The 144,179-nt window shown below is 39.6% G+C and overlaps 1 protein-coding gene and 1 pseudogene across 2 annotated transcripts; both read right to left on the bottom strand.

The window, feature by feature from the left end:
- Positions 1 to 38,722: 38,722 nt before the first annotated feature.
- Positions 38,723 to 46,288, bottom strand: LOC306642659 (tripartite motif-containing protein 54-like; annotated as a pseudogene). Its single transcript has 4 exons — positions 45,902 to 46,288; positions 42,538 to 42,557; positions 41,168 to 41,337; positions 38,723 to 38,914 (listed from the first exon to the last, which is right to left on the bottom strand). The product of its transcript is annotated as a tripartite motif-containing protein 54-like (transcript).
- Positions 46,289 to 65,785: 19,497 nt separating this feature from the next.
- PTPDC1 (protein tyrosine phosphatase domain containing 1) lies at positions 65,786 to 137,462 on the bottom strand. Its single transcript, XM_079109075.1, is given in 17 exon segments — positions 65,786 to 68,038; positions 70,754 to 70,864; positions 73,161 to 73,346; positions 76,294 to 76,296; positions 76,298 to 76,319; positions 76,321 to 76,361; positions 76,363 to 76,386; positions 76,390 to 76,413; positions 76,416 to 76,452; positions 76,454 to 76,715; positions 76,718 to 77,557; positions 79,266 to 79,403; positions 80,380 to 80,498; positions 80,700 to 80,780; positions 84,989 to 85,160; positions 106,882 to 106,969; positions 137,329 to 137,462. Coding segments are annotated over 16 exon segments (2,262 nt in total). The 5' UTR covers positions 106,964 to 106,969; positions 137,329 to 137,462; the 3' UTR covers positions 65,786 to 67,918.
- Between the last annotated feature and the right edge of the window lie 6,717 nt (positions 137,463 to 144,179).

The following is a 144,179-nucleotide window of genomic DNA, read 5'->3' as shown; positions in this document are numbered from 1 at the left end:
CCAAGAAACGCAGACAACCCTAACAATAACAGCAGACTAGCAATCCTAACTATAGGAGAAATTCATAATTCTTGTTAAGTTTTAAATCCAGATTTGAAATTTGGTCTGCTAGTGACTCCTCAAGCACAAGCTAGCTTTAGAGAAGAGATTCATTACATTGCTCAGCACACTCACAAGACTGCTATAATCACTCCAAGAAGGAACCTATTGTTAGAGACTAAACTGCTCTGGGGATCTGATAACATGGAACGATAATAATTCAGGGTCCTTGGAGACACCCCACCACACTAACTGTGTTAGAGAAGGCCATAGGTGACATGGATTAGGGGAGTGTCTGTCACAAACCTGCTGAAACATTTAAGCAGTGGGGAGCATAGGCTGTGACAGGAGGGGACTGGAGCAGTTGGAAGTCCCACCCTCTGTGACCAAGAATGATACCAATCCTGTGTGGTTTCACATGGGGGCCAAGTCTGAGAGCACCAACACCAAGACTGTCAAATTGCTCAATTCCCAGTCTGCCCCCTGACCACCAGTGGATGATCAATGGTTTGACTGTCTTCCCCTGCTCTCAGGGACAGACTGGGGAGTCCTGTGGCTTCAACATTTCCCAAAACTCCACGTGCACACAGACTGAGGGTTTCTGGACAAAGTATGCACTTGCCTAGGTGGCACACAAACTGCAGAAGCTTGTTTAGCAAGAAGGGCTTGCAGCAACTCCAACTTTTGCCATGCCACTAAAAGGTCTACAGGGGCCAGATGCAGTGGTGCATCCCTGTAATTCCAGGTACTTGGGAGGCTGAGGGAGGAAGATCAAAAGACGCATAGAAGTGATTTTTTAAAATCAGCAAAGCAGCAGGATGCAAAATAAACATATAAAAATCAGTAGTTTTCTGTACAATATACTCTGATAAAGAAATCAGGAAAATTTCATTCACGATAGCCTCGAAAAAAAAAAAAAAAAGAGGAATAAACCAAATCAAGGACACAAAAGACCTGTACAATGAAAATTATAAAATAATAAAGAAAGAAGTTGAAGAAGACACTAAAAGATGAGATTTCCCATGTTCATTGATTGGGTGAATCAATACCATTAAAATGATCATAGTACCAAAAATAATCTACAGTTTCAATGCACTCCCCATCCAAATATCAATGGCTTTCTTCCCAAGGCTAGAAAAAAAAATCCTAAAATTCATATAGATGCCCAGTACCACAAATAGCCCAAGCAATCTTGAGCAAAAAGAACACTACTGGAGGTACCACAATACCTGATTTCAAAATATACTACAGAGTCAAAGGAGGGAAAAAATAGAATGGTACTGGCATCAAACAGGGACACAGACAGATGGAATACAGAACCTGGAAATAAACACACATATCTACAGCCATCTCACTCTCAATGAGCATGCAAAAAGCCACAAATAGTGCTGGGAAAACTGGATATCCACATGTGGAAGATTCAAACTAGATCCCTGCCTTTTATCCTACATTAACTCAAAATGTAATACCTGATGCTTTAAAAACCAAAACGTAATACCTGATTGCTTTAAAACTACTAGAGGAAAACTGGGGTAACACCTCAAGATACTGGCACGGGCAATGATTTCTAGAATAGGATTCCAATATCTCAGGAAATAGAATGGACAAACAGGATTACATCAAATTAAAAATCTGCACATCAAAGGAAACAATCAACAAAGTGAAGAAACAGCCTACAAAATGAGAAAAATCTTTGCTAGCTATTCGATAGAGGATTAATAGCTACAGTATATAAAGAACTCAAAAAATTAAAAATAATCCAAATAAGTAGGCCAAACATCTCAATAGACACTTCTCAAAAAAGGTAGTACAGGGCTGGGGATATAGCTCAGTTGACAGAGTGCTTGCCTCGCATGCACAAGGCCCTGGGTTCAATACCCAGTACCACATTAAAAAAAAAAAAAGAGGAGTGCAAGTGGCAAATAAATACATGGAAAAAAATGCTCAACATGTTTAGTCAATAGGGAAATGTAAATCAAAACTATATTGAGATTCAACCTCACCCCCCAGTCGAATGGCTATTCTTAGAAGAAAGAAAGGAGCGAGGAAAAAGAAAAGGAAGAACTAATGTTAGTGAGGATGTAGGGGGAAAAGAACCCCTATACAATCTTGGTGAATGTTGAGTACAGCCACTATTAAAAAACAGAATGGAGATTCCTCAAAAAAAAACAAACAAGATTCCTCAAAACAAACAAAAACACTAAAAATAGAACAACCATATGGGCCCTCAGGGGTGGTGGCACATGTCCGTGTCTGTAATTCCTGTTACTCAGGAGGCTGAAAAGAACTGCAAGTTGGAGGCCAGAGTAGGTACTTCATGAGAGCCTTTCTCAAAATTAAAAACAAAAACAAAAACAAAAAAAAACCTTTTTGTAAAGTGCTGGAGTTGTAGCCCGGAGGTAGATCATTTGCCTAGCATGCAAATGGCCCTGGGTTTAATCCCCAGTACTGGGGCAGGGAGAACAGAGAGAAAACAAAACAAGTGAGTTACCATATGATCCAGCTATAACACTGCTGAGTATACCTGAAGGAAATGAAATCAGCATACAAAAGATACATGCATACCCATGTTTACTGTGGCACTATTCACAAGAGTCAAGTTACAGAATCAGTTTAGGTGTTTGCTCAAACAGATGAATGGATAAAGAAAACATGGTACATACACACATGGATTGTTATAAATTATTCAGCTATAAAGAAGGAAATCATGTTATCTGCAGGAAAATAGATGGAACTGGAGGTTATTGTATTAAGTGAAAGAAGACACACAGAAAGACAAGTGTTCCATATTCCTTCATATTTGGGTGGGGGTTAAAAGTAGTAGAGAGACTGGTAGGAAAGGGGAAGGAACTGAGGGGTAGGGAGAAAAAGAGGAGGTCTAAGGAGGGTAGTAGGGTAATATCATGGCACAGTATCTATATACATATGGAAATGTCACAAGTAAACTCATTAATTTGTATAATTGTTACGATTTTTAAAATATAAAAAGACATCCTATTTGGCCATTTAAAGAAAAAAGTTAATTGTCACAATCAGGGAAATCAATACACTGAAATATAAAGTTTTGTAACAAAAGCACTATAGCATTTATGTAGGAAATTTTAGAGAAATCATCTCTGCAAATGCATGCTTAAGATTATAAAATGTTAATGCAATCATAATTCAAATGATTTTTTAAAAAGAAGATAGTGTTACTCTGCTGAATGAGTACAGTAGTCCCCACTCATCTGGCAGGGGGCATACTTTACTGAACCCTAAACATAACTGTCATTACCTATACATGCATACCTATGATGTTTAGTTTATAAATTAGGGAATATGAAAGCAATGACATAATAATATAGAACAACTATATGGTAAAAATAGGGTTATTTGAAACTTTTAAAAAGAATTTTTAGCAACTTATCTACAATATTAAAAGCATTCTGAATGTCTATATATAGCCATTTTTCCTAGTGAGTTTTATATTCTTCGGTGCCTTATTATTCATTAGCATCTCTTTTTTCCAGTTTGAGAACCCTAGCATTTTTGTAGGATAGGTCTGGTGGTGGTACATTCTCTCAACTTTTTTCTGGAAATTTTTCTCCAATTCTAAAGGACAGCTTTGCTGGGTACAGTATTTTTTAAAGCTATCAGCTTTTTATATTTCAAAATCAGTGTAACATAAAAAAATTCTGATATTCAAAGAATAAATTCAATGTTGGGCACAGTATTCTTACTTGGAATTTTTTTTCCTTCCACACTGTGAAGATCTGTTATTCCCTCCTGGCCTCTAACGCTTCTGCTTTGTCTGTGGCAGAACATATTTGTTTCTTTCCTCGTTACTTAGGGAATCCTCACTTTATCTTCCACCCTTACAGCTTCATTATGCCTTGGGTTAGAATTGGCTGAATTAAATTTGCATGGTGGTAGCCTTTGATCTTCTCACACCTGGGTATTTATATTCTTCCCTAGGCTTGGGAATGTCTCTGTTATTCTCCCTTTGAATAAGTTTTCTGTTCCTTGAGCATTCCCAAGACTTCCTTGGATCCTAATAATCCAAATATTTGCTCCTTTAATGCCTCCTATCAGTTTTCTTCTTTCCTTTTTTATTCTCCCCTTCTGTGTATTTTCAAATAGCCTGTCTTTAAGCTTACTGGTTCTTTCATCAGTTTGAGCTATTTAAATTTCACTTAGTGTGCTTTTCAACTTAAGGATTTCTGGCTTTAAAAAAGATAACTTCATTCTGCCAAGTTTCTCTGATAAAACAATCAGTGGGCACGGTGGTGCATGCCTTTAATACCAGCAGCTTGGGAGGCTGAGACAGGAGGATCTTGAGTTCAAAGCCAGCCTCAGCAAAAAAAAGTGAGACCCTGTCTCTAAATAATATACAAAATAGGGCTGGACATGTGGCTCAGTGATTAAGAGTTAAGAGTGCCCCTGGGTTCAATCCCTGGTACAAAAACAAACAGAAACAAACCTTAATCATTGGTTTCCTTAATGTTATTCTGAATCCTCTTAGAGCTTGCATATACTGGTTATTACGTGGTTTCTGATACCTAATTTTGCCCACCAGATGAGATCATGGTTTCCTGAAAACTCTTGGTTTGTTGACATGCAAGGGCACCTGCATATTGAAGGATTCATCATTTACCTTAGTATTATCTGGCTTTTTTCCTCCCTATCCTCCCAGAAATTCTAAGGTTGTCTGAGCCTGTGGTCTGTTCTGCTATTTCAGCACTAGATGGCACCCTTGGAGTAGTTTTCCTGGGAGTCTGCATTTGATGTCACTGCTTCACATTAGATGCCCCAAGCCGTTTGGTGAATCATTCACAATGAATTAAGGAAGCAACTAAACAGGGAAATTTGTCCCCCTATCTCCCGTTCCCAAGTCTCTGCCTGGAGCTGGCGCAGACACCGTATCCAGTCACACACCTGGTGATCAGGCTGGAGGATCCTGGCTCTGGGCCATACTGTAGGACTGACCCCAGGCTTATACAACTTGGCACTTCCCTTTTTCTTATCCAAGTAGATACTCCCTCCATGCTGTTGCCTGGGGTTGTTGGGAGAGATGAAGTTGGCCATCCCATGGCCATCAATGCTGCAATGTTGGTCACACCTAGAGCCCAAAGCCTGCTGAGACCAGCACAACACAGGCCAGGGCAAGGGTTCACACTGCTATTGACTGTATTATTGTGGTATATTCATGGCATCAGACTGCTGATAACCAACCACAGGTGATGCTAGCCAGAATCCTAGTCTGAGGCCACAGGTCTCCACCTGGCACTGGTGCAGGTCCAGAGGTTCCATCCACAGTCCCTGTACTGGAAGTAGGGCCCATTTGTTTTGACAGTACACCAAGTTCCCACCATCACTTCCCTGTCCTACCCTCGACCTCACCCCACCCCCTCATGGATGGAGTTCTGCTCTGCACTGCACTACCCAAGGTGAGGGAGATTGAGGGGAAGCAGTCCACTGGCCCCCACGGATAATGTTAAAATCAGGTAAACCTGAATTACAGCTACAGATCCCTCACATCGCAGGCACACACCCTAAGCCTACACTGCAACTGGCAATGATGCAGGCCCAAACCCAAGTTGTTCCTCTGTAGCACAGGTCTGCCGGGTGCCAGAAAGTTCCATCCATGAGCACTGACCTGGAAACAGGAATCCTTATGTTCTCCCTGGTGCTGGGTTTGCAGGTTCAGAGTTCTAAGGCCATCATGTGCTTTTACTGACTTGTCTCCACCCCAGTGGATGATTTTGTCCATGTTGTGTTGCCTGACATTAGGGTAGTCAGTCCCTTGACTTCCTAACCAATGTAGGTCCAATGGCCTGTGCAGACAAGTGACGCTGCCTGACACTGAATTTCAAGTCTAAGATCTAGCTCCTGCTCAAGCAGGGGACTCTTCACGCTGCATAGGTTGGAGTTGTGGAAGGGGTGGAAGTCAACTCTTTTCATGCTTTCAATCAGGTACCACAGTCCTTCACCTGGTTTTCTTAACTCTTGTGAGGACAGTGGGTAAATACCTCTTCAAATTCAAGTTTCTCTGGGGGTGCCAAACACTGGAGAATCTTATTCTGCTCTACCCTTTCCTGAGTGCAGTGGTTTTCAAATTTGCTTGCACACCTCAATGTCTTAATTTAAAGCATTTTTGGAGTCATCTGTCAAACTGAGGATGATGTACATTTCCAAAGGGCTTAGCTCATATCAGCACCAGGAAAGGGTGGCTTAAAAGACTACACATTGTCAGTTTGGTCTTTGCTGGCTGCAGCTTCTAAGATCCAGGTGTCTGAAATGATGGTTTTGACATCAGTCTTTCCCCCCACGGCATGCTCTCTCATTCAGGGTCCTATTGTGAATGTCAGAGACACATTCATATTGTTCTCACCTGAGCCGCAAAGATGTTTTTTCTAGCTGATGGCTTGTTAACACTTCACTGTTATAACAGAATTTTCCCAAGGCGTGTGTGATCCCGTGAGGGCTCTCTTCTTCAAGTAATATAACACCCACTCTAGTGTCGGTTCATTTTGTCACACATCAGTACCAAGTGTGGAAAAGGGCAAATGCTGGCACTGGATCCACCTAACCTACCTACACCTCATGGTCACAAGATGGCTGCAGTAGCTTTGATCACATTAACATGTACAGCCCAAGTTTCTCCTCCAAAAATTCTTATAAAATCCTCTTCCCACCACCACTCCTTAAGTCATAGTCACATACCTATCCCTACACCAAGATTAAGGCTCCTTTCCTGAAATCAAGGATCCTTGCTTCAAACAAAAATTGAGATTCTTTTAGCAGGAAGACAAAGGGCACATGTTAACTCTTACTTCCCAATTTTGCTGAGAACCTAAAACTGCTCTAAAATTAATTTTTTAATGCTTTAATGTTTTTGGTTCTGTGTTGGGCCCTGTGCTAGAGGTAATATATTGTAGAGTCCAAATAAGATGGGAGGTCTCCCTTTAACTATTTGTTTGTTTTTGTTTTGTTTTGTACACCCCCACCCCCACTTCTGGCTTTATAACCACGATTCCATCAATTCTTCATCAAGCCCAGAGGCCCTGCCCAAACAAGGCTGTTAAAGAGCCTGTTTATCTTCTCTATGTAGATTATTTCCCTAATGCCCTCTACTACAATAGTTAACTTACACCCTCCTTTCCTTTCTCCTCATTCCTAGTGGAAATCTAGGCCTCTTCCCAGCCTTGCTCCAGCCTAGTCTGGGATGGTTCCAATTGACAACATGTAAAGTCACTAGGTAGCATTCCTGAGAAAAATTCTTTAAGTAGGTTTAATGGTTAAAATGTGCCTTCTGAGCTTTTCCTTATATTCATGCCTGCAAATGGAACAAAACAAGCCAGTTAACACAGTCATATTTTAACAAAGAGGTGACCCTGAGAATGGAAACCATGTGCCAGGAATGGCAAGAAAAAAAATCACCCTATTTTTTTTTTTTCCCCTGATGTTACTAAGCAGTTCATGCCATTACTCTACACCACTCTTTCTCTTAAAACTAATTTTAGATCAAACTAAAATTTTAAGTTATGGATTTCAAGCTAGTAGGACTTCAGAATCCCAAGGAATCAGAAAGCACATCCTTCTTATCAGGTCAGCTATTCAGTCAACAAACACTGCTGAGACTATCACATCCAACCCCGAAAGGATTCCTTAGTCCCTCTCCCATCCCTCCCCCTATAACCCCAACAAAAGAAAAGCAAGGTAGGAGAGACAAAATGGGAGGAGTACAGAACCTGAAAAACTAGTTAAATGGAGGAAAAAAGGCTCACTTTTAATAAGGAAAATGGTTAGATACTTGTTTAGAATACTTTTTATAAGTTAAAATTAGGGAGAAATTTTGGAATATTGATTTAAAAATCACCCCTAATCTCACTAAGTATTCTCATTTCCTCACTTTGCTCCTGTGCATTATCTTAAACCAATATACATGAAATTAAGGGGTCTGTTACTCTACTGAAATCTTTTAAAGAATGCTTTCTTTTAAATAAATGCAGCATATAAAGTACCTTAGTAACTTTATCCAACTCTCAATATAGACAGGAAATTTGAAATCCCAGGTGGTCAAGTGTAAAACGTACGATACCTCCTTCCTTTCACTGAACATTTTCTAAAAATAGAGGCAAAATGTTAGGCAGCAGAGCAGCAGATAGGAAACCACTGAACTCCCTTTCAACCTTTTCATTCTATAGTCTTCAAATATATCACTGTTCAAAATAGTTGAGGAAAAAGTAAACTACCCTTGAGATGCTAACGCACACATCCCAGAGTTTGCACCTTCCTCATATGGTAAATACTAGAACCAGACTAGGGAAATGAAGGATAATGAAAATAGTTTCTGCAAAACAGTGACTGCTTAGGCAGAGTCAAAGGAGAATTAAGTAAAGAAAGCAGGATTTAATGGCAAATACAGTTGTGTGTACAAAGTCATACAAGTGTTAACAAAACAGAAGAGCTAGATATTGCTTCAGTTGGCTTTATTTATATGTGAATGATAATACAATCATCAAATGCCTACTAATGAAAAATGAAATTTAACAGATCCTAAAATAAATTTAAATACAGAATTAGTATTTAAAAGTTGCAGTTAGCAAGTATGCAGTGGAATGATTTTAAAAGCACACGTTTTAGATTATGTAATATTTTTATTGAAAAGATATCCTAAATTATAATAACTCCGCAATCATGATAACCATTTTCAATCGAGTACTATAAGAATCTTCTAGTCCTTGCATGCATTTAACAGATTTAATCACAAGGTTACATACATAATGAGCAGCTCAATGTGACTATCAAGTCCCACACTATGAAATGCCATCTTAAGAACTGCCCCAAATTTTAAATCCAGAAGACAAGAAAACCCAGAAACTTTGCAAGACATTCACAAACATAATGAAGGTAACAAAAATACTTCGACAGTTTTGTTAAATGCTTTCTCCTCAAACATAATAAGGCAGCTACAGAGAGGGAAATGGCTGACAGTAATTTAGATGTTAGAGAAAGGGAAACTTGAGGAAAAAAATGAACAAAAACTGCTTTCTAAAACCTTCCAGTAATCACAAAGTAAAACACAAAAGCAACTAGGTATACTTCACAATTCTCATTCTCATTAGTTGACTGTCAGTCAATGTTGGCACCATGCTGCTGTTTACAGAACACTAATACAAACACTGCTGTCTTTGGTATTACTGCATTGTTCTCATTTGAGAAGAACTCTGCTTATACCAAAGCAAGGTAGCAAGGAAACAGGGTATCGTGGAATAATAAGGCCCTAAGAAAGGCAGCAGGTCGTATAGTTACCTCCTTGTGGGCAAAATCCCTGCCCTAAAACTATGCAACCTACTACCTCTTCCTAGGAACCCATTTTATTCTTGCTGGTCTTCTATTTGGCAGGTGCACATCAAAAAAACCTGTTAAATTAGGCCATATTCTTTCAAATTTGTTTTAAACTCAACCAACTGGAATCTTTCACTAATGCTTTTAAAGTTATGGGCTGTATGGTTTTTCTATAAGCCGTAATAGTATTTGCTTAAAAACAAACCTCAAGTTAAAAGCAAGAAAGTAATCACATCAAAGAATACAAGCCAGTCCTCTAACTCAACCTACCACGTACTAGAGCCTCAGCTTTTTTTTAAAAATGTTGTTTTGTTTTGTTTATGGTACTGGGGATTAATTAACACATTTAATTACCAAAATTCAAATATCAAATTTCATAAAACCTCCAGCCTCTCTTTATTAAACATTTATATAAATCCTGCTTGTCACCTATCAACTGGAAGAAATTACGACTTGAGGTCATGTTACAGAATTACAGCCAGTCAGTCCCTCCTTGGCCCCTGAATTACAGTAAACAGAAGCACTATGGTCATAATTTTTGCTGCCATTAAAAAGCTTTTAGAGAATGTCACACTCTCCATAAAGGGATCTTCTAATTATATTTACAAAGTACACCATTCTTCACAATCTAATTCATGCTCTCTGCCTGGCTAATAAGGATATGAAATGGACCCTTATGTAATTGATAATATATATAAATACATTTTTCTCCAGACCTTAATGAAGTTTCCAAGTGCACAGTAGTAGAGGGGTACTTGACAGAAAACCATAAAATTCCACAACTGTACTTACTACATACTCAGCAGGTGGATTATGCGTATTACCAATTTAACAAAGACTAGACCTAGAATGTCAGTTTTGGGGCTAAGGTTGTAGCTCAGTGGTAGAGTGCTTGCCTAGCATGTGTGGGGCAGTGGGTTCAATCCTCAGCACCACATAAAAATAAAGAAAGGTACTGTGTCCATTTACAATTAAAAAAATAATAATAATAATCAGTTTCCCCCACAGTGTTGACACATCCAATTTGGAAGAAGACCAATTCTCCAAACAAGTGTTCATCTATATGCCAGGGATGAAATAAGCATAAATATGGTCCAGGACAAAACATCTGGATTGGACCAATCCAAGAGTTTGTTTTGTCTAAAGTTCCTGCCACCAATGGCACTGCACCGTGATAAGATATTAAATGTAAATATCTTTGAAGAGGTGATTTCTCCTTCAGTAACATTTTACCTCTTTTCCCTCAATTCTCCAAAATAAAGCAGTTCAAAGAATAAACATTTAAATGGAGTTCTTAGTCTTGCTTCACTCTAATATCCAAAGAAGCATATGGTTTGGCCACTAGAAGAAGCTGAAACATGGGCCATAAAGTTATAGATGTTTAATTCAATTAGTTCTTTTCTAATATTTTTTCTCATTTTTTTTTTAAGCAACACACAAAGACTTTCCTACTTGACAGTTTTGGATGATTCCCCTTTTATGAAAAAGGAACAACTTTGGGGCTGGGCTGTGGCTCAGTGTTAGAGCACTTGCGTAGCATGTGTGAAGCACTGGGTTTGATTCTCAGCAGCGCATATAAATAAATAAAATAAAGGTCCATCAACAACTAAAAAATATTAAAAATAAAATAAAGGTCCATCAACAACTAAAAAATATTAAAAAAGAAAAAAAAAAAAGAACCACTTCAAATTTTTTCTTAGCAACTTGCCAAGGAACAAAAGTAGAACACAAAATCCCTCTTTTTTTCAGGATGGAAAATAAATTCTGTCCAAATCAATACATCAATGAAGCAGTGCTTACAGCATTCTCTAAACTACTCAAAACCCCAAACTAGCAATGAAACAATCAACCCGACTCCAATTTACCTCAAACAGTGCCCTTCTAGTTGGTATGTATCTTTATACCAGATCTCACCCTAGAAATATACACCAGAATGCAGGACAGTGAACATACATTTCAAAAGGATCTGGTCCTCTTTAAAAGATTTCCTGAAGGGTATCTTTCTCCAGAGATTTTTGCTTAATTTCAAATTTCTGAAATACACGATATGTCAAAATTGAAAGATCAGTGTCTACTGTACTCTACTTGAAGAGAGAAAATCAACAATTGGTAACTGTAAATGCAAGAGTCAAAATTAATTCATCCGAGTTTTAACATCGTCTAGATAAGACAAAACAATGCAGCAAGTCTACTCCTCAGGGAAGGCAATAGATTGTATAGTTATCTCCTGAACAGGGTAAAATCACTACCCCACAACTATACAATCTACTACCTCACTCTGATAGAGCAATCTTTTCTTCTGGAATGAAGAGTACAATTTTTTTCAAAAGAAAAATTTCAACACTATATTATCAGCATCGATCAAAATAAAACATATAATTCTGACATAAGGAAATGAGACAATAAGCAAAAAGTATCCCCGTTTCCATCCCGTCTACCTGGTAAAGACTTTTAATCACTGAAATAACTTGTACACCATATACACTCTTTTGTAGACAAATTAATTTTAAACACTGTACAATTACTGACTTTCTGTAAGGCTGACTGGATGCAGACTTTTCTATCACCTTAGGAAAGACAGTAGATTGTATAGTTATCTCCCAGTGGTGGGTGTGACCCTAAAACTATACAACCTACTACCTCATCCCACAGTGAAGAGAACATCCAGGGTGAATGCTGTAAAGGAACCACAGCTGAGCATCACGGAAAGGCTTTCTCTTCGGTAATCCTGGTTTCCTGTGTAATGGGGCAAAAAAAAGAAGTATTAGACCTCTTTCTTTCCCTTATTTGAACATGAAGTTTAGCAAATCTTTGTATGATTTATACTGTCTTTCATTTCTTTCTTTCTTTCTTTTTTAAATGCTTGGTTACCTGAATCCACTCCAAATACCTTAAGTGGAAAAGTTCACATTTGACCTCATGCGCTCAGGAACAGCCAAAACAAGCACACTAAAATGACTATATAAAATTGCCTTCTGGCTGTGTGTATGTGTAAGGTATACATGAAGCAAAAAAATTTGTATTTAGACTTGGATCCCATCCCCAAGATATTTTATCATATAGACAAATACTGTAAAATCCATAAAACTTCTGGTCTCAAGCACTTCAAATAAAGGATACTTGCCCTGTATTATGTCTTTGATTTTCATATAGTTGCTACAAACAAAATTCATTAAATCACTTATCTTTGAGGATCAAAAAATCATTACAAAGAAACACAAAAGCTTCTGATAAAATCCAATTACCTCAAAACCTAAAACCTCTACAAATCATACATAATCCATGACCAAATGCACTAATAATGTACAAAGCAATGACAAAAAATAGACTGATTTTCAATGGAATCCACTTGCTTATTCCATGAGACCAAACACTAAATGGTCTTGCTAGCAAAAAAAAAAAAAAAAAAAAAAAAATCGAAAACAATCATCAACCCATGTGTTGATAAGGGTTTGGAGTCTTCCTTTACTTTATCTGTGTGAGATGGGACCACAAAGTCCAAGGTATTTAATAACTTGTATAAAACTCAGTTAAGCAACATGATACTAGTGTTTTATAATCAAAATCTCACCCCAGTTCATCTAAACCATGTTACTTATTAGTCTTCAATTTACAGACTTCATACTGAAGCTTTGGTAGCTTCTACAAAGATTTCTGGTAGGCACCAAATTTAATATTAAACAAAGAAATTTATTTGGCAATGACTTAGTAACAAAACGCCCATTTTAAAATTTCAAACATGTAAGCAAAAAGATACAGCTCAATGAAGTAAAATTTCAAGTCCAGAAATAAAAACTCATATATACGGACTCAAGTGCACCAAGACAATTCAACTGGGAAAGTTTGTTCAACAAATAGTGCTGGGGCAACAGCATATCCAAATACAAAAGAATGACCACCCCACAGCACAACATACAGTAAGTTAAATTACCTAACTTAGTGAAAGGCAAAAACTTTTAATAGAGTTGCAAAGATTAGGCTTACAAATATAAATAGCAAGTCTATGAATACAGGCTCAACATTGTTAATCAGTCATTAGGGAAATGCAACCCAAATCACAATGAAATATCACTTCATATCTACAAGAATGGCTAATAATCAAAAAGATACCATGTGTTGGCAGAATGGGGAGAAATTAGAATCCTAGATTTCTGGTGGGTACTGAGAAAATGGTGCAACTGCTCTCTGAAGCAGTTTATTAAGCACCCCTGGGTTCCAAGTCCAGTACCAAAACAGAACTGGGCATGAAGGTGCACATCTGTAATCCCCGCTACTCAAGAGGCCAAGGATCTTAAATTCCAGACCTTGCCTAGGCAAGTCTGCCTTGAGACCCTATCTCAAAATAAATTTTAAAAAGGTTGGAGCTCTGAGGCAGAGGGAGAATGCTCGAGTTAATCCCTAGTACACCACCAGAAAAAAAAAAAGTTAAACAGTTACCATGTATAGTACAAGAAATATATAGTTGGTCCTATTTCCAGTTGGTTTTCTTGGCTTGTATCTCTTAACACCCTCCAATCCCCCAAATTATGTCTTAAAAAATGCTAATGAAGTGACTAAAACCCCCTAGATACCTTCAGGGTTGGGGCTGGTCACCAGAAAGACCAGGTTGGACTGTTTAGATCTACCTCTCAACCTTCAGAGAGGGGAGAGGAGCTGGAGAGCCAATCAATGGCCCCAAATGTAATCAATCAGACCATGGTGCTGAAACTGCTATTAAAAACCCCTAAGTGACATGATGTAGACAGAGCTGGCATATACCCTCAAAACAGGAAGATGACATAATCCCAACTCCTCAGGGACAGAAGCTCCTAGGCTCAAGAATGCTTCTGGGTCTCACTTAGGGCACCTCCTGTTAATTTCTATCCTTTGTAATAAACTGGTGATAGTTCAAAAACTGAGTTGTGAGAGAGCCATTCTAAAAAATTTTATAAAGCCTGAAGAGGGAGTTACACAAAGCCCCTTAAATTATAGTAAGTTAGTCAAAAGTTCAGGTAATGTACCCTAAAACTCAAAACTAGAACCTGAAAATGAAGAAGTCCTGTGGGACTGTGCCCTTTAAGTTCAGGCTAACTCCAGGTAGTATCAGAATCAAACTGAACTGGTTCCTGTTAGAAAACAGAGCAGTGCAGAGTTGGTCATAATCAGATGTTGAGTGAAAACAATATGACCCAGCAATTCCATTGATAAGTATATACTCAAATGAACACAAACACCTGGTAGACAAATGTTCACAGGAAACTTACTTGTAGTAAACAAAAATCAGTTCAAATCCTGCCCCTAAACTCACCACCAAAACCTTATACAAGTAATTCAGTCTTCCTTAGCCCCTCAGCTTCCTTAGTTATAATATCAATACATCAGCTAAAATAATCTGTAAGATAAATGATTTCCCAACACATCCAACAGACAGATGTTAAGCCCCAGATTCCATCATTTCTAGGTGAAAGCTGGTGCTCAGCTGTTTGGTAACTTGTCCCAAATTTGAGAAGGCAGCACTGGATCTCCAAACATGCTATACCATACCTGAGCCCATTCAATTCTAGAAAGCCATGTTATATACCTTGATAAAAACTTGCAGACAACTGTCCCTAAAAAGTCAAGCCTCTATTAAGCAAAAAATCTTTCCCCAGAACCAGCACTGTTCTCTATTCTAATACTCAACTTCCAACCAATTATCTCATTAAATGAGGTTTCAGGTAGCTTCAGCATGCATATGGTCCTGGGAAAAGCAAAAAAAAGCATATTTGCTTCCCCAAACCGCCCCCCAACCCGCGTTGCTGGGGATCAAACCCCAGGCTCTCCTGGATGTGAGATTTGTGCTCTACCACTAAGCTAAACCCCAGCCCCAAATTCTTAAAACAATCTAAAATGCATTATTTTTCAATCTTGGCAAGTTCAGCAAGCTCGCTTTACACTATTATTCTCAATCCAGCAATGCAAATAAGTACCATACAGCTAGAAAGCAATCTAGCAATGAACTAGACTATTAACAAGACTCTTAATTTTTTGGAAAGCATATATAAAAATATTCCAAGAGTTGGGTGTTTACCAGGGAGCAACAGAATCAATTGTATAACATCACTATTAATTAGAGCAGTTATCCACCTTTCCACAACCCATAGCAAGAAAAACATTTTATATTTCTAAATAACTCATGTCTGCATACATAATACTATCATCAATACTAACCCTTACTCCTGCATTTAATTAAGTTCATAAGTTTATTTTATGATATGATGGTTCCAAAACATTTCACAAAGTGCTGTTTAGAGCAAAATGTTGGAAAAATATTACAGCTGAGAAGAGGCAATGTTCAGTTAAGTGAGCTTAGACAGAAACAGAACACAATTCCTACCCTAGAATTTATGGATGAGAACACATTAGAAATGTCCACTTAAAAGTGAAGTAAAGTAAAAACCCTAACTAACACAAACACTGATCATAACTAAACAATGCCTGGATAAGATTGGGATGAGTAGTTAAGCTGAAAATCTTGTGATATTTGTCTATAGTTAAACTGTACTTCAGAACCAGAACCTGGTTTGAATCCTGGCTCTACATTTATTATGTCTTTAGACAAACCATGTAATCTATAGCCCTGTAACCTGTAGGAATGTAACCTAGGCAATATCTATTTGCTAAAACTAGCAAAAATTGATTTTCCCTGATAATTCTTTTTAATAGAAAGTGGGTACTTTTCATCCAACTTCTGTCCCTTCTATCCTTACTCACATTCCATCTCAATCTGTAGACAGAACTATCCTCCCATTAAAAGTATGGCAATTAAAAGAAAAAATTAAAAGAAACTCATTTTTAGCTGAGCAGGCCAGGAAAACAAAGGGGTAAAGGGCAATGGCTTTGAGGCCCCAGAGCTATTTAGTGGCAGTGTTCTTGGGATAGATTGAGTTCTCTGATCTTCATTTGGGCCTGTAACACCAACACCTCATGGGGTCTTTGTAAAGATTAGGAAAATATGCAAAGCAACTTACCACAATTAAATCAACAAACAGCAACTGTTCTTAATAGAGAAAACTGTCCTAAGTGGGTAATCTTACCTACCAAAGATACAGACAAAAGTATTTATTTAAAACTGTTAAGAGGCAAATTTACTTGTTTATCAAATATGGTTCCATAATGAAATTTATTAACTTCACTTTTCTAATTTTATTTTTTTTGCAACTGATTTTAAGTTGTTTTAAATTGACAAACTGCACATTTTATGGTACGTGTTTTCAAATATGCAGATATTATGGAATAGCCAAATCAAGTTAATTAACATACATTCTTCATGTACTTATTGTTTTGTAGTAAGCACATTTAAGAACACATTCCTAATTTTAAAATACATTTTAAAAATTGCTTCTAAATTCTTAAATACTCTAACTTAATTCACAAGCAGGTATACACTACCTCCTATATACTTAATACCTATTGAGTTTTTAATTTTGAGCCAAAATGTTTCTCCCGAAGTTTAATTTCCTATTCTTTACATTAAAATTTACATATTCTTACAGCTCAGGATTTTTTTTTTCTAATTGTATCTACCTATGTACCTATTTATCTATCAGTGCAAGGGCCTAAACATAGGGATGTGAACATGCTGAGCAAGAAAGTTTTATTTTTAAGTTTTTATTCGCATTCCATCGTATGGTTGTATAAATCTCATTTTAGCAAAACTGCCCTAACACATAAAATGATTCTCCAGCATCACTAGCTTCATTTGCTGATAATCAAATACAAATCAAAACTAGAACACTGGCTACTTACAAGATTTCCTTTGATTTCAAATATTCAGTTGAATATCAATGAAATGATGAACTGATGATGCTTGAATACTCTAACATTATTAAGCAAACTCTTCAATAGTATTTTGCTTCCTTTTACAAAGCAAGAGCAATTATTTCTAGCAAAGGGAAGTAATCCATGTTTAATTGACAAGATAATGGAGTTTTTTTAGATTTCTGTCTCCAGTGGAAGTTAACCCAATTCCAGTATCTCAATTTCTTATTCTATGCAACATGACACCAACTCAGATTCATGGTAAGTTTTAAATAGCTAGGTACTAGGTCAGGTTTCCCAAAAGGACCATTTCATTTATTCTTAAGACACACAGCAGATATACCCTTATTGATTAATTAAATCAATATACCTAAATTTTGAAAAACCTTAAGAAAGCAACCAATTGCCAGGTCAATTTTCAGAATTCCTTTCTAACTTTCCTGATTTTTGAGCCAACTTCCTCACTACCACAAATACATTCTTTGCTACCCTTGCATATCTAAATAAATTCTGCAAATCCTAAATTATTGCAAATATTTTAGTCAGGTAAGTGTACGTCACTTAAGTGACTTGTTTCCTCACTGATCACTGTACATATGACTACTTATCAATCCTAAAATCATCCACCTTCCTATTATTACCAAGCTGAAAAGTCTCAGTATAGTCTACATGATTTCCAAGTCAAGAAAAGGTAGGTTATAGTTCATTTAATCTAGATTCCTGACAATTTTTGTGTTTGATATAACAGTATCCTCAATAGTTCATAGTCTCTACTGTGTAAGCATGAATTCACAGAGAAAAAGTTTCCTCCTGGGCATTAGGTAAGCACACAATTGGCCAAATAAAAATTCTCATGGAGAAAGGAAGAGGTGTGGCTGGTCCCTCAAGTGATGCTAATGCAATACTGACAAGAAGAAAAGGATGACTATTTGGAAGAACAAAATGCTCTCACTCAGATCACACCCATCGTATTTGTCATTTTAAAACAAACTGTCTAAAATATCTTAAAATACTTCTACAGCTGGGTGTGGTGGTGCACACCTGCAATCCCAGCGGCTCGGTTGGTTGAGGCAAGAGGATTTGAGTCCAAAACCAGCCTCAGTAAGAGAGAGACACTAAGCAACTCAAGTGAGACCCTGTCTCTAAATAAAATACAAAAATAGGGCTGGGGATGTGGCTCAGTGGTCCAGTGCCCCTGAGTTCAATCCCTGGTACCACCCCCACAAATATTTCTAGAGAAGCCAAAGGTAACTTAACAAAGGTATGGCCATCAGATGCCTCAGAATACTCCAATCTTCTATACAGAAAGAAATCTGTATATACAGAAATCACCTGATGCAATTTACTCACATGTGAGAAGAGGCTGTTGACACACATTTTGGGCTATCTTTTTTTGTGTGTGCTGGGGATTGAACTCAGGGCCTTGTGCATGTGAGGCAAGCACTATACCAACTGAGCTATATCCCCAAATCCATTTTTGGCTACCTTAAACTAAAAATTCAGCTAGTGAAATCTAATTTTGAAACAACAACTAGACAATTCACTAAAATTGCATTAGTCTCAAAATGACTACTGAGCATCTGAAATGTAAGTAGCCCAAACTGTTACGTTCTGTAACTGTTAAAATACACTATGGATTTCAAAGACAGTACCCCAAACTTAACAGTGGCTCTCATCCTATCTAGCTATTCAATGAAGTTCACTCTTAAGTGATCACCCAATGCTTGGAACAACAAAAAAGGAAAAGAGCATGAAATGAGCAGGCATCCTTTACTCCAGTCCTGAGGTTACATGAGGCAAAGTTGATGACTTATTACTTGGGATCCAGATTCTTCGATTCTCATCTAAATATGAAGAGAATTCCTGACAATTAATAGTCGGGGATGGAAAAGATCCTCTACAATCTAAATAAAAGCATCTTAAGCTATTAAAATACTACATGGGTGGCAAATCTATTCAACTCAAAAAAACAAGTGAGGGAACATGTTTCACTGAACATAAATATGAAAGAGCTATTCTTAATATTCCTTGGAGACAAGTGCCATTAATGAGATAATTACCCTTCAGAAGAACTTTTTTTTCTGTCTTTGGACACTCACAAAAATAGTAATTTGTGGGAACATACCTGCATGTAGGGGGGGAAAAAAAAAAAATCAACACACTATTTCATGTACACTATTAATTTCCATCTTCTTAAAAAAATTCTGATAACCACCCACTAAAGTGATTTTATGACCCAACTACAGAATATACAGCATGAAGCACCGATTTAGTGCTCTTAAAGGTAATTCCCACGGTGAGGTGGACCACTACTAACTATCTTAACTATTAAAATGAAAGGTACACAATCTAGGGTGCTGTCCTCTAAACCAAGAAATGTCTGGTTAATGCTAAGGAGGAAGAACGGTCCAAAGAAATAACATTTGAGACCAACTTCTTTAGCATTTATCTCTTCACTAAGTCTGAACTTAAAGAGATTTACAAACTTTCTTTAATAACTGGGTGTTACTAAACTTTTCAGACTTGCAAAATGCTTGAATCTCAAATTAGGCAGAAATTCAATTAAGTGTTGGGGTGGGATGAAGGGAGATGCAAAGCGTGCTTCAAGACACATACCCTGTACCTGTCGCTGTCTCTGCAGTTTTAGATTATCCCAAGATGTTATTTTCCCCACACTAACTTCATTCGTACCAAAGTGACACTTTTTAAGCGGTAGCCTATAACTGAATTTTGATACGTCCATCATCTAAAACCGTCCTTCATTTCATTTTAACTGTGTATAATAAATAAAACATCCTCACAAAACTCAAAGTAATTTCCAAGTTGTTAGTTCCTTAACTATGCATACGCCAGAATACACTGTAAAGAAAACAAGACTACTGCAGAACAGAAAAATCTGGATAAAACAACTTTATTCTCTAGACCACATATAAACTTAGAATTCAACCATTTTCTTAAATCCCAAGATTTTCGGGCCAATAGAAATAAATTCAGGAGACCGCTAAATTATCTTTTTAACTTTTAGGAACTAAGTACCAAGAAAGCAAAAGTTATTGGTAAAGAAATCTCAACCTTAATCTCCTGGTTTATTTCTGGATTTTAACTCAGTTCCCAAGGATTTTCCCCCGCTTCCTAACCCTTTCATAACTGAAGTCGTTTTCCTTTTTTAAATCTCAAAAAGTTGAAAATTAAGCAAAACACACCATCACCTCAGACAGAACCTACTGTAAAAAGTTGGAAGAGCGAAGGGCACTGCTGGCCAAGGACATAAAGGTTACCACACTGCTCACGCACAGCGCGCCTGGGGAAGTTTACTAGCCAGCTTTTGGAGAGGCATTCGGTTCCAAGAGTTTGCAGCGTAGAGTCAAAAGGCCAGAGCCGTTTCCGGTGACACCGTGCAGCAATCTCCAACCTCATCCCCCGGGATAGAATTTCCTCCCGCTCGCTCGCTCCCCTCCCCCTCGCCAAGGACGGCCGCCGCAGCGGACCTCCAGCCGCAGCAGCTGCTCCAGGACGGAGGCCGCACTTGGCCGAGCGGAGCAGGGGCAAGGAGCCAGCCCCGGCTCTCCCGCCCTCCCCGCCCGCGCCTTCCCGCTCCGTCCCTCCCCCAGCACTTCCTACCTTCACTCCTTCATCCCAACCCCCAAGGCCAAGGTCTCCCCGGCCCACAAACCTGATAGCGGAAGTGACGTCATAAGGACCTGGCAGCAACCGCAGCCAGTCACGCCACGGCAGGAGGCTGCGCCGACCAACAGGCGCGGGCCAATGGGCGGAACTTCCGCCCGCCCCAAGTTTGATTGAAGCGGGGGGAGGGGCGGGGTAAGGAATGTGAAGAATGACCCCCTCCCCCGCCCCGTCCGTGAGGAGCTGGGCGGGAAGCGGAGGGGGCTGGGGCCGGGCCGCCAGAGCCACGCGGCACCCCTCCCCCGCCCGCGTCCCGAGCACCCGCGGCCTCCGCTTGCCGCCCACCTAGGACCCACCCGTCCGCGGGAGGGCGCCTAGCCGTCCCACGGGTTTCAGGCCGCGCCGGGCGGGTGCATAACTCTCCCCTCCTGCCTGCCTGCCGCCGCGAGTCTGAAGGAAAGAAAATGGCGACGGCCCCGCGCTCGCCGTCTCGCCCGCCGTACCCACCTCAGGCTCGCGGGGAAAGCCGCTCGCCGCCGCCTCAAGGATAGCCTGGCCCCCGCGCCCGCCGTTGCCTACCGCCGCGCCCGGAGAGCAGCGCGCGAGGACCCGGATGGAGATGCGGGCGGGCGCCGCCGCGGCGGCCTGCGGGAAGGCAGCGCGGGCGCCGGGAGGCCGAGGCGGGGGCGGGAGCCGCGGGCGGCGCACCAGCCCATTGGCGGGGCCTTCTGACTGATGTGGACCTCACCCTTTCGCCTCAGCCGAGCCGGGCTCGCCGGACCCCACTGGAGGGTGGCGACTAAGCCCACCCCGCTCCGGGCGGCCACCACGGAGGAGGCTGGCTTGGCCCGCCCACCCTGACCAGCTCCTCCTTTCCTATTGGAGAGCTGGGAGAGTGGCGGGGGCGGTGTCCTCGCGGGCCCGCCCTCCGCGCGTGATGGATAGGTCGCGTTACCTGGCCGCAGAGAGAGCGGGGCGGGGCTGCTGCTGTTCGGGTTTGGGGGCGTTTAACACGTGCGCTTCCCGCGCTCTGGTCGGTTCAGTGCTGTGCGACCTAGGGGAAGACTCGGGCAGATTCTCTTTCGGTGCCTCAGTTTTCCCATCTGTCAAATGAAACAAATGAAGTAATTATGTCGCCCGACATTCCGCCTTTTATCCCTTTAAGTTTTCTTTTATGATTTTTCTCATTAAGTTTTTTGTCATCAAGCGCTCCAATCCTTCATTTTCCTATTTTAAAATTGGTCAAAAAACATTCCTCCGTTCCCATTTTAAGTTTACATACAAGGACTCCAGAAATCTCTGGCCACAGTTCCCTTTAAGGTCTCTGCAGTTCTTGGTAGCTTCAAGACCTGGGCTCCAGTGGACTGTACACGGTACCTTAGGCACAACATTCGACAAAAGCAAACTCGAGCTTATTTGTAATAGAACAAGGGAAAACAAAATCTTAAACCTGAGCGATCCATTTGCGCGTATGATCTCAGGTGGTGGTACATGCTCTAGGCTCTTTAGTGCGCATGTATGTAATGTCAGAGAAGCTGAAGGCTTTTGTGAGAAAATGAACATGAAACTAGGAGGAAAGTGAGCTCACACTTGAAGGATGGGTAGGATTTAAGGAGGTCATCACCAGAAGAGGAAGATGTGTTCGGAAGGAGAGAGCAGGTTCACTGAGCTGCAGCAGAGTTCAAGGGAAGATGGGAGTTGTGCTGCAGAAGGCTTGAAACTCCGCAAGCGAAAGACTGTTCATGCTTATCCCAGTACCTCAAAATGCTAGGGTGATATTAAATGGAGTCTGATGAGGATGCTAGAGGCTGAGGTGTAAAGAAAGTAGTAACAAAGAAATCAGGATATTGTTCAACATCAGAGTTCAGGCGCTGTGATCTTAAGTTATGTAGTGGTGGGTGGGTCGGTATGTTGTAGAAGAAATTTATATTACAAGGCTCCATAGCACCATGAGCCCTTCTGATTTTTCCTTACATGTTCATTAGAAAGTTTCTTGGTAAGTTTGGAAAAGACCATCCATTACTGCTTGTTTTCCCATCCATACTTCGTTTTCTACTCTCGAAGGTCACTAAATAACCCCAAACTGGAATCCATATGAAAAAGACTAATAGCTTTCATCATGTAAATAAGAAGTGACTTTTAAAAGACAAATGACAAGTTGAAAATGTAGTTTGTAAAGCAATAAGAATGTCTAGCAAATGTTAATTAAGATGTCCAGTGGTTAAAAGAAAGCTCTGAAATCAGATGCTGAGTTTAAGTCCCAGTTCTGCTTCTTTCCAGCAATATGATTTTTAACATTAGGCAAATTGATTGTCTTTTCTGTGCCTCACACACTCCAAAAAAAACACAATACTTATTGTATAGGTTTGTTGAAAGGATTAAATGGATAAACTTCTCAAACAGTTCTTGGCACATATAAGTACTATGTGTTTGCAATATGTCAGCCTTAATATATAAATTGAGTTTTTCCCAAAGCAATGGAAATAAAGTTCTATTAAAATATAAACAAAGGAGATGACCTTTTGAGTCACACAAGAAGAAATGAAAATCACCAATAAATGTGAAAAGATGCTCATCTTCATTTTCTAAGGCTGGGCACAATGGCACATGCCTATAATCCCAGGGACTTGGGTGGTTGAGGCAGGAGGATCACAAGTCCAGCAATTTAGCAAGGCCCTAGGCGACTTATCAAAACCCATCTCAAAAAAGACTGGGGGTGCGGCTCAGTATAAGCTCCCGTAGGTTCAGTTCCTGGTACCAAAACAGAAAAGAAAGAAATCAGTTGAATATAAGTGTTTAAAAAATGAAAAAATTTCATCTTTAAGTTGATCAGTGGTATTATAGAAGAAAACATATTAGGAAGAATGTAAAATTATACAGCTCTCTGGGGGCAATTTGGCAGCAGACATCAGAACCTTTAACAAATGTGTACCTTTTAATCAAGTAGTTGGCCCCTACTAAGAATTTATGCCTAGAAAATAACAGAACAAATGTACAAATATTCCTCCACAGGCTATTCATCATTTGTTTACAATCAAATCGTTTCTTAGTTCACAATAGGTGATTGCATAAATTAGGGTCCAAACATGCCATAAAAGGAATTATAATAGTGTAGATCTATATTGATTGATAAGGGAAGACTATTAGGGTAGATTATTCAGTGAGAAATAAGAACATAAAAATATGTATGATGTGATCCCATAAACTTTAAACAACAATTAACTCTGGAATTATTAACAGTTCTTATATATCTCTGGACTCCTGGCAGTATTCATTGCTTCAATAATTGGGGGAAAAGCATAAAAGTCAAAGCTATGCCAGAGACTATTAGTTGTTCCCCAGTATCCATTGTTTCTTTTTTCTATGGTAAATAGAAACCCAGCTTTTAGGTGTCACAAGCATATATTGTTCACTGAATGTAGCCTGCAGGATTGGGTGAGGTTTCTGGGTTCTGCTCACCAAGTGAAGGACTTTCCCTCTCTCCCCCTCTTTTCCTGGAGGGGCAGTCCAGGCTCTTAAGAGTCAGGACCAACAGAAAGTAGGAAGGAAGCAGGGAGAAGCTGCTGGCTGTGCCTAGAGAGAGAATCTATCAGAGATAATGAGTCCTGGGACCAGCAAATAGCTGGGGTTCCTGGAGTAGCAAAGCCCCACATTGCTAAGTCCTTGCCATCTTATGATTCCTACTCTACTCATATGCAGCCTTAGGACAAGACTAGGTAAAACATGTTTCTTAGAGTAGGCAATCAAGTCTGTATTCTTTGCAACCAAAACAACCAAGGTACAAGCATGCAAACTTTTGGACACTTCTCTGATCTCCTCCCTGCCTCAGCTGCCTTCCCCAGCTAAGTGTTCCTGATCCCCTCTCGCCCTACACTCATCACATGACATTGAGATACTCAGTTTGCAAACTATTCATGAGTTAGACTCTGCCCTTATTCCTAGGCATGATGATTAATTTTATGAATCGACTTGACTGAGCCACAAGATGCCCAGATATCTGGTTAAAGCTATTTCTGGATATGTCTATGAGCGTGTTTCCAAAAGAGATTACCATTTGAGTGGGTTAGGTGAAGAAAACAGATGACCCTCCCCAATATGCTTGGTCCTCATTCAATCCCTTGAGGGCCTGGATAGGACAAAAAGGTGGAGGAAAATTGAATTTTTCTCTGTCTCCTGGAAGCTGCAACGTGGATCTTCTCTTGCTCTCAGCACTCCTGGTTCCCAGGTTTTTGGACTCAGGCTGGACTTGACTCTATTGGCTCTCTTGTTCCTAGACTTTCAAACTATACCACAAGCTGGGCTTCCAGCTTGCAGATGACAGAATGTGGGGCTTCATGGCCTCAAAACTCACACAAGCCAATAACATACACGTGTACACAGATGTTCCTCGGCTTATGATGGTGTTTTGGCCCAATAACCCCATCATAAGTTGAACCGTCCTAGGCTTAGAACCTTCTGTATATCCTGTTGACTCTGTTTCTCTGGAGAAGCCAGGTAATACACTGGGTCTCCTGCACCAGGTAGCCCTCGCCTTAACACAGAGCATGGCAAACATGTAAACCATGAGGGTGACAACCAGATGTGACCCCAGGCATAGCAGATGCCCCCCAGAGCATCCCTGGGGTGAAGTGGACATTTATTATATTAACTACTTCAAGCAGTGGTTTGCAAACTGGTCATGGTCTGGGGTCACATCTGGTTCACAGAAGTGCTTTGTTAACCCACTTAATGTTTTAAATCTATTTTTAATTAGCTGACAATTCTAAAGAATCAAGACATTTAACATGAAAAAACTGGATTTCTTGCTTTTCTCAAAAAAAAAAAAAAAATGGAATCTCTGGCTATACTCCAGACTGCATTCCAACATGACAATATTTTCTTTATGTGCCGTGTGGGCCCTGCTATTTGTCATAGCCACAGCTGACCCTGCTTCATTTTTATTACAAGCCTGACCCCTGATGTCATTTAAGCTCGTGTCCTCTGGACTCAAAGCACAGTCTCATCTTGGGGAGCACTGCTCCTACCCTGCTTAAGTCTTGGGGTTTTGGTCTTGGTTGTTAATCTTGGCACCTTAGTTACAGAGGTGAGCAAGTAACCCAGGCTGATCAGTTTCAGTCAGTGTCTAAATGGGGCCAATCAGAATTTCTTCCTAGGAATGTATTAAACTTACACTGGGAGGAGAAAGTCCCTTTATTCTCAGCCCCAAGCTGTATGACAGGTGAGACAAGGCTGATCCTCAGGAAAGAAACAAGACTGAGACACAGAGATAAAAAGCAGAAAGAGGGGTTCTTACAGAGATTAGTCCCTGCACCTAGGGGTTGCAGAAGCCACCCCACCCTTCTCCGTGAGTATCAGAGGACACATCTCCTTCTTTTCCCAGCAGGAGTTGGATGAAATTTCTGTTTCTTGAAACTGCGATTGTGACTAACAGTGAGGGGGTTAGAAGGAGAATGGACTTGTGAATAGCATTCAGAATCCATGTGTCCATCATTTACTAGCTGATTTCGGACAAATAACGGATCTCCTAGGGGCTTGGTTTTTGAATTTGTGCAGTGAGTACTCTAATGCTTACTTCCTCAAGTGACATGGCATTCCTGTGATGTATGTAAAACATTGAATTCGATGCTTGTGCACAATAGGCAATCACCAAGTACTCCAAGAATACTCACTGAACTTTATGGTAGATGTTTAATAAAAACGAGTGGGCTGGATTTTAAAAGAGTGACGTCCCTCCTGAAGAACTGTAGTGGTGTTCTTTAAAGGGGTTATTTCCAAATCTGCACTGCCTTCAGAGACTCTGGGGTAGCCTAAAAGAAAGCAGGCCTCAACGAGGTGGATTTGGATTTGCACGTGATTCACCATTTAAATAACAGGACGATCTTGGGCCAGTTATTTAAGTTCTCTAGCCCTGAGTTTCCTCCATAACAAGAAATTAGTGTTTCATCTCAGATATTCTGAGAATTAAATTAACTCATTAACATAAAGAGTACCTAACAGAGCGTGATAAGTTTTCAATAAGCTGTAGTTATTATTACTGTGGTGGAAAAAGAATGAAAGACACGGGTAAGAGCTAGCCCAAGGTTTCATTTCCGGGGAATCATTACTATTGTACTTTCTAGTATCTGAGGTTCTGTTGAGCTAAAATGAACAGTAAGTAATCAGATCCAATGCTGTTCTGCTCAGTTGCTCCAAGAACTCACCTCTTACATCACCTCCCTCCCAGGCATACTTAGCATCTCACTAATTGAAGGACTTCTGTGTCAGCATTTGGCAACAAACTGGTTAAGCAGGTTTCCATTAAAAAATAAGAAAAAGCTTCAGATAACCAATCAGGAGCAGATTTACCCAAATCAAGAGAGAAATCACAATGTAGAAAGCTTTTATTTTCTTTTTTCTTTTTAAGAAATGAAGTCTTAATGCTATGTGTGGTGGCATGCATGCCTGTAATCCCAGCGTTGTGGGAGGCTGAGACCGAAGGATCGACAGTTCAAGGCCAGACTCAGCAACTTAATGAGACCCTCAGCAACTGAGACCCTGTCTCAAAATAAAAATAAAAATAAGAAAGTCTGGGGATGTAGCTCACTAATAAAATGGCCCTGATTTCAATGTCCTGTGCAAAAAAAAAAAAAAAAAAAAAAAAAAAAAAATATATATATATATATATATATATATATAGCATCTTTAAGATTGCATTTGCAGCCAGAATGAGGCTGAAGTAGAACTTTACACCATTGGCACCCCAACCCTAAGCCCACTTCTCTATGTGGAGGACCACACTCCCAGGGTGGAGGACGTAGAGAAGGACTAAGATGAGTTCCCAGAAAGCTTTGCTACTTCATCTGGCTTTGACAACAAGCCCAACGCTGACTGCACAGAATCTGCTCCAGCATCTGTTCCTGTTCCACCTGCCTATCCTGCCTTGTGGAGTCCAGAAGCAGAGAGTGCCCAGGTCCTGCTCAGACTCAGACAGGGACAGATTAGTGATGTCTGTTCCTTTGGTGGGCTCTTAAAAATAGTTGCTGATGGACACATTATCCTATGTGGAGTGGACATGTCACCCTCCATGAGCCTTCCCTTCTCTCCTTCAGCCTCTTGCGCAGATAAACTGCACTGCATTTCTGTACTGCTACAGGTGCGCCTGCTTCTGCAGGTAAAGCAGTGGTGGGTCTAGAACTCACTGGAGTATTTCTTACTTCAAGGAGTGCTTCAACTCCAGCTCTTTCAAGGCAGCAATGAGACCTTAGTTACCACTTACCAGGCAGTTTTCCACAGTGTCCAGCATGGTCTGTATTCCATCAGAAAGTTGCAGGATGAGCCTCTCTGTGTCCTGGGAAGAGAACAGGAACATCTTAAAAAAGGCCCGCTGGCTTACTTTCAGGCCACAGACTCCTCTCACCCTGAAACAGGAAGAACTGAGACTGTTGGATGCTGCTGGTCACCTGCCCAGTATCCATTTTTTACCTCTTTCATTTTCTGCTTTTCTCACAGTTGGAGTGATGAGGTGTGCAATAGAAGCAGAAGTAATGCTATGGTGTGACTTCTGGAAAAGCTCCTGGAAAGTAGACAGCACTTCTGGGACAAATCTGGACCCTTTTCCAGATTTCCCTGCAGACCCCATGGATCCAATGCCCACATGGGACAGGCATCTTGTGACCCTATGCAAATAACAGTGCATTCAGTATGGCTGAGACAAAAGGGCAGAGAGTATCAGGGGCCCCAAGCCAGCCACCTTTGGTGTCCTACCTAGCGACATTTCATTAGGAAAATACAGAGTGCCTAATTTTTTAGTCACTGCTCATGGACTTCTGCTACAGCCACGGGCAGATCTTAATTGAAAGAATAACCAAATGGGAAAAATAAAATAATTTTGAAGGAGATAAAAATCTCAGATCCAGGCCAGGTGCAGTGGAACACACCTGTAACCCCGGTGGCTCAGGAGGCTGAGGCAGGAGGATGAAGAGTTCAAAACCAGCCTTAACAAAAGCGAGGTGCTAAGCAATTCAGTGAGACCCTATCTCTAAAATACAAAAAAGGGCTGGAGATGTGGCTCAATGGTTAAGTGCTCCTGAGTTCAATCCCTGGTACCAAAAAAAAAGAAAAAAAGAAAAGGAAAAAAAGTCAAGATCTGTCCACAGCTAACAATGTCCTGCCCTGTCTGGTGGATATGTGGCCTCCAGGCTATCTCTAAAGCCCAGGGATCAGGTCTTCCCTAATAGGGAGAGCCAATGTAGAGGAAAATGCATCCATGGCAAAGTCATGCAAACTCACAGGGAGTCTTGGCTCTTACTAGCTGGGCAGCCCTGCCTTGTCAAAAGAGGGATTCTGTGTTCTGGAGAAAACCAAAGGAGTTGGTGAACATGCAGGACCACACCCTGGGCCAGGCACTCAGCAAATCCTTCCCTTCACCCTTCCTAATACTTCTTGCCTCTCAGGCAACCATTGGCTCATCCGTTCCACAGTCCTCTCTCCTCAACTGTGGGAGACCCCCGGTGGATGCCTGAAATCAGATCCTACATATACTATTTTTTCCTATACATACATACCTATAATAAAGCCTAATTTTTAAATTAGGAATAATAACAACCATAAAATAGGATAATGATAACAATATACTGCAGCAAAAGTATAGGAATGTAGTTTCTTTCTTAAAATACTTTATTCATCCTTCCTCTTCTCCAATGATGTGAGATGATACTTAAAGGAAGCATTTTATAGCTTCTCTTTGACCTATCCCAATTGCGAGCATCGCTACCCTTGCCCTTTGGGTAAAAGAGTAAATTAAGGGTTACTTGAACACAGCACTGAAATACCACAGCAGTTGCTCTAATAACTGAGACAGCGACTAAGTGACTAACGGGCGGGTAGCCTGCACAGCATGGATACACCAGAAAAGTGACAGTCCACATTCAGGGTGGACTGGAATGAGCCAGCATGAGATTTCTCTGTGCTGCTCAGAATGATGCCCAATTTAAAACTTAGGAATCATTTCTGGAATTTTCCATTTGATAGTTTCAGATTGTGTTTGACAGGAAACTGACCCCAAAAAGTGAAATAATCACAGATAAATGGGGACTACTGTATATGCAACACACTGTTTTGCAAGCATACTGAGATTTCATTTGATGAGAGTTTGGATCATAGTTCAAGGTAGTACAATATAAATACATTCTAACGTTATATGGAAGATTTGGAATGATGTGGGGGTTTTGGCAAGGGAATGGCATGATCAGTTACGTCTACCCAGCACTGTGAAGTGAAGCAGGATGAGTACAGGGAAGCTCACTGAAGCCTCACTGTGGTCAGGTCAAAAAGGAGGGAGGGGTCAGAGTGACAGGGAGAAAAAGCAACGTGGGCAGTGTCTGCATTGGCGTGGACGGGACACACAATGGGGTGGGCAGGGCTGGGGAAGGGGAGCTGCAGGGACTGCCTGAGCTGTCCTGAGCAGGAACCCGGTCTTGCTCACTGTTGTACACTGAATCACCATCTTGTAGGGTCTAGCACCCGACAGGTGCCCACAACATACAACTGAATGAATGAATGAATGGGAAAAGCACACTATTATGGACTGATAATGCCCGATGCTTGCTAGAGTTCATTAAGTCCAATTCTTTTTTTTTTTTTTTGGTACTGAGGATTGAACTCACCCACCCAGCAAGTCCAATTCTTTATATCTCTTAAACTATTTTAAAAATTAGTTTTTTGAGTATAAATGTTGTACCAAATGACTATGCAATTTGATGTTAATTTCGAAACTATTTGGTATTTTGAAACTATCACTACAATCAAGATAACAAACCAATCTCACTCTCCAAAGTTTCCTCATACCTCTTTGTAATTTCCTCACTTCCTCATCTTGGCCTCCCTGCCTCAATCACTGAACTTCTTTCTCTGATTGCATATTAGTTTGCTCTTTCTGGAATTTTTTTGTAGATGGAAACCCTGCCCCCTGCATTTTTTTTTTTTTTTTTTTTTTTTGGTCTGGGTTCTTGCACTCAAATTTTAAGATTCATTTCTGGGTGCTTATGTGTATCAATTCACGTATCCATTCATGGGAACATTTCATTTGTTTCCAGTTCTTGTCCATTATTTTAAAAAATTTATATCCAAGTTTTGTGTACAAGTCTTTGTTTGCATAGCCCTTTCCTATTTCCTCATAGCCATTTCCTATTCTCATATGTTTAGAGCCCTAAGAAATGACTGAATCATATGTCTACCTTTTTTTTTTAAAACTGTAAACTATTTTCCAAAATATTTGTACTGCTACATTCCCAACAATAGTGTGTGAGCTCCATTTTCTCCACATCCTTACTAACACTTGGTATACTCTAACCTTGTTCTAGATTTATTTACATTTCCCTAATGACAATTTTTTTTCATGTACTTATTTTTCATCCATAGAGTTTCTTTGGTGAAGAGGAGGTACAAATACTTTGCCCACTCTTTGGGGTTGTCTTCTTACTGTTGAGTTTTGATAATTCTGTATGTAGTTTTAATTTTTGTCAGATATGTACTTTGCAAATATTTTTCTCTTATATTTTCTTCTGTAAGTTTTACAGTTTTAGACATTTATAGGTGTATGAGCTATTTAGACTTAATTTTTGCATGAAGTACAGGAACAGATCCAGGTCCTTCCTTCCTTCCTTCCTTCCTTCCTTCCTTCCTTCCTTCCTTCCTTCCTTCCTCCCTCCCTCCCTCCCTCCCTCCCTCCCTCCCTTCCTCCCTCCCTCCCTTCCTCCCTTCCTTCCCTCCCTCCTCCTCCCCTCCTTCTCTTTTTTAACAATGGAGGGAACATTATTCTGTTACAAAGTGGCAAAGGACTTGGCTAAATTATGTTTGTGTCCAGGTATTTTGTGGAAGGTAGAACCTGGGAGTGATGAAATTGGATATTCAGCTGAAGCTATTTCCAAGCAAAGCGTTGAAGGTGCAGGCTGAATTCTCTTGGCTGTTTACAGCAAAATATAAGACGAGAGAAATGACTTAAAGTCAAAATTATTCATCAAAAGGGAAGCGGAACTTAAAGATTCCATCCAGGTGTGATGGTACAGGAGGCTGAAGCAGGAGGACTGCACATTCAAGGCCAGTCTGGGCAGCTTCGTGAGACCCTGTCTCAAGATATAAAAATAAAAAGGACTGTGGATGTAGCTCAGTGGTAGAACTCTTCCCTAGTACATGTGAGGCCTGAGGTTTAATCCTCAGTATTGAGGGAAGGAAAGAGAAAGAAAGGAAAGAAAGGAAAGAAAGGAAAGAAAGAAAGAAAGAAAGAAAGAAAGAAAGAAAGAAAGAAAGAAAGAAAGAAAGAAAGAAAGAAGGGAGGGAGGGAGGGAGGGAGGGAGGGAGGGAGGGAAGGAAAGAAAGAAAGAAAGAAAGAAAGAAAGAAAGAAAGAAAGAAAGAAAGAAAGAAAGAAAGAAAGAAAGAAAAAAAGAAAGAAAGAAAAAGAAAATTCTCATCCCATCAGTACTGCAAAAAAATGAAAAATCATGTTCAGGCAAGAACAAGGATAGGACCAAAGGACTCTCTGATAAGATTAGTCCAACATCTACACAATCTCCAGGAGCTACTGTCTAAGAAGTAGAAGAACAACCCTCAGAACAGTTCTGGGAAGCCACCTCAACAGGGTACCACCATGAGGTGTGGGGTGACTGCAGAGTCCTCATTAGAAGGTGCCTAGTTGGCCATGATGACAGGGCTCCCTCCATGACCATGCCTGGCAGAACCAGTATGCATGATTCTAGCTCAGGACAACCATGGGCACACAACCCAGGCACAGAGCCACCTGCAGGGCTGCCACCCAGTGGGTATGGAAGTTCAAGCACTGAGGAAAAAAGATTATTATGGAGCACAAAGATTTCTGACTTTTGTAGAGGTCAGTGATATATGCCTGACGTCCCAGTACTCAGGAGGCTGAGGCACGAGGATCACGTGAGTCCAAGAATTTGCAGCCAGCCTGGGCAACACAGTGAGACCCTGTCTCAAAAAAAAAAAAAAAAAAAAAAAACTAACCAACCAACCAAACAAACAAACAAACAAAAATCATCCAAAAGGATTTGTGACAAAAAGAGAGAGAGAGAGAGAGAGAAAGGGAAAAAGAAAGAAATCACCAAAAAACTATTTGGTGTGCTGGGGATCAAACCCAGAGCCTCATACATGCTAGAAAGTTCTCTACCACTGAACTACACCCTCCCTTAATCAGTATTAAGATTTACTGTTACTTGCCTCATTGAGATTTGATCCTGCTTGGGACCTGTTTCCCTTTTCTTTCTTCCTATTTGTCCCTTTTGGAATGAGAATGTCTATCCTGTGCCTCTCCCAGAATTATATTTTGGCAGCACATAAGTTGGTTTAAATCATGGGCTCACAGCTGAGTTTGCCTCAGGATAAATCATAGGAATCATAGACAATATTTAGATGAGACCTGGACCTTAGACTTTTGAGTTGATACTGGAATGAATTAAGAATGGGGTTATTGAGATGGAATCAATGCATTTTACAAGTGAGAAGAAAATGACTTTTGGGGGACAAGGAACAGAACGCCGTGGTCTGAATGTTATGAATTTGGTTCTCAGAGAGATGAGATTAAGAGGTAAGGCCTTGGAGTATAATCAGGTCACAAGGGCAGAGTCCTTGCTATTGGATAGTGCCCTAATTAAAAAGACCCCCAGAAAGCTAGTTTGCCCCTTTTACCCTGTGAGGATACATCACACAACAAGAGTGATAATTGATCCTTAGTGAGAAGAACCTCCTAAATAAAGAACTAAGCACAATCACTAACAATCAAGCACTAGCCTCGGTTCAGAGGGCATTACAGATCTTCACTTCTACATATACAAGGGAGTGTGTCCTCATTAGACACCAAATCTGCCAGTACTGTGATCTTGGACTTGGAACCTCCAAAATTGTGAGAAATAAATATCCATTGTTGATATGCAACCCAGTTACAGTGTTTGGCTATAGCACCCCAAACTAAGGCAGTATACGCCTGGGTACAGGGGCTACTCTCTGCCCTACCCTCATCTCGCTTTAGACCTCACTTCCATTTGACTGCTCCTGAGTTGTATTCTTCACAATAATCTAGTGAGTGCAAGTAAAGTCTCTTCCTGAGTTTTGTGAGTTGTTCTAGAGAATTCTCAAAACTGAGGAGACAGTGGTGGAAATCTCCTAAGTTTATAGTTGTTGGTCAGAAGAATAACTGGTAACCTGGGGCATGTGGCTGGTGTCTGAAATGGGTTGGTCTTGTGGGACAGTCCTTAACCTGTGGGGTCTGTTCTGAATCAGATAGTGATATAACTGAATCGAATTGTTGAAAACCCAGCTGGGATTTGAGAATCAGAGAGTGAGATATTCTCAAATCACTGAGGTTTTATCAAGAATGGATGTTAGATTTTTTCCAAAAAAATTGCTTATTGAAATGTTTAACATAACCTTTTAGTTTACTATTATGGCGAATTAGGCTGATTGTTATTTGAATGTTAAACCAACCTTACATTCATCACATAAAGCTTCTTGGCCATGATATGCTAAACTTCTTGTATATTTTGGATTTGATTTGCAGTTCAATCTCTAGCACTAAAAACAAAACAAACAAACAAAACTCAACTACAAAAATAAAACAAAAAAATTTAAAGATTTTTTCATCAATGTTCATAAAAATATCGATTGTAATTTTCTTTTTTTAATTAAAATATTTTTTATTTTTACAGACATATTTTGATTCATTGTACACAAATGGAGTACAACTTTTCATTTCTTTTTCTGATTTTATTTTCAGGCTAATGCTGGTCTTACAGAAAGAATTGGGAAGTAATATCACATCTTCAATTTTCTAGATGTGTGTATGTGTATATTTTGTATTGCTTCTTCCCTAAATGTTTGGTAGAATTCACCAGTGAAGCTCTCTGGGTCTTCAGTTTTTGTTGTGGGGAAAATTTAAACTGCAAAATTAGCTTCAGTAGATAAACAGTTATTCTGGTAACTTATTTCTTCTTGGGAGAATTTTGATAGTTTGTGCCCTTCACAGAATTTAATCAAAATTATGAAATTTTGGCATAAGTTGTTTACAATAGTCTCTTATCATCTGGTATGTCCTTTTGATTGATTGACCTTTTTATTAAAATGTGATGGCTTTATTTACCCCTGGTAATCTATAAATTGTATGCTAAATAGCAAAGAGCCATTTTCGCTTTTTTAGGATTTTTTAGTCTTTTCCATTTTTATTAATATTTAAACTATTTTGTGATTACATTTATAGTGCATTTGTAATAAACAGCATATAGTTAGGTCTTGATTTCTATTCCTTCAGAAAAATACCATTTTAATTGGAGTGTTTATGTCATTTGATTTAATGTGATTATCAGTCTGGTTAGGTGTGAGTTCTGTCACCTTGCTATTTGCTTGTGTTTGTCCAATCTGGGGTTTGGTTTCATTTTTCCTTTTTTAAACTTCTTTACGATTAACCAAGTCTTTTCTATGATTCAACTCTATCTCCTTTGCTGGTGTTATAGTTTGGATACGAGGTGTTCAACAAAAGCTCCTGTGTTCATGTAGGAGTATTCAGAGGTGAAATGATTGGATTGTGAGAACCGTAACCTAGTCAGTCCATCCCAGTTTAATGGACTCACTTTAGGGTCACTGCTGGCAGGTGGGGGTACTGGGAAGGTGGATCACTGGAGGAGAGCCCTGGAGGGTTCGTCTTCCCCACGACTCCTTCCCCTGACTCTCTCCACCTCTGGGAGCAGAGCTTCTCCACCTCAGCCCTCTGCTGAGACACGCTGCCTCACGTTGGGCCAAGAGCAATGCCTTTGCCGACCATAGACTGAACCCTTGAAACCGAATCAAAATAAACTTTTCCTCTTCCAAGCTGCCCTTGTCAGGTATTTTGACTGGAGGAATGAAAGACTAACACAGTCAGAATACTAGATATGACTATTTTAGTGGTTGCTTTAATGCTTATAGTATACATCATTAACCTCCACAGTCTACCTAGTGAAATTATACCACTTTAAATACAGTATAAAAACCTTACAGTAGTATACTTACATTTTGCCTCTCCTAGTCTTTATCCTATTATTGTCAAACATTTTATATATTTCATAACCCCCCCAATATATTATTATTTTGAGCAATCAATTAAAGATTTAAATAATATGAAAAGAAACATATAACTTCCATTTCTGGTGCTTTTCATTCCTTTATGTAGATCCAGATTTCCTTCTGCTGAAAGAACTTCCTTTAACATTTCTTGTAGTGCAGTTTTGTGTGTGATGAATTCTTTCAGTTGTTTTTATGCCTGAAAATATCTTTGTTTCACTTTTAAAAGATATTTTCACTAGATATAGAATTTTAGAGTGTTATCTTTATTTAATTCATATTTTTAAGATTTTTTTGCTGCATTGTCTTGATTGGCTTGTTTCCAAGGAGAACTCTAATACCGTTTTTATATTTGTCCTCTGTACATAACAAGCCTTTCCTACCCCACCTGCTGTGGTGGCACAGGTCTGTAATCCCAGCCGCTCAGGAGGCTGAGACAGGAAGATTCCAAATTTGAGGTCAGCCTAGGCAATTTAGTGAGACACTACGTCAATTTTTTTTAAATGCTAAAATATAAAGAACTAGGTATGAAGTTCAGTGGCAAAGCACCTCTGGGTCCAATCCCCAGTACCAAGACTTTCTTTTTATCATTAATTTTCAAAAATTGAATATGATGTTCCCTAGTAGTTTTTCAGTATGCTCTCTGGGCTTGAGTTTTGCCATTCCTATAGATGTGACTTCATAGTCTTTATTAAGTTCAGAAAACTTTGGGCCGTTATTTCTTTGAATAATTATCTTTCCCTCCCTCAACTTATCCTTTCCTCCAGGGACTCTACCTACTCCATGTATTTGGGATAGTTGGAGTCTTCCCACAACTCCCTAAGGCTCTAGAATTTAAAAGCAACCTGTTCTTCTTTGTTTCATCTTGTTACATCTTCGACTGTTACAGCTTCAAGTTCACATGTCACTTCTTTCATCACATCCAGCCTGCTGATAATCCCCACTCACTGTATTTTTTGTGACACTGTAGTTTTCATCTCTAGAAATTCAACCTGAATATTTTTATATCTTCCATATCTCTAACTTCTTGGAATATGGAATATAGTTATAATATACATTTAGTATCTTTGCGAATTCTAACATCTGTCTCAGTTCTGATTTGATTTTGGTTGTATGGTTATTGTCCTCATTATTATGTTTTCCTGTTTCTTTGCCTGCCTGATTATCTTTCATTGGATGCCAGACATGATGAATTTGACTTTGTTGGGTACTGGTTATTTTGGTTTTCCTATAAATCACAACTTTTGCTCTGGGATGCAGCTGAGTTACTTGGGAAGAGTTTGATCTTTTCAGATATTGCCCTCATTATTTGCTAGGTGGGCCCAGAGCAGTGGTCATTATTCCCCACTGTGGAGGCAAGACCCTCCTAGCACTCCTCTCAATGTTTCATGTCTTATGAGTTTTTCAGTCTTGTTAGTGGGAACAGGCGCTGGTCCCATCCCATTTGAGCACCAGGCCCTCTTCCCTCATTCCTTCATATGGTTCCTCCCTGAGCTTGGTTAGCTTCCCCACAAACTCGTGCTGATCAGTGTGCTGCTGGAGCTCCAGGGAGATCCACAGGCTTTCTCCGGGTCTCCAGGTTCTCTCCACGCAGCCCTCTCCTTTCTGGACTCTGTCCTATGTGCTCTAACTGCCATGGTCTCCACAAACTCTTAGCTCCATCTTTGGAACTCAGGGAGTCAATTACACTTTGTCTGAGTTCCCTCTTACAGTTCCCTGTCCTGGAAACTCAAGGTGGCAAGGAGGGGGCAATCGTACCTTCCCCTTACATGTTTCTCCTCTTGGGAATCACTGTTTTTCACAGACTGAGGTCCAGGGTTTTCAAAACTGTGTTTATCATTGTTGTTTCAAAAGGGAGGGTTTTTCCAATCCCTGACACCCCATCTTGGCCAGAAAAGGAAGTAATAAACCCAGTTTCAACAAATATTATTTAGTATCAAAATCTATAAAATCAACTGTGGCAGACACAGTTCTGTCCAGATTTCCCTTCAAGAAAGGGCCTTCACCCTGCTGTGGTGGGTGCCATCAGCTTCAGGCTCTTAGTTCCTGTGGGGTTGCCCTAAGCTACACTGGTCACATCCAGTGACCAGCCATTCCAGCCCCACCTGGGCTGGGCTATTCTGATGGACTATGCTGGCTCAGATCTTCAGCAGGATGGGCTGCTGCTGTGTCTGGCCTTCATGGTAGCTCAAGTTCCCCTTTGCTTCATCTTACCTCTCCGTCTTTCTTTTTGCAGGTGTTGATTTAGATATCTTGCGCCCCAACTCTGTCTGTTTTCTGGAGTTGCTTCCAGAAAACCCAACCTGTGCTACCAATTCATAGGTAATCAGTGTGGTCCAAATGTCAGTACTGAGGGGCTTCTGCCATGACCCATTCTATTGATGTCACTTGCTACAAGAACTGAAAGCTCACCACTAGAATGTATCTCTAAATGACCATCTTGTTTTCAGTGTGTGTGTGTGTGTGTGTGTGTGTGTGTGTGTGTGTGCGCGCATGCGCACATGTGATTTGGAAAATTTTGTTCTCTTGGAAAATGTATCCAGAGATGAGCCATTAATATTTTATTGGAGGGAGGGAAAGCCATGAAATGAGGGAAGTGGGCAGTAGGTGATGGGCACGCCTACATTTCATCATGTAAGTGGGTGAATGATGAGGCCTTTAACTTCCTATATTTGGAAATCCTTAAAGGATTCAGAATTCACCCATTTCTTAAGTGCACATTTCAAAACAACACATCTCAGGACAAACTTGAGAGCTTGTATCTAGAGAATCTGTAATATCTTCATTGCATTTAAGCACCGCCTCTGTCAGCTAGTGCCCTGAAGGGAAAACTCTTTGAACTGGCACCAAACATTGTCCTGCAGTTTACATGGAGAGGACATGAACCACAGGAGCCGTCACTCCACTGCCCGTGCTGGGTGCAGCACCGGCTGAATGTTCCTGCGAGCTAGCTTTCCTCTCTGTGCCGGCATCAGCAATCTTGGCCACCTAGTGAGACTTGTGATTCCTGAAGAGCTTGCAGATTCCACATGTTGGCTTCTCGTCACTTCGGCACAACTAATTGCAGAAAGAAAAATCACTGAAATTTATTTCCCTTCCCATTTCAAGCCTGCCCCCTCAAGACCTGCCATAACCTGGGCTGATGACATTCTAGATGTATTCTTAAACAGGCAGGAAGCCAGTGTCACAGGACACCCTGTGGGAGGACAGAGGTGATGCCAGTACTGCTCTGACAATAATTTAGGAAGCACATGCCACGCTTGTCATTTCTCAGAATTCTTACAACAACCCTTTGATGTAGATAGTGTCATGACAGCTTTGTGGACAAGGAAGCTCGGAAGGCTCCAAGATGTTAAATAACTTTCCAGGGAGGGACAACGCTGGGATTAGAAGGGAGGTGTTTCTGATTCCAAGGCCAAAACTTGTCCCACATTGCCATGCCACCAACCTCGTGGGGTTATTGTGAGGGTTACACGCAAATGATGTCTATTGTTAAGGTTTAGATGTTGTGTCCCCCAAAAGCTCACCTGTGAGACAATGCGAGAGGGTACAGAGGAGAAATGATTGGGTTGTAAGAGTCATAACTCAATCAGTGATTTCATCCCGATAGAGATTAACTGATTGACAACTGAAGAGGTAAGGTGTGGCTGGAGGAGGTGGGAATTGGGCGTGGCTTTGGGTATATATTTTGTATCTGGGGTGTGGAGACTCTCTCTCTCTCTGCTACTGATCATGATGTGAGCTGCTTCCCTTTGCCACTATCTCCTGCCATGATGTTCAACCTCACTTCTAGCTCCAAATATCTAAAATATCTATAAAATGCCGAGGGTAGTGCCTGACCCTTAACAGACCTTGAACACGTTGTAGCTATTGATAATATTGTAAGGACCTTGATAAATGAATTTGAACCCCGCTACCGAACTCAAAATGAATGGGGCACGTTTTCAGATGGAAGGGATTGAGAAGGAAACATCCCTCCACCTGCTCCTTCCTGAGCATTTGCTCTCTCCCCTCTCTCCCTCCCACTTTCTCCTCTTGGAAAGGGAGGTGGCTGCTGAGGATGAGACAGAACCACTGAGGGTTGGTGACAAACGAAACCAATTTTTAAAGGCAGAGTCCAAAACAGAATACCCAGTTGCATCCTAGTCTCCTGTGCCTTCGTACTGGCCGGCCTGGCCTGCCCTAAGCAGTGCCTCCACAGGAGAGGCAAGAGCCAGAAGGAGGAGCGCAGAGGCTGAGGGCGCTCTGTGTGGCCCAGTGCCTGCCCGAGGGTGGAGAATTACAGAGACCCCGACCCATGGAGGACACACTTCTGATTTGGAACCAAAAGAAACACTTTCGGAGCCACATCCATGCTTTGGGATTTGGCCTCCGAGCAGCAAGCTAGAGTAGAATTATAAATTCTCACACATGGTTTTGACTTCCTCCAAAGAAATCATTGATTTAACTGATACTTGATAATTAATGAAGCAGCCCATCCGAGGACCCTAAACTTGGTGGTTGATGTTATATAATCAATGAATCATGGTAATGCTGCCATTTCTACCCCTGCAGAGTTGTTGAGAGACTCGAATGGGCTAAACACTGTGAATATTCTTTGTCAACAGTGAAGAATTAAAGCTTGAGAAGCATCACATCTGACACAGGGATCTGTCCTGAAATCGGGGCCAAAGGGGAACATTACTTATGTCAAAATCCTGTCTGAAGCTCCATTAGTGAGAGAATAGTGCAGAATACTGTGTAGAGCACACGTGGTGTTGTATAAGGCACACTGTGGGCACGTGCATATAAGTGCAAATGTGCACAGCATGCCAAGTCCACCACGGGTTCCTATGGCACGTGTGTGAAATTTCTTGTGGAACACTCCAGCAGCAGATCACATCTGGCTCTCCAAACCATCCAACCCTCTTAGGCAATGCACAAACCAGCCGAAAGGAATGGCATGTTCTCATTCACCTCATTTTCTTTCAATGACCGAGTATAGCTGAATCCGTACAAATCTGAATGTGATATGAAGCCACTTTACTGTTAGTATCACTGTCACTGTTGGGAGTCCCGTCTCCCTGTGGTTCCTTAAATCTTCCTGCAGGCTGCAAGGCTGCATATAGCACACACGCACAGGGCGTGCACACGCGATCATCCGCAGGATCCATTTTTAAGAAAGAAGGATGACGTCAACATTGGTGTGTGAATTTATTTATAAAACAATCCTCTACTATGCTCCTGAGTAAATATCTGGTTGCAACGATTTAAAGTTGCTGAGTAATTTGACAGATTGGGCAGCTAGGCAAAAATAAAAGAGTAAAATGCATAATTGAAATGCAGATTCCTGATTTCTCTATGCTTTCCACACATTCGAGTGAGCTGTTTTTGCTCTTTGGTGTGAAGTGTTTCAAGTGCTTCCTTAAACATTTTCAATACATTTTTAGCCAGGATGTCTCTTTGCAATCCATTTGTTCTCTTTCCCCTCAAGTAAATGACTTAAGACACAGAGACTGCATGGCTTTGTGGCAAATTCCCATGATTGTTGGAGGAAGGCTGAGACACTTCCCTTCCGGAGCACATAAACACTGACCAGAAGGAGGAAAGAACTCATGTCCCACCCTGGAGAAGGCTGATAAGACCTTCAGAAGGAAATGGCTGTGAGAGGCCTCCCAACCCCCATGACATGACTCCTCAGACTGATTCTGATGTGGGCCTGTCATCAATATCAGTCATGAAAACTGATGTGAGTTTTCATTAGTACCCACTCTGCCTCTGTTTTAGTCAGCTTTTTGCTGCTGTGACCAAAAGACTTGAGAAGAACAATTAGAGGAGGAAAAGTTTATTTGGGGGCTCATGGTTTCAGATGTCTCAGTCCCTAGATGGCCAACTCCATTGCTCTGGGCTGAGGTGAGGCAGAACAGCATGGAGGAAGGGTGTGGTGGAGAAAAGCAGATCAGGGCAGGGCCACAAGAAGGAGAGAGAGAGAGAGGGAGAGAGAGAGAGAGAGAGAGAGAGAGAGAGAGAGAGAAAGAGAAAGAGAAACTCCCCCCCACACCATGGACAAAATATAAATAGCAAAGGCATGCCCCCATCAACCCATCTCCTCCAATCATATCCTACCTATCCTACCTGCCTACAGTTACCACCAGTTAACTCCTACCAGCAGATTAATGAACTTAATATGTTAAAACTCTCCTAACCCAATCATTGCACCTCCAAGCTCTCCTGCATCATTTCACACATGAGCTTTTGGGGGATACCTCATATCGAAACCATAACTGTCTTCCACTGGGGAAGATGAACACTCACAGTGACCCACAGTTGAATCCACCAGGAGAATACAGAGAAGGAGGGTCTGAATCTCCTTGAGGGGATGAAAGAGGTCAGGCTTAGAGTCTCCAGAATATAACACCAGCATAAGGCATCGAAGACCCAGTTGTGTTAACTGTATATTTTGTTGTCCATATTCTGGTGCTCGGACGTCTGAGCCTTGCAAAACCTGGAGGGACTACCTCTCTCAGAGATGGTCAGTTTCCTAAAATAGTAAAAGACTCTCTGAAAATGCTCTTTACAATTGCAAACCAACCAACCTCACACAGCCTTCATTACCCCAGGGCCGGATAACAGACAACTAGGTGTGCCTGTGCCTCAACTCACTGTACCTATTAAAATTAGCCAATCCCAAGCTTGTTTACCGTTCTTTGTCTTGTTCTTCCTGTGGAAACCACAGTAAAGGCTCTGTCCACAGCTGACTCTTCCCTCTGCCTCCTGACCAACCTGAGCACTTCCTTGTGTGACCTCAGTGTGGTGTGACCCCTCCCCTCATGTGACCTCTGTGTGGTGTGACCCCTCCACTTGGAGTTGTGAATTACAAACTATCCTTCCACTTGGAGTTGAGAATTACAAACTATCTTTTCAATGGCAATCATCTCCTGATCTGTTGGCCTCCTCAGAAAAAATGCAGGAGAGTGATTCCTTTTCTACTTTGCTCAGCATTTCCCTGTAGAGTGAGAAAAGAACTTGGCTCGAGAGGAGATGGACCTGGGTTTGAATTCCAGCTGCATTAGTCAACTTTGTATTACTCTGACCAAGATACCTAAGATAATAAGTTTAAAAAGAGGAGATGTTTATTTTGGTTCATCATTTCAGAGGTTTCAATCCCTGGGTTGGCCTCATCCCTTTTGGGCCTGTGGCAAGGCAGAATGTTATGGTAGGGAGCACACAGCAGAACAGAGCCGTTCACCTCATGGTGGCAGGAAGCGGAGGAGTGAGAGGAACGCCAGGGTCTCCATCTCCGCTTCCAGGGCACAGCCCCAGGGACCTAACTTCCTTCCACTGGGCCTTACCTCTAAAGATTCTACCACCTCCCAGTCGTACTATTGATCAAGACTTTGACACATGGGCCTTTGGGGGTCATTTAGAATGCAAACCACAGAACCAGCCTAGCACACACTGTAGAATGCCACTGTTGTAGAAATCGCCATAGTTCAGTGGAACAAATATTTTATAGAAGATGAATCAGTCAGAACCCAAGAACAGCACCTGGAACCTTTCAAAGGAAATTGAAAAACATTGTAAATGTCCCAGAGCACCTACCTCCAGAGCCAAACGTATTTGTTATTTTCCTACCCTTCTCTCCTCCTTACCTCCACTCAATCAGTCTGAAACTTGCTCTTTCCCACCTCTCTAAGTCATAAGGGCAGCCAGGAGTTCAGCCAGCACGTACCTCCACCTGCAGGTCTGTGTCCTGTCAGGGTGATGCTCCCTTGCCTACTCCTGCTCAATGCCACATCTTTCTCTTGGTACCACATCTGCATAATCCACCTACTCTTAAATCCAAGCTCAGCAAAACTGATGCAAAGAGCCAGGTGTGGTGGTGACTTGGGAGGCTGAGGCAAGAGGATCATAAGTTCGAGGCCAGCCTCAGCAGCTTAACAGTGTCCTAAGCAACTTAGTGAGACCCTGTCTCAAAATAAAAAATAAAAAGAGCTGGGGATGTGGTTCAGTGGTAAAGTGCCTTTGGGTTCAGTTCCCAGTACCAAAATAAACAACCAACCAACTAACGCAAAGACTTCCTGCATGATTTCCCTGCCATGATCTCTGAAGGTTCCCAATGGGCTCTCTGAGTCTGAAAGGCTCTGTTCCTGTCATCTGGGAGGAAAACCAAAAAGCAGGGGAGGGGACAAGGGCAGCCTCACCCTGAAAAGTGGAGTGTCAGAGGGCTCTGTAATCTCTAGTGGGTGGGAGGAAAAAGAGGTTTAAATGCATTACTTAAAGTCACAATTGAGAAACTGAAGGTCATTTAGGGTAAGGAGATGGGGAAGAAGCTGTGAGCCAGATGCTCAGCCATCAGACAGGAAGCAAATGCAGTAACGCCTTTTACCTATGGGTAAAAATATCAGCAGAATGAGCACAATATCCAGAGCTACAGATGTGACTGCATGAAAAACTATCTAGAAAAAGTTAAAGGAGATTGTCTCCGGGGAGTGGGCCTAAGTGGGAACAGGAGACCAAGCAGAAGGCATTGTCTTTCTTATAGATTCCTTTTGTATTACTTTGACATGATTTTGAAATAAATACACCAATTAGTGAAAATTCCAGTTTGAGAAATAAGATTATCCATCCAAGCAGTCATTGCTTTTGAACTTCTGGCTCCCTGTTCCCTCACTAGCATCCCTTTCCTGATATCCAAATGATTACTGTTTTGGAGAACTGGTGCTTGCCCCTCGTCATTCTCCCACCAGCCTCTCAGGACCCCTCCTTTAGAAACTACTCATTCTATATTTTCTTCCTTCCTTCCACCAATATCCAAAGAACCTAGAAATATGAATCATGACTCTTATAGTCCAGATGGGGAAAGAAATGCCACAAAAGTAACTAAACAAAACATTTCTGCAAGAGCCTATAATGTACGCAATGTTGCACTTTCAAAAGTCGACATTATTATTATTACCTTTCCCAGGTTAATCATTTTTATTGGATCCCCATTGCTTACAGAATAAAATGCAAGCCCTTTTACATGACAATAAAACCTCCTTAAATATGTGTACTCCACCCTTCTGGTGGTGTATGATTTAGATTTTAAATGTCCCCTAAAGCCCTGGTCACCAGCCTGTGTCACTATCTGGAGGTGGTGGAACTTTCAGGAGGTGGGTCCTAGTGCAAGGAAGTTAGGTCACTGGGGATGTGCACTGGATATTGGGACCTCGGCCCCTTCCTTCTCTCTCTTTTCACTTCCTGGCTGTCATGAGGTTAAAAGGTTTCCTCTGCCATGTGCTTCTGCCATGAAGCTCTGCTTCGCCACAGCCCCAAAGCAACCAGGCAGTGACCATGGACTGGAACCTGAAACCATAAGCCAACATAAACATTTTCTCCTGATAAGTTGATTTTTCCAGTTATTTTGTCATAGTGACATAAAGTTGATTAACATAGGTGTAGACTCTAAGTCCTCAGATAGCTCCCACAACTCCCTACACTCAAGCCTCTCTTATCTGCTTGCCAGCCCTTAAACATCTTTTCCCAGGTCCTCTTTCTTGGGACTTGGTATCTGCTACTGTCTTCTAGGGATATGTTCACCATTCATGTCTGCCCTACCTTATAGGTTCTCCCCTGCAGTTGCCTCCTCTGAAACCATGCTGTGTCCTGTAGCACACAGCAGACCTGCATGGTGTGATCTTTTATTGTAGGCAAAGCTTGAGCCCTCCTTGATCCTACCCAGTGATAAGGCACCTAGTAGGTGCTCATAAATGAACCCCCATCCCATTGCATACGGACTAAGTGAAAGTAGACCATTCTGTTAGAACCTTCTCTCCAACCATCCAACCATAATGCATGTCCTCCTATAGCTTCCACTTGTTGGTCCCACAGTGTCTTTTAAGCCTAGAGATGAAAAGAAGAAACCTTCTCCAACTGTCCCCCTAACAACCTTTCGGAGCTGTGTGTTTGGCCCAAAGGACTCCATTTGGGAGCCCAACATCCCCTGCTCTTTTGTGGGCCAGGGTCTGAGGGGCGTTGACCAGAAATAAAGCTGCCACTTGACATAGCAGAAGTCTCTCTTACTTCCCCATATTCTGAGAACAGAACTGCCCATTGACATGGGTGCCATTCTGGCAAACCAGGATCAGCTTCAGGCTCTGTCTGCAGAAGCTGTGGGAGCAGGAGAGCAGTAAAACTGGGGGCGTGAGCAGCTGCGCACCCAAGGGCAGGACAACACCACACCCATTGTCTTCATGGCCCTCAGCCATGCGCACTCAGCATGCCTGGCTTCTAAAATGGGCACAGAATCCCACTCCAGAAGACAACTCACAATAGAGCTGTGGCTAGGCGTGGCTTTCCTCAGGGTGGAAGAAGCCAGGAAGTGCCTCAGACACCCTGGGGAACACTGGAACATGTCAGGGGGCCAGCGACCAAATCCAAACCATCACTCCTTTCTGTACAGCTCAGAAACCATGATGGTTCTTGCATTTTTGAGACATTGTAAAAACAGCAAGAAAAAAAAAAAACAAAAACATGGACATGCTACAGAAATCATCCAGGGCCACAAAGTCTAAAATATTTACTTGCCAGTTTTTTTTTCAGAAAGTTTGTGGTCCCTGGTAGTTTAGAAGATTAACATGACTGACATCATCTGCACATCAGTGGGGACACGTGGGGCGCAGGAGGAGTCCTGGGCTCCGGCTTCTGGCCCACTCTGCTTGCCGTACTGTCTTGGGCCAGGAGCCTCCAGCTGCTCTCCTTGTTTCTTCATACACTGTCTGTTGAACGAGGTCATCCTGGATCCTTTTCAGTTCTACAATCTGCAGATCCATGGTCTTGGCTCGTTCCTTTAACCTTTCCTGATGTCCGTTGTGTGTGTCTCACCTCCAGGAAAATCTTGGAACTATAGGGGCTATGTTATGGTTAAGAAGCAAAGTCTCCAAGATCTGCAGAGAGACTGACCCAGACCTTGGACATTGATGTCAGTAAACTGCAGAAAGAACCCTGGAACCATCTCACTGGAAACTTCCCGTAAGTAACAAGACACGCCTTTGGGACTTAAGCCACCATCAGTTGCTGGTTCTATTGCTCACTCTTGGCTCATGCAGGAGCTTCCTGGAGGACTTGGCATTTGAGCTGAGACTTGAAAGATGGGTCATGTTTGGACATGTAAATGTGAAGGAGAGGGTTGAGGAGAGACTTATTCCAGGAAAGGAACCTGGGATCCAAGGTGCGGAGCAGGACAACAGGAGGTTCACTATGCAGATAGCGAGTGGTTTGCTCTAACTGCCTTAGCAGTTGCCTAGGCACCAAGGAAATGCAGTGCATCTTTGATAGTTTATGGGAAAGTGGGATGGTGGGGGCTGGGCTAGGACCTGACAGCGTCTCTGGAGGCAGGATCTGCAAAGGGGGCCAGACAGGAGTCGAAGATGGACATTTGACTCTAAGACTCAAACATGTCATGACAGTGAAGACCATTCCCTTTACAGAAACAGGAGGACTCCCTGGGGAAGCCTGGAGGAGGAGCCCAGGTCACATCAACATGGCAGACAGTCACAGTTGTTCAGTACCCACCTGTGCACTGTATTTTCCAGCCCCCACTCCCAAGGCCCTTTGTTCAGTCCGGGCAGCAGGACAGAAGCTGACCTCTGGCTTCCTCCATTCACAGCCCCCGAGAAGCAACCCAGGCTCCAGACCTGAGGACAGTGGCCCAGCCAGGCCTCATGGGACTTGAAAAGGGAGGGGCTGGGGAGATAGCTCAGTCGGTAGAGTGCTTGCCTTGCAAGCACAAGGCCCTAGGTTCGATCCCCAGCACCACCCGCCCCCCCCCCCAAAAAAAAAAAAAAAAAAAGAAAGAAAGAAAAGAAAAGGGAAACAGGCTTTTGTTGGCTACACCACTGAGATTTAGGAATGAATCTGTAATGGTGACACGATTTAGCTCAGGGCTTCTCAAACTATCTATGGTCAAGGACCAGTTTTTAAAAATTCAAGGCTTTTGTAAAATGAAATAAAAATTATTTGAAAAATGCAAAAAATAAAAGGACATTCAGAATACCAACCTAACTTTTAAATTCTATTCATTAGCCATTGTCAAATTGGCAGTTTCTAAATCCTTCTTCTTGCTTTCTGCATCCCACTTTCCAAAAGGGCAACACCGAGGAGTGCTGGCTGGCCCGACCCCACCTCACCCGGCTCCTCCATCTGGCCACCACGCAGAGGATGCTAGCTGAGGGGCACAGGAAAAGCCCTGGGCTGTACTTCCTGTCAATCCGCTCTTGCTTGTTTGTCCCCAGAGAACTGTGGATTGTACATTTTATTTGGGAGTGTCTAGCAGGCAACTGGAGAGTTGTGAGTGGACCTAGGGACAGATTGGGGTACTGCCTTCAATGAAACATTGTCCCATCTAACCACAGGCAATCGTGCCATGGGACGCCGCTTTTTTCTTTTTTTCTCTTTCATTTGTTTTTTTCTTTTTTAGCAGTAGTGGGGTTAAGGCAGGGCCTCATGCATGCCAAGCTAAACTACGTCCCCAGTCATCTCACCACCTTTTTAAAAAACTTTGTTTTGAAGCAGAATATTGCTCAGCTGCCCAGACTGATCTCAAACCTGTGATGATTCTCCTGCCTCTGCTTCTTGAGTAGCCGGGATTACAGGTGTGCACTACTGTACCGTTTTTTTCTTTCATTTTTGAAAAAAAAAATAGTAAAACAAATAAAACACATAAAATTTACCAACTCTTTGGTCATCAGTGCTGCAAAGATGCTGGGGTAGTGGAACTCACTGGGGAAAACGAGCTGGGCTCTGCTGGGACCTATTTTGGTACCTCTCTGACAAAGCCGGGGAGAACTTGGGACCTTGAAATGGGAAAGGATGTGCTGAGAATGTGTCCTTTAGACAGGTCGTGAGGAGTGTGGAGAGAAGGGGAAAGATCCAGAGCCAGAGGTTAGTAGAGGGCATGGGGTCAGATGGAATTGAAAGACATTTGTCCAGGAATCTATAGACAAATTCGATGGCCAGTCCACATTACATAGAGAAAGATAAAAGTGACTTCCTCAGGGTCGGAGAGTATCCTGAACAAGAGGACAGCTCTCTGAACTCCTGGAATCTCTTTACCAGGATGTCTGTGGTGGCAAAGGTCAGACGCAGCCATCACTGTTCACTGTGGACTGGGGGCAAGCTTGATGCCTGGGGCTTGCTGTCACTCCCTGGCCCAGCTGGAGAGCAGCTCTCTGTGAGCTTTGGAAATGTTGGCCTCCAGGAACAATTCCTGACTTTAAGGAGAGCAGAGAACCCAGCCCAACATCCAGGGCCCATGGAACCTTGGCACAGTCTTAGAGCCCCAGAATGTCTGAGAGAAAATATTTCACCATCCTGGGGGAAGAAGTGGGGGTGGGTCAGAGTCATGGCTGGTTTGATTTGAAGACAGTAACGATATGTGATATTTCTTGCTCATGTGTTTGTGGATTTAAGATAAAGTGAGAGTTGGGGTTCTTTGCAATTCGTCACCGGAATGACCCTGTAGCTTTGCATGCACCCTCAATTTCTCTTCAGGGTCCAGGGATAAAGACTTATTTGATCTTCTCAGAGCAGAAGAACAGAAGTACTCACATATATTGTTTCTTTGTCCAGAATTCACATGTCCCACAAGGCTGAGCCCAGGTGTCCCCTCCTGTGTGGTCTTCTCCGTCTTCCCAAAGGAGATGTGGCCATGCAGAACTTGGCACTGTTCCATGGTAAGAACTCCTGCCTGGGGCTGTTCCCAGGATTCACTGCCCCTCCTTAGCTGGTGGGCTGCTCAAAGGCAGAAAGCACTCTGCCATGTCCCTAAGCCAGGGGGACTCCACAGGTGAAGGACTGAATGAGGAGCACCAGAGGGAAAGAATTCAGATGGCCCCATATTTCCATCAAATCTCTACTCTCTGGCTCTGGCACGATCCTGTCTGAAGTACCATTTCTCATTAGCCTGAGGTTTGTTTTACACACGGGGTTTCTCCATGACTCAGTTTCTGGGCAGTGGCCAGGAGGCGCTCTGTCAGAATTCCTGCGTAGGAGGCCTCGGAATACCACAGCCTGACCTCCCTCTTCGCTCTGCTCCAGGCAGACAGACCGAAACCTTTCCTAAGCCTTTTAATGACATTGAGACTTTTGTGCCTTCAAATTAGATTGTCAAACTGATTGTCAAAAAATTCAAATTGTGGACAAAAAATTAATTATCATGGTGATTACAGCTCTATCTTCTCTGTAACTTTTAAATATAGAAAGCAGGAAGCTAAACATCTGGTAATAGAGGTTGTGTTCTGAATGGGCGGTGGCCAAAAAAACCAAAAGAAAAAAAAAAAAAAGCATTAGTCAGAGTCTAGAAAAATAGTGTTTTACTTTGACCAAGTAATATTTAGAGACAGAGCTGAGGAGAGAACGCAAGACATCTGCTACAACACAAGGTTTTTTGAAAACTCAGTCCTTTAGAAATTCTCAGGAAAAAAAACATTTTAAGTAAAAATATAAATTCCAATTCATTTAAAAATATTTTAGAGTGTGAAAACAAAACTCCTACTGCAAAAATATTACAACTCATAGAGGTTCGTGGAAGATTTAGAATCAACAGGCCTCAGAGCTCAGTAGTGAAGCAGACATTTTTTTTTTTAACTTTAAAAAAATATATCATAGTTGATATGTGGGCACACTTGTAGTATAAGAATTCAAATAATACAGTTAAAGCTCAGACTCCCTGGAATATAACAATCCCTCTTCATTCCTACTGTGACTACTTAAATGTTCCTCCTACCAGAATGCTTTTTTTCCTCATTTACAAATATATTTTATTTTCTTTATTTTAACAGATCTATTGAGATAAAAATTGACATGGAATATTTGAAGTATATGATTTGATAAGTTTTGAAACTGGGAATTGAATCTACGGTCTGTGCATTCTAAGCACATCCTCTACCATGAAACCCAGTGCCTCAATCAATATAGTGGATGTTTCCATAACTCTTAAAGTTTCCTTTTTCCTCTTTATAAGTCCTCCTTCCTGCACCTCCTCCTACCCCCCAGGCAACCACAGATCTACCTTCTGATACTATAGATGATTTTGCATTTTCTAGAGTCTTAAATAAATGAATTCATACAGTATATATTTGTTTTGTGGTGGGGTCTGCATAATTAGGTTGAGATTCATTCCTGTTATTGTATGCATCAATACCTTATTCCTCTTTATTGTTTAATAGTATTTCACGTGTGGATATTTCACACTTGTTTATTCATTTTCCTGTTCGGGGACTTGAGTTATTCCCAGTTTTGGGTTATTCCAAGTCAAGATGCTATGACCTCTTGTGTATGAGTCTTGGTAAGGACACATGCATGGATTTTCTCTTGGGTGAATACATAGGAGTAGAATGGTATTGGCAAACTGTTTTCCAAAGTGATGGGGGGTCATTGTGTCTCCCGACTGACAGTTGTATGAGTTTCAGCTTCTATACATCTTCAACACTTGATGTGGTCATGCTTCAATTTGAACGATTTTAAAGCAGTGGTATCTCTGTTTTTAATTTGCATTTCTCTAATGATGACTAATACTTAGCATCTTTTCATATACTTATTTTCCAACTATATTTTTGATGATCTGTTAAAACCTTTTGCACTTTTTAAAGTTTGTTCCCCGCCCCCCTTATTATTGAGTTTTGACATGTTCAAGACCCTGGATTCAATCCCCAAGAACAAAGTAAAAAATATTGCTGAGTTTTGAGAGGTTTAACTTAATAGACTGAATTTAAATATATCCTTTATCAGATATATGGTTTTTTGGCAGGACAGGATGCTGAGGTGTTATGGTTTGGATATGAGGTGTTCCCCGAAAGTTTCTTTGTTAATGCAGGAAAATTCAGAGGCAAAACGATTGGCTTATGAGAGGTGTAACCTGATCCCTCCATCCTAGTTTGCATAGACAGAGTGGTGACTATAGGCAGGTGGGGGTGTGACTGCAGAGGCCGTACCCTAGAAGGGCTCATCTTCCCTGTGGCTCCCTCCCTTTTTCCTCTTGAATTTCCTGGCCACCACTTTCCTCCACCATGCCTTCACCATAACATTCTGCCTCAGTTTGGGTCCAGAGCAATGGAAACGGTCCACCATGGACTGAACCTCTGAAACCATGAGCCAAAATGAACTTTTCTTCCTCTAAGTTGTCCATGTTGGTGTTTTGGTCACAGAGACAAAAATCTGACTAATACACTAGGCAAGTGCTCTGTACCCCTGAGTCACACCCTCAACCAGATATATGCTTTGCAAAGGTCTTTCTTAGTTTCTGTCTTCTCTTTTCATTCTCAATAGTGTTTTGAAAAGCAAACATTTAAATTTAAATATAGTCCAATTTACCAATCTGTTCCTTTATGGATTGTATGGTTTTGGTATTGTATCTAACTAATCTCTGCCTAACCCAAGGTCACACAATTTTATCTTTTGATTTCTTCAGTGAGTCTGTAGTTTCAGAATTTTACATTTAAGTTTATGATCCAGTTTTTGAAGATTTTTTTAATTTATTTTTTTTTACTTTATAAACTTTAAAAAATTGTTCTAATTAGTTATACATGACAGTAGAATGCATTTATGCACTTTGTTATATCATATATAAATAGGGTATAATTTCTCATTTTTCTGATTGTACATGTTGTAGAATCACATTGGTCACAATCCATTTTAAGTTGATTTCCTCATACCACACAAGAAGATACAGATTCAAGTTTTCGGGTACATATAGACATGCAATAATCCCAACACAATTTGTTGAAAGACCTTTCTCCATTGCTTTGCCTTTGTGCCTTTGTCAAAAATCAAGTGCTTATATATGTGTGGGTCTATTTCTAGACCCTTTATCATGTTTTATTAATCTATTTGTCCATTTTTATATCAATACATTGATTACTATAGCTTTATAGTTTTTGAAATCAGGTAATATCAACCTTCCAACTCTGTTCTTTTTCAAAGTTGTTTTACCTGTTCTAGTTCCTTTGTCTTTGCACACGAATTTTAAATTCAGCTTGTCAATTTGTACTAGAAAAACCTGTTTGGATTTTGATTAGCATTGCATTGAAATATAGGGGGTGGGCATTTTAATAATCTTAAATCCTCTGACTCATAGAAATAATGTAACTTTACTTTTTTTTTTTTTTTGAGGCCTATTTAATTCCTCTCAGCAATATTTTGTAGTTTTCAGTATACAAGTTTAATCATGCCCCTTCCCAAAAAGACATGTCCATGTCCTAATCCACAGGACCTGAGAAGGTGACCTCACTGGGGATAAATAGTTCTCTGCAGATGTAATTAAGGGTCTTGAGATGAGGCAATCATCTCAGCTTACCCAGATAGGCCCTAAATCCACAAACAATTGTTCTTTTCTTTTTAAATTTTTTTAGTTGTAGATAGACACAATACCTTTGTTTTATTTATTTATTTTTATGTGGTGCTGAGGATCAAACCCAGTGCCTCACATGTGCTAGGCAAGCGCTCCACCACTGAGCTACAACCCCAGTCCCCAAACATTTGTTCTTATATGAGATACACAGAGAAGGAACAGAGAGAGAGAGAGGTGGTGGATAATAGAGGTAGAGACTGTAGTGATGTGGACTACAAACCAGGAAACACTGAGGAACACCTGATACCAACTGCAGGTGAAAGAGGCACAGAACAGACTGTTCTCTAGAGACTTTGAGAGAACCTCAGCCCCATCCACACCTTGATCAGATCTGAAGTCCAGAACTGTGAGAATACATTTCCATTGTTTTAAGCCACCAAGTTTGTGATCATTTGTCATGGCCACCCAAGGAAATTAACTCCACAGCTCTTTCATATTTTCTGGCCATTTTAAAGTCTAGTATGTTATCTTAGTATAGTTATTTTTTGATGCTATGGTAAATGGTATTGTTTTTCAATTTCAGTTGTGGATTGCTAGTGTGTAGAAATACAATGGATTTTTGAATACTGATGTTGTATCTCTCCACTGTGCTAAACTCACTTCTTAGTTCTGGTACTTTTGTTTTTGTAGATTCCAACAGATTTTCTACATGGACGATCATGTCTGAGAAGAAAATGTTTTACTTTCTCCTGTCAATGCCTTTCATTTCACCTTCTTGACTGATTGCTCTCGGTGGAGCCTCCAATGCAATGTCAAAGAGGAGTGGCGAGAGTGCACACGTCTGACCTGTTCCTGATCCAGGGGAGACAGCATTCAGTCTTTGATCATATAGGACGGTTTGTTCTAGATGCCCGTTTCCAGGTTCAGGATGTTCCTTTCTACAAGTTTGCTCAGTTTTTTTTTTTTTTTTTTTTTTTTAAATCAAGAATGACTTTTGGATTTTGTCAAGTGATTTCTCTATCTCTTAGGATGATCACACAATTTTTCTTTTCTCAATTTGTTAATATGGTGGTTTCCTTAGTTCACTCAACTACAGATCTCTGGGGTTTGGGGCCTATGCATCTCTCTCCTCTCCGAACTCTGTCCTGTCAAGTTAAGCTACTTTGGTCAGATTCTCAGCACCACCTCCCAAGTCGGAGAACATGCCAGGTCCTGTCTCAGTTCCTCACCCTTTGCTACTGTCAAGAAACTTTCTCAAGGTGGGGAGCTGTGGCAGCTGGGCAGCTCACAACACTCAGTCCTGTCTCTCAAGGATCAATCTCTTGTTGCCTGAGGTCAAGTGACTTAAATACTGTTCTTATTGTGTGTGTGTTGTTTCAGGAGGGAGGTAAATCTGGTCCCTGTTACTCCATTTTGGCTGAAAGATGGAGTCATGTATAGTTTGTGTAAGTTTAAGAATCTTAAAACATATTGCTTTTTCTTAGCTTTATATTATGGACAATTTCAAATGTATACAGAGAAAATTGAATAATAAATTCCCTATATCCATCATCTAGCTTTCACAATGAGGAATTTATGGCCAATCTTGTTTCATCTATGACTCTGCCTACTTTCAGATCTTATGGAGATCCTTTTTAAAAATCTACTAGATGATTTGGAAACAAATTGCTGAAATTACATTGCCGTCTGGACCCCTAAAATATATGACTCTTGGGGCTGGGTGGAATAGTTCAGTGGTACAACAATTGCCTAGCTTGTGAAAGGCCCTGGGCTCAATCCCAGCACTGCAAAATAAATAAATAACGGAATAAAGTAGGCCCTTTGTCCTGCATAGTTTCCTGGAGAATGGATACTCTGGGGGCAACCCCATGTTGTCTTCAACGTGGTTCTTTGTCTCCTCCTAAACTTAAGTTAGAATTGATTCAAGTTTTAGTTTTTGGCAAATATTTCAGAGATTGTGATGTATGGTACCATCAGGAATTCATAATGTCTTATTGTCTGTTTTTTATGGTATTTTAGTAGCTTCCTATGCACATTCCACAGTACAACCGCACACCTTGTATTAGTCACCTCAGGCTGCCAGAACAAAACACCACAGGCTAGGTGGCTCAGACAACAGAAATTTATTTTCTCACAATTTTAGAGGTTGGAAGTTCAGGATCAAGGTCTGGCAGGGTTGGTGTCTGCTGAGGGTTCTCCCTGGCTCGTAGACAATCACCATCTTCTGTGTCCTCAATTGGTAAGAAAAGAGTTCTGGTGTCTCTTCTTTTTATAAAGGTGCCAGCCCTATTAGATTAGCACCCACTATTAGATTAGCACCCACCTGACATTATTTAATATTTATTACCACTTCATAGACCCTCACTCCAAATATGTCACATTGGGATTTAGGGCTTCAACACAAACATCCAGTCTATAATGTACCTTAAAATTGTCATTTTTTTAGCTAGGCGTGGTGGCACATGCCTGTAATCCCAGGGACTTGGGAGGCTGAGGCAGGAGGATGGCAAATTTGAGGACAGCCTAGGCAACTTAGTGAGACCCCCATCTCAGGAAAAAAAAAAAAAAAAGTTTCTTAAAAACAATCTTTTATTTTTCTCTTCTTTTCTTTTTTCTTCTCTTTAAAATAGTTTTAGGTTAACAGAAAATTTGCCAAGACAGTACAAAACATTCTGGTATGTTCCTGACCCCATTTCCCTATTGTCAGCCTTCTATAAGGCAGTTAACATCCATACATTTCTATTAACTAAAGTTGAGGCTTTATTTAGATTTTCCCATTTTTCCTATTCCAGAATCGAATCCAGAGTGCCACAACATATTTAGTCATTGTGTCTCCTTGATCACCTCTGATCTATGACCATTTCTCAGACTTCACTTGTCCTTGATCACCATGATAGTTTTGAGGAACATGTCCCAGGTTTTTTGAATATTGCCTGATATTTTTCTCATAAGCTGGTGTTCAGGGTTTTTTAGGAGGAAGGCCATAGAGGTAAAGTGTCACTCTTATCATATCATATTGTGGACACACGCTATCAATGTGACTTATTCTGATGACATTGACCTTAGGAATCCAGCTGAGGCAGAGTTTCTCAGATTTTTTTTCACTGTAAAATTACTCTCCATCACCACCCCTCTCCACCCGCCTACTTCCCTACTCTGCTTTTTGGAAGTTACTAAGTACATCCCACATTTAAGGGGGAAGAGAGGCATATCTATATAAATTAATTTGGAATTCTTCTGCACAGATTTGTTTCCTCTCCCCCACTTTTTTATTGTCCAGTCATTTATTTGCATGCACATAGGCTCATGGATACTTATTTTATGCTTTTTTATGACTCATGCACCAGACAAGAATAAATGTAGGCTAGATTTGACCTTTAGGAAGGCATCATGTGAACAATATTCCCTGAATTATTTTATGTTCATACCAATTTGTGGTCTGTATACATAAAGGTTGCTTTGACTGGATTCAACATCCTTTTTCCACCAATGTAAAGAAATGCTATTGGAATTTTGATGGGAATTGCATTGAATCTGTAAATCACTTTAAGTAATATTGATATCCTAACAAGATACTGATTCGAGTATCTCAAATCACTGTTTCTGACACAGTGCTGCTTTTGAAAAGTCTGACGTCAGTCTGGCTTTATTTCCCTTATAAAAGTCTCAGTCTTTCTGATTGGCCAGAGGACTTTTTATTTTCCTTTTAAAATCCAAGAATTATACTAGAACATTTCACATTGTTGTTCAGCTGGGTTGATTTCCCTATGTAAATAGAGTGACTTTCCAGGATATAGTTTTCTTTTACTGAATTAGATGTTTTTGTATTATTTAAAAATGTTTATTTTTCCCATCAGTTTTTCTTTTTTGGCTGTTACTATTGTATTTATGTTGAATACTCATTTCCTATCTTCTATTATCTATTACTTTTTCTATAATGTTTTAAATTCCTATTTTAAAAATTTATTTTGTTTTCTTCCTTCAGAGTTCTCCCAGAGACTTATTTGCTCTTGAGTTCCATGTAGTTTACTCTTTAGTTTCTGAAAGTTTTTCCCTTTCTAAATTTTTCTTGAGCTCATCATCTTTTTTATTATCTTCCTTTTATCCAATCAGTTCATTTATGAGTTTTTCAAATTCTAAATTTTGCCTTGCTATTATAGCTTATATAGTTTCATGATTTTTTTAAAAAGTTCATTTGGAAATGTTAGGTACAATCTTTATTTTGTTAGCATTATTTCTGGCATATTTCCTTATTTATAGGGCTGTTATTCAACACAATAGGCCATTAATATTTTATTCTCTTAATAATTTTTTATGGGATTAAACTATGGTTCTCTACTGTTGTTCATGATACTTGAATTGGGGCAGAACTGCTTTCCTAACTTCATGACTTGCGGGCTTCTTTCTCTGTGGTTTTTGAAAAGCGATGAAAAAAATGACCTTGAACTTTCTGTTCCTCTTCCTACTTTTAACTAGACTTTCTCTTTCCTTTGCCCCACATTTCTCTCTTCTCATCTTCTCTTTAGTGGAAGGTTTTAGTTTTTTAGTTTTGAGAATTTGTAAAGCCAATATACTGTCAGGGATACCCTGGGGATCCTGAGACCCTTCCGACATTTGTAAGATTAAAACTGTTTTCATTATAATACTAAGATATCATCTGCATTTTCACTCATGAATGTACAGTGGAACTTTCCGGAGGTGGTGTGATTGTTGACACTATGGACAGCTGCAGAAGCAGCTGGCTATAAGAATTCAGCTGTCTTCTATGCAATCAGACCTGAAAAATACTTGGAAAAAAACTTAAAGTAATGCTATGTTAGTCAGCTTTTTGTCACTGTGACAAAATATCTGAGCAAATCAACTTAAAGAGGAAAGTTCCCTTGGCTCATGGTTTCAGAGACTTTGGTTCATTACTGCCGATCCCATGACTGTGTGTCCACGGCAGCGGTGTTTCATGGCGGAAGTGTGTGGCAGATGTCTGTTCACCCCGTGGCAGCAAGGATGTAGAGGGAGAGAGTCAGAGACAGAGAAGAGGGGCCCCCATGTCCCCCTCAAGGGCACACCCCCAGTGACCTAATTACCTCCCACTAGGACCCACATCTTAAAGGTTCCACCACCTCCAAATAGCACCACAGGCTGTAGTATATAATGTCATTTTTCTCACAGATATTTTTTCATTTTGGAATATATTGTTATTTTTCATGAAGATATTTATGCCAACAAGTCCTGAGTGAGTTTATTATATTCTTTTAAATGAATTACTATTTTAGACATTTTAATTTTTAGCATATAAATATCAATAGAATAATGCACATAAGTTCCTCTCTGAGGAACTTATTAGTTTTTAAAAGAATAAAAGTGTCCTGAGATAAAGTTAGGACTGCTGCAGTAGGAGCTGCTGTTGTGTGTGTGTGTGTGTGTGTGTGTGTCCTTGTTTCTATTCCTTGTTTCTATTATCTGCTAAGGGTGTTAAAGTCTCCAGCTATAACTGTATATTCCTCCTTTCAGCTATATCAGTTTTTGCTTCATGTATTTTGAAACTCTGTTATTTGGGCATACATAGTGTTTCTGAGGAAGTTATCTTTTAATCATTGCGCAATGTCTACTAATTGTCTTTGCTCTAAACTGTACTTTATATGGTACTAAGATATGCTTTTTGGGAAAAAAAATAAAGTTTGAGCCAGGCACAATGGTGAACACCTGTAATCCCAGCTACTCCGGAAGCTGAGGCAGGAGAATTTTGAGTTCAAAGCCAGTCTCAGCAACTTGGCTTAGTCTCAAAATAAGAAATAAAAAGGTCTGGGGATATAGCTCAATGGTAGAGCACCCCAGGGGTGAATCCCTGGTAACACACACACACACACACACACACACACACACAAAGCATTTTCATAATGTCGTTTTTTCCTATGGTTTTACTTCTAATCTATGTATGACATTGTTTTAGTGAGGTTCTTAGAGATAGCATGTTGTTAATAATGCTCTTTAATCCACTTTGTCAATATACCTTTCAGAGCATTTAAATTTAATTATTGGTATGTTAGAGCTTAGGTTGGCAATTTTATTATGTGTTCTGTTTGCTTTCTGTGTTTCTCATTCCTCTGTTTCTTTTCTTACTTTAAAAATTCCTTCTTGATGTATTTGGTTTGAGAATATCACTTTGCATAACTTTCCTGGTGATTGTTCTAAGTCTTCCATATATTTCAATGTAACTCAGTACAGTCTATTGGTATTGATGTTTTACTATTTTGAATGAAGTGGAAAAAAACTTACTTCCATAGCATTCCCACGTCTCCTTCCCGTGTGTGTGTGCGCGGGGTACTGGGGATTGAACTCAGAGGTGCTCTACCAATGAATTATATTCCCATCCCTTTTTTAAATGTTTTATTTTGGAGCTGGGTATGGTAGCACACAGTTGTAATCCTGGCAACTCAGGAGGCTGAGGCATGATGATCATAGGTTCAAGGCCAGCCTCAGCAACTGAGCAAAGCCCTGTTTCAAAATAAAAAAATAAAAAGGACTAGGGAAGTAGATTAGTGGTTAAGCAGCCCTGGGTTCAATCCCCAGTGCCAAAATTATTATTTAAAAAAATTTTTTTTGAGACAGGGTCTCACTAAATTGTCGAGACTTACCTCAAATCCTGCTTCAGTCTCCTGAGTTGTTAGGTTTATAGGTGTGCACCACACACCTGGCTCCTCCTTAGTTCTTAAATATAATTGACTTAGTATTTCATTTATACACATTAAATACTACATCAGAGAGTGTTACAATTTTTTACTTTAACCTTTAAGTATGATTTAATATTATACTCATTATAAGGATAGTCCATCATATTTACTCATCCCAATATTCTTTTTTCTTTTTGAAAGTTCCAGGTTTTCTGGTATCATTTAAATTTATTTAGAGAACTCCCTTTAACCATTCTTTGACTAGGCAGTTAATTATACATTTATGAAAATATCCTCAAAAAATACACTATCACATTGAATTCATCAGCATTTTTGTATATACCATGACCAAATGAAAGTTTTTCCAGAAATGCAAGAATGGTTCAACATAAAAAAACTTATCAGTAAAATATACCACATTACGGATGAAGGGGGGAAATCCCACCTGATCATTTCAATCAATGTAGGAAAAAGTATTTGACATTCTTTAATCATAAAAACATTAAAATAACCAGGAATAGAAGGAAACTACCTTGATAAATAAAATTTATACATGAAAACCCCTTAGTAAACATTATACTTGATGAGGGAAGATTGAAAACTTTTCCTCTAACATCAGGAATAAGGCAAGAATGTTTACTTTTACTACTTTTATTCAAGATGGTATCGGAAACTGGGTCTGGTGATGCATACCTGTAATTCCAGTGTATGCATGTGCACTAAGCCTATTTCTTCATCTATTTAGTGCTGCTGTAACAGAATATTTGAGATTGAGTAGCTTATAAACATTTCTCACAGTTCTGGAGGCTGAGAAGACCAACATCAAGGTGCTGGCCCCAGGTAAGTACGCTTTCTGCTTCCAAGATGGAGCCTTGAATGCTGGCTACTCTGAGGAGGAACACTGTCCTCATGTGACAGAGGGTGGATGGACCAACAAACAAACAAACAAAAAGACTAAATTGAACTCCCTCTGTTAAACTTTTATCATAACAACATTAATCCATTTACAGGGACAGAGTCCTCATGACCTAAATATCTTCTAAAGGGCCCTACCTACACTGTTGCATTGGGGATTAAGTTTCCAAATCTGGAATTTCAGGAACACAAACATTCATACCACACCATTCTACCCTGACTCCCCAAATCAGATCCCAATAGCCCTAAGAGTCTTAACTCATTACAGCATCAACTCAAAAGTCTAATGCTTATAGAGTCTTACCTAAATCAGATAGAGGTGAAACTCAAAGTACAGTTCATCCTGAGGCAAACTGCTCTCCAGTTGTGAGCCTGTGGAATTTAACAAGTTATGTATTTCCAAAACAGTGGAGGGAAATGCATTGGATAGATATTCCCATTCCAAAAGGGGAACAAGAGAAAAAAAGAGCAATAGGAGCCAAATAAATCCAAAACCCAACAGACAAACAACATTCAGTTATGAGGTTTGAGAACAATCTTGACTCAATATCTTGCTTTCTAGACATACTGGTCCCCCATGGCCCAGATGGTCCACCCCCATGTCATGTCCTTACTTAACTCGGCCCATGCCTGCAGCTCTCTCAGCTGCTGAGAGGCTGGTGGCTCTACAGTTCTAGTCTCAGGGACAGCCTTGCTCCACAATTCCACTATACGTTTTCCTAGTGGGGACTCTGCAGTGGCTCTGGCGCTGTAGCAGGTCTCTGCGGTGGGGGGGCCATCCTCTGGAAGCCAAGTCCCCGCAGACCAGCCCCCGCAGAATCAGCCCATGTGAACCCCAGCGTTCACAGCCTGTGCCTCCTTGGGCAGTGGCCCTGCTGACCTGGGCCTGCTTGAGTCATAACCGGGGTGGATGAGGAACTGTGCTGAAATTGAGGAGCAAAGACCTGCAGTGACTCTGGGGAGCATGCCTCAAAGTCCCCCCAGGCATCCTGGTCACCTTCCTCAAACCGTTCTGTCCTCAAGGCTCTAGTACTCTGGGGCTGTGACAGGCATGGCTGCCAGGAAGATCTCAGAAATGCTCCCCTCCACCCTCCCTTTTTTTATTCAGTACAAATATTGAACACAGGGGCAACTCTACTACTGAGCTACAACCCCAGCCATTTTTATTTTTCATGTAGTGACAGGATCTTGCCAAGTGGCCTAGGCTGACCTCAAACTTGCTACCCTCCTGCCACAGGCCTGTGCCATGCCTGCTCTTCCTTTGCTTTTTATTTATTTATTTTTTTTAATATTGTTTTTAGTTGTAGAGGGACACATAGCTTTGATTATTTATTTATTCGTATGTGGTGCTGAGGATCAAACCCAGGGCCTCGCACATGCCAGGCAGGTGCTTAGCCGGGCCCCTGTCCCCCCCCCCTGCTCTCTTCTCTCCTAAACATGCTTTTTCAGTCAGTACACGGCCAGGCGGTGGTTTTCCAAATCTTTTCTCTCTGCTTCCCTTTTAATAAGGAATTCTGTCTTTAAATCATTTCTCTCCTTACGAGCAATTATGCCATGCAGCATTCTGAATACTTTGCTGCTTAGAAATTTCTTTGGCCAGATATTCTAGTTCATCTGTCTTAAATTCTGCCTTCTACAAAGTTGACCTAGGACACAGATATAATTCAGCCAAGTTCTTTGCTATTTTGTAACAAGGGTGGCCTTTCTCCTAGTTTCCAGTAAGACATTTCTCATTTCAAGACTTCATCAGAATGATTTTAACTGTTCACATTTCTACCAACATTCTGATCACAACCACTACAATAATATCTAATGATACAATAATACATATCTAATAATATCTAATGATACAATAATAATGATACAATAATATCTAAGAATAATATCTAAGAATATCTAAGAAAATCTAAGAACTCTTTCTCCGAGCCCTTACCAGAATTGTTCTTTTTTTTTGAACCCAGGGCTTTGTGCATGCAAGGCACATACTTTACCAAATGAGCTATATCCCCAGCCCCCAGAATTATTATTAATGTTTTGTCTACAGCAACACTTTCTTCTTTCTTTCCCTCTCTCTCTCCCTCCCTTCCTTCCTTCCTTCCTCCCTCCTTCTCTCCCTCCTCTGAGCCCTTACCAGAATTTATGTTTTGCCTACAGCAAATCCTTCCTTCTTTCTTTCCCTTCCTTCCTTCTCTCCCTCTCTCTTTCTCTTCTACACTGATCTGTATTCTACCCATTGCCTAGTCCCAAAGCTGCTTTCGTTTTGGCACTTGTTATAGCAACACCCCACTCATCTGGGACCAATTTCTGTCTTAGTTCATTTTGTGCTGCTATAACAGAATACCCGAGACTGAGTAATTTATACCAAACAAATTTCTTACAGTTCTCAAGTCTGGTATCTGCTGAGGCCTGCTCTGTTACCAAATGGTCTCTTGAATGTCGTGTCCTCTGGAGAGGAGGAATATTGTATCGCCACATGGCAGAGGGCAAAAAATGACCGAACTCCCTCTCCTAGGCCCTTCCGTGATGGCATTGACCTGCTCACGATGGAGTTCTCATGACCCAAACACTTCCCATAAGGTTACCCATGTTATATTGGGGACTGAGTTTCTAACACATGAATTCTGGGGGCACATTCAAACCACAGGAACTTGACTCCTAGATAAGGGGGTGATTGACCGACTAAACGAGTCCTGTGTATCCCCAGTATCAGCCCAAGGCCAAGCGCACAGGAGGCACAATCCAGTGGCTGAAAGAACGCAAGCTTTATAAAGCTCTCTTGCCTTTCTGTTGGAAATCTGTGAGCCTATAGGCTCTGCTGGAAAATAATCTAATCAAGACCTTACCAAACTTTAGGAAATGTCATCTACCAGGCCCAGGAACATTAAGTTTAATACTAGGTTGAACCATATGAAATGACCAATTATTTGGCAAATTCTTATTACCTATGAAAATGGTCATTAAATATGGACCAGTCTAAATCAAAGCCTGCTTATTTTTGGTACCAGGGATTGAATCCAGAGGTATTTAACCACTGAGCCACAACCCCAGCCCTTTTTATTTTTTGAGACAGGGTCTTGCTAGGTTGCTTAGAGTCATTTTGAAACTTGCTGAGTTGCTGAGGCTGGCTTTGAACTTGAGATCCTTTTCCCTCAGCCTCCAAAGTCACTGGGATTACAGGTGTGCTCGTGCCCAACTAAGAAGAGAAAGAAAATAATAAAGCAATTCACTAAATCAAAACCCAAGGGTACTGAGACAAACTGCAACCTAATGGTCAGGTAAATAAGAATCCATTTTTAAAAATATAATTGTCACCCCAAAACAGGAAAGGTTAAGGATAAGACATCTTTGCATTTTAATAAAAAAAGAGGCAACCTTCTCTCACTGTATAATTGGAGTGGCTCCATGAAATTTTTTAATTACAATAGGTGTTGTGATGTTTAAATCATACTGGGACATTATTTTTAGTGACTGGATTGCTTAGAATGAAGGCTCATCAAATTCTACTACTGACTTGAGTCCATTGTGATTATTTATACATCAATTTTATTGTCACTACTGGGCTAATCAGAGATCAACTCATGCCTGAAAGCATATTTTAAAAAGAAATAATAGCATTAAGGAGCAGGATTTTTAAAATTTCTCTCCTGCACTTTGTTTTGGTAAATAATTTTCAACCATCTAGCCTTGAGAAGATTCCCTTAGGTAATATGCATTGGGCCACATTTATAAAAACAAAAATCGCCAAAAGGAATGTTGTTCTTGATTTACCTGCTCTGAAAATACATTGTTTAATTTGGAAAAACAAGGGTCCTATGAGTAAACCCTTTTAATCAACCCTTAACATTATTTGGGGGGGTTAAGATGTCAAGAAATTGGGACATGCACTGTCTATAACACACTGCCCCTGGATATTCTTTTGACATCTTAGAGAATAGTCTGAAATAGCATCCAAGCTTATAAGCAAGTATTCTCCATCTAAGAGAAAATGGAAAAACTTTCTACTGAATTATGATATACAATTATTTTCATGAAATCCTGAGTGACACAGCACATACTTATTCTCACATTAAACTGGGAAGCTGGTTGAAAACATGACTAAGTAAATCAGCATATTTGTGAGTTATGCAAATAAACAAAGCTCTACCACCAGCAGCAATCCCTCCCAAAGGGCATTAGCAAGCTCTCTGGAGTAGGAAATCACTTTCTCTAAATGTCATATGCTACAGACCATCACATTTCAGAAACAGCTGGCTCCGCATTTTCCCCAGAACAGAAGATGTGTGCAGTTTCCACCGAGTTATGTATAATAGGTGCTCTCTAACCTATCTAGTGCTGAAAGGGTCTGAGGTCCTTGTGGGTGCTCCAGGCGGGGCAGCTCCTCCTGGGTAAGTCCTATCGGCAAGGCTGGGGTCGTGGCTCAGTGGTAGAGTGCTCGCCTAGCATGTGTGAGGCATTGGGTTCGATCCTCAGCATCACATATAAATAAACAAAAGGTCCATCAACAACTAAAAAATATTTTTAAAAAGTCCTATACGCAGGCAGCACAAGTAGGGAGGAAGGTGTAGTGGGGAGTTCATGAGACGTGGTATCTTTCATCATATAAATATGAATAATGCCTTATCAAAGTGTATCAAGAGAATGGAGGTAATTCATGTGGTTGGCCTAGGGTAGCAAGTTCTTAATGTGTGTGTGCTCTCGACCTTCTGATTTCTGTTAAGCTGAATTTTGCGACATTAAAACTCCCAGTATGTGAGATTTCGTTCCTGTGGGCTGTGAAGAACTCCTCATCTATTCAAATATAGGAAGGCAGGAATCTTATTGGCCTGGAGATTTTCCTCAACCATTTCTTTTAGAATTCACGCTCCCAGTGGTAAGAATGGAGGAAGAAAGGACTGTATAGAGGGAAAAGAGGGGTGGGAGGGGTGGGAGGGGTGGGGGGGAAGGGGAAAAAAATAACAGAATGAATCAAACAACATTGCCCTATGTAAATTTATGATTTTTAATTAAAATAAATTAAAATTAAAAAAAAAAAAAAAAAGAATTCACGCTCCCTCCTTGGTCATTGTGAACCAACTGAAGGACAGAATTGGGACTAACTCGAGTTTGGCTAGCTGACTGCTCAGGCTACAACTCAATCTGCCCATCAGGATAATTTAAGGGCACAACATTGTCTTTACTGTTAGGGTGTGCACGAGCCAAGGAGTGTCAAGGCGAAGAAGTACAAGACGAGGTCATGGGTTTTTCTTTTCACTTTTATTCAAATAAATACAACACTTATACATAGCCAGATCATCTCCTGTAAGGCTAGTGTACCTGGATTTTCATATGTGCAGTGCTATGGTCAAAACATGACTATTCTATAATTTGAAACAAGTATTTTGGACACACAGGCAAATAGCTGAATTTTTTGGTCAAAACAAGAAAGAAAAAAAAGCTGATAAAAAGCGCTGCGGTGTCACTTGCCCACTTGAGGTTGATGGAGGTGAGGACAAGCATTTTTCTTTTTTTTGGTAAAAATCTTATTTTTATAATGTACCTCTGGATAAAATGCAATTGTTTCTTCTTCTTCTTTCCGAGGGTAGGCACTTAAAAAATTAGACATTTCAGGAGTGGGAAAGCTAGTTTGTCAATGACTGTTGGATTTGATTTCCTAAGAAAATTCAGTGGAAGAAGACTGCAGTTAGCCTTTGCCATTAGAGTTAGTGAGACTGATAATGACATATTGTCTGATGTGCTAGACCCATAATTCAGAAATGAAGAAGCTGGAGAAATTTCATTTGTTTAAAATTAGTCTTGCTTCCCCTGAAATTCCATCTTGAAAATTAAGTAGTAGCGTCTTTAGTTTGAAATTGGTCTGATTAATGTGACTTTTACTGAAAAAGTTAGTATCCTTTCTGTGCCTTGGCCTTTGCTACTCCATATATTAATTTAATTTAAATAAAAGTTATGGCTTCAAGTGCTGATTGATAGTTTGGCCTATAAGAAACAAGTTTAGGCAGTCACCCTTTCTTATCTGAAGCCAGTTAGGGTGAATGCAACCTGGGGTCAAATTTAATTTCAAAATTGTAATTCTCATAGCAAAAAAGCAGCCAAAGCCAGAGGTCTGAGACAAGTGGGCCTGTGGAACTCCATATGCCATTTGGGAGTGTGGCCCTGTGCCGGGCCATTGTCTGTGCGGATGGGGTATTAGCCCAAGCAGGCCGGCGGGCCCTGGCCACTCTGGCTCTCAGTCGCCTTTGCAGAGTGGCTGTGGCGCCTAGAGAGAGCAGGGCTGGCCTGGAGCCCTGCCCCAGCACGGCTGTGCTTTCTGTGGAGTCCCTGGGAGGACAAAGGCAAGTCCTGATCCTTAGCAACTTCCCACACTGCCCACTCGGACCCCACTTCCTCTGAAGGATGTGATTTGGCGCAGCAGCAACTCCGGGGAGTGGGAATAAGGCCTGGTGTGTTGCTCCTGCCTCCTGTGATGGCCAAGCCTGGGGAGGTCATCTGGGAGCCTGACAAAGGGCAAGCCCACTTTCTACAAGTAAAAAATCACAGTCAATTCACAGTCTATCCACTTAAGTAAAACTACATCGCTTTGAAAAATAATATACTTTGAAACTCTGACACATTTATAAAAAGAAAAATCAAGAAATTTCAAACAAAGTTTTAAAAAGTTCTTTTAAAATGTATTAATAGCCTTCTTAGTAACAAATATAAAACAGTTTAAGACACTTGGTGACTTTCTTAGGTCGTGTCCAGGGGGATGCACACACCGTGAAGTTTTACTACTAAAACTATCTATTTGGTAAAGTCTCTAGGAAAAGTTCTACCAAGAAAATAAATGTTTTTGGGAGAAGAGTTACTTTTTTCCAAAATGTCAAAAAGAATTAAGGATGTAAACACACATACTTAAAAGGTTAATACAACAATATTAATTCAGTCAAATAAATAAAAAAAAGTGGCACCAACTTTATGGCAATTTTTCAAGACTAAGACACAGCTCAAGGATATTTTAAAATAAATAACTGCTCCAAATAAGAATAATCATTCTCAGCACAAGCCAACAGCTTTCAAAATAAAGTGCTATGAGAAAAAGTAGCTCCACAAACTTCAGCTTATTCACATGTGAACAGAAATGCCATCTTGATCTTTAAGTCTGAAATATTCATCACAAGGAGAAATTCAGCTTCACAAGAGGCCTGGCTTGGGACTATCCTTTGCCATTTTCCTTTTTTCTTCCAGAATGTGCTTAAATATTTTCTTCAGGGTGTTGTAAACTATTGGTCCATTTTCAGAATCAAAATTAACCTGGTGGCAAAGAAAATTTCTATTCAGCCACTGTAACATAAAGAATTTTAACTAGTTGCTATTTGGGGAGAAAAAGGGGGGAAGAAAAATATTAAGACTATATAAACAACATTATAGCTTTTAAAAAAATACATGTAATAAATTTCACACATTTTAATTGACAGGCTACTTTAGAACTATTTGCTAATTGTGTCAGTACCAAACTTATGAGTGAAAACTCAAAATTTAAATCTAGTGCCTGCATATTTTGTATAATCGCGTATACCGAAATCATGAAGAAAGTCACCAGTGAGTGTGAATCGCATTTTTAATTTAAAAGCTAATCACTCATGTTGTAAGAAGGTCTCCTGTATTCAACAAAGCACATCAGTGGTAAGTGTGGAGCTAAGAGACCCTACAGTCACTCTGGACTAGAGTCAGGGTGACCCTAGCAGCTATGTATCCCCATCTCATAATTTCACTGGGTTTCAATTTTCTCCTCTATAAAATAGAGACCACAATACCCAATGACTTAGAATTTTTGTGAGAATAAATGAAATGTAATACCTATGAGCATCTAGTACATGTTTTGTCCATATAAAAACCTTAGAGAAAGTTAGTTCTTTCTCTTTGCTGGGAAGGAACCATGTAAACATTCTTGGCTTCCTTGCCCAGATTTGGGCATATTGCCATATTTTAGGTTAAGACAAAACCCAGAGATGAGGACGTAGAAGTGATGGAAGGGTTGAGAACTAGAGCAAGCCCCTGCACCATTCCCAAGCTAATGTGTGATTCACTGAGAGAGAATCAGGATCTCAGGCTCACAGATTCTCTCATTTTGGAATCACTTCTCAGATAGATTCTACAACTGCAGAGGATTGAGATTTTACCCTACTTGCCTGCCAGTCAGGGACATGGGCAGAAGAAATGAAGTTCCTGGGTCAGAGACAAACAGCTCTATTCCTGGTGGTATGTGCTTTGCGCTCTTGTGGGTTTTTCTTAGCCTCCGAGCCCAGAGGGGCAACTCAAGGACCCAGATAAGAGTCTGAACAGCAGAGATTTTTGTGTCACATCTGAGGAACCCCAATTCATTCATTCACTCTTTCTTTCTTCCTTTCTTTTTACGGACTTGATTTTGATCCATTGTACACAAATGGGGTACAACATTTTCATCTATGGTTGTACACGATGTAGATTCACACCACTCATGTACTCATACATGTACATAGTGTAATGATGTATGTCTCAGTCAACTATCTCTCCTTCCCCCAACTCCTCCCGCCCCATTTTCCTCTATACAATCCAAAGTTCTGAGGAGCCCCAATTCTAGGAAATATCTCTGCCTTTATTTTACAGTCCTGGAAATCGAACCAAGGGCTTCATGTCTACTAGGCAAGTGCTTTACCACTGAGCTATACCCCTCGCCACAAAATCCCAATATTTTATAAGGGAGCTGCAAGCCAACCTGCCAGTCTCTGCACTGGAGGGAAACACTGTCTCATCACATGGGAAGGCAGAAGAAGGTGTCTTCTGCCCTTCAGGCAGAGCTGTCAGTGCCTAGATCATCGGACTATGCATGGATGCAGAGACCCATGGTTGGATGTCTTCTAACTTACAGAGAGATTCTGAACAACTGATAGATCTAACTCTTCATTGGTATTCCCTTAAAAGGCCAGAAGAATTCCTCCTGCTTTCTGAGAGGCCAAAACTAATAATTTTTCTCACAGGTCCAATTTATAGATTTTATCTAAACCACTATCCTATTTGCAAAAAAATCCTTACTAACACTAATAACAGTTTAACTTGTTGACTTTCTTAAACACCAAACTACAACCCTCTTCCCATGGATGGGCGGTTCCTCAGGCTACTGAAATGTATATACAGATATAAAGGACCACGTGAGTTGCAGAAAACAGACTGAAAGGATGTTGAGTGCTTAAGGTCATAAAATCCAGAGGAGGCACAAGGAAGCCTGTAACAAGGATATCACTTTGGAAAGAGCTGAAGGGAAGACTGGACAAATATTAACAATGAAGACTCTTCACAATGTATGAATGAGCACAAATACTAAGTGCTATTATCATCCAAGTGATATTATTATCTAAGTGCTTACCATAGATGTGACCATTCAAAAGCTGAGCTTTTTGTTTAATGACATATTCATATCACGTGTGACAGATAACAAACTAGGTGAAGGGGTGAGGGTGATATTCTCTCTTGGCATGAACCTGGCTTCTCTCTTCAGCCAGGAAATACTACTGCAAGCCAAAAGGATGTGCACAGAAAGGAGATATTTTTTTTACTCTTTGCTTAGGATCTGCCAACCAGGACACAGTACCGAATCAGCTATGTTGATGTTTAATTCTCAATAGATGGTTTCTTGTTTAAGCCCAAGGTAGAACTGGCTCAACAAGAAAACATTCTCTGACTCCTACAAGGCACATGATTTAAAAATACTTAATGCCCAATTGTTTCTCCTTTCTTCTGTATAAAAGCTCTTTGTTCCAATGATCCTCTTTCAAAAAAGCCCTAGTTCAGCTTTTCCTAATATCACTGGAAACTTTTAATTTTTTGGCTCCAACTCTGCAACTACTCACAGAAATGCCAAAGACATTTCCATTACGGGGAAACAAAGCTAAATATTTTATTTTAGAGGAGGAAGGTGACCTCTGGATTTCTGGTTTACAAAGATGCTGCTGCTCTGCTGTGGAAAGGGGTGGGAAGAGTTGGACCCACCTTAGTGAAGGCCTTAATGGCGTGGGCAAGGCAAGCTTCCTCCACCTCCACGGGAAGTGTCTGCAGGTTCACTATGCAATGCAACACGCAAAGGATGGTCTGGTGCTGTCCCTGTCGTGCAGAAATTGAAAACAAAAACTCGTTTGAAAAATGCCTCCAACAAGAGAATTGTGAGTTCAAAGCCAGCTTCACCAGCTCAGCAAGGCTCTGAGCAACTTAGTGAGACCCTGTCTCTAAGATATAAAAAAGGGACTAGGGATGTAGTTCAGTGTTTGAGCACTCTGAGCTCAATCTCTGGTACCAAAAAAGAAAAAGAAAAATGCCTCCATAAATCATAAAATGAGAAATTGTGACCCAACAATCAATGATGTGATCCAACAATCAATGAAATTATGTGACCCAACAATCAATCTCAAATGCTGAAGTACCTACCAAGAGCTCTACCAAGTATTTACTGTTACGTATTAATAAAATCTGAAAATCTTTCAGGATACAGTATCAAAGGTAGTTACCTACTGCAAAAAAGTACAACTGAATCTGAAGATCAGTGCAAAAACCAAATGTTTCTCCTGCAGTGTACTGAATAGATTTTCCCCTTCTTGCTGTTTCTGGATGTAATCATTTCAGTTTGGCTAGTAGATATTGACACATCATGGTGATCTGTACACTAATCTGTTGGGCACCAGGCAAGTACCTGTGTGCCCAGCCTGTTGTAGATGCTTCAGGGAGAGGTTAGCAGATGCAGAAAGGGAGAGACCAGTCCCCTTAAGCAATACCTAGAGAGGCAGCCCAGCCTGAGGAGGTAAGACCTGATAAGGATGGGTCTATTGACTTGACTGCTGGGGACTGCCCACCTCAACAGAGGAGATGGCTCCATCACCTTGAAAGGTATATATCCAAGACATAACCCACCAATTTCAACTTCTAGAAATTTAAGAGCAAAATATGAAATACAGAAAGACCTGTAAACAGAAATTATCATTATAATGATACTTATGAAAGTAAAGAACATGAAAGAATATAAATGTTCCGTACATATGGGCTGGGGTAAATTATGATAAAATGGGTGTGACAGTTTGATGTGACAGAGCTTGCATGGGTTTGTGCCAAGGAGATCTGAGTTTGAATCCTGGCTGTGACACATGCCAGGATTCTTGAGCAAGCTGCTTCACCTTGCTTTGTCTGTAAGAGGGGTCCTCTATCTCCAAGCACTATCCAGATGAACAGAAGAGCCATGGAAATGACTTCCTGAAGGGCTTGGCCTGTAGCTGCCCCACAAATTAATCTCCTTCCTAACTCCCTCTCCTGTTTTATCTCTAAAATTTAACTGCTGAAAAAAAAAAATACCCTAAGAAAAGGACTCCAGATACAGGAAAAATCTTTTCTTAAAAGATGTGCACTGCATGACTGTGTGTTGTCTCTGTGTGCATGCATGTTTGTGAGGGTACGTCTGTGTATGTGTAGTCACAGATTTTTAGTGGAGATTTGGAAACAAGGAGAGATTTTAAAAACAATGAGACATTGCACTATACTAAGTAACTCAAGGTTGTTATGCGACAACACTGTTTCCTAAAATAAAAAAACCTATTTTTAACAGAAATTTTAGTATCTCTGTATTGTTTAAAATACTGAATTGTATGAAAGTATTGTAAATGAAAGTAAGTTTCTCTTCCTTCCTAGATCCATTTTCCCCAGTATTATTCCCTGAAGTCACCTACCATAACTACTTTTTATAATATATAAATTATATATATGTATATGTATATATATGGCACCATCCTTTTAAAAACTACAAGGGAGTGTATATTCCAACCTACCTCATAGTTTTCACATGTACATGTTCATACTACCTAAGTTAAAACATATTCAGCAGTGAAAAAGGGGTTCATGACATATCCCTATGTTAAAACTCCACCCCCACTGCAGTCAATATTTATGAGAAGCTTATACTACTTGTATAAATAACATGAATTTATAAAATATACTTTTGAGCAAAAATGAAATATAAAATTATATGCTAAAATAATTTTTATTAAAATAAATGTATTGACAAGATTAAAAGATTTGAAAATATTTGATATGAGTCTTCTAGGATTATGGAAAGTTTTTAATTTTTTATATTTTCTAAATGTTTATGCTATGGAATTAATTTCTCTCTTTCTCTCATCTATCTCTTTGCAATGCTGGAGCTGGAACCCAGGACCTTGCACACACTAGGCAAGCATTGAGCTACTTTCTCAGTACCTCAGTACCTTCAATTTCTTCTCTTACCTTGGAACAACTAATAAACTAGACCTAGATATGAGATTGTACATGAGTTTGCCTTTTGTAATGCATTTTTTAAGTGTGTGAAACTTGTCTTGAGGGCCTAAGTCACATTCACGAGCTGGCCCAACAGCTACTTCACCTTCTCTAATAAGAACAGGGCTTCGGCAGCATCTGCTTGTCTGTCAACCAGCATGTCCACATCCTCTTTGGTGATTACAGGCTCCTTTAGTTGCTCCACCCAAGACCACATCAAACCACACAGGATGAAAGGATCTCTCTCACCACATATTCTTTCCCAAGCTCCATCTCGGGAATTCAGTTCTTTCTAAAAAGGAAGAGAAAGAGAAATACAGACAGACACAGAGACAAGGCGGAGAGGCGTATGGGCTGATGCTGGATGCATGGCTGCTCAGGAGAGGGAAGGCTCAGGCTCTGGGGTGCAGGCTGGTATCACCCCAGCCCCAACGCGTCCAGGTCAAGGCGCTGAGCATAACTCAGGGAACTTCTCCAAGCCTCAGTCTCCCTCTGCGGAGGTCAACGCTCTGAATCATAAGGCGCTGGTGCTGACCACACAGGCAGTTCAGGAAGAGGGAGTCTTTCTTTTAGATGAACAAACAGAAGTACTGATTGCAGTGAAGCAGAATGATAGATGTAAAAGTAAAAATAAGGGGACATTTATAAATTAACCTGGGATCTCAGGCAAAGCTTTCGATTAAAAACTTCAGAATGCATTAAAAAGAAAAAAAGAAGAAAAAAAGGGGAATGCAAATTGGTTAGGTGTGGTATATGTATTTCTTTCAAATGACTTTTTAGAATTCTATGTAAAATTTATCGAATAACAAGCCATGCATCCTGGAACTCTCTAGGGTGAAAATAACTAGGAAGCCCTGCTAATACTTCAAACACCTGGAGCAACTTGAGCATGAGATTTTAAAACTTGACCTCACAGAGGGCTGGGTAAAAGTGAAATAGAATTTTAACTAATTTCTGATGGGGATCAGGTTTACGTTTTAGTAAATCAAATGTAGTTGTGCAGTAATGGTAAGTGTTAATAACTGTGGCCCACTCACCCATCTGATATTTGCAGTACACTAATTGTGGGACATAAACTATAACACTTGACTTATTCTAACTTTCACTGCAATTCCAGAGGGAGGCTGCTCACAGATATGAATGAGAGATGAAATAACTCGCCCGGGAGCTCCAAAGCTGGAAAATGGCAAAGGAGGTGTTCCTCCTTATTCCAGCTGTGTCTGCTGTGCCACAGAGCCCTCCAGCACGGGGGGTTTTCTCTATTATCTTATACACCAACCAATGATTTAGTTGTCTGCATTCCTTCCCATCCCACAGATCATGTATGTAACAGAAGCTTTTGGTTCAGCTTTACGTAGCTCATGAAAAGACAAGCTGGACAGAACTGATGCTACTCAAAAGCCTTCTCAGTGAAATGATCACGTTACCAACCTCCCGGAGACTTTCCCGGGGATTAAGGGGAAGACATAGGATATAATGGAAAATATTAAACATGTGAGCTGTACTCATCATCGCTGTTCTGTTCTCAAGCCATGTGACCTTGAGCAAGTCACTTAACCTCTATGACCCTTAATTTCCTCAACTGGGATATTGAATTCATAAGATTAACAAGGAATCTATAAATAATATCATTCGCCTCACAGGATTTCTGTGAAAATCACATGAACTAAGGATAAAGGGCTTATTATAGGCACAGGCAGCAGTATACTATTTAAATAATGTTTGTTTTCTTTTTTCCAGAATTTAACTAATTTTTAAAAACTACTGAAAGACATAAAATAAATCTAAAAAGAAAAATGGAGGAGGGGAAACTATCTCAAAGTTTATGTTCACCTCCAGAAAATGCTTTTTGGTACTGCTACTTGTTGAAATAGTCTGTCCCAAACCAGTCCGGGCCGTCAGTACAGGTACAAGCTGCACATAGGTACTTGGCTGAGGGGCATGTGGGGCTGACCCAAGGGTGGGGGCACCACATTCTTTACCTAAAACGGAAGACTCTCTTGCTTGTTAACATCTCTTGACACCCAGTAACACACAGAAATACTTACTGACTGAACGGAAGACTTTTCAGTTTGCAGTATAAAATAAAGAAAATTCATCTTCGAAGAAAATAATACATTTAACTATTAGGCAAAATACTGTAATTCAGATGGATTTTTATCAAAATTCCCTCCTCCCCTCATACAGATTCAAACAATTTTCATGCCTCTAACATTTGAAGAGATACTAGAACTCTTAGAAATGTAACGCCCTTCTTTAATTAATAGTATAATATGAAGAGTAACTACTAAAGTAGATTATAGGCTGATAAGTTGAGATCCACCCTCATACAGATTCAAACAATTTCATGCCTCTACATTTGAAGAGATACTAGAACTCTTAGAAATGTAATGCCTTCTTTAATTAATAGTATAATATGAAGAGTAACTACTAAAGTAGATTATAGGCTGATAAGTTGAGATCCACTGATCAGTCTTCAGGTCAGCTGCATGTCAGGGCAGTCTGCCTGTTTCTGATAACTGGGTTTATAATGCCTATCTTTTCTCTGGACCAGGTGCTTGAATCAGTTAGGGCAACGAGAGCGCAGCCAACTTAACACTGTCTTTCTAGTGAAAATATAACACAAAGGGGGATTAAAATTTAAAATCTCACATTGTAATTTAAATAAAAGTCAAGAAATGGACCTCAAAATCTTCCTTTCAGATAAACTAACAGCACCATGGTGGTCTGTGGTCATTCCTATTTGCTCTCCTGAAATGCTGACAGTGGCCTCACTGGAAGGGGATCAGCAAGTCTGAGGAGAGGTGACCACACAGGCAGGCCTCACTCAACACTGGTGCCAATGATATCGGGAAATTATTTTATTATGTCTGTCTATCTGTCTCAAGGTCGGTGGTTGTGTGTGGCTCTGTGCTAGGCTCAGGTTAGAGATAGTCTGATTCAGTTCCTAATGCCATCTTTTGAAGGCTGGTTGCCTCCACAAATGCAGTGAGAAGGAAGCTAGCAGCATCAGTGCCTTGGGTGGACCAAGCAGGGTCTTAAGTACTTTCATGCACACAGAGATTTAAATGAAACCACACAACTACCCTGCCACTTCTATCACATCAGATCTGAGAAACCTAAAGTTCAAAAGTTAAGTGTGATGTAAACACATTTTTATAACAAATAGTCTGCATAATGCATCATATTTTGCTTTACGTATTTTCCTGAACATATATAATTAAATGAAATTCAAATACCTGCCCACATCTCTACCTCCTTTTCACTTCCTCCTTTCTACAAACTCGTTAAATTTGCCAGGGGCTTTGGGCTGCCAGTATTCTTCCTCGTCTTCAACGCATCAATTCAGATGGCAATGTCCAGCATGCGGCACTGCTTCAGATAGGCATTGCTGTTCTGGTTTCATGATCCAACCAAGAACTGAGTCTTGGGACTGAAGCACAGTCTGGAGGAGGGCTGCAGCAAGTCCTGCCTTCCTCCTCCACAGAGCCCCGGCCCTGACCACCGTGCGGTTCAGGATGACAGTGGGTCACCTGCTGATGAGAAGGGTTTATGTCCTTGTGGACATTGGCACAGCTGGGTGTAACTGGTTCCCCAGGGTTGTATGAACCTGAAATACCCACAGAGAAGGTTCTACTTCGTTGTACTTCCTTTGGAATGTCTCTCCTACGAAAAGTGGTGATTCATCATCCTTGGGTCCTTCCAAACCTCCACACTTCGAGTGACTCCAGAAAGAAAATGTGTTGCGGACCAATGCCTCCTTCTGCAACTCGAGTTCTGGAGATGGTGGGACGTAACAATGTTTGACGGGCTTCTGCTGCTGGAGGTTATGGCCCAGCGAGTCCTGGGCAGGCACGGTCCATGGAGTCTCCCCTTGCTCCAGGAGAGCTTCGGCCCTCTTCAAGTCTGAGTCACTGTAGCTGAGTCGCCTTTTCAGATGGCTCAGCGGCTGAAGGCACTCGACATTCCGCCTCTTCCAAAGGGGGTCAAACTCTTGCTCATTGGAAAGAATCACATCCTGATTCTCAAACTCTGCCACCACTGCAGTAGGATTAAATGGGTCTGATGCCACACTGCTGTGCCTCAGTAACTCTTTATCCAGTCGCACCGTGACCATCTCAGACACAGTCTTTTCGATTTCAGCAGATAGTCCAGGTCCTTCCAACACGTCCTTCATCACCACTGGCCTGTTTTCAGCCAAGTCCAGCAGCAATTTGCAGACCAGGTGGATGATTTTCGGCACATGTTTCAGAAGTCGTGCCTCATAACCATGAAGCAGATGACGCTGTCGAATTAGATACTGGGTTAATGTGACAGCATGTGCTTTGGGATCGCAGCAAGAGAAGATACTGCGGAGAGGAATCAGAAACTGAGTAAATTCTCGTACACACAGCAGTTGTCCTCTGGTTTGTATGGAATTGGGTCGCTTTGCCCGCACAAATATAATTGCTTGGTCAGCAGTCATTCTTGTTGCAAAAACTAAGTAACATGCTATTAAAACACCTAAATAGTGAACAAAGGAAGATTGTTATTAGAAAAGCTTATAGTTTCATTTGTTGATTTTTAAAAAATTTTTTTAGTTGCAGATGGACATAATACCTTTATTTTATTTATCTATTTTTTATGTGGCGCTGAGGATCGAACCCAGTGCCTCACACATGCTAAGCAAGTACTTCACCACTGAGCCACAGCCCCTGTCCATCATTTATTGATTTTATTTATCCTTCGTTGATGATTTAAAACTTGAATACATGTTAAGAAGTCATATAAACACAGGCACATTTGAAGGACAATTACAAGGATAACTTTGTAACTTCGTGTACAGGCATTTATTATTGTGCTTCTCTTATTGAATAAGCTTTATTTACAGATCTGTGTGGTGGTCCCTCCCTTTAAGTTAGTCACCTGCATACCCCAAGGAAGGGCTAGCACAGAGCTGGCAGGTGAGGAGGCATGGAGTGGGAGAGGCATTACTGAGAGAACTGGAATCTGGCCTACCCATCAGCCTTGTGCCTGGAACTCCAACCTGGAAGAAAACAAGTCTGCTTCTGTTTCCACTCTGAACAGCTCTTGAAAATTTTCGACCGACCCATCCAACCACTTTGAACTTGAACCCTTGCCATCTTTGCCATCAACCACCAGAATGCTCCAGTGAAGTCCTCTCCTTATTTGGACATCTCTTTGGAGAGTATTCATATTCACTACCTACTTTTCTTCCTGACAATCCTTCTTATAGACTCTGTCTATATTAATCTGTATTTTTCCAGACCATGAGATAACTGTTTTGTCGTAAGACAGCTTTACCAGTGTAAATATTAACACCAATTAACATCTAATTAAGACAAGTAACTAGACAATTATCAATCTTTTCCAAAACAATAATTGACTAATAAAGTAAAAGGCAAATCAACGATACCTATGAAATTCACAAGTTTGTGAACCTCTTTTTACACACGAAATCAACCTCTGAAAGCTACATGCTCTCCAGTTTGTAGTAAGGCACAATATGTTTTTCACTAGGACATAGCAGATCTTTAGTGCAAAGATAAAGTATCTGCAGAACTATCAAGTGCAATGTCCAGGAACGGCAACATGTGAGCTGGACCCAAAGAGCTATCCATCTGGAGCAGGACAGAGTCCTATCTCTCAGGCTGCTCCTAGGCAGATGGGAAATCCCCTAGCAGGTACCTAGTATCCTGTGGATGGAGCTGAGCTGCAGGTGGTTTGGTCAGACTGAGCCATATGACAATGAAGACACTGACCATAAGGCCTTCATTGTTGCCCTCAGATCAGCAGTAAAATGAGAGTCCACTGAATTTTTAAGTAAAATCACTAATTTCTATAGAGAATTCTATGTAAAGAGAAACTCTTCACAAACACAACCTTATACCTCTAAAAGCAGAGAGCACATGAGCTTTGGAGTAAGACAGTCAATGGATATAAAGCTACCCCTGGCATTAACTAAATGCAGCAAATTGCTTAAGTTCTCTCAAACTGCAGTTTTTTTCAGCTTACACTGTTGCTAAAGATTTTAAAAGAGAGCAAATATAAAATGTTTAGAAAGTAGTGGGTGAAACAATGCTTGCTATTTTCATTGTTATTTTGGTTAAGAAAATCTACATTATTAAAAGACATTATGTATAAAAATGTGTTGCTTATTTCTTATATATTTAAATGCCTATAAGACAATAAAACCACCCTGTAGATTTACCTGTTCGGCCAAGCCCTGCATGACAATGAATGGCTACTTTTCCTTCCTGTAATGCAAATGTCATCACCTTCACCATATCTAAGATGGTGGTGAGAGATGCTACACCATAATCTTTCCATCCAAAATTGTAGAAATAAACTAGATAATGGAAAAGAGAAAGGAAAAACAAAATTAGTATAAAGAAAAAAATACTTGCAAAGACATTTGAGAAAATGAGTGAATTCATGGAAAGTATGCAGCTATAAGGCACATACATTTCACTAGACTTATTCCAACCTGGAAGAAAGCAAGTCCCCTTTACATTTCCAGTTAAATCTGTTAACCTCTCTCACATTCTATATTAAGACATTTCTTGCTGACACTCAGCCAGAAAGAATTATGAAAAAGTAGAATTACAAATTAATAAAGTCAATGACCCATGCTAAAGTTACCCCTCTGTGGAGGTAAAGCATTCATTTTTGTTTAAGCACAGAAATGTGTCTAAATGACTGATAAATGACTAAAGGTAGTATATTCAGATTTTTCTACCCGGAATTGAAAAAAAAGGGAAAAAGCAAGACATCAGCATCTTAAAAACAAGCTCAGATTGCATGTTTATCCTGTTCAACCTGGTTTGAAAAACATGTGTTGAGGGGATCCTCAAAGTTCCTGTGACTGAGGAGCATCTGGGATTGTCACAAAAATATGCTGGCAGCAGTAAAATGAGGAACACATCCAGCTTCTAATACTAATTGCCATTTCCAAGATGTTGGGCAAGTTATTCTCTAGGCCTCTGTGGCCTCAAGTGTAAAACAGAAATCACAACTGTATTGCACAACTGTGAGGATGGAATGAGGCAAGCGTGTCCGACACACTGCAGGCGTGAGTGAATGGGAGCCTTATCCTGCAGGGTGTCCTCCCAGCATCCCTCTTGCAGGAACAAGAAACCCTGTACTTGGTCAAGTAATCCCAAAGAATGACAGCTTCATTTACGATCATTTACTTCCTTTTCTGTGAGCCCTGCTACAAGGCAGTGTTTATTTCTGTCACCTTTTTAACCTCGGAGCTTAGCAGACAAAAGTCTCTGAGTACTGCTCTTGATAACTCACAGAGAGAAAGGTAGGAAAGAACTTACTGCCAGCTTCCATAAATGCTTCAGGAAGGTACGTGAAGCCACTTTCTTGTTCCAGAGAGTTCCCACAGCTAGCGTGCTCACCAGGGCGCTGCAGGTTGATTATTGTTTTTATGCCATGACTTGAAGAAAAAAGAGCAATTAGTCTAACTGTGAGCTGGAGCTTTTTAAAAAACGAATCATCTCTGGCATTAATAAACATTATTAATTGCTCTCCAAACTTTAACTTCTTTTTTTGAAAGAAGTGCTTCAGTGCCTATTTTTAAAACAAAAGAACTTTTCACTTGAAGGCACATGCCATGAGTGAGTGAAGCAGCACTCACCCAAGGAACTGCTCGATGATGTGGTACTTCTCCAGGAGCTCAGAGGACGGGCGAGCCATGGCCAGGATGCTGTCAGTGACCCTGCAGATGGGTGAGGAAGTGGTACACAGAGGCCAGATGTCAACCTCCAAGGATGGAGAGACGGTTCTTTTCCTACAATCTCTAAATTCTCTAAGAACAGTTTTATATAAATCTGGCTTCAAGTTTGCACTGTAATTACAGCTCTAAGAACCCTTCAAGCTTCTTAATGTCCCAGAAAAAAATTCAGGACATAAAATACTATGTACTCTGACAAAGTATGTCCAAGCACTCTCAAAAGATTCCAGTGGCATGATGGAGAAACCTCAGCTGGTGGCAAAGATAACAGTCTTGATTAGCTACCCATGGTTAGTGACTAAATGAGGAGGGCCAGCTGGGAGGCGCTTCTGGTTACTCCAGTAACTGAGGTATTAAACTAAGGTACTAAAATGGGATGATAATGTCTGCTTTACAGGGTTGTTATGAGAATTTGACATGATGTGGATGCAAAGTCTTTAGCATAAATCCTGGCCTACGGTTATAAATAAATGCTGAGGTATTAATTCAGAAAAATTATGGGTTCCAGTCAGTTGGGTTTGGCTTAAATGCTGGTTTTCCTACCATCTAGCTGTGAAGCAAATACAACTCTCTGGAACATCAGTAAAATGGCTTTAAAAATTCACATGAGGCTAATATCATTCTAAATGGTGAAAAACTGAAAGCATTCCCCCTAAAAACTGGAACAAGGCAGGGATGCCCTCTTTCACCACTTCTATTCAACATCGTTCTTGAGACTCTGGCCAGAGCAATTAGACAAACCAAAGAAATTAAAGGGATACGAATTGGAAAAGAAGAACTCAAACTATCCCTGTTCGCTGATGACATGATTATATATTTAGAGGAACCTGGAAATTCCACCAGAAAACTCTTAGAACTCATAAGTGAATTCAGTAAAGTAGCAGGTTACAAAATCAATGCCCATAAATCCAACGCATTTTTATACATAAGTGATGAATCTTCAGAAAGAAAAATTAGGAAAACTACCCCATTCACAATCGCCTCGAAAAAAATAAAATACTTGGGAATCAATCTCACAAAAGAGGTGAAAGACCTCTACAATGAGAACTACAGAACACTAAAGAAAGAAATTAAAGAACACCTTAGAAGATGGAAAGATCTTCCATGTTCTTGGATAGGAAGAATTAATATTGTCAAAATGGCCATACTACCTAAAGTGCTATACAAATTCAATGCAATTCCAATTAAAATCCCAATGACGTACCTTACAGAAATAGAGCAAGCAATTATGAAATTCATCTGGAAGAATAAGAAACCCAGAATAGCTAAAGCAATCCTTAGCAGGAAGAGTGAAACAGGGGGTATTGCAATACCAGATCTTCAACTCTACTACAAAGCAATAGTAACAAAAACGGCATGGTATTGGTACCAAAATAGAAAGGTAGATCAATGGTACAGAATAGAGGACACGGACACAAACCCAAAGAAATACAATTTTCTCATACTAGACAAAGGGGCAAAAAATATGCAATGGAGAAAAGATAGCCTCTTCAACAAATGGTGCTGGGAGAATTGGAAATCCATATGCAACAGAATGAAACTAAACCCATATCTCTCACCATGCACGAAACTAAACTCAAAATGGATTAAGGACCTTGGAATCAGACCAGAGATCCTGCAGATTATAGAAGAAAAAGTAGGTCCAAATCTTCACCTTGTTGGTCTAGGATCAAACTTCCTTAACAGGACTCCCATAGCACAAGAAATAAAAGCTAGAATCAACCACTGGGATAGATTCAAACTAAAAAGCTTTCTCTCAGCAAAGGAAACTATCAGCAATGCGAAGAAAGAGCCTACAGAGTGGGAGAATATCTTTGCCAATCATCCTTCAGATAGAGCACTAATCTCCAGAATCTATAAAGAACTCAAAAAACTCTACTCCAAGAATTCAAATAATCCAGTTGACAAATGGACGAAGGAAATGAATAGACACTTCACAGAAGAAGATCTACAAGCAATCAACAAACAGATGGAAAAATGTTCAACATCTCTAGTAATAAGAGAAATGCAAATCAAAACCACCCTAAGATTCCATCTCACTCCAATTAGAATGGTGATTATCAAGAATACGAGCAACAACAGGTGTTGGCGAGGATGTGGGGAGAAAGGTACACTCATACATTGCTGGTGGGACTGTAAATTAGTGCAGCCACTCTGGAAAGCAGTGTGGAGATTCCTTAGAAAACTTGGAATGGACCCTCCATTTGACCCAGCTATCCCACTCCTTGGCCTATACCCAAAGGACTTAAAATCAGCATACTACAGAGATACAGCCACATCAATGTTCATAGCTGCTCAATTCACAATAGCCAGACTGTGGAACCAACCTAGATGCCCTTCAACTGATGAGTGGATAAAGAAGCTGTGGTATATATATACAATGGAATATTACTCAGCCATAAAGAATGATAAAATTATGGCATTTGCAGGCAAATGGATGAAATTGGAGAATATCATGCTAAGTGAGATAAGCCAATCTCAAAAAGCCAAAGGAAGAATGATATCGCTAATAAGTGGATGATGACACATAATGGGGGGAGGGAAGGGTTAGTGTTAGGGTTAGAGTTAGGGTTAGGGAGGGGGGCAAGTATGGAGGAAGGAAGCTCTGTATAGAAGGAAAAGAGGGGTGGGAGGGGTGGGGGGAAGGGAAAAAATAACAGAATGAATCAAACAACATTACTCTATGTAAATTTATGATTACACAAATGGTATGCCTTTATGCCATGTACAAACAGAGAAACAATGTGTATCCCATTTGTTTACAATAAAAAATAAATAAATAAATAAATTTATATTAAAAAAATTCACATGAGTTTTATGAAAATGAATGCTAATAATTTGAAAGCACCAAGTGCAGAGACTGGTTTATAGCTGAATGAATGTTTATGAATGAATGAATGAATGAATGAATGAATGGACAGAATCCTGATAAAAGACTATCACTCTTGTCAGGTCTGTGGCTTTACTCTGGCCTGTTCAAATTTATCAGCAGCGTCCTGGTAAAAGATACATGAAGCAGTCTATTGCAAGCTGTGAGTCACATGAATCTCTGAGTCACATGCATCTTCGAGGAGTGACAGAGACATTCGATTACCAGAGAGGGACTCAAAAAGATACCTCTTCCTATGGAATGTAAGAATTACCATTGGCCCCAGAGGTTTGGGATCCTTCATACTTAGTATAAAATGAGGGGAGATGGAATGTGAAGACAGCAGAGGTTAAAAGACTCACATGGTTTAGTCAACAATAAAGCCAAAACCAAATTACTAGAAATTTACTTGGCTGACTGTGCCTCAGGAACAACATTTTGCTTCGTCATACCATTAGTAAGACAGTGTGAGATCTGAATATGGTCTGTGGAGAACAATGATAACACTGGACCCCAGATTATGTCACTACAAGTGTACCTAGCAAATGCAAAAAGAAAATCTACAGGTTGCAAGTTCAGGAAGCTGGTTGTCAAATATCTAATTTAAACATGAATTCTTGATGTATAAAGTTAATTCACGATTAGAATTCTTTAAACAGTAAATTCCTCTAAGTGTGTTTCAAATGTGATTTGATTATCTGAATTTCAGATGTCACTCTATTGAAAAAGGTATAACTGACTACTTTATTGTTACTTCATAAAAGGCAGTATGATTAAGAATGATATTAATTGCATTTATGCATCAGAAACAATGCAAACACTTTAGGCTGCCTATTGAGCTGACAACTTCTGCCACTTTAATAAGGCAGACTGACGAGTATTTGTGTGAAAATATGTCCTTTCACACATAATATAAGAACAATATAAAAGTAAGGCTAAAACTTACCTGTCTGAAACTGAGGAACTACATATGCACCTCATAATTCTCTCAAACTTACAGCTGAATATTTGAATTATTTCTAGTAATTTCTGAAATTTAAGAGTTATCTAATTACCCATTTATTTAAGATATGTTACATGCATCATTTCACTTAATTGAAAAACAAACTCCTATGGTTTTGGCTTAACTGTTTCCATTTTATAGATGAGCCACTGAAGTTGAGCAGGCCAGGATCCGACAGCTGGTCTAGACGCAAAGCCAGAGATGGTGGTGAGTCCCCTAGCTTTGAAGTCCACACCTCCCCTTCAACATTCCCTGCCTGCCGGTTCACATTCCTCCTTCCTTTATCCTGCCCAGCTACAGAAGACCCGCAGGACCACTTACCAGGACGAGTAAACACCCTTAATGGCTTGCTCCTGCTCACTCCAGCGGGCTGGGTTCTCATACTTGCAGGCTTTACCACCACATGCCATGGAGCATGCCATATGCCCGGGGATGACATGCCGTAAACGCTCTCCCACTTTTGTGTACTTCGGGGTTGGACGTTCGGAATTTCCTAGAACATACAAGGAGGGAAGACTCAAAATCCCAGTCTCCAAATGGAATTGGTAACATGGGAACAGTTTGTTTCATCTCAGGATCGTAGATGATGAGTTGGTACTAAATCCCCTTCATCCAATATTAAAAAAGCTTTCATATACAATACCACCCACCCATTAAACTGGTAATGAAGACGAAGAAACTGTAAAAGCAGATCTTTTCAAGGGGACGTTCTGTTCAAAAGCTACATTTTTAATTTAAAAATCACAAAACATTCAATCAGTTTATCTCCTCTTACGTATACATTCAAATTATTAGCCTAACAGTAAAAAGTAAAATGTAGAATTGTCAGTATTTTAAAAGGTTTAAATACAACAGTCTATCTAAATTCTTAAACAGCTACAAAGGCGTAACATCTATTAGAAGAAAGACAGCTTTACTTTTTCTCTCAGGGAAAGTTGATTTCTCTTCTGCACGGCTGACGGAGGACACAGCCACCATCACCTGGAGAGAAGACGAGGACAGCAGCTTTGTGGCCGAGCCGGAGCCCCGGCGTGCCTGCTGCAGCCTCAGGACCGGGTCAGAAGTCGAGTGCCGGCGGCCCTGCAGAAAGGAGCTGAGGAAGTGCACGGCTGAGGGTCGCCGGGGCGCATCCTGCATGGTGCCGGCTCCGAGAGGGCACGAGTTGGAGGCAGGGAGAAACCAGCCCTGGCGTGCTCAGCGAGGAAGTGCACCGAGACACAGGCATCCTCTGTATGATCTGAGAGCTAGTCAGGATAGGCTGACTCGTTTCCATAGTGACTAACAAAGAAACTACTGATTCCCACTTAGATCTGAACAGGCAAAAATCTTACATGAACGGATTGCACTTTGGACAAATTGTTCAAATATAGGGAATAATAATACGCACTTTAAAGAGATTATCCCCGAATCTAGATTACTCTATTTTGTTTCTCAAATACAATGAAGGATCTGACTGCTCAGAGAATTACTCCCAATATATCGTAAGGAATTTAGAAAAAATCTTTATGATGCAAACACTGCCTTTTACACACATTAAAAAGCTCAAATTCTGTTATTCCTTTCAAAGCTTGTCTTGATATTTTGAAATGAAAATCACTTCCAGTTCTCTTTGAAACAGGGCAGATAAAAAGTTAACTATAACAAAGAAGGATATGTTGAATACCTTACATTATTAAAAGACTATTCCATTTTTCATACCCAAACTTCCCTCGATATTTTCTTGATCAAACTATTTAAGAAACATTTGGCTAGAACGAATAAAGACATGTTTAGAGCTGACACAGTATCAGAAGACATTTAATTTTCTATTTTTATGAACATGAAAACCCCATTCCTGGTTATGCGACTGTTGGATGAGATGAGAACCGTTAGCCGTGAGTTCGAGTAACTGAGCAGCCACACCTCTCAAAAACAAAAACACAATTCTCTGCCTTTTGTTGCTATGGGGAAAAGAAAGCTTCAATGTCCTGGTGGAGGCCTATGACAAAAATCCACTAAAGTATCACATTTTTTAAGGAACTAGATGAGGGGGAGGTTGCAGTTTGAGGATAAAAGATATAAAGAAAACAGAAACTGAACAACCACCCACGTGCTCATTGTCCGCCTGTCCCCTGCTAATGTCAGGTCGCGCCCGGGCTCACTTGCACTCTCCCTCGCTCACACTCTGCACAAGTGGTGTTGCAGCAGAGCACGAATGGAAGCATAACCACTGCCCCAGAACGGCTCTCTTCTGTTTTCACCATTATTAATGCCATAAGCAAGCTCCTTTCCGAATGCCATCTTCATTTTCCAGGAGTATGTACTTATGTCAAATAAGATAGAGCCACAGAAGCCCAACTTGGCAGGTAGTGCTGTGCCCTTGTTATTTAGTATGCAGCTATGGAAAAGTCTTCTCCATCTCCAATCCAGAAAGCACAGTTTCTCTGTCAGTAGAAATGGCCTGAGGAATAGTCTAGGCAATGCCCTCATGACCTTTAGGATGAGGGACACAGAAGTCCCACAGAGATTTGCATGAGCAGAAAGCATAGAAGATATATATGACAAGGAAAACAAGGAGGCACCTAATGACAGGAGACTCTTAATGCTTCAACTAAGGAGGTGTGGGTTCGCTGCCTGGGTGACAGGGAGTCCACAAAGGTACCTGGGTAAGGCCCTGTGCTCCTGAGTAGGCAACACGGGGAGAGCCCAGAGAGAGAGGGTGGGAAGCCCGATGAGGTCAATGGCTGTGGGTGAGGAATTGTGATGGTGCTGGAGGTGATTCTGGTGCTCCAGCTCCAGTGACCAATGACATCTTTCAGCAGTTCACGTGGAGCTCATGCACTGAAGGCGAGACATGGGCAAGCTGCACAGGAGAGGTGTGGGCACCTAAGGCAGCAAGGAGTGTCCGTGAGTGACCTCAGAGACCTGGCATTGAAGGACACCTACAGAGAAAGTCAAACATGATTCTGCCCCAACTGTACTAACATTAAAAGTTTGCCTGGCTGTCTTTACAAGTTTTAAGAAGCAAGAATGACGAAGCTTTAATAAAAGCTCATTTGATGAGGTGTAATACTTACGTGGACTAAACTAAGGAAGTATGGTTTATATATGAGTAACGTCTGCTGTAAATTCTTGAAACCGGGCTGACCTCCAACGTGTGACAACTGAACTGACTCACGGGATTAGAGTCAGTGACCCTGAGTCAGCGACCAAGAAGTGAAGCCTATTCAAAGAGGAATCTGTCAGGCAAAAGCAGCCCTTTCAGTGCTGGGAATACAGCCTGCACCCATCTGGCAGACAGTGTGACTGTCCACCTCTGGGCACAAGAGATGGGCGTAAGAGCCTTCGCTCTGCCATTGTCTGAAGGGCTGCTTCAAGACAATTCCTTGGCAAAATGCCCAACTCACAGCACAATCCATGTTTTAAATGAATCTTATTTACGGCACAGAACGCTTTACAACAGGGAAGCAGACCTTCAGTTCCCACATTCTAATTTAAATAGTCTGGTTCCCTTCCCCAATTTTTCCATATACTTATAGATTTTCTTCATATTTGTAATCATATTGTACATATATTTTTCCTGATTTTTCCAGGGTAGGAGCATCTTCCCATTTTGTGCTCTCCTCCTTCTGATTTTTATTTAATGGAAGCACAATGATTAGGACACATTAAATTGATGCATCATAATTTACCTAATAATTCCTTAGCTACTGAACATTTAGGCTATTATCAATGATTTTTATTTAAAAATAAGACTAATATTAAACTTTTCAAGACTAGAACCAATGTTTCTCCTTTAGAAAATTCCTGGGGATGAGATGATAGGTGAGAAAAATTAATTTCCAAAGACTATGCTTTTATCTAGTTGAGTCTTCACATGTTTTTCCCCACCTGGTGCTGGGGACTGAACCCAGGGCCTGGCCCACACTAGGCAAGCTCTCAACCATTAAATTACATCCCCAGTCCTTTTAAAAATATTTTAAGATGGGGGTCTCACTAAGTTGCCCAGGGTGGCTTTGAACTTGTGATCCTTCTGCCTCAGCCTCCCAAGTAGCTGGGATTACAGGTATTACCACCTTGCCTGGTTTTCTTTACAAGTTTTAGGAAGCAAGAATGAAGAGGCAGAAAAGGAACATTTTGGTAACTCAACATAGATTCCCCTGCTCACTGGGGTCACAGAGTAAAACAGCATGAAAAGAAGCATGAAAGGATACTGCACTATTTCTGATGAGTTTTTGTCTTAATCCCCTTTGCCCCAGAAATCTCGCCACCTCTGTCGCTTCTTATTGACTAACTACACATTTTTTACTCACAGCATGTCGCAAAAAAAAAAAAAAAAAAAAAAAAAAAAAAAATGCAAGCAGCTTTAAAGGGATTATTTTCTAATTCTTAGAATAAAAGATTTTATATCTATACTGGAACCAAACTAGACTTTTATATTCTCTTCAAAATACTTATAAATTCTGTGGGTCAATTTAGTTACATATACCACACTGGGTTTCATATATCCATAAGAAAGCATATTTGCTCTAGCACTCTAAAATCAGTTTATCATTTAGAAAAACATGAGGCCCAGAATAGCCAAAGCAATCCTCAGTGAGAAAAGTGTAGCAGGAGGCATCACAATACCAGACCTTAAACTATACTACAGAGCTACAGTAACAAAAACTGCATGGCACTGGCACCAAAACAGACATGAAGACCAATAGTACAGAATGGAAGACACAGAAACAAACCTACATAAATACAGTTATCTCATTTTAGACAAAGGCACCATAAACATACACTGGAGAAAAGATTGTCTCTTCAACAAATGGTGTTAAGAAAACTGGAAATCCATATGTAGCAGAATTTAGTTTAATGCCTAGCTCTCACCCTGCACAAAATTCAATCCAAAGTGGATCAAGGACCCAGGCATTAGATCAGAGACCCTTCTCGTACTAGAAGAAAATGTGGGTCCAAATCTCCCATCATGTCAGCTTAGGAACCAAATTCTTCAACAAGACTCCTAAAGCACAAGAAGTAGACTCAAGGATTAATAAACGGGATGGCATCAAACTAAAAAGCTTCTTTCTTCACAGCAAAGGAAACAATCAAGAACATGAAGAGAGAGCCAATAGAATGGGAGAAAATGTTTGCCACATGCACCTCAAATACAACATTTATCTCCAGGATATATAAAGAACTCAAAAAACTTAACACCAAAAAAAATGAATAACCTGAACAGATACTACACAGAAGAAGAAATATGATTGGTCAAAAATTATATGAAAAAATGTTCAACATCTCTAGCAATTAGAGAAATGCAAACTAAAACAATACAGAGATTTCATCTCACTCCAGTCAGAATGGCATTTATCAAGACTATAAGCAACAATAAATGTTGGCAAGGATGTGGGGAAAAAGATACACTCATACATTGTTGGTGGGACTGCAGATTGGTGCAACCACTATGGAAAGCAGTATGGATATTCCTCGGAAAACTTGGAATGAAACCATCATTTGAATCAGTTATTCCATTCCTTGGCAAATATGCAAAAAACTTAAAATCAGTATACTACAGTGAAACAGCCAATCAATGTTTATAGCAGCTCAACTCACAATAGCTAATCTATGGAACCAACCTAGGTGTCCTTCAATAGATGAATGGACAAAGAAAATGTGGCATATATACACAACGGAATATTATTCAGTCATAAAGAATTAAATTATGGTATTTTCTGGTAAATGGATGGAACTGGAGACTATTGTGCTAAGTGAAATAAGCCAATATGAAAAACATCAAAGGCCAAAGGTTCTCTCTGATATGTGAATGCTAACATACAATAAAGGAGAGAGGAGGGAAGAACAGTTCATTGGATTAGACAAAGGGGAATGAAGGGAGGGGAGAGGGGATGGGAATAGGAAAGACAGTAGAATTAATCAAACATAACTTTCCTATGTTCACATATGAATACACAACCTGTGTAATTCCACATCATGTACAACCACAAGAATGGGAAGTTATACTCCATATGTGTACGATACGTCAAAATACATTGTATCTATCATGTATAATTAAAGAATATATAATTTTTCAAAAGGAAAATCAATTTAAAGGCTTAAATTGAACTGAATTATCAATCTCTATTGCTGAATTGTTCAAACTGGTAGACACAACATTTTAATTTTGTTTAAATCACCAATAGGAAAAAACAGAAGTCCTATTTTTAGATAGAACTAGCAAGACTACTTTAATTCCCACCTCATATTTTATATAATGTGGAAATATTTTAGTGTGAAAGTAATTTTATAAAGGGTCATGCTTTCCACAGACAATAGGTAAAGAGCTTTTTCATGGAGGCCACAGAGAGTCTTCAGAACATCACCTCAATAAACCCTAATCATATTTCTGTTCCCCTCCTCTCTCCCCACAGGCAGAACTTATTTGCAGGTTGCAAGAAACAACAGTACTGTTGTTTTCTCACTTACCCGCTAACAACTGATCTATTTTTTCCCTCCTCTCACAATATATTTTTTTAAATAAGTACCTAAGAAAGAGGTGTTCAGTTTTTTTTTTTTCATGAATATAAAATCTTAGGGAAATATGCGTGAGTTCTTGTCTCCCTCTTCTCCCCACTTTCAAATATACTGTCTCTGGAAAAAAAAAGATGTTCTAAGAGAAAGCAGGAAAGTAACAAAAGGAATCCATGTGGCTGATCAGTCCTGCACTCCCTGGGCCACTGGAGTTACCACTGCATAAGAAGCATACAACTGAAAAGGGTCATGCCGAGGCCCCTTCGCCAAACACCTCTGTGGCCACTGGTTTGTTCACGGCCATGCAACCAGAGAGAGCCAGGTTTAGAATAATATGTAAGGAACCAAATGAGATATTGCAAAAGTATCCACATTTGTGATAAGCATAATAAGAACAATAAACCTGCTAACAGTACCGAGTACTCGGCCTTCTTCTCTTCAACTTCTGTAGAATAGGTGGTTTATACTGAACATCTTAAGTAGATCTGGAAGAATTGGTCATTCCTTTCTTTCTATAGTCAAGATTTGGCAAGGGCTATTTCTTCCTATTCAAACAACCTTATACAACAACAGAACCAAGAATGTGTGGGAGATGGAGGTCCGTCTATTCGAATTCCTAGGTCTGTAAGTGAGTCACTTCCAGGAATTTGGCTATGAGGATGACTTCCCAGCCCTGTGTTTTCCCTTTTGTGACAGGGGCTTCACTTTTCACAAGGCAATGAGCAGGTTTTTGTTTGCTCAAAATTATTCTACTATTGAGTCAAAATACACTTCTCTCTTAAAATTGGTTTTACACCTTTCCTCCAAAATTAAGAAAAAAAAAAATATGATAAAATAAAACAAGCATTTTTTTGTTTTTGCAAGGTTTTCAAATATATGAAGAGAGCACCTCAAGACTTTCCTTATTTGCGCTAAATCTGCTCTGACATTGTCCTAGTGTACGGCATTGTTTCCAGCTGTCACAACACCTCTTCTTGGTACTTCTCTTCCTGTCATGGAAGTCCTCTAAACAAATTGCTGACTGCCACTAGCATTTTCATTTGTCCCTTGTCCCATCCTCAACCTGTTCAGCTATGCCTCTGGCCTCTTCCCACATGTGTGGGTAGCCCACTCACCCTACCTGTATTCTAATATTCTACACAAGATCATCCTACCATTCAGAAGCCCTCCTACCCTGACCTGGGCCCTGACACCTGGGTAGGTCAACCTCCCACACAGACCTCAACTTACCTTTCAGCACCGCAGGGCTGTCCCCAATGAATTCCCCTTTCACCCTTTGTGGCCTCAGCATGACAGTCTAACCCCATGTGCTGGTAGGGATGCCCCACTAAGAGGCTTTTGGAATTATTTAGGTCGGAAGGGGAAAAAAAAAGAAGAGGAAGCTCCTTCTCCTCCCTCTTTCTTTGTTAACTGCAGCAAAATACAGATAACAAAACTTAACATCTTAACCACTTTTAGGTGTACAGCTCTTTGGCATTAAGTATATCCACACTGTTGAGCAACGGTCACCGTGCTTCATCTCTGGAATTCCTCCCGTCTTCCCAAAATGAAACTCTACGCATTCGGCCACAACTCCCACCGTCTCCTCCCCACTGTCCCTGGCGACCACTATCTGCTTTCTGTCTCCATCAATCTGACCATTCCAGATGCCTCCTGTGAGCTGAATCAAGCAGTTTTTCCCTTTAGTGACTGGCTTATTTTACTTAACACAGGTCCTCAAGGTTCATCCCTGATGCAACATGTGCCAGAATTTCCTTCCTTTTCAAGGCTGAATAACATCTCATTATACATATATATCACATTTTACTTATTCTTTTTTCTATTGGTAGACATTTGAGTGGCTTCTACTTTTTGGCTGTTATGCATAAAGCTGTTATGACCATGGATATACAAATACCTGTTTCAGTTCCTGATTTCAAATCTTTTGAGTATATAGCTAGAAGTAAAATTACTTAATCATATGGTAATTCTATTTTTAAGTTATAAAGAACTGTTATACTGTTGTCCAGAATAGCTGTATCATTTTATATTCTTACCAGAAAATATGCAAGAGTTTTCATTTCTCCACATCCTTAATAAAACTTATTATTTTGGGTATATGTGTGTGTGTATGTACCTATATGTCTATATACCCACACAAATGTGTGTATACATGTGTCTGTGTGTACACACGTGTCTGTATATATATATATGTGTATATATATATATCTATATTTATATGTAGATATACATATAAAATTTTCTAACGAGTGTATAGTAGTATCTAATTCTGGTCTTGATTTTCACTTCCCTAAGGGTCAATCATATTGAGCATCTTTTCGTGTGTTTATCTGGCCACTTGTATAACTTATTTTAGGGAAATGTCTTTTGAGTCCTTTGCTTATTTTTGTTTGTTTGGTTTTTGGTACCAGGGATTGAAGGGGTGCTTAACTACTGAGCCACATCCCCAGCCCTTTTTATTTTTTCTTTTCAGACAGGGTCTCCTTAAGTTACCTAGGTCTTCTAAGTTGCTGAGACTGGCTTTGAACTTGTGCTCCTTCTGCCTCAGTCTCCTGAACTGCTGGGATTACAGGTGTGCTCCATTGTGCCCAGCATTTGTTTTTTGGTTGTTGGGTTTTGGATGCTCTTTATATATTCTGGATATTATTCCCTTATTAGATATGTGATTTGCAAATAATTTCTCCCATTCTGTAAGCTGCCTTATAATTCTACTGATGTATATGAGCTTTTAATTTTGATGAAGTTCAATTCATCTATTTTTTTCTTTGTTGCCTGTATTTTGGTGTCACACCCAAGAAAACACTGCCAAATCCAACATCATGAAGCTTAATCTTCTTTTAGACTTTAGCTGTTTAGGTGTTTGATCCATGTTCAGTTAACAATTGTAAATGGTGTTAGATAGGGGTCCAACTTTCTTCTTTTGCATGTGGATATCCAGTTTTCCCAGCATCGCTTGTTGAAAAGACTGTCGATTTCCCACTGAGTGGTCTCGGTTCCCTTGTTGAAGACCATTTGACTATGTATGTGAGGGTTTATTTCTGGGCTATCTATTCTATTCCCCTGGTCTATATGTTTGTCTTATGCCATTGCCATGCTGTTTTGATCAATATGGTTTGTAGGAAGTTTTGAAATCAGAAATTAAATCCTCTAACTTTGTTCTTTTCCAAGATTATTTTGGCTCTTGGGGAATCCTTTGAGATTCCTTCTGAATTTTAGGAAGGATTCTTTTGTATTTCTGCATAAACCACTGTTACAGTTTTAACAGGGATTACAATGAATCTGTAGTTCATGTTAGATTGTGCTGGTATCTCAACAATATTGTTTTCTAATCCATGAACAAAGGACATTTTGCATTTACTTAGATCTTTAATTTTCTTTACTAATCTTTTGTAGTTTTCAGTGCAACAAGTTGATAATACTTGGGTCTAAACTGTCCTCACTCTACCTTGTTTGTAGGTTACAGGTTCTACACTCAGGAAAGTCATGAAGACCAGAAGTTTCTGCCCTTCCTCAGCTTGCAAGGCAGGGAAATTATTCACAGTAGCAGGCCACTGTTTTGCCCCAAGCCCCAGAGCCATAGCCAAGAAATTCTGTCCAGAGGGGAAAGCAGGTCTTTACACCCTGAAGCTCTCCCTAGAGAAATAAAAAAAAAATTTTTTTTTTTTTTTTTGGTACCAGGGTTTGAACTCGGGAGCACTTGACCACTGAGCCAAATCTTCAGTCCTATTTCATATTTTATTTAGAGACAGGGTCTCACTGAGTTGCTTAGTGCCTTGCTGTTGCTAAGGTTGGCTTTGAACTCGTGGTTCTCCTAACTCAACCTCTTGGCACAGTTGTGTGCCACCATGCCCAGCAAGAAAATATCTTTATCTGGAACAAAATATGGGTTAAGTTCAAGCCCACAGATGCTTTCGAAAACAACTGAGGCTTTGGAGTTAAGCAATTTAAAGGAGCCTGGTAGCTATCTGAGCAATAAGAGAAACTGCACATCAGTTAGCCTACCAGAGAGAACCAAAGAAAGAGATAACTAGAACTCTTGTGGAGTAAGAACAAACCTCAGAGTGACCTCAAAAACTACTACCGCTCAAACTTGATTGGATTAGAGTGTGGAGCAACAGATGTTCCAGGGCTTTGTCAAGTAAGTGATCAGAGGGCAATTAGTGGAAAGTGCAAGCTGGTGTGCCAACAATCAAGGGAGATAGCTTAGCAGCAAGATTTGTGAAAGAGAGAGAGCGCTGCTACCAGAATCATTGTTATGTCAAGGTGCCTACGTTTGCCTACCCCCATGTTACTACCTCTCTGAAAAGTCACATCAGAGGCTTCAAACCATGGAGAAAATAGACTTCACTAAGATGGTGTCTCTAAACAAATAGGCAAACAAGTAAAAACAAGCCACCATCTAAAATCTCCAGTTTCAACAAACAACTGGGAGATAGGGAAAGAACAGGAAAGTGTGGTCCTTACGTGGCAAAAGAGCAGTCAACAGAAACTACCTGTGAGAGAGCCCAGACATATGATATGCCAAAGATTTCAAAGCAGCCATTTAAAACTGCTTGAAGACCTAAAGGAAATCATGCCTAAAAAAGTAAAGGAAGTTTCATATATATCCAAAATAACTAAAGCTCGGCATACTGTATTGGTACATGTATATCAACATTTACGGCAATGCAATTCACAACAGCCAAGTCACAGAACCAGCTAGGTACCCATCAACGGATGAGTAGATAAAGAAAATGTGGCATATGTACATAATGGAGTTCTACTCAGTCATAAAGAAGAATGAAATCATGTCATTTGCAGGTAAATTGGTGGAAATGGAGAACATCAAGCTAAGTGAAATACACCAGAACCAAAGGTCAAATGTCTTCTCTCATATGGAAGCTAGAGAGAAAATAAGAAAAGGAATTTTTTAAAAGGGGGAATCTCATGAAAAGAGAAGGGTAATCAACAGAGTAAAGGAAGGAGATCAAGAGGGAGGGAGGAGGTCATGGGAAAGTACTGGGGAATGAAATAGACCAAATGATGCTACGTCCATATGAATATACCATAGTGAATCACAATTACATATAAGTACAATGCTCTAGTTAAAATAACAATGACAATAAGAGAAGGGAGATCAGTAGAGTAGAGCAAACAGGTCACAGAGAGGGAGGAGGAGAGGGAAAGGGAACATCCTGGGGAATGAAACTGATCAAACTGTGTGCATGTTCAAGTATGGCATAATGAGTCCCACTATTATGTATAATTACAATGTACCAATAAAAATTGGTACATTGTGCTGACGACATAGCTCATCTCATTGGGTGCTTGCTTAGCATGCTCAAGGGCTGGGGTTTGAATCCCCAGGGCTGCAGGATTAGGGAGAAGAAATTAAAAAAAAAAATTGGTACATTAAAAGAAATACCAAGTTTAAAAGGTAAAGGAAGCTATGATGACACTGTCTCATCAGATAGAGGATCAATAAAGAAATAGCATTTTAAAAAGTAAATGGATGGCTGGGGTTGTGGCTCAGTGGTAGAGCGCTGGCCTGGCATGTGTGAGGCACTGGCTTCGATCCTCAGCACCACATAAAAATAAACAAACAAAATAAAGAAAGGTATTGTATCCATCTACAACTAAAAGTAAAAAAAAATCAAAAACAAAAAAAGGCAAATGGAGTCAGGAGCGGTGGCACACACCTGTAATCCCAGGGGCTTGGGAGGCTGAGGCAGGAGACTGTGAGTTCAAAGTTAGCCTCAGCAAAAGTGAGGCACTAAGCAACTCAGTGAGACTCTGTCTCTAAATAAAATACGAAATAGTGCTGGGGATGTGGCTCAGTGGTTGAGTGCCCATCCCAGTTACCAAAAAAAAAAAAAAAAGCAAATGGAAATTCAAAAGTAAATGAAATGGAAAATACAAAAATATTGAAAAATTCACTCAAAGGACTCAATTGCAGATTTGAAGCTTCAGGAAAAATTAGAGAACTTGAAGATAGACTGATAGAGATTATATACTCTGAAGAATAAAGAAAAATGTACAGAAGATCTGAAAAAATGTGTAGTACTAAGTATACCAATATACACACATGTGTATATGTGCCAGAAGAAAAATAGAGAAAGGAGTCAAAAAATTGAAAGAAATGACAGCTTAAAATTTGCCAAATATGGTAAAAAACAATCTACACATCCAAGAAGTTAAACAAGTTCTATGCAGGATAAATACACAGATACAGAACCAGAAACATCATAGTGAAAAAAAAAAAAAGTAAAAAAATGAGAGAAATGACAAGATTAATAGTTATTCCTTGTCAGGAACAATGGAGATCAAAAGACTGGGGGATGACATCTTCAAAGTGCTGAAAATAAAACACTCTCAACCAGGAATCTTCCTCATTCCCCCCACTTCCCAGCACTGAGCATTGAACTGAGGGATGCTCTCTCACTGAGTTACATCCCCAGCCCTTTTTATATTTTATTTCTGAGACAAGGTCTTGTTAAGTTGCCCAACCTAGAATCAAACTCATGATCCTCCTGCCTCAACCTGCTGCTTTGTTGAGATTACAGGCACACATTGCTGTGTCCAGCTCAACCAAAAATCTCATATCCCACAAGATTATCTTTCAAAAATGAAGAGAAATTAAGGCATTGCCAGGTAAACAAGAAACAGAATTCGTTGCTAGAAATACTAAAGGAATTTCTTTCAGTTGAAAGCCAAGTTACCCAAGACAACGATGTGACTGCACATAAAAGAAAGAATGGCAGTAAATTACAAAGGAGTATAACATAAAAGACAGTAATTACATAAGATAGTATAAATGTTTATTTCTCTCCTTTCTTCCTTTAGGTAATTTTAAAAATACGCATGTACAAAATAATAAGCGTGTGATTGCATTGTTGGATCTATAACATTCAGAAATGTAATCTGTATGACAAGCACAAAGGAAGTAGGTGGGAGTAGAGTTGTACTGAAGTAAGAAAGTAAGAACAGGAACTCAGAACTCGAAAGAACAAAGGAAGAAAGCCAGAAAGAGCAAAACAAGAAATTCATGTTAATAATAATCAATGATTAACAATAAACTAGCACATTCAGAATATGTAAGGAGCTTACAGCCCAAGAATAAAAAGACCAATCAACCAATTTAATTGTGGGCAAAGAATCTGAATAGACATTTTCCCCATAAGATGTAAAATGGCCAATAGGTACAGGAAGAAATGTTCAACATTATTAATCATTAAGGAAATGCAAATCTAAACAATTTGACTTACAGTTCTTCAAGATGTTAAACACAGCAATTCCACTCTGAGGTTTATGCCCAGAGCAACAACAACAAAAAAGTATCCACATAAAAATGTGTCTGCAAATGTAGCCAAATGTGGAAGAAATCCAGGGTCCATCAACCCAAATGGATAAACAATATGTGATATATTCCTACAATGGAATATTACTCAGTAATAAAATGGATGAAGTACTGATATACAGTAAGCCATGGTTAAATCTTGAAAACATTATAATGTTATGCTAAGTGAAAAAGGGTGGACACAAAAGACCACATATTGTATTATTTTACTTATATTAAATGTCTTAAACAGGCAAATTCATAGACAGAAAGTGACTAAGCGTTGCCAGGGACCAGGGAGAAGATGGAAAAGGGACTGATTGCTAACTGGTACATGGTATCTTTTTGGTCTGATGAAAATGTTCTAAATTTATATGGAAGTGATTGCACAATCTTGTGCACACACTAAAAATCAATGACTACTTCAAAAGGCTGACTTTAATTATATAATTACACAGTATAAGTTAAATTGTTTACAATTATGTAATTTTTATTATAGCTCGATAATTTTTTAAATGGGCAGTTTGAGTGGTCATTTCTTCATAAAAAAACTCCCCATCCCTCATCAAGTGGAAGTGGGTGGTGCTGCACTTCCTCTGCCAAAGCAGTGTAATGAAGGCCATCACACAGCAACAGAAGTCTACCAGTCCGGGTGTGGTGGTGCACGCCTGTAATCCCAGAAGCTCAGGAGGCTGAGGCAAGAGGATTGAAAGTTCAAAGTCAGCCTCAGCAACTTTGTGAGACCCTGAACAATTTAGTGAGACCCTGTCTCTAAACAAAACATATTTTTAAAAAGTGGGGGCTGGGGATTTAGCTCAGTGGTTAAGCACTCCTGGGTTCAATCCCTGGTTCCAAACAATACTTCTTACCACGGTTTTGAAGCATGGATAGCTGACTTTTGGCTCACCATCTCTTCCCATGCCAGTAATCCAGTGGTGACCTAATCCTCCACACCCATGAAGCATCAGAGACTAGTTGAGACTAACAAGCACTCTAGTCTCCCTCAAATGTCTTAGGAAGGCCCAGTAGGGAGACAAACTCCACATCCAATTGGCAGCAATAAAAATGAACAATGCAGCATGGAACTGAGCTGGCTGACGTGGCCTGTCTACCCCACTGTGAGTGGAGCCCAGAAGGGGGCTGAGCCTCCCTACACCGACCTGCCATCAATGAGGAATAAGGAAGAATGAAAGGGTGAGGCAGGATGACCAACATTCCCACTCACTCCCTAGGGCCAATGGGGTCCAGTGGGAAGCTAAGCCCCATGGCAGCTCTACACAGCATCCATGAGAGAAAAGCAGTGGTAGAAGGCAGGGTAGCTGGTACTATGCTTCCTACCTCCTCCTCTGATAAGGTCCCCAGGGCCCCGCAGGGAAATGAGCTTCAGCCACATCTTGCAGCAACAAAGTGGTATGAGTCACCTTCAACTTCCCCTCTCCGGTGGCAGTGGGGTCTCGATTAGCAATCTATCTACTCAGAGAGCTGATCTTACACTTCTTCTCAAAGGCAACATGACAGTGCAGGGCAGAGCCTCATTTCACCATGAAGGTGTCAACAGAGCTGGTGAGAGAGCTGAGAATCCACCTCCCCATGTGCAACGAGGCAGTGTCAACAAGCACTCTGCTTTTGTTGGCCGGGTGTCAGCAAGGCTGAGCAGGAAGCAGAATATACACACCTTGGTCCCGAGATAGACTTCAATAGAGACTGCCTGCTAACATGAGAAAACCTAGGGTCCAAAATGTCCCAAATACAGTTGAAAACTCACTTGTCATACCAAGAACCAGGAAAATCATAATTTGCGTCAGAAGAAACAATCGACAAATGTATGATATATTGAAATTATTCAATAAGAACTTTATAATGTCTCGGCATTGATTTTTAAACGAAATGGGCTCTTATACAGAATGTTTTCTGATCTTGATGGAAGCAAATTAGAAATCAATAAAAGAAACACAACAGGGAAAATTTCCAAAGACTTGGAAATTAAACATCAAACTTATAAATAATTAATGAGTCAAAGAGGAAGTCTTAAAAGAAACTACCAAACACACAGAAGTGAATCAAAGTGAAAATACAACATACATAGTTGGTGGTAAAGCACAGCTGTAAAGGAAATTTATACCACTTAATACTTATGTTAGAGAAGAATAAAGGTCTCAAATCATAATCTAAGTCCCAACATAAGACACTAGAAAAAATAAGAGCAAATAAATAGAGCAAGCATTGGAAGAATAAAAAGTAAATAAAATTGAAAACAGGAAAACAACAATGAAAATCAGTTAAACTAAAATCTGGTTCTATGAAAAAACGAAATTGACAAAATTCTAGAAAGACTGACAAAAAGAAAAAGAGAATACACAAATTACCAACGTAAGAAATGAAACACTCTATCACTATACCACTCATTTAAAAAACAATAAAGAACTAGTAGAAATAACTTGGTGCTCCTAAATTTGAAACTTACAAGAAATGTATTAATTCCTGGATTGGGTCAACAGAGGTAAAGATGCCAATCTCCTTGAACTGATTTATAGGTTTAATTCTCATCAAAATCCTAGCAAGGCTTTTTGCTGACATACACAAGCTTATGCTAAAATTTATAAAAAGTCACAGATTCGGGCTGGGGAGATAGTTCCGTCAGTAGAGTGCTTGCCTTGCAAGCACAACGCCCTGGGTTGGATGCCCAGCACTGCAAAAAAAAAAAAAAAAAAAAAAAAAAAAAAAAAAAAAAAAAAAAAAAAAAAAAAGAAAGTCACAGATTCAAGTTAAAAATGATCTTGAAAAAGAAAAATACAAGGGAAGCATTGCTCTATAGTAATCACAAAAGGGTGGTACTGGTGGAGGGGCAGATGTATAGATCAATGAATAAGAAGAGAGAATCTATAAACATACCACACAATTTCAAAACACTGGAATAGGCTGTGTTCTGAAGACCTGACACCAAAAGTACAATCCACAGAAGAAAAATTGGACTTCCTGAAAATTCAGACTTTTTCTTGGAAAAAGATCACGAAGAGCTGGTAAGCTACAGATTGGGAAAATGTATTTTCAAAAGCATATGTCAAATAAAGATCTAATGTCTAGATTGTATAAATTAACTCGTAATGCCCAATAATTTTAAAAAATCCAATTAGAAAATGGACGAAAGACATGCACAGACGGGTAAGAGAACACAGAGATGACAGATAAGTACATGAAAAGGTGGTTATAATCATTAGCCATTAGAGAAATGCAAATTAAAACCACAAAGAGGGGTTGGGGGACAGCTCAGTGGTAGAGCGCTGCCTAGCATGCACAAGTTCCTAGGCTGGATCCCCAACCTCAGAAAAACAAAATAAAAAAGCAAGGCAACAACACAGATAACAGTACATCCCTATTAGAATGGCTCAAATAGTGGCAACACCTAATGCTGATGAGGATGCAGAGAACGTGATGGTTTATACAATGCTGGTAAGAATGTGAAATGGTCTGACCCCTCTAGAAAACAGTTTGGTAGTTTCATTTATTCATAATAGCCCCAAACTGGAAACAACCCAGACACCTTTCAATCAGGGAACAGATAAACATGCTATTGTACATCCATACCATGGGATGCTACTCAGCAATACAAAGGAATACACTATCAAAACACATGACAACCTGGATGAAACTCAAGGGAATTATACTGAATGGGAAAAAAAAAAAAAAAAGCCAATTCTAAAGGGTTATACACAGTATGACTTCATTTGCATAACTTTGCTGAAATGACAAAATTATAAAACTAGGGAACATTAGCAATTGCCTTGGATATAAAAGGAAACAAGAGGCACCCTCCTGTTGATAGAACTGCTTGCATCTTGACTAAAACAGTGTCAAAATCTTGGCTGTGATGATTGTGCTATAGCTCCTCAAGACGTTACTATCAGTGGAAACTGTGTAAAGGATAAGTGGGATTCCTCTGTATTATTCCTTACAACTTCACGTGACTATCTACTTATCTCAACATTTCAATGTGTAAGTATATACAAAGGTATGTCATCAAGAAAAAACACACGGTAGGCGGCCCTAAGCAGGGGTCATCTAGCAGAGGTCAGGGATAAGGCAACTAGCAGAGTGGTGTACAGACCATGGCTGTGTGTGGAAAAAATGCCGAGGCAGGTAGTGGCAGGCAGGACTGAGAAACCTGTCAGGTAAAGGGACCGAGTAAATAAGTCAGCCCACGGGGAGCAAGAAGAGCCAGGAGTCTCATTCTTTTTTTCGAAACAGCAAATCATGCAAAAGGTTTATTTTTGTTGTGGCTGATGGACTATAAAAGGGAAGACGGTAGAAAAATATGGAATGCTTCATGAATTTGTGTGTCATTCTTGAGTAGAGTCCATATTAATCATTCCAGTTGTAATATATGTGAGCACAGGTTTCTCAATGTTGAGGAAGGAAATTATAAACAAAAAAGGGGAAAAAAAGGAAAAGCTGGAATGATGGATAATATTGAACTCAAATTGAAAGTAACAATGTGAACTCATGGTTTTCAATATGTGTAGAGAGAAACAGCAATAAAGAAATAGCAATAAATATATAGTTTGTAAAAAAAAAAGATACAATATGTAAAAAGCAGGTAGATGCATATGTATATATATAAACACATATTCCCTAGCTTGGTCCCCTGAGAGGGTTTGTGAACCTTGACATACCAATAGTAGTGAGCATGCCTAAATATTGGTTTCTAAGTACCATCCATTCCCCCACTAAAAGGAACAACAGCTCCTTACAGGCATGGCTGATTTCAGGGTTGGGGCAGAGAAAGAACAAGATGGAAAATCTTACTGAGCCAGAGAGTGAAGAATGCAGGAATGGTGAGAACATGTCAAAAGAAAACAGTTAACAGCTTGAAGGGGCTCCTAGTGGACAAATACGGGACAAGTGAAGCCTCAAAACAAATGACAGTAAGATTATATTCCACTAAAATAAGTAACAAATAAGTGAGGAGAAAATTCTTGTTTATGATAATAATAAATGAAGAATGAATGATGGAAATTGAAATTCTCCCTTTAGTTTACCTATCCCAATAATTAACTCAGGCAAGAAACATGAATGGGTGCTAAAATTACTGGTCAATGCTGGATGTGGCAACAGCAGTTCACCTGGTGAGTATTGATACTTTGAAAGAAGCTGAAAAAAAAAAAAAGCTGGATGTGGAATAGGATATTTACATGGTCTCAAAGCATCTTTCCATAAATCATTAACTATGAAGGGAAGAAAGAATATCTTCAATGGGCAAATCTGGAAAGATACCACTTTACCGGGTATGATGACACTTAACATTTCCAATCACGGGACAAAATGACATCTTGTGGTACTTGAGGGATGCAGTGAGAAAAGTAGTCACTTCTGTGACATTTCTACCCAAAATGCACAACCTCAGATTTACCATGTGGAAACAGCAGACAAACCCAAATTGAGGAGCATGCTACAAAATAACTAGCCTGTAATCTTAAAAGATGTTAAAGTCATAAAGGTCAAGAAAGGCCCAAATAAGGTCAAGATACTTGAAAGGGTTGAGAAAACATTACAAGAATCCTATTGGGTCAGTTGACAAACTGAAATGAAGATTTATGGGTGAATAATAGGAGTTTTTATGTGCTTTCCTTATAAATGTTCCATCAGTTTGAAGTTATTTCAAAATAAAAAAAATTAACATCACCAAAGGAGAGGCATCATGGGCATCTTCCTGATGGAGGAATATTGCACCCCTCATGAAATATTTTTGACAACCAAAGAAACAATCTGATTTGACACTATATCCATCCTCCAACTTAGAGGACATATTATATGGGCATAATTAGCAAAATAAAGACCATGGCAAACTTCACAGGGGGAAAAAAAACAAAAAATTGATTTCTTCAACCAACAGACTATAGGCAAAAGAGGCAAAACCCAAGTTTAAAAAGATTTGAGCTGCATAGCAACTGATTATAATGTATTGACCTTTTTTATAATCCTGACATAAATGCTATACCTAAGTACAACTATGGGCTGTATCTATGAGATAATTAGGAATTTGTACACTGTTTATGTATTTGATTATATCAAGCAATTATTAATTATTTTTGTTATGGAAACAATGATGGGTTATTTAGTGAATAAAATGATGTGATGCCTTAAGTTTACTTTAAGAAATACAAAGGCAAAGGAGGTGAGTGGAGGAAGTGAGTGCCTGAAATGGTTAAGGCTGGGTGATGGCACGTACTTCAGGGATGGCATGTACTTGTAGATGATAAATGCATGAGGACAAGGGGACCTTTATTTTATTCTGTATATTTTTGTGAATGTGTGAAATTATCCATAATAAAAGTGGTGAATTTTGTTTTGATTTGGAGTAAATTTAAATCTAGGTCTGCCTCGCTCCAAAGCTAGTTCTTGATGAGTTTTCTGTTTTCCTTTGAAAATACTTCATGTACCTCCCCATTAAATTTTCCTATGATTCATTGGACAACATTTAAAAAACTACTTCCACCCTAAAACCTAATGAAGCGGAATTGATTATCTTCATAAATATCTGCTTTAAGAAAGTTGGATATAAAGTACATTTTATTTTTCTAAATATTTTTCTAATTAAAAGCTACATTTGTACAATGAGGGAAATTTTAATTAAAAAATATTTTTGGAAAGGTAAAAATCAGCTTACCTGGTGGATCACAAGAGAGGTATTACGACCTTCCCTTCCTGGGGGCATTTGGAAATGTGTAGGGGTTTTTTTGGTTGTTACTGGAACCTGGGGATACTTACTGGATTTGGTAGTTGGGGCCTGGAATGCTAAATGTCATCAGTACTTAGCCCTAAGTGCACCCAAAAGCCAACAGAGCCCCTGTTTAGAAAGAGCAACTACGGGATCACGTTCTAAAGAAAAAAGAAGAGTTCTGACTATCAGACTTGTTGGCTGGAATGTTCCTTTGGGGGAAAAATATTCTACAATGTAAGGAGCAAGAAGACGCCCTTATTGTGTTTGTTTTAGAAAGCATTTCTCTCTAAGACCATGGGAACTAACAGACAGTAAATCTGGCACCCCGAGGCTGTCCACAAAGAATGGTTACCAGCAACATTAGTGCTTTTTAGGCCAGACGTAACAGACAGGAGGAGGAGGAGGATCTACAAGGATCTGAAAGTCAGCCAAGAGGGAGAGGCTAGTTTTCTTGATGAAGGAGAGCTCCCCCTGGTGGAGTGGCCAGATTCCAATAAGAACACATCAACTTTGAGAAAAGATGCTCCCTGGGAGCCACTGAACTGAAATTCCTTCAGTTAGACCCTTCCTCCTCTGTCTTTCATAGTCTAATCCATACTCTGAAGAAATTCTAGCAAATTTCCCTGTACATAGGACTAAAGTGAACTTGGGTAAAAACCAGAGTGGACAGTTAGAAAGTACAGCAAGGAACATTGCCAAGAAAAAATAATCAACATCTCTCCTGGCTAACACTTATAGGCCAAGGTCATGGTTTGGATCCTAAATGTCCCCCATAGGCCCATTATGCTAAAGGCTTGGTCACCAGTCTGTGATGTAATAGGAGGTGATGGAACCTTCAGGAGGTGGGACTTAGTGGAGAGAAGTTAGGTCACTGAGGGTGTGCCCTTGACAGGGATATTGGGACTCTAGACCCTTCCTCACTCTCTCTCTGCTTCCTGGCTACTCTGAGGTAAGCAGCTTCCTCCACCATCTGCTTCTGCCATGATGTTCTGCCTCACCACAGGCCCAAAAGCAACAGGGCCACCCAACCATGGACTGAAACCTCTGAAACCATGAGGCAAAATAAACATTTGTTCCTTAAGTTGATTTGTTTCAGATATTTTGTCATAGTGATGCAAAGCTGACTAACACAGCCAACAAAGGCAAAGCAGGATCTGGGCAGGTCCCAGCTTAAACTGTGGCAGAGTGAGGGGCAAGTGTGGCAGCAGGAGTCCAAGTTACAGCACGCTTCCTTAGCTGAGGTGCCACAGGAAAATCAAAACAGTGTGGGAGGGCAACAGAGGAGAGCAGAAATAACAGAGAAGTGGGACTTGAGTGCTTCTGAATGTGCTTTATACGTGACACTTGCAAGTAACTACAGGAGAAAGAAATGAATGGTTGATTCACAAGTAGGCGGTTGATGACAGGAACAAACGCACAATTTCAGTCTAAGATAATAACGTAGGAGACAAACACTGTTTGCAACATCCCTTCTGAAAAGGCCAAGATTATTATTCAGGGTTTTAATGAAAAGAAATTCTAACAGGCCAAAATGGTAAGGCAGAAATAAACAAAAGGCCTTAAATAACACCTGGACCTTGGAATTCTAAAATGAAGAATAGAGCCTTTTCTTTCATATCCCTTCACACAGTGACTTATTAAATACTAGTTTGAACACAGATAAAAAGCATATTGAAGAGATATTACCTTTCATGTTTGCAGCATACCCACGATTAGTCACCAATGTGGAATATGGCTGTTTGTTTTGAGGCAAGACTCCTGCGGCCATGGTAGTCTATTGAGGGGGAAAAAAAAGATTTTTAAAAATTATTTTGGGGGGTATTTATTCACTAATTGCCCATAATATGCTAGACCTCTGCTGTCTAATATGGCAGTCATTAGCTAAGTGATTACTCATACTTGAAATGTGGCTAGTCCAGGTTGAGATGTGTTAAATGTAAAATACATGTTCTGAAGACAGTACCAAAAACAAACAAAAGAATAAAACATCTCATTTTTTACACTGATCACACATTGAAATGATATTTTTTATATATTGGGTTAAATAATAACATTGCTGTAATTAATTTCTCCTGGTTCTTTTCATTTTGTTGCTACTAAATCCAATATATTGCTCACATGTACTAGACAATAAGGATGTTACAGAGAAAATAAAACATACTCTCCTTATAAGTCAGGAGTCTACCGGGAAGATAAGACGTAGACATAAAAACTGCTACAAGTGCCTATGACCATGCTGTTTCTTCACCCCTGCAGTAGCGGGTGAACTCTTGTGAGAGTTGCTTCCTGGTCAATTTGTGGGTGAGTGCTTCATAGAAGCCATGGTGTAAAGAACTCCTTACCTACCCCAGGGTGATAGTGAGGATGCTCCACACAGGTAGTGGTTAAGGTTAGGGTCCCAGGAAGATCTAATGTTTTTGTTGTTGTGAAATCACATATTGAGTATCAATGATTGTAGGTCAAATACTATAACCAGTTTATTAAATTGCTAGAGATTCTTAAAAGATTCTATAAACCTACGGAAATCTCTTGCACCAATAAATTAACAATGGTAATTAAATTCAGGCTTACTGTTCTTCCTTGAAGCATTTATTTATTTCTGTAAGGAAAAAAGATCTCTTCATGAATCTCAGTGATTCTTTGAGAAGTTCAAGTTTGCCAAAATTTTACTTCTAAAACCAATTTTTAAATGGCAAAAGGTATAAAATTTAAAATCTGAAGTCCCATTTGATGAAATTGTTTCCCTTCCAAATACAGAAATTAAATATAGAAATGATCTAAAATATAAAAACAATGTTTCCTGTAATATTGTCATAAACTATCATACTAATTAATGCAAAATTTTATAATGCACTTAACATTTCAAAGGAATGTTACATAAAGACATGAAACATAGGACTAATGAGTTCCAATAAACTCATTAGGAAAAACTTAACTTGAAAGGATACCCATTAAGGCTGGGCACGATGGCCCATGCCTATAATCCTAGCAACTTGAGAGGCTGAGACAGGAGGATCACAAGTTCAATGCCAGCTTAGCAACTTAGCAAGGCCCTAAGCAACTTAAGAGACAGTGTCTCAAAATAAAAAAATAAAAAGGGCTGTGGATGTGGCTTAGTGGTTAAGCATCCCTAGTGGTTAACATCCCTGGGTTCAAATTCTGGTTCTCTCTCTCTCTCTCTATATATATATACATATATATATATATATATGTACATGTGTGTGTGTGTGTGTGTGTGCGCGCACCCGCGCGCGTGCGTGCGTGTATGGGCTTACAGGAAAAAATTTAGCATATTCTCATAAATTCTTGAAACATATTTTGATGAGAAAAACAGTTATAACCATATTGGAATCATGGAATTTTGCCACAGTTGGGATTCCAGGCCTGGTTATTTTGTACATCAGTTATGAATCATGTCACAGAGAATGTTCCTGACTTGTCCAAGATGACCCAGCATGTTAAGTGACAGAGCACGTGAGTGTAAGCCAGGGCCAGGTAGCAATTTCTCCCTTTCCTTGACCCCACCCTGTTTTTGGATATAATGGAGTGAAACACATGTACTTAACTGTCTCCCTGTAGACCATGGGGCCATGAGACCATGAGCAGTTTATCTTTATTCCTCTAGAGAAGAGGACAGCCTATGTAAGGCACATTCATGACATCTGCTGAAACTGTGCCTGTTCATGTTGAATCTATTCACATCTTACTGATCTCTGTATTCTAAAGTTCACTGAAGACATGGGTATTAAAAACGTGTTGAATTCATTGTACCCTCTGATCACCAAGAGTTTAAGTATGATGGTGAGCTACCTTAAAAATTTCTTTCTAACCAGCTCCCCAGAAATTTAAAGTTGTAAGGAACCTCAAAAGTCCTCTAGCAGAATCCCAACTGAACGTGAGCATCCCCTCTACTAGATCTTTGTTTGAACAGTAGCAGTGACATCATTGCATAGCTCTGGTAGCTAGAAAGCTCTTTGTAATGCCGCTACTCTCTAATTTTTATCCATTGGTCCTATTTTGGCTCAAAGAGAACAATACACCCTTTCTTCCATAGATCTAAGCTGGTGGCCATGGTCCCCTCACTCCTGATTTATATTTTCCCAAACAATGGATCTGTGGTTCCCTTTACCATTCTTCATATAGAACATTCTAAACCTCCTCACCAGCCTGGATACCCTTTCCTATTCTCACTCTTGTTGTTAATATTCTACAGACCACAGCTTTCTATCCCCCAGATGTAGTATGATGGAAAAATAAGAGTCACCTCCCTTGTTGGGATGGTATGTGTGTCTGCCATCACATTAGTTTTTTAGCAATCTCAAGACACAAGGATGCATCAGCAGTCTAACAATGGCTAACAATGATTTGCAATATATCTAGAGGTTAAAAACAGACATTGACTAAGGATGTTTAAACATAAATAAAAGTTCAAAGTGACTAAATGGTACAGAATGAAAGGTAAAAGTTTCCACCTCCTATCCCCTGAGTCAAGTATTATTCTCTAGAGGTAAACAATTTAGACATTTGCTGTAGTTATTCTGGAGGGTAATCAGTATATTTAGACCTCTCATTCTTGTGCTGTTATCTCTAAATCATACTACTGAATTCCTGGTATAAAACACGAGGAACGTGTTTCATGCCTACCCCATCCCACGAAAACCCTTTTCCCACTTAATACATCATAATATGATTATCTTTGTAATTTTAAATAATATCTTTTAACCATCTCTTATCCTATGGAATGTAAACAGTATCTTGATTCTATGTAAAACAGGTAAATCAGTTTTCCTATCCATTCTCCCTTTCTATTTTCAAGTTCTGCCAACTACAGCATTTCTATTTTCTATTATATAAAAGTTTTAATGTTTAATTTTCAGTTAATCTATCATTTCTCATGTTTTGTCTATAGGTTTATTCTAAAATGTGAGAGAATAATTACATATTCTGCATACACACATACAATCTGTACACGTGATTAAAAAAAATCAAGTACTGCACTTGGCCCCATATAGCAAAAGCATACGTAACCTTCTATCCCCAGTCCTGTGCGGCTCGTAGTAAGACATTCCAAGCATCCATGTCAAATGGGTTATCTTGTCTTTCATTCTATCAGTTGCTTAAAACAAGGACCTATTTTGTTTCACTGCAGATTTGGACAATACATTTTTTATATGGACTTATCCCTGGTTTCTAATCACTGTTTTCTTACTAACACAAGTAAACAAATCTTTACCACAGCCTGATGATCTTCCGACTTCTTAATCACTTTACCTTAATCTTACTATCTACCCACTTTTTGAAGATATTTCCTAAACTCTTTGGATTCCTCTTCTAAAAAGGACCAAAGCTTCAAAGACCTACTACAGAGTGGTCAGCCTGAGGTTTCTTTTTTTTTTAAATATTTTTAAATTTTATTTTTAATTTTCATGTTTACCTTTTTTAGTACATTTTTTCAGTTGTCAATGGATCTTTTTTTAAAATTGTATTCATTTATTTATATGAGGTGCTGAGGATCAAATCCAGGGCCTCATACATGCTAGGCAAGTGCTCTACCACTAAGTCTTATTTTTTAGTTGTAAATGGACACAATGCCTTTATTTATTTATTTTTATGTGGTGCTGAGGATCAAACCCAGTGCCTCAACATGCTAGGCATGTGCTCTACCACTGAGCTACAGCCCCAGCCCTGAGGTTTCTTTTAATTGTGTCCCTAAATCAAGGACATTGTTTCTTGGGTTCTGCTTCGGCTTTGCTGATTTATCCACAGGTGATTTTTTTCATAAAAGGGAATGAAAGGTAAAACTTTCTACATCTTTTCGTTCTGAAAATATCTTTCTATTATCTCATACTCAACTGATAACTTACTTGGTGAAGAGACAGTTCTCCAGAGGTTTTCTATTAATTTCCTATTAACAAACTGCCTGCTTCAGAGCTCTGCCCTTTTCCCTATTAGAACAACTGCTCCTTTCTTCCTTCTGCATGTCAATTCTTTATCATGTATGGCAAATCTTTTTAAAATTGGTTTATTATATTGTAATTATGGTAATGCTGTTTTCCCTGCCATGTAGTCCAAACTGAACAATCTTTCCTTTACCTTTTCTGGCTCTAGTGCCTTCTGTAATAAGAAAGGCCTTCTCCAACTGAAGATGTAAATCCCAATTTAATGTCTCCTGTTTTGGGGTGATGTGTTGTCCCTTGTTTCAGGTTAACAATAATACTAATAAAATGTATTAATTAATTTATACAATGAAAGGAAGTCCACTTTCAAAATTAAAAAAAGATCTTATTTGAAAGTTACCTACATTTGTAAAGCTTCATTACTGTTTTTACTAAACAACTTGAGACCAGACTTTTTGTGAAAAATTCTTTTGACCTTTCTTAACCCTTTCCAGTACCTACCTCAAAGGAAATATCCATTACCTATTCTACGAAACTCAACTATTTTTTTGGGTGGGGGAGTATTATTAGAATAGTTCACGGATTCCTTCAAGGCTTACATTCCAAGTTTTGTCAGCAGCCTTTACTTTAGTCTAATTGAGATCCATTGCTAAGGCAATGTCTTTTGGAAGACTCTACCTGCTCCTTGGGTACTACAAGGCCCTCCCACGGTTGGGGTAGCAGGAACGACTGCCAGTCCCCTGAAAGCCCAGCAACTGTTCTATCGACTTCCTGGCCTTTTTCCAGCTCCAGATTCTGCACAGATCAGTATTCCACTAAGCACCTTAGGAGAGCAAAGCCTAGAAGGCCCTCTGCACATCTCCAGTGGTCTCGAGAGCAGTGCTGCTTCCATCTGAGTCCTCATCTCTGCAAATTCAAGTTACTCTGGCCACACTGAGCTCTGCCCTCTGTCTCTGCAAAGACTTGGTCTGGGTTCCCTTCCTGAACTAAATGGAGATCCCCTTGGTCATCTTCAAAAACCTCAAATCCAGGGGAACTCTGGAACTGTACCCATTGCACGCTGCCTTCACGTTAAAACATTATAGTCCAGTTGTACATGACTGCTTACCCAAAATTACAGTTAAAGTATGTTAAACTATAGAGTCAGAAGTTCTGTGTTTTTGTGTGTGTGTGGTGCTGGGGATTCAACTCAGGGCCTTGTGCATGCTAGGCAAGCATTCTACCAGCTGAGCTGTATCCCCAGCCCTCTGTGTTAAAATCTTAATTGTCAGCTATGTGAATCATTTTAAGTTTCAATTTCTTCTTCTGTAAAAGGAGGATTATAATATCTGCTTTCCTAGGTTGTAAAGATGAGAGAGACTGTGTGTGTTCCTAGCACTAGGTCAGACATAAAGAGTATTCAGTAAATGCTTGTTATTTTAACTTGCAAACCACTACCTTCCAACTCGGTATTCACTTCATTTTGCTCATATTTTTATATGAATTTGTAAAGGATTCTATTCATTACCTGTCCAATAGTCCTGCTAATAGTTAGTAATGGCTGAGCTTCTAAGAGGACTTATGAAAACATCTCCATTCAAAACTGCCTTTATTTCATATGGTTGTAGAATCGGAAAAAAAGGGTTTGAATAACAATTCTGACATTTCACTGCACAATCACATATTATATAATTTCATTTCCTTATCCAGTGACAAGTATTTTGCTTACTCTATCCTCCAGTTTGCTTTTTATCCTGAAATGTTCCTCCAAATGACTCAACTGTTTAGAATTTAGTCACAGTCGAATTAGTGCCTACTTCTTAAAACTTAAGTGCAACAATGAACTATTACTCATAATGTTAAGAAGAGTAGTCACGAAGTAAGAGTTTGATATAAACAATATTCTACTTCATAAAAAAGTCATTTCACACAGAGACCAGGTTCTGAGATGACTGAAGAATTCTTAGATCACTACTTTCCCTTCTATTTTCCAGATACATGGTGTTCTGCCAAAACCTCCATGTGTATTTTTTGGAGAGAAGAGGGCCACTGCATTAAGCAGTGCCTGGGAGGTAAGAAATGGTGTGATCCTTCCCAGATGTTCCCTGCTCAGCACTCCAACTGTGCAATGCATCAAGTTTACCTCGGATATTTGTAGAAATGCAGATTCCTTGGCCCCGCTCTCAAAGAGCTTCAGTTAACAGTTAGGGACTTTGGAGGAGCGTCACAATCTGTACCTCATCAATTTACACCTTGGGTTAATGTAGGAGGTCCTGCACCCCCACTTAAAGCAATACTCTCAACAGGATTCGATTCTAGACAGCAATCACAGAAGAATCTGAGGTTGAAAAATTTAAACTTTCATAGGGAAAACTAGCCATGGAAGTACACGAGTGAATTTATGAAAGCCATATAAATTGTTATGCTTATTAATAACAGAATAATAACCAAATTGCATAAGCTCACTGCCAGGCACTGTTCCAAGTGCTTCATTTATCTTAACTCATCTAATTCTCACTAAACTCTATTGAGTACCATTATTATTCCCACTTTAAAAAAATCTTTTTTAGAGCAGTTTTAGGTTCATGATAATACTGAGTGGAAGGTGAGCTTTCCCATGTCCCTGCCCTCCCACACTATGAATACATAGTGGTACATTTGTGAATATAGTTGGTGAACCTATCCCAACACATCACTATCTCCTAAGCCCGAAGCGTAAATTAGGTTTCACTTTTTGAGGTTGTATATCCTGTTTGTTCCGACAAATTTATAATGGTACATGGACACCATGATAGTATACAGAGTAGTTTCACTGCCCTAAAAATCCCATTCTCTGCCCATTCATCCTTCCCTCTTCTCAACCCCTGGCAACTACTGATCTTTTTACTATTCTACCCTTTTGCTCTTCCAGAATGTTATGTAGTTGAAATCACAAGGACAGCATCTTTCCAGACTGGCTTCTTCACTTAGTAACATGCATCTCAGGTTCCTCCTTGTCTTTTCATGGCTTGATAATTTCTTTCTTTTTAGTATGGAAGAATACTCCATTGTCTGGATGCACAGTTTGTTTACCCATTCACCTACTGAAGGACATCTTGGTTGCTTCCAAATTGGAAATTAATAATAAAGCTGTTATAAACATTTGTGTGCAGATTTTTGTGTGGAACTAATCTTTTGCTCATTTGGATAAATAAACCAAGAAGCGTAATTGCTGGATCATATATTATTCTCATTTTATGGATAAGAAAACGATGACAAAGAGAAGTAAAATAATCTGCTTAAAGCCACAGAGCTATTAAATAGAAACACAGTAGGTTGGTTTTCATCAGGTTACTTTCTTTGCATAGGTTGAAACAGAGGGGACTTCCTATTATACCAGGTCAGGTTGAATAGGCCCTTTTTTATTGGCTGGTGTGAATCTCCTGGTTTTTTGTTTTTAGAAAACTAATCTGTTTGAGGGATTTCCAGTTTTTTGAAGCTTCAGTTTTATCATGTGGCATTTTGTACCTGTGAATCCATTTTGGTTTGGTCTATTGGGGCCTAATGTAAGAGCTCAGTTCAAATCATTGGATTTCCATCAAGTTCATTTAACAGACTCTACACTAAATAATAGGAAATTGTTACTCTATGCATTTTAAACCAGTTATACTGAATTCTACATCATTAATTTCCACTTATAATTCCTTTGCTTGCAAGAAACTTTATAGATCTTCTTTTCCACAGAAGGATTTCTGAATTTGTTTTGCTTTCTTCAGATAATTTTTTGAGTCTTCATCCAAATCTTTATTCACTGCTGTCCCCTTACACAGTTGAGCCTCCTCCCTCCTGAAAGAAACTCAGTTGAAGTGTAAGATTATAAAATCTAAACACATTTTTAATAGAGTTGTTGGCACTGATTAGCCTTGTGATCTCAGGCATATTTATTACTACCAACCCTGCTGGGTCACTGAAAAGATTACATGAGAGCTGGTGTACAGACCTAATTCCCTGCTTGACACATTAATCAGTCTATTCTCCATAAAGCAGCCAGAGTCATCCTGATAACTTCAGCTAGAACCTTCTATGCCACCCACTTAAACTTAAGTCATACCTATTTAATCTTTTTTCATAGGATTTTTGAAGAAAATACATCTAATATACTATATAATTTACTTACTTATCCTACTTATTATCTGCCTTCTCCTTCTGGAACATAAACTCCAGGAAAGCACAGAGTGTATGTATGTGTGTGTGTGCGTGTGTGTGTGTGTGTTTGGTCTGCTTTATCAAATGCTGTCACTCGAAAGGCTAGAATGAGACCTGGCATGTACAAGGTATTACTGGAACTCGACGCCAGAGGCTGATTCTGGGGAGTCCCAAGAGACCAGGTCCAGTCACTCCCCCTAAAAGACCAAGTAGAAAAAATGTTAGTGAAGAAGGAATTTATTCAACATAGTCATACTGGGAAAAAACAGGGGGACAAGGGGCCAACAAGAGCCACAGCATTGTACATTGCAGAGGGTGAGGGAAGCACAATCAAGTAGACTTGGCCAAACTATGGCCCGGTTGATCATCATCTCAGAATCAGTTATTTGGAGCCTTGTCAGTGATAAGTGCTATTGTTTTTTGTTTTGTTTTGTTTTGTTTTTTTGGGTGCTGGGGATCGAACCCAGGGCCTTGTGCTTACAAGGCAAGCACTCTACTGACTGAGCTATCTTTCCAGCCCCAGTGCTATTGTTTTGACTCTGGTCACAAGTGTTCATCAACTAGACCTGTTCTGTTTACATCCAGAGTTGAACATCAATCTAACCCCTAATTTAAGGAAGCAAAAGGAGACAATATGAAGGCAGACATGCCAAGGTTTTATCCTGTTTTTAGTTAACCACTGGGCATCTGCAGGCCCAAGTGTCAATGCTTTTAGCAAAAGCAGCCTCTAAGCCCCTGAATACGTAGGAGTTCAGTATTTGTTAGAAGAATATGTGGATTAATATTCAGTAAAATGTTGCTGCCACTGCCACCACTATTGCTATTTAAACCCTCTGAATCTCAATTTTTTCATCTGTAAAGTAGGAATTGTAATCATTCCTTGCCTGTCTTAGAGTTATTACTAAGAGCATATAATTATGTGACAGCATATGCAAATGCAAGAAATAGCATTACCATTTTTCAGTCTGCCTGGTCACATGTATATTTCTAATTCCTTGTAGATATTCCACCTGACAGATTTGTGTTTTTTCCTAATTCCTCAAGGGATGGATCTGTTTTCTTTTCAGCCAAAGATGCATGATGACAATAACTTAAAACCTCAGTTCAAATTTTCTTTCCTTTAAGATGTCTTCCCTAAGGCCAATTACATATTTTACTCACATCTCTCTTCTGAGTGCTGAGTGAAGATTTACCTAGGTCTGTGAGGCTCAGACAGTACAAAAACAGCCTCCTACACCACGGTAGCATTTTGTTCTTAAAAATTTAAACCATTCCTTATGGTTCCTTATGTAGTAAAACAAAACAAAAATAGACTTTTAAAAACTGAACTGTCCTCACCTCTGAATCTGTAACGTAAAAAAAAAAAAAAAAAGACAGCTATATAAAATCCCCTTTTTTCTTAAATCACCCCCCAAAACAGGCAAGTAATATTAAAAAAAAAAAAAAAAAAAAAAAAAAAAAAAAAAAGACCTTTGCTGTTTTTCAGACCCTCATACATTTCTAACGAGGTTAGTCCTTAGGGAGAGGGCTAGGGACCATCTTAAAAATACACTGTCCAGAAGTCTGGACATTCACTATTCACTGGCTCCTGTGATCTCACACCTTGGACAACCTCAGGGAAGGCTCCAGGGCTCTAAGGAGATTAGTCATAGACCATAAAAAAACAACACTTCAGTGGGAACCCTGGTATTTCATCATCGATGCTGTTTGATTCAGATTCTTCTGAAAACACCTTAAGATAAAACAGAGGAGATAAGATGTGAACAACAGATGAAGCTGGTTTTTACAGTTTTCCATATTCCCTGTCCTTTTTCCACAGCAGTCACACCAAGCTAGCTCTTCCTACAGGTTTAAATCAACCTCAAAGGCACAGATATTTAAAAACTCATCAAAAGGAAATGATTCCTAATGCAACACCCATCGGAATCACCTGGAGGGCTTTCTTAAAACCCAAACTGCTGGGCCCCACCCCAGAATTTCAGACTCATAAGTCTGGCGTGGGACTGGGAATCTGAATTTCTAAGCAGAGCTCTGTGAGGCTGGTGCTTTGAGAACCACTGCACCAGGTAAGCAGTTTGTAGTTACCCAACAGCAGAGTCATATTCAGAGAGGTATGGTGAAGGTCTGTTTCCTGGATTCTGTTTAGCTCTCAAACATTAAGAACCACCTTTTTACAGTTCCTGAGCCAATCCTCACAAAATTATGAAATACTTTTAAGATATGGCTTCTTAAAACCATATCTAGAAACTGGCTCATATTCCTGGGTGGGACCTGGGCACTATTGTTCCTCTACCAAAAATCTGTTTAAAACCGAACAAATCACCTGAAATCAAGGCTCTACTTCCTAAATGATGGCATCACAAGAACAAAGTCTTCTTCCATCAGCCACTGTTTGGTGAAGTACCAGATACTCCACTGTTTTGAATATTACAATATGGAGTCCTAATCAATACAAATTTGTTATCTAAATATCCCCTTTAACAAACGCATAAATGTTGTGAATATATAATTATGTTTACCTTTAAATACATATCTGGTGGCATTAATTTTTTTTCTATCAATAATTTTACTGCTGGGTGCGGTGGCACACATCTGTAATCCCAGCAGCTCAGGAGGCTGGGACAGGAGGATCAAGAGTTCAAAGCCAGCCTCTGCAACCGAGAGATGCTAAGCAACTCAGCGAGACCCCATCTCTAAATAAAATACAGAACAGGACTGGAGATGTGACTTAGTGGTTGAGTGCCCCTGAGTTCAATTCCTGCTACACCCCAAAAAATTTTTTTACTAGTTCAACTTGAAAAGCTTAATATGCTAGGTAAAGCAGAATCACTTTAGTATAGCTATTCTTTTAAAAACTATGAAGAATAAGATTTTCTACCTCTCTAATTACTGAACTAAGAAAAAACTAATCAGTGAAACATATTTCAAGTGCCTAGGTGACACATCTTGATGACTTAAAACATATTAAGTATGTGGCTCCTGGGTCTTCAAAGCTGAGATCAGTCCTTCCATAGCAGGATGCACAGGATGTCTGGATTAAATAGTGACTAAGTTCATATACTAGTCTCCCTTTCCTCCTCGGACCATGGCTAAAAGATCATTAAGAAAATGAATAAGGCACAGAGCAAGGAGCCGGAGGGGATTCTTAATGAACTATCTGAGCTATCTCAGTAAGCTTTTAGAGGACAGGAAGCAAATGGAAGTGAAGGGGCATCTGAACCTGAGTGGAGGAAGTTGTAGCCCAGATCATGATCACGTTGGAGGAGTTGTGATGACTGTGTCTCATCAGAAAAGATGGAAGTCAGAAGAGAATGAAAGGACCACTTCTTCACAGCATTGAAGGAAATAGATGGTCAACCAAGAATTCTGTAACTGGCTGTTTTGGTCAGCTTTTGCATCGCTGTGACCAATATATCTGACAAGTACAATGTAGATGGGGGAAAGGTTTGGCTCACTGTTTCAGAGGTTCAGTTCATAGTCAGCCAACTCCATAGCTCTGGGCCCAAACTGAGGCAGAACATCATGGTGGAAATGTGTTGCAGAAGAAAGCAGCTTAGGACATGACAGCCAGGAAACAGGATATCTACTTACCAGGGATAATATATAAACCTCAAAGATGTGCCCCCAGGGATTTACTTCATCCAGCCACACCCTACCTGCCTACAGTTGCCCCCAGTTAATCCATATCACTGGATTAATTCACTGATTAGGTTATGGCTCTCATTATCTAATCATTCCACTTCTGAAAATGTCTGGTTTTGGGGGGACACCTCATATCTAATCCACACATTCTTCCCCTGGCCCCCAAAAGTTCACACCCATCTCACAATGCAAATGACATTTAGTCCATTTCCAAGAGTCCCCATAGTTTTAACAATTGCAGCATTCCCTGAAGTCCAAAATATCATCTGAAACTCACAGCAAACTCTTGGATGCTCTCCCTTGTAAAGACCAAAAGCAAATTACATATATCCAATATATAATGGCACAGAGTAAATATTTCCATTCCACAAGGGAGAAATAAGAGCATAGAAAGTATGGAACCAGAGCAAGACTGAAAACTGGCTGAGCAAACAAGTCCTGTGCCTGCATGTTCAGCATCTGAGGCACATGGCATCCTGCTGTTCTTTCCAAAGGACTTGGGTATTCTGCTCCAATGACACTGCTGGTTCCAGACTATGTGACCTCTCTGTTGGCTTGTCTCTGCTTGATTTCTGTCTTCCTCAGCATACATTCCATGCTATTGGCATTTCTTAATCTTGGGAGTCAACACTGCAGCTTGGGATTCCTTCTCATATCTTCACACATCACCCTCTCAAGAGCTGCCTGCAAGGATTCTGACCCTGCTACACTTTTCAAGGCCTTCCAGGCCTTCCTTTGAATTTCAGTGGAAGCCTCCATGACCCCCTAACTCCAGCATAATGTATACCTGCAGAACCAGCACAATGTGGATGACACCCAAGGTCTGCTGACATCTCAAGGAGTAGCCAGGTTGTTGGGGATCTACAGAGGTCTCTGAATACCTGGGTGGCTAAGCATGGTGAAATAAATTCTTAGGCCCTGGGGCTGGGTAGATAGCTCGGTTGGTAGAATGCTCAAGCACAAGGCCCTGGGTTCAATCCCCAGCACCACTAAAAAAAAAAAAAAAAAAAAAAATCCTAGGCCCTGCTGTGTAAGCAGGGTACCCCCATGGTTTCTTCTCAGAGAATTTTTACTTTTATACACTAAGTCTGAGATGGGTGTGGTCTTGCCAACTCCTGAGATGCCTTCAAGCCATCCTTTCTGAGTAAGATACTTAGCCTCTCTTTAGTGACTATGATCTCTTTAACAATCACACCTTCCTTCATCCCAGCTTTACTCACATGTTTCTGGACAAACTACAAGCTTTTCAAACCTTTCGGCTTGCTCTCTATTCTTGATGATCACAGTAAACTTGGCTAAAAGTTGCCAGAAATATCCATGACATTGCCTGAATGCTGTGCTATTTTGGCATTTTTCTCTGCCAGGTCCACTAGTCATCACCTTTAAATTCAGTCTCACAGAAAGTCTCAGGACATGGGCAAAATGTGGACAACTTCTTTGCCAGAATGTAATGTAAATGACCTCTAGTCCAATTTCCAAGAGTCCTTCTCTGAAAATGCACAAGCCCAGTCTTTACTGTCAATAGTTCTATCAACATTCTGATCTTCTGAACTCCTACTAGAATCACCCATTAAGCTCTAATTACAACATCCTAATGCTTTTCCAGCTTGCATCCCTAAACTTTTCAAAATTCCTCCCACAAACTAGCTCCAAAGGTTTTTCAACCAAATGGTTAGGTTAGTCACTGTGACGATTCCACTTCTCTGTAAAAATTTCTGTTTTAATTAGTTTTTCATCACTGTGACCAAAATACCTGACAAGAACAACTTAGAGGAGAAAAAGTTTATTTTGGTCATGATTTCAGAGGTTCAGTCCATGGTCAGTTGACTCCACAGCTCTGGGCCCGAGATGAGGCAGAACATCATGGTGGGAGGGCATGGCACAGGAAGGAGCTCAGGACATGAAAGAAAGGTACCAGAGAGAGCTCTACTCACCAGGGGCAACATATAAACCCCAAAGGCATGGCCCCGGAGACATACTTCCTTCAGCCACAATCTACCTGCCTACAGTTACCACCCAGTTATCCATATCAGTGGATAAATCCACTGGTTAGATTACAGCTCTCATTGTGTAATCACTTCCCCCTTGAACATCTTCACATTGTCTCATACATGAGTTTTTGAGGGACACCTCATATCTAAACCATAACACTAAACTTTCCTTCAAAGATGAAGGATAAATTAATATACCTCCAGATTGAAACAAAAAAGAACGAAATCTGAGAGAACTTGTTAGTTTGTCCTGAAATAATAGTCCCCCAGGTTGAAACAAAAGGAAACTAAGTAATATTTCTTGAATCCAAATAACCAAATAAACAGCACCAAAAAGGTTAACTAGAGATAAACATAACTCTTTTCATCATCTCCCCCCAGCCCCCAGTGCTGGGGTTTGAACCCAGGGCCTTGTGTTTGCGAGGCAAGCACTCTACCAACTGAGCTATCCCTAGCCCTCTTCACCTGTTTTAAAAGACACATACATAAAGCAATAATTATAAAAATGAATCAATGAATGTATAGCATATATTTATGACTATAATAGCACAAAAGATAGGGAAGAGAATGGAAGTGAACTGGATGAAAGTTATGGTATACTACTGAAATTAACTACTATTTTAAGTCAAGATGCTAATTGTAATCCCTAGAGAAAACATTAAAAACATAACTCAAAAAATAGAAAAATGAAACAAGGGAATTGAAAAATGTAGTAAAAAATATCTAACACAAAAGAAGGGAGAGTTTAAAGGATAAAGGAACATAAAATACATAAGACATAAAAAAAATAGGAAAATAGCAGGCATAAATTCTAATTTGTTAGTAATAACATTAAATGTAAATGGATTACACACTCTAATTCAAAACAGGGACTAGAAGAAAGAATTTTTAAAATGATCCAACTATATACTATCAGTAAGAGACACAGTTTAGATTCAAAGACACTAGTAAGTTGAAAGTAAAAGGTTGGAAACTAAACTGATAGTATGCAAGCAATAACCAAAATAGACCTAATGTGGCTATACTAACATCACATAACATACTCTAAGACAAAAGTTGTAATTACAAGCAAAAGAAGAACATTTCATAATAAGAGGGTCAATCATTTGGAAGAAAAAATAATTACAAACATATATGACCCTATGGACAGAGCCTCAAAATACATGAAGGAAAAATTGATAAATTGGAGGAAGAAATAGACAATTCAACAATAGCTGGAGATTTCAGTGCTCCACTTCAAATAATGAATGGAAAAATGCAACATGGGATCAACAAGAAAACAGAAGACTTGAACAACACCATAGAATATCGAGTTCTAAGATATATACGGAATACTCCAGACCCAATAACAGCAAAATTTATATTCAGTGTGCATGGAACATTCTCCAAGACAGACCATATGCCAGACCATAAAATAAGCCTCAATAAATTAAAAAAGAATGAAATCATATAAAGTATGTCATCTGACCAAAATGAAATTAAATTAGAAATCAATAACAAGAAGAAAATATGAGAAACTCACAAATACATACTAGTTAAATAACAAGGTTAAATAATCAGTTGGTAAAGGTCAAAGAACAGAACACAAAGTACTTTGAGATGACTGAAAACAAACACAAAATGTGAAAGCTTATGCAATGAAATCACAGCAGTGCTCAGAAGAAAATTTATATCTGAAAATGCATATTAGAAAAGAAGAAAGCTCTCAAATCAATAACCTAATTTTCCTACTTAACTAACTGTAGTAAGAAGAGCAAACTGAACGTAAAACAAGTAGAAGGCAAGAAGTAAAAAAATTAGGGTGACAATAAATGAAAAAACAACAGGAAGAAATCAATGAAATCAAAAGTTGTTTACTGAAAAGAGCAATATAACTGACAAACGTTTTGCTATGCTTGACAAGAACAAGGGAAAACTCAAAGTACTAAATCAGGAATAATAGAGGGGACACCATAACCAACTCTATTATAATGAAAAAAAAGGATATATCAATCAATTTGATCTAATTGACATTTATAGAAATTCATCCCAATGCCAGAAGTATACATGGAACATTCATCAAGATAGATTGCATTCTGGGACATAACATACACCTTAACAAATGCAAAACAACAGAAATCAGCTAAAGTATGTTTTTAGAGCATATTAGAATTAAATTAAAAAATCAATAAAAGATTAAACTAGAAACCAATTTAAGACAGCTGGGTTAGTACAAATACTTAGAAATTAAACAACATACTTCTAAGTAACACATGGGTTAAGAAGTCTCAAGAGAAATTTTAAAATATTGTGAAGTAAATAGAAGTAACTCACAGCAATCCTGTTACAGTTTGGGTCAGGAATGTCTCCCTAAAGTATTTGGAATGCTGGTTTCTTCTTCTCACTTTTTGCTTCCTGGCTGCTGTGAGGTGAATAGTTTTCTCTGCCACACGATACACCCGCATGCCAAAGGTCCAAAAAAAGAGTCAATTGATCTTGGACTGCAACCTCTGTAACCATGAGCCAAAATAAACCTTTTCTCCTTTTAAATTAATTTATCTCAGGTATTTATTATAGTAAGAAAAGGCTGACTAACACAAATGTGAATATACTTAACACCACTGAACTGTACACTTAAAATGGCTAAGATTGTAAATTTTAAGTTAAGCATATTAAGCAATTAAAAATAATTTTTTAAAAAATCTATCATCATTGGAAAGATCTCTCATGTTCTTAGATAGGCAGAATGAATACTGTCAAAATGGCCGTACTACCAAAAGTGCTACACAGATTCAATGCAATTCCAATTAAAATCCCAATGACATACCTCATAGAAACAGAGAAAGCAATCATGAAATTCATTTGGAAGAATAAGAGACCCAGAAGAGCTAAAGCAATCCTTAGCAATAAGAGCAAAGCAGGTGGTATCACAAGACCAGACCTTCAACAATACTACAGTGCAATAGTAACAAAAACAGCATGCTATTGGCACCAAAATAGATAGGTAGACCAATGGTACAGAACAGAGGACACAGAGACAAACCCACATAAATAGTAATCTCATACTAGACAAAGGTGCCAAAAACATACAATGGGGAAAAGACAGCCTCTTCAACAAATGGTGCTGGGAAAACTGGAAATCCCTATGCAGCAGAATGAAACTAAACCCCTATCTTTTACCCTGCACAAAAATCAACTCACAAGGACCTTGGAATTAGACCAGAGACCCTGCACCTAATAGAATTAAAAGTAGGTCCAAATCTTCAACATGTCGGCTTAGGACCAGACTTCCTTAACAGGACTCCCAAAGCACAAGAAATAAAAGCAAGAATCAATAACTGGGATAGATTCAAACTAAAAAGCTTTCTCTCAGCAAAGGAAACCATCAGCAACACAAAGAGAGAGCCTACATAGTGGGAGAATATCTTTGCCACTCATACTTCAGATAGAGCACCAATTTTCAGAATATATAAAGAACTCAAAAAACTCTACACGAAGAATACAAATAACCCAATCAACAAATGGGCCAAAGAAATGAACAGACACTTCACAGAAGAAGATCTACAAGCAATCAACAGATATATGAAAAAATGTTCAACATCTCTAGTAATAAGAGAAATGCAAATCAAACTACCCTAAGGTTTCAACTCACCCCAATTAGAAAGTCTATTATCAAGAATACAAGCAACAGGTGTTGGCAAGGATGTGGGGAAAAAGGCACACTCAAACATTGCTAGTGGGGTTGCAAATTGGTGCAGCCACTCTGGAAAGCAGTATGGAGATTCCTTAGAAAACCTGGAATGACCCACCTATCCCACTCCTTGGTTTATATCCAAAGGACTTAAAATCAGCATACTACAGTGATGCAGCTACATCAATGTTTATAGCAGCTCAATTCACAATATCTAGATTGTGGAACCAAACAAGATGCTCTTCAAGAGATGAATGGGTAGAGAAACTGTGGTATATATACACAAAGGAATATTATTCAGCCATAAAGAACAAAATTATGGCATTTGCGGGTAAATGGATGGAGATGGAGAATATCATACTAAGTGAAATAAGCCAATCCTAATAAAACCAAAGGCTGAATGATTTTTCTGATAAGCGGATGATGATACATAATGGGGGGTGGGAGGAAGGCAAGTATGGAGAAAGAATGAATAGTAAAGAGGAAAATGAGGGGTGGGGAGGGGGTGGGGGGAAGGAAAAATAATAAAATGAGACAAACATCATTACCTTATGTACATATATGATTATATAAATGGTGTGACTCTACTTTGTGTACAATGAATCAAATAAACAAGCAAAAAATCTATCAAAATATACGAGGTACAGATTCAGTGGGGTTTAAGAAGACATTTATAGAAAAGCACACTTTAGAAAAGAACTAAAATCAACACCCTAAGCTTCCACCTTAGGAAACCAGGAAATGAAAGTCAAATTAAATCCAACTTAAACCTAAAGGAAGGAAATTATAAACCACTAATCAAGAAAAAGGGAAAAGACACCAATTGCCAATATCAGGAATAAAAGAGGAGTCCACAAATCTATATACATATAAATTTGATAATTTAGATAAAAGTATCCAATTTCATTAAGGGCACAAACTACCACATCTTACTCAAGGAGATATAGATAATACAAATAGGCTTAAACTTAAAAAAAGAGATTAAAGTAGTTGTAAAAAACCTGAGTCTGGAAAACGCTGGAGATCACCAGTGATTTCTACCAAATATTAAGGAAGTAATAATCCCAATTCTACAATTTCTTTCAGAAAATAGATGAATAGGGATCATTTTCTAACTCATTCTGTAAGGCCAGCATTAACCTAATACCAAGACTAGATAAAGAACTTCCTTTTCTCATAAGAACTATTTTTAAAAATCACAGCCAACATCGCATTTAATATAGACTCAATATTATCTCCCTAAGATGAAGAAAAAGGCCAGGATGTCCTCTCTCACTATTTCTCTTCAACTTCATGAAGTTCCTAGCTAAGTGTATTAAGACAAGAAAAAGAAGCAGAAGTCATGCAGATCAGAAAGGAGGAAAAAACCATCTTTATTTGTAAACAACGCAATTACCTATGAAAAACAATCCGAAGAATTTACCAAAATTCTTCTTTATTGCTGGTGGAATGAATGCAAGATGGTATATGGCCATTTTAGAAGACAGTTTGGTAGTTTCTTATAAAGTTAAACATATTTTACCACAAAACCCAGAAATTATGTTCCTTGGTATCTGCCTAACTGATTTGAAAACTATGTCCACTCAACCTATATGTGTCTGCAATGTAGCAAACTGGAAGCAATCGTGCATTTTAGTATTCTACAGTCAAAAGGTAAGAGCCATAAATCTGCACAACATGGATAAATCTTAAGTGCATTAGGCTAAGTGAAAAATCCCAGCTCCAGAAGGTTATGTATTATATGATTCCATTTATATGACTTTGGGAAAAGACAAAACTACAGAGGCAGAAACGGATCAGTTTTTGTAAGGGAATTGAGAAGGACAGAGAACTGACTACTTAAAGAGCAGTCTATTTTTCAGGACCATGAAACTATTTTGTCTGTTAGTGTCATGATGGACAGAGAATGTTACCTATTTGTCAAAATCCATGGAAATTTAATATAGCACAGAAAATGCATCTTAATGTCATTCTTTAAATGCAAGTTTTAAAAACTCAACTAGGAGGAGGTAGAGCCCAGTATGCAATGCAGACTGAGACAAAAGCACTGGATTGCACAACAAACATGTAATTTCATGAAGGGGATGGGGAGAAAGGTGTGTAAGTCACTTTGGAAATGAATAGAAACTTCTAGAGAAAAGGAACTGTAGATAAACACTGAACTGTAATTGTTAATGGATCCTATGGAGGTACAATTCTATACATATCAGAATTGCTGAACTAAAAATAAGAATTGGTAAAAAGATAGTGACTGGTAGGAGCCAAGTGTCTCACTGTGGACTGGAAAGCTACAGAAAAGGGGGAAAGCTAGAATGAACCATGCAGTTATGGACTGAGGTCTGAGGCATCAGGATGAACTTCTGTTTAGCTTAATATAGACATGAATGAGTAAAAAGAGAAATGTAACAGTCCCTCCTTGTTGGCAGGACAATTTGAGTAACAAAATAAATAATGAAGTATTCAGTTATAACTGGCCAGCAAAAAACCACAAACCAAAACAAACAAGCAAAAAAACATGACACATAAGATGCTCAATAACAAAATCAGGTCATCTTTTTATATTTTTCCAGAGTAGGACAGGATATACCAGAAACATAGCTTAACAGGGAAACAGACAAACTGGAGCATGTTTAAGAAGAGGAGACCAGGTGAGGGGCTCACAGGAATAATAGTCCAATTCAATCTAATAAATATTTGAGCCCCTGCTGGGTACCAAGAACTTAGGAGGCATGGCATGGGGGAAGGGATTAAAAGGTAAATAAAACAGTCCCTGACTTTTAAAAGGTGACTGTTTAATAAAAGATGGAACAGTGCACTCAGAGAATAATACATCCATGTGTTTAAAGGGACTGTTTTATAAAAAAGGAATTAGATTTGTTCAAACTGACCCAATGGATAAACTTAAGAATGAAGAATAAATTTTTTAACAGGCTGAGTGGCGTTCACCCTCTAGCACCAAGTCAGTGTGTTACCATCTCTGGGCTGGAGCTGGAAGCTCAGTGGTAGAACACTTGCCCAGTAGATGGAACCAGGCCTGGGTTCAATCCCCTGCAGTGCAGGGGAAGGTGGGGGAATCTTCCCCAAATGCCCAATGTAAGATTCACACTGCTAAAATCAATGTATTTCACCATAATTCATTTAACAAAAGAATATTGCTTCCAGTCTATATTTGATAATTGCCTGAAAGTTAATTTTTTTAGAAGTATAAAATTTTGAAGTCTAAAATGTATTAATATAAAGAAAAATGGTTCAATTTTATCTTTGTCTTCACTAATTTGATTTGTCTAAACAAGGGAGGTCTACAACTGGTCCAAGTAATAATCTCTGGGAAAACCAAATTTGAAATATACAGGCTAAAAGTTATACTTATTTTCCCATCTGCTTATAATAAGTCAAATCATTCACAGCATTCTCCCTTTAAAAATCCACAAATAATTAGAACTCTGTTTCTGTGTTTTGAATCATCTAATCATTTGCGTCAGATGGGAGAGAAGAAAATGATCTAAATGAGAATACTTTTCCCATGTGCACCAGGAAACACACACAACTAATCAGAGAGAAAAAACCTCCCCTGTGGTCCTTGCTTATCATCTGTTTTCAAAAAGCTTTGCCCAAATGAAAGAAAACACTCAACTATAGTCAGTTGATTCTGTACAGCTTTTCCTGACAAAATAAGGCAGGCTAAGTGGAGGCATGCTAGGACCTTTGAAAAATAGGCACATAAGACTGGAATATGTGGGGATCAGTCCCGTGGGGGCTGAGAATACTAACTCAGATAAGGGGTAAAAAGAAGGAGAAAGCAATCAAATAACAGGGTTCAATAGGACATGGTGAAGGACAACTTGTTCAGGTAGGCCAGACAGAAAGTACCAGAGAAAAGCAAGGCACAGTGGCACATGCCTGTATCTCAGTAATTCAGGATGCTTAGATAATAGGATCACAGATCCTAGGCTAGCCTCAGCTACTTAGGGAGACCCTGTCTCAAAATTTAAAAAGGCTTGGGGGTACAGCTCAAGTAGTAGATCACTCCTGGGTTCAATCCCCAGAATCACAAAAAGAGAGAGAGAGAGAGAGAGAGAGAGAGAGAGAGAGAGACAGAGACAGAGACAGAGACAGAGACAGAGACAGAGACCAGAAACCACCAGGAACCAGAAAGTGTTCAGGATACTACAGCAATGATGACAAATTATCCAAGCCACAAAGGTCAGCATCTAGGAGACTTCAGATGCGGGGAGGCAGGGGGACATTGGGAAAGTTATATGCTGTCATTTGCCACAGTACATTATTTTGGCAACACATTAAAATATTAAAAATGAATTGATAAACCTACAATTTAAAGAAAACCAAATACAAAACTGTGTATATAGTACATAAAAGAGATAAGCATAGAAAAAGGACTTGAAAGAGATTGATCAAAATGCTAATATGGGAGTAAGGCTAACTTTTTTTTCCTTATATATTTCTACATTTTCCATTACATAATTTTCTTACTTTGTTATTATTTTATTATTACTCAGATAAAATATTAGTTTAACCATCTTTTTCTCTAAAGAGACATGATGGCCCACATGCCTATACATAACCACAGAAAATCAATCTGGAATTAAAAATATGCTGTGGTTTAAACATAGGACAGATGAAAGATGCTGACCTTAAATTAGGAATAAGACCATTCATTCAAGGAACAGGTTAGAGACAGAAATCAATACTTAAGGGCTGCAGGCACGGCTCAGTAGAGCACTTGCCTACCATGTGTGAGGCCCTGGAATTAATCCCAGCAAGGAAAGAGAGAGAGCATGGCAGGGAGAGAGAGATTGACTAATATATACATATTCAGTTCAAATAAAAAAGGGGTTAGATAAAAATTATTAAGTCATTGTTTTGAAATAAGCTCCTGCATTAGGCCCAGCAGGCCAAACCAAACTAGAATGGAGTTAAATGACAGGTCATCAACTGAACATTAGAATCACAGAACCCTGTCAAAGGGGCTCGGTTTACTTGAGTTGGCAAGATAAGGAAAATCCCATTTTAACCTTGTAAGGAAAGAAACTCTGGAAAGACCAATCCACGTTTTGTTCCTTGTTTCTGTTTTCCTTAGCTATCCCTTCCTACAAAAGCCCATAGCTTCTCAGCTCATAGGAGCACCTTTCAAAATCTTTTAGATGTGATGCTAAGATTCAAAAATCTCTAATAAAAGTCAAACTGATCTTTAAATTTGTTGAAATTTTGTTTTTAACAAGAAACAACATGCACAGGAGAGCAGTCATTTTAAATAATCACTCTGAATAGAATTCACCATAGATTAAGAAAGATAAAGGTAAATCAGATTAGTAAAATTAACAGTGCTGTGATTCCAAGTGGAATTCTCTTTTTGGCTTACGAGTATTTGCTAAATTTTCACAATCAATGATTTACTCTTATAGAAATAAAAACAATTTTCAAATGACTAACTGCACTGGTTATTATTAGGTACACTTAAAGGAATTTCTTTTCATGTTATACTTAAAAATACATTCCTACCACTGTTTTCAATATCTGGTATAAACTGAATCTGTGGCCTGAGTAGTTTGTAAATAATTTCTCATAGATTATTAAGTAATTTAGAATGAAGACCAAAACATTAAAAACAGGGATCATTTAATAATCAAATATATTTGTCTACTAGCAATAGATGAAAACAAAATTGCTAGAAAATTTGAGGTTATATACAAGAGGCAAAATCAAATTTTAAAGGGGCATTTTCTTTGGAAGATAACAATTAAAAACTTGAATACTGCTCAACTGTAAACATTCAGGCTTCTCTAACTTTCCTACAATTCTCAAGTATTCTAGTATATGATATTATTTCCCACTATTACTCAAATCATCTTAATTTCATGTTGATATTTTGCCTCTAGCAGCAATATAGTATAAAATAAACATTTGGACTGGGCTTGTGGCTCAGAGGTAGAGCACCTGCCTGGCATGTGAGGCATGGGGTTCAATCCTCAGCACCACATTAAAAAAATGAATAAATAAAGTTATAAAAAACTTTTAAAAATAAATAAAATAAACATTCCGATGGGGTGGCTGGGAAAGTATGAAAAAAGAATTATGGTGCAACTGTGTACCTGATTAGATAAATCTTGCTTCAGAGACTCCCCCACAGAACCCTCCTGTGTTCAGGCTGGGGGTGGGGCTGAGAATGGGGCAGAAATTAGAGGAGGAGGACCGAGAAGTGGATTTTGTTCCTGGGTCAGCAGTTTGGATTTCTGCATTTATCCTGCATGATAATTTATTAACAGGACTCCCCTGGTCCCAATTCTAACAATAAAACTTTTCTTTAAAAAATAGTGAGCAAAAACCATACTTACCTACTATATATTATAAGAAAAAACATGCTACAAAATAGCATATAAAGTATGATCTCATTTATATATATATATATATATATATATATATATATATATATATATAAAATACAGAAAAAAGACTGGAAGAATATGTACCAAAATATTATCAGGGTAGAGTATAGGTCACTTTTATTTTCTTTTCTGATTATTGATATTATTTAAATTAGAAACTCAATATCTTTAAAAGAAACATTATTTTTAAAAGATTATATTAACTGCAAATGTCTTGGGAAACAGTACTGGGAACAGAGTAAAATAAAAACAGAGTAAAATAAAAACAGAACATGAATTAAACAAACAGCTAATTTAATCCCTAAAATAGAAGACAATGTAGAAATGTAAATTCTAAATGTAAATTCAAGAAAATGTAGGAAATGTAAATTCTCTAGAAACTTTTCCACTTAAGAGTTAAATTAGTCTTTATAAGACTATAATGCAAAGGTGTACATCTAAATGAGAAAATATATCCTTGCAGCTAAGATTATAAGGTCTTTCTTCAACATACAGGAATCTACTGTGGAATTCTGTGGCAGATGTAGTTAAACCATTACAATATATGGGACACAGTAAGTGCTTAAATTTTTTTGATAATCTGGGTGTGGTGGCACACCTGTAATCATAGAGACTCAGGAGGCTGAGACAGGAGGATTCCAAGTTCAAGGCAGCTTCAGCAATTTAGTGAGGCCCTAAGCAGTTTAGTGAGATCCTGCTTCAAAATAAAAAATAAAAAGGGCTAGGGATATAGCTCAGTGGTAAAAAGCCCCTAGGGGTTCAATCCCCCCCACTCCAAAAACACCCAAACTTTCTTTTTGATGAAAGAAAATTGCCTGAGTTCATATATAGGGCAAGGCAATCTTCCTTTTGAACAACAGAAGGTCACAAGTTGCTAGGGAAAATAGCTATCTGTAGGGAAAAAAAATGTTATTGCTTGAATTATAATCAATAGAAATGACTTGAGATTTTTTTGAAAATGACTTTGTTTCCCTTAAGTAATTATTTGCGGACCTCCTAACCAGTCTCCACCTATAATGGCCAGCTCCCTGTGCTAGGTAAACAATAAAGCATCCAGACAGGACAGGGGGATCCAGAGACTGAAATTCATTCACCTCCACACAGAAAGATCAAAGACAGGAAATGTTCTTTTGTAACAACCAGAATCAGGCTAGGTGATGGTGTCCTGGTAGAACCTGCCACTCAAAGTTATTGATTAAAATCACAAAGTTTACACCTAGGAGGTCAAATGTTAACAAATTCACAAATTTATGTCAACAACATTTAGCAAGGACACCAGGAATATGCCTTGGGGAAAGAACAGTCTCTTCAATTAAGGAGTTGGGAAAACTGGGTATCCACACAGGGGAAAAAAATTGAAAGTGGGCCTCTATCTTACACCACTTACAAAAATTAACTCAAAATAGATTAAAGACTTAAATGTAGGAGCTGAAACTTAAATTCCTAGCGAGAAAGCTTCACAATGGGCTTGGCAATGAATTTTTGGATATAGGTCAAAAGAACAGGCAACAAAAGCAAAAACAAGCAAGTAGGACTACATCAAACTAAAAAGCTTCTGCACAGAAAAGAAAACCACCAACAAAATGAAAAGGCAACCTATGGAATGGGAGAAACATTTATAAAACATAATTCTGTTAAGGGCTAATATTTAAAATATCAGGAACTTACACATCTCATTAGCAAAAAACAAAACAAAAACAAACAAAACTCAAATAACTCAATTATAAAATTGGCAAAGGACCTGAATAGACATTTTTCCAAAGAAGACATACAAATGGCCAACAGGTTCATGAAAAGGTGTTCAACATCCTTAATCATGAGGGAGATGGAAATCAAAACCACAAAGAGATATCACCACATGACTGTTAGAATGGCTATTATCAGAAAGTCGAAAGACAAGTGTTGGCAACAATGTGGAGGAAAGGAAACTCTTAAACACTGTTAGTACGTATGTAAATTGGTAGAGTCATTATGGAAAAAAGTATGGCGGTTCCTCAAAAAAACTGAAAAAAGAGCTATTATATTTTTCAGCAATCTCACTTCTGCATATTTATCCAAAAGACCAGAAATTGAGTTTGTCAAAGGGGTTTGCAATCCCATGTTGGTGGCAACATCGTTCACAATAGTTAAATTTTGGAATCATCCTAAGTGCCCATCAAAAAACTGCCACCATGTTATTACCCTCTATACACATATGATTACACGACTGGTGTGACTGCACCACATACAGCCAGAGGAAGGAGAAGCTGTGCATTTGTGTACAATGTGTCAAAGAGCAGCCTACTGTCATGTATACCTAATTAGAACAAATTTAAAAAGAAAAAAGAAAAGAAACTGCGGTACTAGGTACAATGGGATACTATTCAACCTTAAAAAAGGAAATTCTGCCATTCCTGACAGCGTGAATGGACTGGAGAACACTGTGCTAAAGAAACATACCAAGCACATAAATACCTCAGGATCTCACTTACATGTGGGTCTAAAACACTCAGGTTCGCAGGAGCAGGGAGTAGAGTTCCAGAGGCCAGGGAGGCAGGGAGATGGGAGTGAGGAGATGATGGTCAGAAGGCACAGAAGCTCAAACCCCTTGTTGTGCAGTGTGCAGTGTGGTGAGTATAGTTAAATAAAATATTAAAATCTCTGAGAAACCAGTGCAAAAGATTCTTTTCATCTACAATTTTGTAATAAACAAGGTGCCTGCACTAGTGGCTAGTAAAGGAAATGGTTTCCAAGGAAAATAAGAATTCTCAAAACATTGACATTTTTATGGAAAAATTATACATTATGTCTCTAGGAACAACTGTAAAACACTTGTTTTTACATGCTCCCAATTATTTTCCTTCAATCCCCCATTTGCTGACACAATTTACTTGCACAATCTTCATTGAGACTTGAGAATTTAAGATAATTTCCTAATTATTTTGTCACCGATGAAAAATTAGCTGAGGTAAACATATCTTAACCATGTTAACTTTGTTGATATTATTTATAGTTACACCATCCTAGCATTTATCACAATCTACGATTTGTTTTATTTACCTATCTTCTTCCTATACGATCAAGCACCTTGTCTCTCTTCTTCATTGTTACATCACCTATACCTGCCATAGTGCCTGGCAAATAATAAGTATTCATAAACATTTGCTGAATTAACAACTTTGGTTGACAGCAAAACTGATAAAGAGCTAGATGCCAGCTGAGAGGCTGAAGGATCACAAGCTTGAAGCCAGTCTGGGCAATTCAGTAAGACCCTGTCTTGAAATAAAAAAGTCTGGGGACAGAATGCTTGCCGAGCATGGATTAGTCCCTGGTCAATTCCCAGTACTACTAAGAAAAGATGACGATGAAAAGAAAGAAAGAAAATAATAGTCACTGTACCCTTAGTTTTCTCAGAAAAAAAAAAAATTTAAAATGGCTCATCAAGTTTATGGAATTTTGAAATATATATAATAAATTCTCCAAAAATGCATCTTTTTTGAAATCAAAATTATCTTAAATATTACAGAAGGATTGGAACTCACAAATAGACTCAAAAGAGTGAAATAAAACTAATATTAATAGGAAAATAGTTGTGCCCAGCATTCAAAGAAAGTTTTACTCATGCTGTATTATACAACTATCATGACCCTGGTGGCACTGCCTCCATTTTAAAGATTAGAAAAGTGAGGAATCAGAGAGGAAGTCACTCGCCCAAGGTCAAAACTAGAAACTGTGGAAAATGGAATTAGAATACCAGATCTTCCTTTAACCAAAATCAACTTTACTGCCTACACAGGAAAGAGTAAAACAAAATATATATTTTTAGTAACAACACAATTTGATGTATTAAATGATCCAGTTATTACTTGAAAAGAAATATTATGATTATTCTACTTATCTTGATTTTAGAAAAGGAACTGTATAATTAAACAAATTAAGTGCATATTTTGGTCAGGGTTAAAGCAATACAGGAATTCACTAGAAAAGATGATTCTTAATTAAGAAACATTTCAATGTATTCATTTTCACAACCCTCTATACTGCTATTTCTGAACTAAAGAACATCTTCAGATTTGAGGTAGTTTTTTGTCTGGAAAAGGATGAAATGGGCTTTTAAAAGAATTGATTTAAGGTTTAGCCTCAAGATAATTTTCAGAATTCCAATCCTAATTCTGAAATTCAAGTCCCTCTCTCAGAAGAATTTTCTAAATTTGGTGAACACGAACAATCTATGTGACTAACAGTAGTGCCATCACTAACTAATTAAAAGTACAGCTGGGCATGGTGACACACACCTACAATCCTAGCAGCTCGGAAGGTTGAGGAAAGAGGACCACGAGTTCAAAGCCAGCCTCAGCAACTCAGCAAGGCCCTGAGCAATTCAGCAAGTCCCTGCCACAAAATAAAAAATAAAACAGGGCTGGGGATGTGGCTCAGTGGTTAAGCGCCCCTGGGTTAACTCCCCAATTCTGTTAGATTATTGGTACTATGGGTGAATCGTGTTTTTAAAATTTTTTTCATGGTGTCTGAAAGTCTGTTTAACATTAACTTTAAAATAAATGTCTTAGCTGGGCACAGTGTCCCACACCTGTAATCCCAGCAACTCTATAGAGGTTGAGGCCGGAGAATCACCAAGTTCCAGACCGCCTTGGTAACTTATCAAGGCCCTAAGCAATTTAGTAAGACCCTGTCTCAAAGTACAAGAGGGCTGGAAATGTGGCTCAGTGGTAAGGTGTATCTGGGTTCAATCTTCAGTACATATGTATATACATAATTAAATGCCTTAAGCCTAGATTTTTAGGAAACTCAACAGCACTGATCATATTATAAAAAATGCCAAGCAAAATTGTCAGGACTCTCTCAAAATGAGAGCTGCTCAAGAATGTAAGGTGCTGTCTCATAAACCTCGACTTCCCCCAACAAAAGATTTATCTTCCAAAGTTTGTATGGTTACTGTCTGAAGGAGATGGAACCACTGCTTGGCAATTGAAATTTGAGTCTCTTGTATACAACCCATGAAGGCATTAGGAATGGATGGGCAATTAGTTATTCTCAAAATGGTCCCAGAATCACCAAATGGGAATTACCCAGGGAGGTTGTTAAAATGCAGATCTCAGGTGGGTCCCAGATACTGAATTCACATTTTTTTTGCCTGGGGGTGGGGGGGTGTTTGCGAATCTACACTTTTAAATAGTCTTAGGTGAATTCTTGGGTATAAAGGTTTGGGTTCAACTGGAGAGTAGGAGACATGATGAGTGATTTGGGAGCCATACATATACGTTTTTAAATCCCAGTTCTTTTAGCTCTGTAAGTCATCCTAACCCTGTCCTCTTCAACTTTCTCTCATGGAAAGTAGAATCAAAGTTACCCATGAGACCCATTCCTGTAATCCCAGCTACTCAGAAGGCTGAGGCAGGAGGGGACAAGTTCTGGGCAAACTGGTGAGATCCTGTTTTGATGTTATTAAATGAAAAAAAAAAAAAAAAAGGAAGAAAGAAAGAAGGCAGGTTGGGAAGGTAGCTCAGAGGTAACACGCTCCTGGTTTCAATCCTTGGTACCTCAAAAAGGAAAAGAAAAAAAAAAAAGTGGATTGACACTTGGTTGTGGACCTCAAACAAAATTGTGGGTATAAGTGTGTGCGTGTGTATACGTATACACGTGCTTAAGAGGACCTGGCGGGAAACTTAAAATGTGATGTCGGACCTCCAGGTTCTCCAGCTTTCAAAGTCTTAATTCAGACTGTGTTAATTCTTTAACATACACAATTATCACAGGAATATCTGTTCAACGGTTTCCCTAACGCACTGCATCTCGACCTTTTTTCGTTTCCCCTCTGCTCCCAGAAAACTTTTGTGACATTTTTTTCTTTATCTGCTACCCGCCAAAGATCTCAGTGCCACAGATCTACAGCATACCCGTTTATGCTCTGTGACCCTTTGGAAAGCCACAAACCATTGTTCATATCTAAGACCTTTTCAGCGCCCCAGGAACATGAGCAATTACCACTCGTGTTGAGAATGCATGTCCCAGGGAAAAGTGACTTGGTCAAGGTCACGTGACTAATTTAGAGGCAGAATCCGAACTAAATGGGGGGGGTCACAAACTGGCAGTTTGGAACTGGCAGCTTGCCCTTTGTTAGGTTCCCCAGCGTTTTGTTTTTAATTCGTTGCTGACACTTAAAAATCAAGACATTTGACATAAAAAGCCAGAGGGTCAACTTTTCAAGAAAAAATCAGAAGATGGGGTCACTCTGCGCAGGACCGGGGGGCGCGCCCCACCCGAGGCTGGGGGCGCCGGGCAGCGCGCCCAGCCTGGCCCCTCGGGGCCCCACGTGCGACCCCCGACCCCAGACCTTTGCCCCAGGGCTCACGACACTCAGGACGTGCCTCCAAAGCGCATCGCGTAACAACCAGACGTTGGAAGAAACGATTCCTAAGGGCGGTAACGGAGCGTGCGGCTGATCGGCGACGGTCGAACCTCTTGGGGCGCTTCGCTGTCGGGATCCCGAGCGCTGTGAACCGGCAGGTCGATCTTGCTGGGCGTCCAGGGCCCGGAGGCGCAGGCGGACCGCGAGACGCCGCTTCCAAGGGTCCGCGGGCACCGGACCTCGCAGGCCGCCCCGGGCCCCGCGCTCCGCGCCAGGCAGGGTGGGCGGTGGGGTCCAGCCCAGAGGACCCGCAACGTCCACCTCGGCGCGCGCACGGGCCAGCACCGCGGCCGCGCGCTCCGGCTGAGGCCGTGGCCCCGACCCTGCCCTCCGCGCGCCTGCCCTCCAACCAATGGCAAAAGCCGCCGGCCACACGTGACACGCGCCGACCAATGGCGGCGCGAGACAGCTCGTGACGCGGCGGGCGGCTCCCGGCGCTTTCGAACCGGCGCGGGCGGCAGGGGATAGCTCGGGACTGTGGGGGGACAGCGAGCGGGTGTCGGGGAGGCAGGCTGCAAGCCCGACTTGGGCGCCGGCCCCCTACTCTACCCGGACGGGACTCTGCGGGCGAGTAAGGAGGAAGAACAAGGAGCGCCGAGGGGCCGCGCTGGCGTGTCTCATGCACCTCCCCGCAGCGGCTTCCCGTCGTCCTCTGGGTGCTGCTCCTGGTCCTCGCAGCCAGGTCCTCCGGGCATCGCTGCCTCCAGCTGGCTCCAGGTGGTCCTGAGAAGTCTGCCAAGGAGCACCAGTGAACAGTGGCTGGCCGAGTTCTCCTGCTTCTAACACAGATCCCCGGTTTCCAGTATCCTAAACTCCAGGTTTTTCCCTCTCGTCCTGAGTTAAGTAGTTACCCCACGGCCCCAGACTTTCTGCTCTGTCATTCCTACAGCTTGGCTTCGTGGGTCAAATTTGCCTCATGGGTCGAAATGGAAGTTGGAACTCCAGCTGTCATGTCCTTATTTTTAAAAAGCCCTTTCTAGAAGTCCCACCCAGCAACTTAAACCTGTATCTTACAAACTGGAACTTAGTAACATGGCCTCACCAACTGTGAAATAAAAGCCTTAGCTAAGCATATTGCTTCCATTAACTCCCCAATAAGGGAAGAAAGAACTTGCATTGACAGCTTGGCAGCTTCTGTACATTCTATTTGTCATGTTTTTCAGGTGGTCCTCCTATTATCTTACACTGCTCAGTAGAAATAAATCCATCCCCGAGAACAGCTTACAAGGTGAATACCTGGCAGATCCTGTGTTTGATGCTCTACATAAATTTTCCTATCATTACTGGCCCCATGATAGAGTTGACACTGCAAGAAAAAAATGGTGACACACTGTAGAATGCAGAAGGCTGTTAGCTCTACCAAATGGGCACAGTGTTACAAGTACAGGGACCTAAGAGATGTAATCGTGTGTACTAAGTCAACAAAGGCCACTCTGCCTAAAACCGACAAGAATCAACAAACAGTAAGACACTGCCTTGTAGCTCAGAAGCAGGTCCTATATAATAAACCAATACAAAAATACTGTCATATCAAAACACCAATATGTGATGTTGGAAAAACAGACAGTTTTGATAAGCAGAGTAAGAGAAATTAACTTGGTATTTCTCATCACTGTCCAAAGGAGAACAGTGTCCTTGGGGTTTTTAATAAGTAATGGGATTGATTTCATGTACTTCATAAACAGGGCCCATTGTATACTTGTACTACATTAAGCATCAGCAGTTACTGAGATGAACTGGATGTTTCCCTGTCCATAGCCTATAAGGAGACAGACAAGTATACAGATAATTTGAACATGCATGATAATTGTGCACAGGTGGTACCGTAACATGAGAAAGGCATTCCACCTGGATGATAAGAGGAAAAGAGACTTGTCAGAGAAGACTTTCTAAACAGATGATGACAGATGAATCTTGAAAATCAAGCTTAAGAGGATCAAGCCACATGAGGGGGTCCAAGCAGAGAGACCAGGTAGTACAAAAAGATGGATGCTGAGTGAGAATGGCACTTCATCTTGGTGGCTAACATAAGACAAATTCCAACAGAATTTGGAAATACTTGCTCTATACTCTTTCAGAACTCTCAGATTCATCAAAACCAGAGGACATCTGAGAAACTCTCACAGCCAAGAGGTCCTCAAGGCATCGTAACAACATGACTTAATGCTAATGATAGTAACCTTGATCCCTTTGAGAAGTAGCATTTATCTGATTTCTCCAATGTAAAGTCACTTCTTTTTATTCCTTTCCAATATTGGACTCTTTGGAAGTCATTGCACACAGCTCACACATACGGAATGGGGTGTGATGTTCCCTGTGCATTTTTATATTGTGTGGACAGACTGTCAACCCTTCTTTGGGCTTTCATGTTTTCTTTAGGAAGTCCTCTCCCACTAAAGCTCTATGAACATTTCCCCAAAGTGTTTGCTAACACATCTGTAGTGTTTCTTAACTTTAAGATTTTTATTCCATCTGGAATTTATTTTTACGCTGTTATTCATTTCATGGTTAGACTTTTTTACTTTAAAAAATTGAAAAGGAAAAAAGTAATATGTGTTTAAAAGTTGTACATATTAATGGGATAATGTGGGGATAATGTAATATGTTGTATAATGTTTAAATCAGATTACCTATCTACTCAAATATTTATTTCTTTTTGGTAGAAACTTCTTCTACCTTTTTGAAATGTATATACACACATTATTGTTAACTATCACCCTTCTGCACAGTAGGTAGCATGCCAGTACTTCCTTCTGTCTAATTATAACTCCAAACAGTATTTTAAAATAAGACCATATCATGCATACTGTTTCATAATCCAGTTTTTACTTAACATACCTTAGACACGATTGTATAGCAAATTCCAGAAACTTTAAGAGTTAAAACACCGCACTTGTCCAAAGTTGCCTTGTGGCATAAGGTCTGTCACAAGGCTGTAATTCAGATATTGGCCAGGGTTGCAGTCTTATCAGAGGCTTGACTGAGAAAAGATCCACATCCAGGTCCTCTCAGTTTATTGGCAGAATTCATCTTGAAACAGACTGACATAATTTCCTGTCTGACTGTCAGCAGTGGGCTGCTATCAGGTCCTAGACGCCACCCTCAATTCTTTGTTATGTGGTAGTCTCTATAGACTTCACAACATGACAGCTTGCTTCTTGAAAGCCAACGGGAGAGAGAAGCAATATTTTTGATAGCATCATAATATTCCACCATATGACTGTAACTATTTAAATATTTTCTATAAGTGTTAGGTTGTTTCAAATTTTTCTTTATTCGAAACTGTTAAGCAATGAATATGCTCATGCTTATTCTAAACTGTTAAACAATGAATACCCTCATGCTTTGTGACTTCTCAATGCTTGTCCCTAGGATAATACCAGAAGTTCAATTGCTGGGTCAAATGGCATGTACTTTTTTGAATGTTTTTCCCCTCACATATTGGAAAATAAGCCCTTTTAAACTTCTAAGAATGTGTGATAGTCCTGGTTTATACACATAACTTGCTAGCATTGACATTGTCCATACATTTAATAGTTGCCAATCTAATAGGTGAAAAATTGTATTTCATTATTTTAACTAGCATTTCTTTGATTAGTAAAGGGAAATATTTTCTTGTTTACTAAATATTATGTTTTCTGAATTGTATTTACTTTTGCTGATTTTGTAGTTATAAAAGCACTTTGTGTGTTAAATGCACTTTGTGAATTACAACTATTTTTGCTAGTTTACATGTTAATATTTTTGTTATTTTCTTTCTTTGGACAATTTATGGAGGATTTTTGATCATACAAAAGATTTAAATATTTTTCTGAAGTAACTTCTATTGATCATTTTCTTACTGCTTTTTGCCCTTGATGTCATGCTTAGAAATTCCCTTTTCATCTAAGAGTATAAAACTTCTTGCTTATTTTTCTTCTAAAATTTTTATGATTTAAAATAAAATTTTTAAAAATTGTACTTTTTTTTTTTTTTTTTTTTTTTTTTTTTGTACCAGCACTTGAACCCAGGGGCACTTAACCACTAAGCCACCTCCCATTGCTTTTAATTTTTTAATTTTGAGACAGGATCTTGCTGAGTTGCTGAGGCTAGCCTCAGACTTGGGATCCTCCTTGGGATCCCAGCCTCCCAAGCACCTGGGATTACAGGCATGCACCACCATGCCTAGTATATGTTTTTTTAATCTTAAATTTACATTTTAATTGTTTTTTAATTATTGTGTTATAGTGCTGATTGGTTTAGTGGCCATGAAATTTTATTTATTTATTTAAAAAAATTTTTTTTATTGTTGTTACTGTTTTTCTTTTTTTTTTTTTATTGTAAACAAATGGGATACATGTTGTTTTTCTCTACATGGAGTAAAGGCATACCATTTGTGTAATCATAAATTTACATAGAGCAATGTTGTTTGATTCATTGTTATTTTTCCCCTTCCCCCCACCCCTCCCATCCCTCTTTTCCCTCTATACAGCGCTTCCTTCCTCCATACTTGCCCCCCTCCCTAACCCTAACTCTAACCCTAACACTAACCCTAACACTAACCCTTCCCTCCCCCCATTATGAGTCATCATCCACTTATTAGCGATATCATTTCTCCTTTGGCTTTTTGAGATTGGCTTATCTCACTTAGCATGATATTCTCCAATTTCATCCATTTGCCTGCAAATGCCATAATTTTATCATTCTTTATGGCTGAGTAATATTCCATTGTATATATATACCACAGTTTCTTTATCCATTCATCAATTGAAGGACATCTAGGTTGGTTGCACAGTCTGGCTATTGTGAATTGAGCAGCTATGAACATTAATGTGGCTGTATCTCTGTAGTATGCTGATTTTAAGTCCTTTGGGTATACGCCAAGGAGTGGGATAGCTGGGTCAAATGGTGGTTCCATTCCAAGTTTTCTAAGAAATCTCCACACTGCTTTCCAGACTGGCTGCACTAATTTGCAGCCCCACCAGCAATGTATGAGTGTACCTTTCTCCCCACATCCTCACCAACACCTGTTGTTGCTCGTATTCTTGATAATCGCCATTCTAATTGGGGTGAGATGGAATCTTAGGGTGGTTTTGATTTGCATTTCTCTTATTACTAGAGATGTTGAACATTTTTCCATATGTTTGTTGATTGCTTGTAGATCTTCTTCTGTGAAGTGTCTATTCATTTCCTTAGCCCATTTGTCGACTGGATTATTTGTATTCTTGGAGTAGAGTTTTTTGAGTTCTTTATAGATTCTGGAGATTAGTGCTCTATCTGAAGGATGATTGGCAAAGATATTCTCCCACTCTGTAGGCTCTTTCTTCGCATTGCTGATAGTTTCCTTTGCTGAGAGAAAGCTTTTTAGTTTGAATCTATCCCAGTTATTGATTCTTGCTTTTATTTCTTGTGCTATGGGAGTCCTGTTAAGGAAGTCTGGTCCTAAGCCGACATGTTGAAGATCTGGACCTACTTTTTCTTCTATAATCTGCAGGGTCTCTGGTCTGATTCCGAGGTCCTTAATCCATTTTGAGTTTAGTTTCATGCATGGTGAGAGATATGGGTTTAGTTTCATTCTGTTGCATATGGATTTCCAATTCTCCCAGCACCATTTATTGAAGAGGCTATCTTTTCTCCATTGCATATTTTTGGCACCTTTGTCTAGTATGAGAAAATTGTATTTCTTTGGGTTTGTGTCCATGTCCTCTATTCTGTACCATTGATCTACCTTTCTATTTTGGTACCAATACCATGCCGTTTTTGTTACTATTGCTTTGTAGTAGAGTTGAAGATCTGGTATTGCAATACCCCCTGTTTCACTCTTCCTGCTAAGGATTGCTTTAGCTATTCTGGGTTTCTTATTCTTCCAGATGAATTTCATAATTGCTTGCTCTATTTCTGTAAGGTACGTCATTGGGATTTTAATTGGAATTGCATTGAATTTGTATAACACTTTAGGTAGTATGGCCATTTTGACAATATTAATTCTTCCTATCCAAGAACATGGAAGATCTTTCCATCTTCTAAGGTGTTTTTTAATTTCTTTCTTTAGTGTTCTGTAGTTCTCATTGTAGAGGTCTTTCACCTCTTTTGTGAGATTGATTCCCAAGTATTTTATTTTTTTCGAGGCTATTATGAATAGGGTAGTTTTCCTAATTTCTCTTTCTGAAGATTCATCACATGTATAAAAATGCGTTGGATTTATGAGCATTGATCTTGTAACCTGCTACTTTACTGAATTCACTTATGAGTTCTAAGAGTTTTCTGGTGGAATTTCCAGGTTCCTCTAAATATATAATCATGTCATCAGCGAACAGGGATAGTTTGAGTTCTTCTTTTCCAATTCGTATCCCTTTAATTTCTTTGGTTTGTCTAATTGCTCTGGCTAAAGTCTCAAGAATGATGTTGAATAGAAGTGGTGAAAGAGGGCATCCCTGCCTTGTTCCAGTTTTTAGGGGAAATGCTTTCAGTTTTTCACCATTTAGAATGATATTAGCCATGGGCTTAGCATAAATGGTCTTTACAATGTTAAGGAATGTTCCCACTATCCCTATTTTTTCTAGTGTTTTGAGCATGAAGGGGTGCTGTATTTTATCAAATGCTTTTTCTGCATCTATTGAAATAATCATGTGATTCTTGACTTTAAGTCTATTGATATGGTGAATTACATTTATTGATTTCCTGATGTTGAACCAACCTTGCATCCCTGGGATGAAAACCACTTGATCATGGCGCACTATCTTTTTAATATGTTTTTGTATGCGATTTGCTAAAATTTTGTTGAGAATTTTTGCGTCGATGTTCATTAAGGATATTGGTCTGAAATTTTCT

The sequence above is a fragment of the Sciurus vulgaris genome (assembly GCF_902686455.1).
Source record: "Sciurus vulgaris genome assembly, chromosome: 13".
NCBI classification, from domain to species: domain Eukaryota; kingdom Metazoa; phylum Chordata; class Mammalia; order Rodentia; family Sciuridae; genus Sciurus; species Sciurus vulgaris.
Note: the sequence above shows the minus strand (reverse complement) of the source record. Positions and strands in the feature narration are given on the sequence as shown.